Genomic DNA, 109885 nt, shown 5'->3' on the forward strand with positions numbered 1-109885 from the left:
TCTCCAGGGGATCTTTCCAACCCAGGGAGCAAAGGCAGGTCTCCTGCATTGCAGACAGACGCCTTACCATCTGAGCCACCAGGGAAGTCCATGGGACACAGTTAATTCTATGTGTTTACTATACACTGAATCATATATACACTGCTTATTTTACCTTTAAGACTATATGCATGCTAAATCACCTCAATTGTGTCCAACTCTTTGTGACTTTATGGACTGTAGTCTGCCAGGCTTCTCCGTCCATGGGATTTTCTAGGTAAGAATACCAGAGTAGCCGCCATGCCCTCCTCCAGGGGATCTTTCTGACTCAGAGATCAACCCACATCTCCGTTATCTCCTGCACTGGCAGGCAGGTTCTTTACCATTAGCTCCACCCGGTAAGCCCATTTTTAACACTATAAGTATTTTCCTATACTGTTAAATTGGAGAAGGCACTGGCGACCTACTTCAGTACTCTTGCTCGGAGAATTCCATGGCCAAAGGAGCCTGGTAGGCCGCAGTCCATGGGGGTCACTAAGAGTCGGACACGACTGAGCGACTTTACTTTTACTTTTCACTTTCATGCATTGGAGAAGGAAATGGCAACCCACTCCAGTGTTCTTGCCTGGAGAATCCCAGGGACGGGGGAGCCTGGTGGGCTGCCATCTATGGGGTCACACAGAGTCGGACACGACTGAAGTGACTTAGCAGCAGCATATTGTTAAATATTCATTTAAAATTACTTTATTGAATTTAGTAATGCTTCACCATCATCGGTGTTCTGTAATTCACTGTTTGACATGGGAGCTCTAATTTTCACTTATGTAAATAATAGTACAATGAACATCATAAGAATTATTTTTTAAATGGAGAACATGACCAGATTTGAACCTTTGAGGGCTAGACTAAGGGTAAGCATATGCTTTATTCTGTTTGCACATGGAGTGATCCAAAAGACAACAGGAAATTCGAAGAAACAAATTCGAAAAGAGAGAAACATAAGAAGCAGACAAAACAGACTGAAGAGAAGACCAAAATCATAAATTTCAGTTCAGAGTTATACAAGAAAATGTCACTGAAAATGACATTTGGCCAACATCCCAGTAGCAGCCACTCTTTGCTCCCAGAAAACTATTCACTCCTCACAAAAAACAAAGATGTAAAACATAAAATCACTTAAGTAGATAATCAACAGGGACCCTCAAATTACCTTTGAAAATATTCAACAAGACATAAACACATCTAGGAAAAATCACAGAGTTGAGGAATAAACAGATTATTTGGGAAAACACTGATTTTTAGAAAAGGCACAGGTGACCATATCGATTTCAGGTAAAAGAGTGTATAATTCAGTTGACTTGAAATGTCTGTTGGAAAATATAAATTTCCCAAAGTGATACCAGAAGTAGTAGCCTGTAAATAGATTCACAATCAGGTTGATGGAAACAAATAGCCCCAGGTCATTCACCTTAAAACCTAAGTAAAGAAACAAAGTCAGCCAACCAGAGATGTAGAATTGGTATAGAATTTTAAAAGGCTCAAGAGACAGTTTTCTATGACAGTTAACCTGGGGTATCCTCTAATGCACATTAATGAAGTCTCCTTTATGTACAGTTGGGAAAGTCCCCTGGAGGAGGAAATGGCAACCCATTCCAATATTTTTGCCTAGAAAATCCCATGGACAGAGGAGCCTGGCGGGCTACAGTCCACGGGGTCGCAAAAAGTCGGACACGACTGAGCGACTAATAATATATACTATAAATATATAATAATAAAGAGAAGTAAAAAAGCTCCAGAATCAGATGCTCTATCTAATACATACATAAAGGTGCAAATGCACCCAATTCATGTCTTACATAATTCTATAATTTCCTTTTCATTAAAGAAAAACATAATCATAGCACTCCAAAAACAATATTAGAATATTCATATGAAAAAATAAGGTATTTTTTGAATTTGCATATTTTTCCAATGTTTTTATCAACCACCCATAAGTGCCTTGTATTTTAAACTCAGAGTTGGACGATTTTTCAGTTGTGAAAACTTGGGTAAATCACTACATCCTTAGTCCACGGTTTCCTAATTCATACAGTTACTGTCTGAATTTAAATACGATTAAATACGAAAACATTTTGTTAATTTTTTTAGCCCCGCGGGGGTGGGGGTGGAGATGGGGGTGAGGATTGAATCTGGGCCCTCAGCAATTAAAGAGTGAGGTCCTAACCACTAGACTGTTAGGGAATTCCCTAAATGCGTGAACATTTTAAGCAGCAAACACAGTGCCAGTAACATAGAAAGGATCCTTGGGGCGGGCGCGGTGGGGGGGGGGGGGGGGGGTGCGGAGGCGGGTCATCTTACAAACCAGCAAATTAATAATAACACTTACTGAATTTAAGTGACAAGATTTTAGACCTGCAAAATAGGGAAATTAACCTGGGCTGGAGAAACCGGGTGGGGCTTGGAAAGTAACAAAACTGAAAGAGGCAGGCAAAAACGGATGAGAACCCAAGAGGGCTTCAGATTATGAGTAAAGGGACAGTTACGGAGTCACACTGAAGACCTCACTTGGAATGACTGGAGAGGAAGATCTGTGTCCGGGGACGTGGGAAACTGAAGTTGAAAAGGTAGATGGGGCAGGCTACTAAAGGTGCCAATAAACAAGCCAAGGAGTTTAACTTTTATTTATGGGCTAATGGGAGTCCTGAGCATTTCTGAACGGTGTGGCATCCGGGAAATTAACCTAGCCGCAGGGCGTCTAGACTAGTTGGGGGAGGGGGGGGAGAAGGGGTTTTAGGGAGTTGGATCGGTCTGGAAACATGGCACGTGAGGCGGTGTGGGATCCGGCCGCAGGGCCGGGAGCAGAGGACGTGACAAGCGCCAGGGTCCCTGTGCATCTTTGCCAGTCGCTGTGGCGTCGCGTATGGCTCTGCAGTGACTGTGGGTTTCTCCTTTTATGTGGTCCCGGGTGGTTTCTGGTTCAGAAAGGTGAGAGTGCTGAGCACAGCTCCGCGCTCAACTGCTGAGGAATTCTGAGCAATCTGGTTTGGGACACAATTTCACTTCAGAGTACATGGATAAACTCTGTCCTCAAAGGGGAGAACACTGAATTCGCATTCAACCTGAGGCTGTGCGGTTAGACTCACCGGGTTCACGCCAGCTCTGCCACCTGCTGCCTGCAGCCTCGGGCCACTGCCTCGGTGTAGGAGATGAACTCTACGTGTCCCATACCAGCCAAGTGTTCCAAGGAGGCGAGGAGAGACGCTCCTAGTAAGTGCCAGGCGCGTGACACGCTTTAGCTTCTTTCCCTCGCTTTTTTTCCCCCTACTGTTACTTTTAAAATTGAGATCTCCTTTTTTTGTTAATAACCTTGAAACAGACAACCTTTTGGCAAAAACAAAGCTAAGGCTAAACCCGAAGAAAGGAATTAAAACGAAGAAAGTTCTTGTCTTGTCCGCTAGCAAGGTATGACAGCTGAGCCGCGCACGTGAGAAGATGCGCGGGGAAACGCGCGAGGAGATGTGCTTGGGGCGCGGAGCAGTCCGCTCACTACAGAATGGACACGTGCGGGCGCACGTGGGAGAGTCCGCGAGGGGCGGTGCTAAGGACCTGCGCACATGGGGCTGCACGCGTGGTAGCGCACGAGGGAGGTTGCGCGTGGTGCTTTGGATAAGGGCACCTGGGGCTGAACGCGTGGGAGGTGCACGTGGCAGGGTGCGCAGGATAAGCGCACGTGGGGCTGCGCGCGTGAGAGGCGCACGAGCGGCGCCAGGCAGCCTGGGTTTTGTTTCGCGGTCGCCTTGACGACCGGGCAGCCTGCAACGGCGCTGCGGCGAGTCGTTGAGGCTGTGAGCCGAGCCAGGTCTCTTGCGGACCTCCCCTGACTGGGCCGGGCCGGGCCGGCGCCGGAGAGAGTACCAGCCCCATCCGAACGGGGACTATGAGAAAATGGTCGGGCAAACGAGGAATAAGCTCAGAGGTGCGGCTTCAGAGCCGTCGCACTCTCTCCGCTCCACGCAGTCTAGACGGCGGCGCCGGGCCACAGGAACTGGGGAGCGGGAGTTGGAGGAGGAGCCGAAGAAGGAGGTGAAAAGGCCGGAGCTGCCTTTGCGCACACGCAGGAGGAACCTGCCAGGGGGCGCCCGGAATTATTCGCCGCGGAGGATCCGAAACCTGAAAACGCAGAACTGCGTGCCAGTGGAGATGGTCACAAGGCCCGATTTTCTGAACGGCCGCTTTCCGTTTCTCAGCTCTTTGCTGGAGCAGCTCTGGGACAAGGCTCAAGTATTGCAAAGACGTCAGGTCTCGGGCAGGGGGGCCATCGGCATAGGTGAGCGGAACCGACCGAGGAAAGCCCCTTGCTGGAGCCCCGACAGCTCCGAGACCAGCACTCCCGGGAGGCTAGGCTCACAATGGAGAGACCCGTGTACCCTCTTGAGCCTAGGGTTGGACGTGGTTTCCGTGAATCTTGAATATCAGTTTAACAAGCAAGTTTGGCAGCAATAATGGCGAGTTCCAATATCTGGAAAATCGCTGACAAGAATTCCGAGCCCCCTTAGTTCTTATTTTAAAACATTTTCAAACGTTTGCAGGCACAGTGATAACTTCATGTGTCACCAACAAAATGTCATCTTAAGGCAGCCATTTATCCCTAGTGAAAATGGTAGCTTTGGGGGAGGGGGAGGTCAGACTTTATATTTTTCTGCACCTTGAATGAGGCAAAATAATGTGTTTGTTTTAATGAGTTGAGAATCTTTCACAGGGGAAATAGGATCAAATTAGGCAATATATTTCTCCATGTTGGTATCTATTTACTTTCATCGTGCTGAGGAGCTTGATGCCTAAATTGCCTTCTTATTTAAGCCCTTGAAAGATTTTTCTTTATTTGCATTCCTAATTTTTGAACATGTAAATTTTGCTGTTTCATTAAGATCAATTTTGAGCCTAGTCCTTGCTCATACTGGCTGCTGTTGTATATTGAAACACAGATAGATGTCTCCTAATGTAAGCTGTGATTTCTTTTCCATCGTAAGTTGATTGCTGATATTAAAGTAGAATGGATCTCCACATCTGGAGCATGTAGACAATACTTGAGAAATAATAGGGGTTCATATTTAGATTTTGTCAGATGTCTAGTTACGGAAAATGTGGGATTTTAATTGGGACCAAAAAAGGTAATATTTGGATGTATGGAGCAAAGAACAAGTGTTAGAGGCCTATAGAACAGCATAATCAGAGCCATGGAAGTAAGAAAATATGAAATAAAAGTAAGGGTACAAAAAGAGAACATAGAGTGTTCAAAAAATTGGTTGGGACCAGCCGTGGGGAGTCTAATTCAAGTCTACATTTAAGGCATTTGAACTTCATTCAGTAGGATGGCACTGATGGATTCTTTTCTTTAGGAAAATAAATTTTTTTTAATAACGAGGTGAAATGCACATAACATAAAATTAACCATTTTTAAAGTGAACAGTTTTGTGACATTTAGTACATTCTGTTGATGTTGACATTGAATGACTTAAATAGAGTGACATGATCAGAAGTGTGCTTCAGAGATTGATTTGACAGCAGTGTGTAAAATGGACTGGATATGGACTGAGGTAGAAAAAACAGTTGTATGCTAGAATCTAGACGATAGTAGTCTTTTTAATATTTATTATTTTATTTTTTGGTGGTAATAAGTCTTTGTTGCTGCATGTGGACTTTCTCTAGTTGGGGTGCACTGGCTTCTCTTGTTGGGGAGCACAGGCTTTAGGCACCAGGGCTTCGGTAGTTGCTACATGTGGGCTCAGTAGTTGCAGCTTCCAGGCTCTAGAGCACAGGCTCAGTAGTTATGGTGCTCAGGCTTAGTTGCTCTGCAGTGGCATGTGGGATCCTCTGGGGCCAGGGATCAAACCGATGTCCCTGCATTGCAGAGTGGACTCTTAACCACTGGATCAGGGAAGCCCCAGGCAGCAGTGACCTTAATGAGGGCAGTGACAGTAGGAATGGAGAAGAGAAGTCAGAGGTGCATGTTGATGGAAACATGTTGAGAGGAACTGGGTAGGTGATGAGGTAGGAGAGAAAAGGAATGTGATGAGAGGAAGAGAGAACATTTGGTCAGGCGTGAGGAGTGTAGACTTGGGAATTATTCATGTAGAAGTGAGTTGAAACATTAACATTGAATGAGATTTCCAAGATAGAAAAGAGAGCAAAGTAAAGATACTTGGGAAAACCCCTGCATACTTTGTTTTAAGAGAGAAGAGAAAAATAAAAAACAGAAGCATATAAAAACAAAATGGTCAGAAAATGGAAGAATTGGCAGGTTGGTATGATGAGTCTTGATAGAGAAAGAAATCTGAGGATCTGGTGAAATTCTACAGAGAGATTGGAAAGCAGGAAAATTGAAAGAGACTGTTGATGTTGATAAATGAAGGGTCATCGGTCATTTAAAAGAGTTATAGGAACTTTATACAAGTTGGCTGATTATCTTGTCAGGCATGGCAGGGGATGGAGAAGAGAATATTTCGTAGCTGGAAGGTCTACTATATCAAGAGAAGTATTTTAAGGCTTGGGAATATTAAAGGCTGAAGGGGAAGGACTGAGGAGAGAGGGTGAGATTGAGGTTTGAAGAGAGTAAATACTTGATGGTGCAGTCTCGGAATAATTGGGAAGGATGGAGCTAAAGGCATGAATTTGAGAAGCTATCAGTAGAAAAGAGAACAGATACTTCCTCTTCTGAGACGGTAGAGAACAGAGAAGCAAAGATCACTGTATAGAGAAATGTTGAAATGGATATAAGAGATGTTGAGAGTGCTAGCGTCAAATGGTCTTTGGGTCACTTTCAGAGGTGAAATTGACAGAGGCAGGATACAGGAGACAGGCTTTTAATCACAACTTTAGAAGGAGCTGTGATAAGCCCTTCTTTGCATTTACAGTATTAACATCATTATACCTTATAATTTTGTTGGGTAGGGAATGTGGGTTAAGGGGAGGGGGTGAGAGACACTAATATTTTGAAGATTTTGGAAAGCTAGATGGACTTAGTAGGATATTTGATTTTTTTCTTAAGTATTATTTTTAGGAGTAATTGCCTTGAGAATAAGAAAGAGGATACAAATATAGTTGAGCAGGACATTGTCTATCTTAGAGTTAATGAAACCTTATCAGAGTTGAGAGGGAAGGTATAGGTTTAGTTTTAAAGTGGGTGATAGTATTACCATATATTAAATGGAAAGTTAACATGTAGTGAGTATATACTTTTTCTGTAAAGACCCAAGTAAAAAATTTTAAACTTCAGGCCACATACAGTCTTTGTTATTTATTCTTCTTTCCTATTTTTTACAACCCTTAAAAAAATTAACCATTTTAGCTCGCAGACAAAACAGACCAGACAGACCACAGACCATAGTTTGCTGATTGTGACATAAAACTAGACGTCTGAGAAATGGTGAAGAGTGGTAGGACTGAGCTCAGGATGGTGAGAATATGGAAAAAGAGCTGAAGAAGCATGATTGGAAGCTTCCAACATTGCAGTGTTTGTTTTAAAAGTTATTAAATAGTCATTTTAAAGGCATATTATAGTAAAGCAACTTTTAATGACTTTTTCCTTTTTTTCTTTTTCCAGCTGCCTTTGTGGCAATTTTGCACTGGTAAGATTAGTTTCGGTTTGATATATATATAAACATTTGGATTATAAAAATTACCATCACTGTTTGTATATATAAAAAATGAACTGCTTGCTATATATATAGAATGTCTATATGTGTACCAGTTAACATATATGTGTGTGTGTGTATAAAACTTTTTAAAAACCTCATGTGTGAAACATTTGTAAATGAATGCATTATGGGAATAGTAATTTATGAATTAAAATATTTTTGCTTTACCAAAAGGTTCACCACTGTATTTCCTAAATATCTAGCTTTTGTAGTATAGTTTTCATGTTTATTTCATGTAAAAAACTTCCTCGTTTTATAGTAATTGAGAGTTGTTAGTGACATAAGGGAGAAGGAAATGGGAACCCACTCCAGTATTCTTACCTAGAGAATCCCGTGGACAGAGGAGCTTGGTGGGCTGCTGCCCATGGAGTCAAACAGAGTTGGGCACGACTGAAGCGACTTAGCATGTATGCATGCATTGGAGAAGGCAATGGCACCCCATTCCAGTATTCTTGCCTGGAGAATCCCAGGGACAGAGGAGCTTGGTGGGCTGCTGCCCATGGAGTCAAACAGAGTTGGGCACGACTGAAGCGACTTAGCATGTATGCATGCATTGGAGAAGGCAATGGCACCCCATTCCAGTATTCTTGCCTGGAGAATCCCAGGGACAGAGGAGCTTGGTGGGCTGCTGTCTGTGGGGTCGCACAGGGTCGGACACGACTGAAGCGACTTAGCAGCAGCAGCAGCAGCAGCAGTGACATAAACTCAGGGTTTGTGTAAAGTTTTAGTAGCACCTGTCAATTGGAAATCAGGTAGAAATGAAGATAAACACCCTGTAATGGTAATACTGAATTAAATGAGCCTTTCAGTGTGCATACACATACACATTATTTTACATAAACGATATATTTGTAAAAACTATATGTAAAATAATTTTCCTCTGACATATCTTCATTTCTACCTGAGCTCAAGGATTTCTGCTGTTGGGAAGAATGGGATCTGCCCCGCGTCCTGTTGGGACAGTGCTTTTCTAACCATTATTCTGCAGGGAGATTTCGATGTTAATAGAACTAAGACTGTAATGGTAGGAAACATTTCCTACAGCTTGTGATACCCTGGTATATGTCCTAGGTATAAATGAAGGTGAGTGGAAGACAGGGTTGCCATATGGAATTTTGTTTAATTTTCTACTTTATTGGAAAGCATCTACTGTATAATTAAGGATAGTTTAATTGCTGACTACAATTTTACTTGTCACATATGCTCCTATTTCAGTACCTACAGCTGGTTTTTGTTTTTTTTTTTTTTTTCAGTCATACTGATGAAATATCTTTACAGTCCTGTTTTCTTTGGTACTTTATGTAGTGTTCTACTTATTTAAAAACTGATTTAACTTAAAATAATTTTATTTAAAATTATACTCTAAATCTTTTCAACAGTTAGAGACATTCCCCAAACCTGGTACATTAGAAGCACTTGTAAAACATAACAGATAAACAAAAGCACGCCTCAGTTCTGATTTAGACGCCTGGAATGGGAAGAAGGATGGAGAAATCGACAAGAGTTTTAGATCTACAGTCGTTGTTGTTCAGTCTCCCAGTCATGTCCGACTCTTTGAGACCCCATGGACTGCAACTCTCCAGGCCTCCCTGCTCCAGTGGATCATGTGTTGTCAGAACTCTCCACTATGATCCATCCGTCTTGGGTGACCCTACACGGCATGGCTCATAGCTTCATTGAGTTATGCAAGCCCCTGCACCATGACAAGGCAGTGATCCATGAAGGGGAAATATACTATTATCTGTGTTATAGTGCTGGATTATAAATGCCAAAAAAAATATACAAATTGGCAACCTATAAAGTTATCTCAATATTTATTGTAAAAATTTATTCTTTCTTCTATCTTATGGTTTTTATACTTTGGTTATAATAGTTTAGCCCTGCTTTTGAAACATGTTATTTTTCTTCTAGGGTACATTTGGTAAGACTTTTTGAAAATGATCGTCATTTTTCTCACCTCTCAGCCTTAGAACGGGAGATGACTTTTCGCACTGAAATGGTTAGGTTCTTTCTTCTAATGAATTCATTTGTAGTTTAAGAATAGTAACGTGCAAATTTGTTAGGATCTGAAATGAATTTTGGTGAATTGTACTGTTTCTCACAATATTGTAGGTTTATTTTATTTTTGCTGTTTTTAAAAAGAATTTTATTGGGATGTAGTTGATTTACAATGCTGTGTTAGTTTCAGGTGTATAGCAAACCAATTCAGTTATACATATATTCATTCTTTTTCAGGTTCTTTACTTCTGTATAGATTATTATAGAATACTGAATAGAGTTCTCTGTGCTATATAATAGGTCCTTGTTGGTTATCTATTTTACATACAGTAATGTGTGTATGTTAATCCCAAGCTCCTAATTTATCTCTCCCTGTCCTTCACCCACAGTTCCCCTTTGGTAACTATAGGTTTGTTTTTGAAATCTGGCCTATAGGTTTGTTATTTAAATAAAAAGTGTTTTAGTCCTCACTTTGTAAGCAAAAGTACAGTCAAAATGGATTAAAGACCTAAATGTAAGACCTGAAACCGTAAATCTCCCAGAAGAGAACATAGGCAGAACACGGTTTGACGTAAATTGCTGCAGTGTTTATTTTTGGATCTGTCTCCTAAGGCAAAATAAATAAAATCAGAAATAAATAAATAGAGCCTAGTTAAACCTAAAAGCTTTGGGGGAGCTGAAGAAACCATTCTCAAAACTAAAAGACAACCTACTGAATGGGAGAAAATATTTGTAAATGCTGTGACTGATAAGTGGTTAATTTCCAAAATACATAAACAGCTCATACAACTCAATATAAACAGTTTTTGAAATATTGACAGAAGATGTGAATAAACTTTTTCCAAAGAAGACATACAGATGACTAACAGGCACATGAAAAGATGCTCAACATCACAAATTGTTAGGGAAGTACAAGTCAAAACCACAATGATAGATCACCTCACAACAGTCAGAAGGGCTACCATTGCAATGTCTACAAATAACAAATGTAATTTTGAAAAGGAATCTCTCCTACCCTGTTGATGGGAATGTAAATCGGTGCAGCCACTGTGGAAAACAGTGTACAGTTCAGTTCAGTTCAGTTGCTCAGTCATCTCTGACTCTTGGCGACCCCATGAATCGCAGCACGCCAGCCTCCCTGTCCATCACCGATTCCCAGAGTTCACCTAAACTCATGTCCATCAAGTCAGTGATGCCATCCAGCCATCTCATCCTCTGTCGTCTCCTTCTTCTCCTGCCCCCCAATCCCTCCCGGCATCAGAGTCTTTTCCAGTGAGTCATCACTTTGTATGAGGTGCCCAAAGTACTGGAGTTTCAGCTTTAGCATCATTCCTACCAAAGAAATCCCGGGACTGATCTCCTTTAGAATGGACTGGTTGGATCTCCTTGCAGTCCAAGGGACCCTCAAGAGTCTTCTCCAACACCACAGTTCAAAAGCATCAATTCTTCGGTGCTCAGCTTTCTTTACAGTCCAACTCGCACATCCATACATGACCACTGGAAAACCATAGCCTTGACTAGATGGACCTTTGTTGGCAAAGTAATGTCTCTGTTTTTCAATGTGCTATCTAGGTTGGTCATAACTTTCCTTCCAAGGGGTAAGCATCTTTTAATTTCATGGCTTCAGTCTGTGTACAGGCTTCTCAAAAAACTACAAATAGAACTACCATATGATCCAGCAATTCCCTTCTATTTTACCACTTATTTTGATATATGGAATCTAAAAAATAAAATATCTACCACAGAAAAGTGTTTCAGGATTCTTTTGTCACATTCTCTTCCTTTCCTAAAGGCAGACTTCTTTATAAGACAGTAAAGACCAATTAATAGGATATCAAAGCAAAATGATCAGAGAAGGCAATGGCACCCCACTCCAGTACTCTTGCCTGGAAAATCCCATGGACGGAGGAGCCTGGAAGGTGCTAGTCCATGGAGTCGCTGAGGGTCGGACACGACTGAGCAACTTCATTTTCACTTTTCACTTTCATGCATTGGAGAAGGAAATGGCAAGCCACTCCAGGGTTCTTGCCTGGAGAATTCCAGGGACGGGAGAGCCTGGTGGGCTGCCATCTATGAGGTCACACAGAGTCGGACACAACTGAAGTGACTTGACTTAGCAGCAGCAAAGCAAAATGATAGGATACTGAAAGAGGAACTCCCCAGGTCGGTAAGTGCCCAATATGCTACTGGAGATCAGTGGAGAAATAACTCCAGAAAGAATGAAGGGATGGAGCCAAAGAAAAACAATGCCCAGCTGTGGATGTGACTGGTGATAGAGGCAAGGTCCGATGCTGTAAAGAGCAATATTGCATAGGAACCTGGAATGTTAGGTCCATGAATCAAGGCAAATTGGAAGTGTTCAAACAGGAGATGGCAAGAGTGAACATCGACATTCTAGGAATCAGCAAACTAAAATGGACTGGAATGGGTGAATTTAACTCAGATGACCATTGTATCTACTACTGTGGGCAGGAATCCCTTAGAAGAAATGGAGTAGCCATCATGGTCAACAAAAGAGTCCGAAATGCAGTACTTGGATGCAATCTCAAAAACAACAGAATGATCTCTGTTCATTTCCAAGGCAAACCATTCATTATCACAGTAATCCAAGCCTATGCCCCAACCAGTAACGCTGAAGAAGCTGAAGTTGAAAGGTTCTATGAAGACCTACAAGACCTTTTAGAACTAACACCCAAAAAAGATGTCCTTTTCATTATCAAGGACTGAAATGCAAAAGTAGGAAGTCAAGAAATACCTGGGGTAACAGGCAAATTTGGCCTTGGAATACGGAATGAAGCAGGGCAAAGTCTAACAGAGGCTTGCCAAGAGAACACACTGGTCATAGCAAACACCCTTTTCCAACAACACAAGAGAATACTCTACACATGGACATCACCAGATGGTCAACACTGAAATCAGATTGATTATATTCTTTGCAGCCAAAGATGGAGAAGCTCTATACAGTCAGAAAAAAACAAGACTAGGAGCTGACTATGGCTCAGATCATGAACTCCTTATTGCCAAATTCAGACTTAAATTGAAGAAAGTAGGGAAAACCACTAGACCCTTCAGGTATGACCTAGATCAAATCCCTTATGATTATACAGTGGAAGTGAGAAATAGATTTAAGGGACTAGATCTGATACAGTGCCTGATGAACTATGGAATGAGGTTCATGACATTGTACAGGAGACAGGGATCAAGACCATCCCCATGGAAAAGAAATGCAAAAAAGCAAAATGGCTATCTGGGGAGGACTTACAAATAGCTGTGAGAAGAAGAGAAGCCAAAAGCAAAGAAGAAAAGGAAAGATGTAAGCATCTGAATGCAGAGTTCCAAAGAATAGCAAGGAGAGATAAGAAAGCTTTCCTCAGTGAATAATGCAAAGAAATAGAGGAACAAAAGAATGGGGAACACTAGAGATCTCTTCAAGAAAATTAGAGATACCAAGGGAACATTTCATGCAAAGATGGGCTCAATAAAGGACAGAAATGGTCTGGACCTAACAGAAGCAGAAGATATTAAGAAGAGGTGGCAAGACTACACAGAACTGTACAAAAAAGCTCTTCATGATCCAGATAATCACGATGGTGTGATCACTCATCTAGAGCCAGACATCCTGGAATGTGAAGTCAAGTGGGCCTTAGAAAGCATCACTACAAAGCTAGTGGAGGTGATGGAATTCCAGTTGAGCTATTTCAAATTGAAAGATGATGCTGTGAAAGTGCTGCACTCAATATGCCAACAAATTTGGAAAACTCAGCAGTGGCCACAGGACTGGAAAAGGGCAGTTTTCATTCCAATCCCAAAGAAAGGCAATGCCAAAGAATGCTCAAATTACCGCACAGTTGCACTCATCTCACACGCTAGTAAAGTAATGCTCAAAATTCTCCAAGCCAGGCTTTAGCAATACGTGAACCATGAACTCCCTAATGTTCAAGCTGGTTTTAGAAAAGGCAGAGGAACCAGAGATCAAATTGCCAACATCCGCTGGATCATCAAAAAAGCAAGAGAGTTCCAGAAAAACATCTATTTCTGCTTTATTAACTATGCTAAAGCCTTTGACTGTGTGGATCACAGTAAACTGTGGAAAATTCTGAAAGAGATGGGAATACCAGACCACCTGACCTGCCCCTTGAGAAACCTGTATGCAGGTCAGGAAGCAACAGTTAGAACTGGACATGGAACAACAGACTGGTTCCAAATAGGAAAAGGAGTATGTCAAGGCTGTATATTGTCACCCTGCTCATTTAACTTCTATGCAGAGTACATCATGAGAAATGCTGGACTGGAAGAAACACAAGCTGGGATCAAGATTTGCGGGAGAAATATCAATAACCTCAGATATGCAGATGACACCACCCTTATGGCAGAAAGTGAAGAGGAACTAAAAAGCCTCTTGATGAAAGTAAAAGAGGAGAGTGAAAAAGTTGGCTTAAAGCTCAACATTCAGAAAATGAAGATCATGGCATCCGGTCCAATCACTTCATGGGAAATAGATGGGGAAACAGTGGAAACAGTGTCAGACTATTTTTTTGGGGGGGGCTCCAAAATCACTGCAGATGGTGATTGCAGCCAGGAAATTAAAAGACGCTTGCTCCTTGGAAGGAAAGTTATGACCAACCTAGATAGCCTATTACAAAGCAGAGACATTACTTTGCCAACTAAGGTCCGTCTAGTCAAGGCTATGGTTTTTCCAGTGGTCATGTATGGATTGAGAGTTGGACTTTGAAGAAAGCTGAGCGCTGAAGAATTGATGGTTTTGAACTGTGGTGTTGGAGAAGACTCTTGAGGGTCCCTTGGACTGCAAGGAGATCCAACCAGTCCATTCTAAAGGAGACCAGTCCTGGGTGCTCATTCGAAGGACTGATGCTAAAGCTGAAACTCCAATACTTTGGCCACCTCATGTGAAGTGTTGACTCATTGGAAAAGACTCTGATGCTGGGAGGGATTGGGGGCAGGAGGAGAAGGGGGCAAAAGAGGATGAGATGACTGGATGGCATCACTGACTCGATGGACATGAGTTTAGGTGAACTCCGAGAGTCGGTGATGGACAGGGAGGCTGGCGTGCTGTGATTCATGGGGTCGTGAAGAGTCGGAGACGACTGAGAGACTGAACTGAACTGAACTGAAAGATCAATTATAGTAGGTGAGGAAAGGAAAACAAAGTTTAAGAAGTGATAGAGACCTATCAGAATTCTTGGAAATTGCTTTCTCCTGGGGTAGAGTTGGCCAGTTTTAGCTGGCACTTAAAATATTTTTTAAGCTCTCTTGATTTCCAGATAATCTCTTTTAGAGAACTTTTGATATTATTTCTTTAATACTTTTTCTGTTCTTTTGACACGGAATCTGTAAAATGGATAATGTAATCTACTGTATTTTACATAATTGTGGGGGTTAAATGGGATAAAGAAAGCCAGAGATGCAGAATTTACAATTAAGAGAAGCCAGGACTCTCCAGATGAGCTAATCAGGGGCCAAGAGAAGAGCTGAAATTGGCTCTTTTGTTTGCCTTTAATTGTGACTAAATTAAAATTTTTAATTAAAGAATAAAAATTAGCAAAACTTACCATTTCAATTATTTCTAAGTGTATAGTTCTGTGGCATTAAACACACTTACATTGTGCAACCATTAACCCTCATCCATCTCCAGAACTTTATTATCACAGTTAGACTGTACCTGTTAAGCACATAACTCCCCACTCCCACTGCTTTCTCACCTAGCTCCTTGTTGACCTCTATTCTACTCCTGTCTATAAATGGGCCTCATTTAGGTATCTCAGCCATTGCTTTTTAAAATCTCTCACCATATAGCCACTTAAAAGCTTTGAAGAATTGGACATGTTAGCATTTGTATGGCATTTGAATGTTTAATATCTTATAGGTGTTATTTCCAAAGAGGATATAAAATATTATTTAATAAAGAGTTGGTGATGGGCAGGGAGGCCTGGCGCGCCGGAGTTCATGGGGTCGCAAAGAGTCGAACACAACTGAGCAACTGGACTGAAAATGTAGCTGTGTCGGCATCTGGGCTTCTGTGACAGATCACTAGATTCAGATAGCAGTTCTATGCTTTGTTGTATAATGATGAGTAAGTTGTCTGATTCTCAGTCTCATCTGTTAATTAGAAATAATGCCAGCCTTATAGGATTTTATTGAAAATGAAGAAAGAGAAATTGAATGAAGCACATAGCACAGTACCAGACACAAAAATAATAACTTACTAATAAAAATGTGTATGTTTTCTCTTTCTGTTAGTACAGACATGCATATTAGATATCTTTTTGTTGTACTGCCTTGTTTCTCTCATAAGCAAAAAGGAAAGATCCTTATATGAACTTGCTCTATTGATACTAATTAAAAATTATGAAGAAGTGCCCTTTCAGATATTAGTTAAAACAAATCTTTAATTTTAATAGTCGCTCCTGTTGCTTAATCTGTAAAAAAAATAAAGTACCTTATAGTTGTATGAAGCCAGAATGAGTGTAGAGTTGAAGGTTACTTTCAATGATTTTGAGAGGAACATATATTACAAACTATGTGACCCTTTAGTTTTTAGGAAAGAAAGTACAAAACTGATGAGCAAGTAATATGAAGCAGCATACTTTTTTGTTAGTCTTTGAATTTTAAATAGCAATTTTACTAGCTTAATAAAATAATCATTTCACATGCTGTAGTAATGTACTAGAATAACCCCTCTTTCAGGACACAACATTTCTGTCATGAACAGTAGCTCACAGCTTTCACTTTGTGCAGAGCCAGTCAGTGGAACTGGGAAGGAAAAGGAAAGCATGAAGTGCCATCTGATGCTCTTGTGACCATCATTTATTATTTCTAAAGAGTTGGAAAAATATAAGTAATTATGCAAAGTTGTACACATACAGTGACACAAAGTCATACTTATGCCAGAATTATCAGATCTCAGTCTCTAGGTGTCTCACAATATGGGGGAAAAAATCAGGCTTGGTAGAATTAAAATGTATTGCTTACTTATTATAAGGTGAGGTTAGAAAAATTCCTTAAAACATTGAATACATCCCTTTAACTCTTTCAAACCTATGAAAAATATGAAAGAATAGTATAGTGATGACCTGAAAAAGGTATGCTTTTGTTTGCACTCAAGAGTGCAGTAATAAGTAGAAATTAGGAAGTCTTATTATTGATCTTTTTTTTTCCTTTTCAGAATAAATTGTCTAAAAAGAGAAAAATAAGTATTTTAAAATTTTACTTACATTAACAATTTATACTTTTTAAAAGGGACTTTATTATTCCTACTTCAAGACCATTGTTGAAGCACCTTCATTTTTGCAAGGACTATGGATGATTATGAATGACAGGCTCACTGAATATCCCCTTGTAATTAATACAGTGAAACGCTTCCATCTTTATCCAGAGGTAAGCAGTGTTTTGGGGAAAATATTTGTAGAGGGGTTTCTTTTATCAGATGAAAGTTATAAGCACAATGAGGATGTTATAGGAAGGAAGGGATCTATAAAGTTTATTGATTATAGTTGAGCACCACATCAAAAGTTCCTTTCCTAAATCAAAAAATCCCAGAAATTATTCTCACATGAACTTAAAAGAATAGAACCTTAGGGCAGTAATGGCCAGTGTAATAGACAAGCCAGATGGGAAGGAGCCACAGATTCACAGATGGAGATGGTTCATAGGTTATCACATTCGTGGGCATAGGGTTGTTCATTATTCCTTTTGCTGTGGTGGTTTAGTTGCTCAGTCAGGTCCAACTCTTTTGAAACCCCATGGACTATTGCCTGCCAGGATCCTCTGTCCATGAGATTTTCCAGGCCAGAATACCTAAATGGATTGGCATTTCTTTCTCCAGGGGATCTTCCTGACCCAGGGATCAAACCCATGTCTCCTGCATTGGCAGGTGGATTCTTTACCACTGAGCCACCAGGGAAGCCCCATCAATCCTTTACTATCCTTTTAATGTCTATGAGATCTATAAGGATGACCTCTCTTCCATTTCTGATATTAGTAATTTGTGTTCTTTCTCTTTTTTTCTTAGCCTGGCTGGAGGCTTATTGATTTTATTTACGCCCCGTTGTTAGATGCAGGCACATTGAGGATTGGCATGTCTCCTTTTAGAACTGACCCCTCTATCATTATGTGATACCACTTTTTATCCCTGATAACTGTTCATGAAGTTTTGCTCTGTCTGAAATTAGTACAGCTACTCTGATTTTTCTTTTAATTAGTTTTTGTGTAGTATATCTTACTTCATTCATTCGCTCTTTTTAAAACACATTTTATTTTTGGCTGCACTGGATCTTCGTTGCTGTGCAAGGGCTTTCTCCAGTTGGGCAAGTGGGGCTGCTCTTGTTTGTGGTACATAGGCTTCTCCTTGCGGTGGCTTCTCTTGTTGCAGAGGATGGGCTCTAGGGTACATGGGCTTTGGTAGTTGTGGCTCACAGGCCTGGTTGCTCCTTGGCACACGGAATCTTCCCCAACCAGGGATCGAACCCATGTTCCCTGCATTGGCAGGCGGATTCTTAACTACTGGACCACCAGGGAAGTCCTCTTCATTTACTCTTAATCTATATGTGTCTTTATATTTAAAGTTAGTTTAGACAAAGTATGTTTGAGTCTTGATTTTCTGATTTACTCTGATAATCTCTGTCTCTTGATTGGTGCATTTAGATCATTGATGTCCTAAGTAATTATTGACATAGATTGATATCAACTATATTTGTTGCTACAATATTTTATATTTGTTGCCCTTGTTTTTGTTCCTATTTTGACTCCACTCTTCTCATGCCTTTTGTGGTTCTAACTGAGCATTTTATATTATTTCATTTTCTCTTTCTTACCGTATTAGTTATAATTCTTTTTTTTTTTTAACTTTTTTTGGTGGTTGACCTAGAGATTGCAGTATACATTTAAAATGAATCTAAGATCACTTTCAGATAACACTAAACCACTTTCAGGGCTCTGTGTGTGTGTGTGTGTGTGTGTGTGTGAGGACCTTCTAATAACAAAATAATTCTAATTCCTCCCTTCCAACCCTGAATCATTGCTGTCATTTATGTTTGTTACACATAAGTTTAAGTACATGCATCATTTCAGTTCAGTTCAGTGGCTCAGTCGTGTCCGACTCTTTGCGACCCCGTGAATCGCAGCACGCCAGGCCTCTCTGTCCATCACCAACTCCCGAGGTTCACTCAGACTCACGTCCATCGAGTCAGTGATGCCATCCAGCCACCTCATCCTCTGTTGTCCCCTTCTCCTCCTGCCCCCAATCCCTCCCAGCATCAGAGTCTGTTCCAATGAGTTAACTCTTTGCATGAGGTAGCCATAGTACTGGAGTTTCAGCTTTAGCATCATTCCTTCCAAAGAAATCCCAGGGTTGATCTCCTTTAGAATGGACTGTTTGGATCTCCTTGCAGTCCAAGGGACTCTCAAGAGTCTTCTCCAACACCACAGTTCAAAAGCATCAATTCTTTGGCGCTCAGCCTTCTTCACAGTCCAACTCTCAGTCCACACATGACCACTGGAAAAACCATAGCCTTGACTAGATGGACCTTAGTTGGCAAAGTAATGTCTCTGCTTTTGAATATGCTATCTAGGTTGGTCATAACTTTTCTTCCAAGGAGTAAGAGTCTTTTAATTTCCTGGCTGCAATCACCATCTGCAGTGATTTTGGAGCCCTCCCAAAATAAAGTCTGACTGTTTCCACTGTTTCCCCATCTATTTGCCATGAAGTGATGGGACCGGATGCCATGATCTTCATTTTCTGAATGTTGAGCTTTAAGCCAACTTTTTCACTCTCCTCTTTCCCTTTCATCAAGAGGCTTTTTAGTTCCTCTTCACTTTCTGCCATAAGGATGGTGTCATCTGCATATCTGAGGTGATTGATATTTCTCCAGGCAGTCTTGATTCCAGCTTGTGTTTCTTCCAGTCCAGCGTTTCTCATGATGTACTCTGCATAGAAGTTAAAGAAGCAGGGTGACAATATACAGACTTGACGTACTCCTTTTCCTATTTGAAACCAGTCTGTTGTTCCATGTCCAGTTCTAACTGTTGCTTCCTGACCTGCATACAGATTTCTCAAGGGGCAGGTCAGGTGGTCTGGTATTCCCATCTCTTTCAGAATTTCCCACAGTTTATTGTGATCCACACAGTCAATTTTGAACAAAGCTATTATACTTTAGATCAATTAAGAGTAAGAAAAAGAAAAGTTTTTTTTATCTTCACTTATTCTTTCTTTGATGCTCTTTCTGTGGATCCAAGTTTTCTAATCCATGTCTTTCATATCTCTCTAAAAAACATACAAAGTCTTTCAATTTTTGTTTGTTTGAGAAAGTATTTCTCTTTCACTTTTAAAGGATAGTTTCACATGATACAGAATTTTAAGTTGGTTTTTTATCCTCTCAACTCTTTAAATATTTCATTTTCTTCTTAAATTGAATAGTTTCTGAGAAGTCAGAGGTACTTCTTAACCTTTGTTCCTTCTTAAGTAAGGCATGTTTTTCTTCTGACTTCTGTAAGGATTTTTTTATCTTTAATTTTTTTATAGTTTGAATGTTATATGCATATTCAATATGTATGATTTATGAATAGGTATAGTTTTTCTGTGTTCTCTAAGCTTTCTGTACCTGTAGTTTGATGTGAGGAAATTCCCAGTCATTGTTTCTATTCATAATATTTCTTCTGTTTCTTTATCTTTTCTCCTATGGCATTCCCATTACATGTATGGTGTACCTTCTGTGGTTGTCCCACAGTGCTTGGGTATTGTCTTTTACATTTTTGATTTTCAGTTTTGGAGGTTTCTTATTGAAATATACTGAAGCTCAGAGATTCTTTCCTCAAGCCAGGTCCAGCCTACCAATAAGCACATCAAAGGCATTCTTGATTTCTGTTATAGTGTATTCTGTTATAGTGTATAGAGAACTTCTCTGCTAGCATTGCAAATCGGTTCTTGCATGCTCCTTTCTTTATCTGTTAGAGCCTTTAGCACATTAATTATTGCTGTTCTGAATTCCCAGTCTTACAATTTCAACATGCCTGCCATATCTAAGTCTAGTTCTGATGCTTGCTCTGTTTCTTCAAACAATGTTTTGGCTTTTAGTATGCCTTGTGATGCCTTTCTTAATAGCTAGCTTGAGGTACTGGGTACAAAGAGCTGCCATAAATAGGCCTTTAGTAGTGTAAGGGAAGCATTCTGTAATTAGGTCTCAATCTTTTGTGAACATGTACCTCTGGACTGTGAACTTTGTAAGTGCTTCTTGGTTTTTTCTTTCCCATTTAGGTACAGCAGGATGACTAGAGTGGGCTGGAATTGGGTATTTCCCTTCTCTCACATAGAGGGGTGGAGTTGGGTATTACTCTGCCACCCTATAGTTTGCTGCTGCTGCTAAGTCGCATCAGTCGTGTCTGACTCTCTGCGACCCCATAGACAGCAGCCCACCAGGCTCCTCCGTCCATGGGATTTTCCAGGCAAGAGTGCTGGAGTGGGGTGCCATTGCCTTCTCCGACCCTGTAGTTTAGGCTTTGATAAAACCCTAGCCGAAGAATTAATGCTTTTGAACTGTCGTGTTGGAGAAGACTCTTGAGAGTCCCTTGGATTGCAAGGAGATCCAACCAGTCCATTCTAAGGGAGATCAGCCCTGGGATTTCTTTGGAAGGAATGATGCTAAAGCTGAAACTCCAGTATTTTGGCCACCTCATGCAAAGAGTTGACTCACTGGAAAAGACTCTGACGCGGGGAGGGCTTGGGGGCAGGAGGAAACGGGGACGACAGAGGATGAGATGGCTGGATGGCATCACCAACTCGATGGACATGAGTCTGAGTGAACTCTGGGAGTTGGTGATCGACAGGGAGGCCTGGCATGCTGCGATTCATGGGGTCGCAAAAAGTTGGACATGACTGAGTGACTGAACTGAATTGAACTGAACTGAAAACCCTAGCTGGTTAGGCCTACTTGTAGAGTAGTCTCTTTCAAGGGCAGGCCTTGTTAAGAACAGAGTGCTCTGGTGTATTTCAAAATGTTCCTCTTTCCACTTCTCCCTCAGAAACAGATTTTTTTCTGATATCACTGTAAGAAACTAGTGATCTCCTAGAGATAAAATTCATAAATATGTATGCATTATCCCTATTACTGGGTCTCCCTGGAGTTTTTGATTCTTAGAATTGTCTACACTGTGCCTCTAGCAATTCATCAATTATAATTTAGGTTTTCCGTCTCTCCATCTGGTTCCCATGGAGGTTTCTACCCCTGGGTTTTTGCTCCAATAAGTTGTGATTCTCTGTATTTGCCTGTCAACCTTTACAGTCTGGGAGAAGCAGTTTGCCTAGTGACCTCACTTCTCTTTTGGATCTGAGAAGAGTTGACTTTTCAGCTTGTTTAATTTTTTCTTATTAGAATGGAGTGGCAAATTATAAGCTTCTTACATGCTGGACTTGGAAACCTTATACTTAAAAAAAAATTGATTCAATATATTTTATTTCCCTTGAGGTTGCTTACTTGGTCCATGGACTTTTTTTTTAGTGGGTTTAGTGGGTTTCTTTTAGTTTTCAAGTGTTTGAAGATTTATCTTTGTTATTAATTTGTAGCTTAAATTCATTGTGTTTAGAGAATTTAAAAACCTAGATTCAGTTTTTATTTACATACTCCATTTGATCTCTACTGAAGAGAATGGTACTATATATATGTGTATGTGTGCATATATATATATGTGTTGTTTTTTGAGTGTTTGGTTGTTTTTGTTGTCTAAAAGTTATCTATTTCTAGGCTGCCACTGTCCTAGTCCTTTGGCTAGAAAGAGTAGGCCTTTTCTGAATGCCGTGTAAGCCCCCAGTGGTGTTTCTGGTTGCCAGACTCTGACTCCAAATCTGAGAAAGTAAGGCAAAAGGAAAGTCCAGGAAACTTACAACCATGTCATTCCTTGGGTCCTGAGACTCCTGGCTAGTGTGCCGCCTTTTTTCTACCTTTCTTCTTATGATTTATATGATTCGCAGAAGTTCTAGTTGTTCTTGCAGGAATAGAGAAAAGTACATCTACTCCATTTCCCCAAAGTGAACATTTACCTTATTTAAATATTGCCTTTTTTTTCATCTTCAGTTAGTTTAAGTGATTTTCTAATATTCCATGTGGTTTCTTCTTTGATCCATTGGATATTTAAATATTGTGTTATTGAATTTCAAAGAATTTAGGGGTTTCTCAGATTTATTTCTTTATTTGATTTCTATAAGTGCTTTTCAATGTAATTTGTGGTAGTAACAATGGTATAGACCTACATAAGATTTAAGATGAAAGAAGTGGTTTTCTGCAGCAGCTTTCTCCATATCCCATCTTACTTTTCAGAGGCACTTTGACCTTATTTCCTCTAATGATTATCTGGATAATTCTAGTGAAAATAGAAAAATCAAAGAGAAAAAAAAAACTATTTGTTGAATCTTCAACTTTAGTTAATGTTGACTTACTCTATGTAAATAAGATAAGGATTTAGCTTATCGGACTAGGCCAAGTTCTTCCAGTGTTTGATAATTATTATTTTTAGTTTTGAGTTATTTTTATAATTTTATATCATTAAATCTCTGTTTTTTGTGCCACTAATTTCCATCAGTATGGCCTCTAAAACATTAACTAGTTTTTTCATTTTACTTACCAAAAAATTTATTGAATTTGCACAATTTTCAGTTTCTTTGATATTATGAAAAAATAATCATGATAATTAGTTCATTCATTTTTAAAACTTGAAAGGATGTAAATGACAGCCAACAAGGACTTGTCCAGTCTTATTTTCATATTGCATAGATATAATATGGAGAACACTTAAATTTGCTTGCAGCCTTATGTGGTACTTCAGTGTTGAAGTAAATGCCCATACTTTGTGTTCACAAGGAGCTTAATTTCTCATCTTAAAATATGAGTGTGAAACAATGTGTTTTAAAAGGGTAAAGGCATTTAATGCTTACTCTATACCAGCACTTATATATGTGAGCTCTAATCTCCCATCACTCTTGTAAGATGGTCATTAATGTTATTTTAGAGATGAGGTAGCTGAGGTTCAGAGGCTGAAGGATTATTTCACACCATAGAAACTATAACTTGCAGAGTCAGAATATTTTGTTTATTTTGACTTCAAAGTCATGCCTTCTTCCTATACTGAATGATATCTCATAAAGGAGTATAATTCTAGATTTTGCACATTTAATGTGACAAATTTTTGTACATTTGTGAAAAATACACAAGTTATAAATTTGAGCAGAATGTCAGTTTTACAAAATTAAGTGATATAGTAAATCTATATTATACGTGAAAAGTTGTTTATGGTGTTTACTGATGTGTATTACATTAACTACTTGTATAATATTGTGCAATGAATAACTCTGCATGTGTGCATGCTAAGTCGCTTCAGTCATGTCCGACCTTTTGTGACCCTATGGACTGCAGCCTGTCAGGCTTCTCTGTCCATGGGATTCTCCAGGCAAGAATATTGGAGTGGATCTCCCCAACCTGGGGATGGAACCTACATCTCTTACGTCTAACCTCCATTGGCAGGCAGGTTCTTGGTCACTAGTGCCACAAGGGAAGCCCCAGTGACACTAGCTACCTGTCTTTTGTGCCTAGGGAGAAACTGGAAGGATGGTCACCAAAATAGTTTACTTTCCCTTTGAAATCTTTATTTTTTAACTCGCCCCTCCCCCCGCACAGTGATCTGCATTATTTTTCTCAAATCTATAAAATTATTTTTTTAAAGCAATCTCCCAGGAATCAGCACTTTTTTGTAATTTTTTGTTGCTAATTTCCTTTGTCTTTAAAAATTTTAAGGCAGATTTCAGATTGGGAAGGATTGGTTAAGTAAATCTGCTTAATCAAATGTTAATGCTTAATGGGCATAGGAGCTATTATTCCACGTGCAGTTGTTTTATAGACTATGAGTTGGTTTTTAGACTATGAAGATAATAAGTTCAAGGGCCTAAGAGAAATGTTATAAAATACTCCTGTAAAGCTTTGTATGTTTGCTATTAATTTTCTTCATATTTTAATTATATACTTAATGCTTGATTTTACAGCTACTGTTCTGTTTCAGTTGTTTGAAAGAGTATATTACAGAGATGTCAATCACAACATAAATTGTATAGCTGTGCATTACTCAGTAATATACAACTTTATAGTGTATGTGTACATAAAATTATTTAAATGACTGTTTCCCACATGAAATGATTTAAATAAATTCATCAAAGTTTATAATGTTATAAATTCATCACAGCCATCATAAAATGATATTTTGGAAAAATTATAAAGATAATGTATATCTATCATCTTTTTAATTTTATCTCTTTTAGGTGATTTTAGCCTTCTGCTATCGCACACTTGTGGGAATAATGAATTTATTTGGGTTAGAAACTAAGACCTGCTGGAACGTGACCAGAATAGAACCTCTAAATGAAGTTCAAAGCTGTGAAGGCATGTTTCTTCCTAAAATGCTGCTGTATATTGTCATTAATATTTACATAAATATTTTACAATATTATGACTCTCTAAGAATTATTATAAATTACTATGCTTGATTTTTTTCTTTAAAAACATTATAGAACTGATTCACCTAAATATTTACCTTTACCCTTTAAAATAAATTTTTGAGAGGGCAATGTACTTACTAACATAAGTATTATTTTGGAATTTAATTTGAATATTAATATATATCTGTGTAAGGTCATACTGATTATAAGACATTCCTTCATTTCAGAAGGCACAGAAATGGTTTTGAGGTGGCTTGAATATGTAAATATAGGGGATATAGATCAAATAGCCACAGTTCTATCTGTAATCATTGAGAAAGTTAATGTAAACATTTAGCCATGCATAAATATTTAAAAATTAGACATATATAATAATAGATTACTTTAGAAGTTCTACTTTTTTGTGCTCTCACAGTCCATAAGTAGTTCTTCATATACATCTTCCACATTAGTATCTGTCAGAGAACCACTTTTAGAATCATTTAACAGTTTTACCGAATCCGTAATTGTCATTGCTATTTAAGATATTTGGAATTTAGCCCTATTACAATCTAAGTATGATGCTATACCTTGAAACTTTTATTTGCAATCACATGTATCTACTTGCATAACACTTACATAGTTGTTTTTTTCTTTTTCATATTCTCTACAACTTTGTTTTATATATTTTTTTTTCTGTTAACTTGTGTGCAATAACATTCTGTTCTCAGAATATATCCTAAATCTGTATTTTCATGTTTCCCTTACATTTTTACTGATTCCCTCAGATGCTCTTTATAATATCTAAAACAGTGGTGGTAGAGGATATTTGAGGACAGTTAAACTTTTTTGTTCAAAGGAATTGAGAGAATGCCTCATAAATTGAGAGATTCGGCCAGCATGGAAGGTAGAACCTTTTCTGAGGGATGGGAAAAAAATCACCTTATATATGTGTATATGGTATTTATTAAATTGCCACTAAGGGGCTTCCCTGGTGGCTCAGAGGTTAAAGCGTCTGCCTCTAATGTTGGAGACCTGGGTTCGATCCCTGGGTTGGGAAGATCCCCTGGAGAAGGAAATGGCAACCCATTCCAGTATTCTTGCCTGGAGAATCCCATGGACGGAGGAGCCTGGTGGGCTACAGTCCACTGGGTCGCAAAGAGTCAGACACGACTGAGCGACTTAACTTTCACTTTCAAGTGATAGGTTAGTATTGGCACTTGGGATCCTAAGATAAACCTGGTAAACATGGGGCCTTACCAGCATAGATTTTACATGTTAGCAGGTACAACTGTGGTGGATATTACAAACAAGAAAATAAAATTGCTGAGGATAAGAGAGGTGTTTCCAGAACAGGGACCAGCATATTCCAAAGTTCTGAAGCAAGAGAGAATTGAAAGAAAGCTAGACTTCCTTGAGCAGTTAGAGAAGAAAACATGGTGTGAAATGATGTTTGGAATGTAAACAAGGGTCAGATAATGAAGAACCATTTACTGGCTAAGGATATTATATGTATTCATTGAAGAATTTTGACATATTTTTAAAACATGATTTTGGCAATTACATGGAAAAGATAATTAGTAAAGGACAAAAGTGAATTCAGTGAGTCCAGGTAGGAAACTATTTTGCTCTCAGCAAGTGATTAAAGGAAAGATAACTGGAAAATGAATGGATTTGAGAGAGAGTATAAAGCAGAAATGAAAGGATTTGATGATTGATGGGAAAGAGGAAAGAGGCTGGGTTTATGTAATATTGTTGGGTTTCTGGCTTAAGTAATTGAATCCCTCCATTCAAAATGGTAAGAAACATTTAAAAAGTAGCAGGTTTGAATTGGTTCATTAATTTGAAGTATCTGAGAGATTCCAAAGTAGAGATGTCAAGTGGCTACCTATGTACATACATACAGGAATAAGAAAGTTCTCATTTGAATGTAGACTTGGCATCATCTGTATGTAGATGGTAATTGGAACCACAGAAGTCAAAGAATTTCCTTAAGGAGAACATGCAGACTTAGAAAAGAAGAGGGCATATGACAGGTCCTAAAGTAGGCCAGCGTTGAAGGAGGGTGTGTATAGGAAGAGGAATTATTAGGACAGACTGAAAAGGAATGATCAGAGAAGTAGAAGAAATGAGAAAGGCTAGCCCTTAAATCCTGCCTCCACCAGTTACACCTAAATAACTTTTGGCAGGTTAAGTTTTCTGTGTTGTTTTCTCAACCACTGAAAAACTTATTTTCACAGCAGGTAATTTCAAAGATTTGTTCTGAGTATTATGTCAGATAATAGTGAAAAAGCACCTAGTAGATTATGTCTGTGTCAATATATCACATGTACATGGAATTTATACATGGAATGTATTAAATATTATGGTCCTGGCTATACATAGTAATGGACCAGTTTATCTTTTATAGACTAAAGCTGTGCCTTAAGGTCAGGGGCCATATCTGAGTCATCCAGGATAAAATTAATGTAGTGGATTTTGTCTTGTGATTTATCAAGTAACTCTACAAAAAGTTCATAGGAGCATCACCTAAATAAAATGAAGCACCAACTAATCATTACAGTATGATAATACTTCGGTGGAAAAAAATGCAAATGTAACCAATAATACCTCATGTATGGGGAAAGTACTAATGTAACTATTAAACAGAGCAGCAGTCTGAGCCACAAAGCTTTTAGCTAATTCATGAGCTCTTGATTACAAACCACTGAGATAATTATGCTCAATTGCTATATAGTCATTTACTTATTAAATACTTAATAATCTGTGTCTTTTTAAAGGATTGGGAGACCCTGCTTGCTTTTATGTTGGTGTGATTTTTATTTTAAATGGAATAATGATGGGATTGTTCTTCATGTATGGTGCTTACCTGAGGTAAGATTACTGTATTAAAAGACATTTCGGTGGCCTTTCTGACATTTGTTGATTAAATTAAAAGGATAATTAACAAGATTAATTGACTAACAGATGGAAACATTTAGATTTTATTTTTTTCAAAAGCTTAGCCAAATATGCAGCCTCAAACTAGAGCTAGTCACTAAAATAAAATCTTTAAAATATTAAAAGGCCTCCTTTTTATCCTTGTAGGGTAATCCAGACTTATGGATGTGGTATCCAAACTTATGCTCTTAATTTGACAAACTTAATTGTCAAACTTAATTTGACAATTATTATTAGACGCCTACTGTGACTGAGAGCACTATTCTATAGGAGCTAGGAATACAAAAACAAATAATCCCTGTCCTTATGGAATTTATAGTCTAGGAGGTAGACAAAATAAGACCACCCAATTGAAAATTGGAAAAAATATGAAAAGACATCTTCCAGAAGAGTTCCAGATTGCCAACAAATGTATATAAAATTGATCACCATATTAATTATCAGGAAAATACTCATTTTAACCACAGTGAGATACTATCTCACATCTACTAGGTTGACAAAGGGCTTCTCTGCTGGCTCAGATGGTAAAGAATCTGCCTGCAAAGCAGGAGGCCTGGGTTCGATCCCTGGGTTGGGAAAATTGACAACAGGAACTCTTATCCGTGGCTGGTGGACATATAAATTAGTACAACTATTTTGGAAAAACATTGTGCATTATCTAGTAACTTGAAGATATATATACCTTATAATTCAGCAATTCCAGTTTGAAGTAAATATGCCTAAGAAACTCTTCTACATGTACACCAGAAAGTATGTGCAATAACATAACATCTTTGTAGTAACTCCAAACTAGAAACAACTTAAACATCCCTCCACAGAGAAATGTACACTTTTAAGTTTATTATTATAGAGAAATATTATAAACAGTGAGAATAAATGAACTATAGGTACCAGCATCAATGTGGAAAAAATCTTACAAATATAATGTTGAATGAATCAAAGCAGGCACAAAATCTGAAAATACTGCAAAATTATATTTGTATAAAGTTCAAATACAGGTGAAAGTAAATGATAGTATGATGTGTATAGAAGCAGTTTTGTTGATAATTACAAAACTCAGGATAGTTCCTGTCTCAAGGGATGGCATGTGAGGTGTCAGGATGTGATCTGTTTTCTATTTCAGTGACATATGGTGGTCAAAAGAATATTCACTTTATAAGTGTTCTGTAAACTATCGGAAAATCTTAATGCACTTTTCCATATGTATGCTATATAGAAAAATATATAAACTCATCAGTATTTTGAGGGAAAAGAATTGCTTTTAGATTGTGCTAACAGGCTTTAAGATGTTCTATTTTAAACAATAATTTGTATTTATTATGCTTTTTTCAAATATGGAAAATTTTACACTAGACCAAGACATTTTAAAAATTAGTATTTTTCATCAGGAAAGCTACCCATGAGGAAAGCTACAGTCTTCTTTAAATTAGTTACACAGTTCCAGGATATCAATACTTTATTAAGCTCCAGTCTTTAAGAAGAATATGAAGATATAACATATGCTGACTATAAAAGTGTCACCAAAATTGTGAGGAGACTAGAAACTATGGCATATGAGGAACAAAAGAAACAGGGGCTTGGGGAGAAGTTTTCTATTTCTTAACCATGTCTACTCTCCCCTCTGGGCACTAACTTGGGACACAGGTATTCTGTTTCTGTTCTTTTGGTGGCTAAAGATAAAATTTTAACATGCATATTTAACTTGACCAAGTCTAAAATTGATTGATATCTTTCCTCTTCTTTTTGATCAATACAAGGAATTTAGAACAGTGTACTTGAAAACAGTTCCTAGCATCTTATAATTATTCTAACTATAATACTTAGTAGTTTAGTACTTCTAGTACCCCTCCACGGTAGTCACCACTGTTTCTTCTATGTTGCCAAGTCTTCTTTAGATTTATCTACTTGTTCCTAGTTACTGTATGCAGCATTTATTCTTGCTTCTCATGCCTTCTTCCTCTCAATTCCTTCTTCAAAGTGTGCCCTTTGAATTCCCCTTAGTGAAAATATCTTCAAGGTAAATTACTTCCAACTGGCTTTCCTCTGATTGTTTTGTTGAACTCATTCTTCCCTTTTTTCAGTCATTAAACCAGTATTTGTCTTCTGAGTGTGAAGATGTGTGTATAATGATGAACAATACTTTAAAGAAAGGCAACCTTAAGAAACGGTTCTTAATCTTTGATAATTATCAGGCGTCCTTGATCTGAGTTTTATATTCTACAATGTTGTTCGTTGGGACTCAGCAAGAGAATATTTGTAGTAGTTTAGATGGTTCAGTTACTGCTAAATGAAACTGTTAGACTCTTCATCTTTCAGTCACTGATATCCAATTTGATGACAAAAATTTTCCTCCACTCAGAATATTCAAAGAATGGAGTATATATACTCTGAAATGCTGGCCTGTGTTAAAAAATATTTTATGTTCACATCTAATATACTTAGAAAATATTTTAAATACAATAAATTGTAAGATTCAGACTACTTTATATTTATACTTTGGATCCTTATACATTCAAGAGTACAACATCAACTACATGAGTACTTTTGCAATTTTTATTGTTATTTTATATGGTTTAGTATTGTGGCATTTTAAAATCTAAAATAATTTTGTGAAAAAGTCACTATATTTTACATGAAATATATTTTTTTTTTACAGTGGGACTCAACTTGGAGGTATAATTACAGTCGTATGCTACTTTTTCAACCATGGAGAGGTTTGTTTTCTAGACAATAATTTTTAGAAATAAAAGGGGCAGTATATTAAAGCAGTATTTAATTGTATCTTACTTAGGACTTTGCAATATTTTAAAGAACCTTATGTTGTAAGTTGTTTTTTAATCATGTTGATCCACTTTTTTACATAGTCATTAGAATATATGATGTAAAATATCTTGCCTGGTTTTTAGCATGTATATGTGTTATATATATTTTGTAGAAAAAGGAAATATTATACTTGTTGAGTTCAGGCACCTTATATACATTATCTCATATACTTCCATCAGACTCTTTAGAGAAGTGGTTGATATCTTCATAGTGGAAGATATGAAATAGAAATTTGGAGTGGTTAAATTACAAAGTCAAGATTCCTGATTGACTCCATGATGAAGCTGGGTTTCCTCTTATCCTTCTCTCTGGCTCTAAAACCTCACTTCTATTACATCACGATCCTTTTAATAACACAAGCTGAATTCAAAACAGAAATTAACTTGGTAACTCAGTCCACCAAAACAGGATTCACCTAAAAAGAGCTCATTAAAACGTATTTAGAATATGATGGATTCATTCAACAAAACAAGTAAAAAATGTGTGCCAGGTTCTGTGTTAGATGCTGAGGTTTTGGGAGTGAAAAGTGGAAGAATCTTGACTGCTAGTTTTTGAAATCAAAATATGTAATATCTTATGGCAGAGATTATATAGGGTAGAAGTCTCTATTCATTACGTTGGGACAAGTAGATACATGGTTATTTTTTTTATTTTAATTTTTACTTTATTTTACTTTACAATACTGTTTTGGTTTTGCCATACATTGACATGAATCCACCACGGGTGTACATGAGTTCCCAAACATGAGCCCCCCTCCCACCTCCCACCCCATATCATCTCTCTGGATCATCCCTGTGCACCAGCCCCAAGCATCCTGTATCCTGCATTGAACATAGACTGGCGATTCATTTCTTACATGATAGTATACATGTTTCAATGCCATTCTCCCAAATCATCCCACCCTCTCCCTCTCCCTCAGAGTCCAAAAGTCCGCTCTATACATCTGTGTCTCTTTTGCTGTCTCGCATACAGAGTCATCATTACCATATTTCTAAATTCCATATATATGTGTTATGGTTATTTTTAAAAAAATCAATTAGACAAATGTGTGCTAAGTTGCTTCAGTCATGTCCAACTCTGTGTGACCCTATGGACTGTAGTCTGCCAGGCCTCTCTGTCCATGGGATTCTCCAGGCAAGAATACTAGAGTAGGTTGCCGTGCCTTCCTCCAGGGGAACTTCCCGACTCAAGGATCGAACCTGTGTCTCACAGCTCCTGCATTGACAGGCAGGTTGTTTCCTACTAGCGCCACCTGGGAAGGGAATCATAAAATTATACATAAATATCTTAAATATATTAACTTAAATATATTGTCAGTCAACAATGTGTTATACAAAAAGATGTGTCTTTTCTTTATGCAAAGACAAGGCTTTTCTTTTGAGTATGCATTATGTTTTAATCTTCTTCTACATATTGTGTGTAATTCATCTTCCAAGGTTTACAGTTTAGTTTCCTGTAGGAAGAGCAATGAATTTTAAGACTCTTGCAAGGTTATAAGAGTTTAGATTCTTTTCTAGAATTTCAGAATTCTTGATATAAAATTTTGTAATATTCCCATCCATTTATCTGGGTTTACCTGGTGGCTCAGATGGTAATGAATCTGCCTGCTGTGCAGGAGACCCCAGTTCAACCCCTGGGTTAGGAAGATTTTCTGGAGAATAGAATGACTACCCACTCCAGTATTCTTGCCTGCAGAGTTCTATGGACAGAGGAGCCTGACTGGCTATAGTCCATGAGATCATAGTCCCGTTTGTCTTGAAAATAGTTTTAAAGACTATGAAATTTATTGATAATTAATACTTATAAACATCATATCAGTGATTCCCAAATACTCTTTGTTTTTAGAAGTTTGCAGTTAACTCTTCCAAAGGTATATTTCACAAATTCAAGGCAATCTTAATTATTTATAGCATATGTCTGTACTCATTATATTTGTCATGTACAAACTCTTGGTGTTTGTGAATGCCCTAGGTGACATTTGTTTATTTTTTTCTGAGCATGCATAAGTCCCAAAGCCATGGGGTGCCATGGTTATCACTGCAGAGCTAGAGTGTAGATCTGGTTTGTTGTTCCCAGAATCCTCACTGCTCCTAACCCTATCATCTTCTTTGTCCTTTGGGTGTCCTTAGATTTGACCTGACCTATCTTTCACTTGTTTCTGGACTTGGTAGTTAATGGCTCTCTACCTAATGACTATGTCCTATAAGAGTACTCCAAAAACTGAGAAGCCATACAGGTATTCAGAAATAAATAAGCCTAATACAAAAATTGCTAAGACCAGCCAAGGCCAACCAACCCATGATTATTAAGTTAATGATGTTTATTGCAATGGAACATAGAGTAAAGTGAGCATTTTATTGATTTCAGGCTACTCGGGTGATGTGGACACCACCTCTCCGGGAAAGTTTTTCATATCCATTTCTTGTACTTCAGATGTACATCTTAACTGTGATTCTCAGGTAATTTTAATTTGTAAAACAAATCTAGATAAATTATGAGTTTCTCAGAATTACTTCAACCTATTGTTATAGTTACTAAATTTAGGTTCAGTTTTTAAATATTATTCAAAGTTAAATTGTGTCCAGTTTAAAAAAAATCTAAAATCACTATGTAAAAAAATTGCTTTCCACTTAAAATAGTTTAGGCTACAGATTTTAGATAATTACATTATGTTTTAATAAACCAATGTGTTTGTGATCATATATATTTGGTTAAGTTTCAAGTATCACAGTAATCCATTCAGCATCACAGTAATCCGAGTCTACATCCCAAACACTGATGCTGAAGAAGCTGAAGATGACCAGTTCTATGAAGACCTATAAGGCCTTCTAGAACTAACAACATAAAAGATGTCCTTTTCATCATAGGGGATTGGAATGCAAAAGTAAGAAGTCAAGAGATACCTAGGATAACAGGCAAGTTTGGCTTTGCAGCACAAAATGAAGCAGCAGGGCAAAGTCTAATGGAATTCTGCCAAGAGAATGCACTGGTGATAGCAAACACCCTTTTCCAACAACACAAGGGATGACTCTACACATGGACATCACTAAATGGTCAATACCAAAATCAGATTGATTGTATTCTTTGCAGCTGAAGATCGAGAAGTTCTATACAGTCGACAAAAACAAGACCTGGAGCTGACTGTGGCTCAGATCATCAGCTGCTTATAGGAAAATTCAGGCTTTAGCTAAAGAAAGTTGGCAAAACTACTAGGCTATTCAGGTATGACCTAAATCCAATCCCTTATAATTGTACAGTGGAGATGACAAATAGGTTCAAGGGTTTAGATCTACTGAACAGAGTGCCTGAAGGACTATGGACAGAGGTTCATACAGGAGACAGTGACCAAAACCATCCCAAAGAAAAAGAAATGCAAGAAGGCAAAGTGGCAGTCTGAGGAGGCTTTACAAATAGCTGAAGGAAAAAGAGAAGCAGAAAGCAAGGGAGATAGGGAAAGATATACCCAACTGAATGCAGAGTTCCAGAGAATAGCAGGGAGAGATAAAAAGCCTCTTCAATGAACAATGCAAAAAAATAGAAGAAAACAATAGAATGGGAAAGACTGGAGATTTTGTCAAAAAAATTGAAGCTATCAAAGGAACATTTCATCCAAGGATGAGCATGATAAAGGACAGAAATGGTAAAGACCTAACAGAGTCAGAAGAGATTAAGAAGAGGTGGTGGCAAGAACTGTACAAAAAAGGTCTTAATGACCCAGATACCCATGATGCTGTGGTCATTCACCTAGAGCCAGACATCCTGGAATGTGAAGTCAAGTGGGCTTTAGGAAGCATTGCTACCAATAAGGGGCTTCCCTGATAGCTCAGTTGGTAAAGAATCCACCTGCAATGCAGGAGACCCCAGTTCTATTCCTGGGTCAGGAAGATCCCCTGGAGAAGGGAAAGGCTACCCAGTCTAGTATTCTGGCCTAGAGAATTCCATGGGGTCACAAAGAGTTGGGCATGACTGAGTAGTTGGACACTACTCATAAAGCTAGTGGAGGTGATGGAATTCCAGCTGAACTATTTCAAATCCTAAAAGATAAGGCTGTTGAACTACTGCACTCAATATGTCAGCAAATTTGGAAAGCCCAACAGTGGCCACCAGACTAGAAGAGTAAGTCTTCATCCCAATTCCAAAGAAGGTCTGTGCTGAAAAATGTTTGAACTACTGGACAGCTGTGCTCACTTTCCATGATAGTAAGCTTATGCTCAAAATCCTTCAAGGTAGGCTTCATCAGTACATGCATTGAGAACTTCCAGATGTACAAGCTTGGTTTAGAAAAGGCAAAGGAACCAGAGATAGAATTACCAACATTCATTGGATCATGGAGAAAGCAAGGGAATTCCAGAAAACCATGTACTTCTCTTTCATTGACTACACTAAAACTTTTGATTGTGTGGGTCTAAAAAAACTGGAAAATTCTTAAACATATGGGAATACCAGACCATCTTACTTGTCTCTTGAGAAACCTACAACAGTTAGAACCTTACATTAAAAAAAACTGACTGGTTAAAAATTAGTAAAGGAGTATGACAAGTCTGCATATTGTTACCCTGCTTATTTAACTTATGTGCAGAGTACATCATGGAAAATGCTGGGCTGGATGAGTTACAAGCTGGAATCAAGATTGCCGGGAGAAATACAGCCTCATATAAGCAGATGATACCACTCTAATGGCAGAAAGTGAAGACGAACTAAAGAGCCTCTTGATGAGGGTGAAAGAGGAGAGTGAAAAAACTGGCTTAACACTCAGCATTTAAAAAAAACCCCAAGGTCATGGCATCTGGTCCCATCACTTCATGACAAAGAGAAGGGGGAAAAGTGGAAGCAGTGGCAAATTTTCCTCTTCTTGGGCCCTAAAATCACTGCAGATGATGACTGCAGCCTTGAAATTAGAAAAAGCTTGCTTCTTGGAAGGAAAGTTATGACAAATCTAGACAGTGTATGAAAAAGCAAAGATATCACTGTGCTGACAAAGGTCCATATAGTCAAAGCAATGTTCTTTCCAATTGTCATGTGCAGATATGAGAGCTGGACCATAAGGAAGGCAGAGCGCCAAAGATATGATGCTGTTTTTTTTTTTTTCAGTTTTATTCCTAGTTTTTTTTTTAAATTTTTATTTTTTACTTTATTTTTCTTTACAATACTATGCTTTTCAATTCTTTGTGACCCCATGGACTACAGCTCGCCAAGCCTCCCTGTCCATCACCAGCTCCCAGAGCTTACTTAAACTCATGTCCATTGAGTCGGTGATGCCATCCAACCATCTCATCCTCTGTCGGCCCCTTCTCCTCTCACCTTCAATATTTCCCAGAATCAGGGTCTTTTCAAATGAGTGAGCTCTTTGCATCAGGTGGCCAAAGTATTGGAGTTTCAGCTTCAGCATCATTCCTTCTAATGAATATTCAGGACCGATTTCCTTTAGGATGGACTTTAGTCAAAAATAATTTTTATTTTGTAACCATAATTGAGTACTTAATATATTTTATGATATATTACTAAATAGTATGATCATTACAATTTTTACTTTTGAAAATTTATGTACCATATTATAACAGTGTATCACCTTTAGAAAAATAACAGAGTTTTGTACTTTACACAAAGTGTTTGCATTTCCTTTTTTCATATTCTAAAAGATACTAATGTCTTATATGGTAAAAGGTATTGGTTACTGTTATATCTCATAATTGAAAAATGGACAGTTTAAATTTCAATATGCATTAGTTTAACTGTATTCCAGAATCACTCCTTTGAAGTCATCGTTGAAAATGACCTTTAAATTTCTCTCTTAGTCGTTAGCTTATAATTCCACCAGCACTTAACATTTTTCAAAACTTAAAAGTGGTGGTATATGAAAGCTACTGCTGCTCATATAATATAAATATCTCAAGGTATGCAAAGTCAGTTCACATTCTATTTTCTGACCTTCTTGCTAGAGTATTAAATGTCTAATGTCATGCATCGTTAAAGGAAAATAAAGTTTTAGTTGAATATAGTTGTTTTACTGTATTATATTAGTTTTAGGTATACAGAAGTGTGATTCATTATTTTTATGGATTATACTCCATTAAAAGTTAATTAAAAAATGACTATAATTATTGTGTTATATGTTTAAAATACTTACTGATAAACTAGATACAATATCTTATTTAAAGCTCTAATTTTGATTGTTTTATTATAAGCATTTTTATAATTCAAATATTTTGTTCTTTTTAATGTGCTTTTAAAAGTTAACTGTATTTTGTTATCTTACATCAAAGGTAAGGGGATCGTTAGATTTTAACATTTTGCAACCAGTCTTTCAGTTCAATGATAGGCTACTTTTATATATAGTAAAACTTAATGGTGTCAATTCTCTTCATTAAGGACAACGAACAATAGTAGAAGGCACTTTATTGCACTCTGCCTTTCCAATGTTGCTTTTATGCTTCCCTGGCAATTTGCTCAGTTTATACTTTTTACACAGGTAAGATGATTTTAAACTTATTTAAGCTGAATGCAAGATATACTTGGTTGTTTCCATTGAAAAAATTTTTTTTGTTGAAGTATAGTTGATTTACAGTTCTGTGCTAATTTCTGCTATACAGCAGAGTGACTCAGTTATACACATATATGCATTCTTTTTTAAATGTTCTTTATCATTTTGGAGAAATTTTAAATATGATTATATTTGTGTCCTAATAGATTTTCAAAATATTGAATGATTATAAAGTTGACATACATGTTTGATTTTTTTAAAAATTATGTAATCCTACCTTCTGTGAATGTGTTAGTTAGGCAGATATTAAAGGTCCACCTGTAAAACAGGGTTTTTGCTCTTATTTCAATCCATAATTTTTCCTATTGGTATTTGAGGTGATCTCTGTAATTCTACCTGTAGATTCTCCTTTTGCCTGAGTAATCATTTTAGGTGCCAATCTGCATAACATGATAAGGACCACTTAAACTCTTCATGCTAGGAGATTTCTGCTTCTATTCCAGCTAAATGTTGGCTGTTTTGTCTGAAGAGCAGAATCATACTGGACACCATTTCTCAGAGCTTTAATCTTGATATTATGGAGTAAGCTGAGACCATATCCTGTTACCCCAAACAACTAAGTAATTAATGACAAGAAACTGAGCTGGGGAAACAGAAAGTGAAAGTGTTCGTCACTCAGTTCAGTTCAGGTGCTCAGTCATGTCCAACTCTTTGCAACCCCATGAATCGCAGCACTCCAGGCCTCCCTGTCCATCACCAACTCCCGGAGTTTACCCAAACTCATGTCCATTGAGTCAGTGATGCCATCCAACCATCTCATCCTCTGTTGTCCCCTTCTCCTCCTGCCCTCAATCTCCTGCATCAGGGTCTTTTCAAATGAGTTAGCTCTTCGCATCAGGTGGTCAGTTGCCAACTATTTCTGGCCCCATGGACTATAGCCCACCGGGGTCCTCTGTCTATGGAATTTTCCAGCCAAGCATACTGGAGTGGGTTGCTATTTCCTACTCTGGGGTATCTTCCTGACCCAGGGATCAAACCTGGTTCTTCCACACTGTGGTCAGATTCTTTACCATCTGAGCCACCAGGGAAGCAGAGTATAAGATCAATTTTGATGAAATTTCCTACTATGAATTTTTGTTAGAACTCCTTTCCACTTAACTAACAAACACTGGTAATGTGTAATGATATTCTTTATTGGCAGTGAGAAATTCTGCCAAGAATCTTTTGTATGTGGAATTGTCTATAAAAAATGAAGTTATAATCTCAATTTAGTTTATGCCACATGTCTAAAGCATATTTAGAATATTCACTCTGCCTTACTTCCTTATATTTGATCTATAACTATTAATAACATGGAGTTTCTATGGTTTTCATTATTTGCATATGCCAACATAGTAGAATAGATTCTAGTGTACATCATTTCCTTGCAAGCAAATGTATTAATTTAGTGGTGCTGATGAAACTGTTTAGTTCCTTGGGTAATTTTGATATTGCCTTAATGATTTTTTATCCATTCAAAAGATGAACTAGACTTTTATTTTTTTTATTTTTTATTGAGCTATTATTAACATTTTGTAAAGTGTACAGTGTGTTGATTTGATACATTATTGTATTACAATATGATTATCACCTGATTAGTATCATAGTGTTAACACCTCTATCAAATCACATAATTATTATTTCATTTTTGTGGTGAGAACATTTAAAATCTAGTCTCTTAGCAACTGTGACTTATCTAGTATAGTACTGAGTGTAATAACTATGCAGTACATTAAATCTCCAGGACTTATTCATCTTCTCAGTTCAGTCTCGCTCAGTTGTGTCTGACTCCGCGATTCATCTTCTAGTTGCAAATTTATACACTTTGTCCAACATCTCCCTCATTCCCTTCCCCCAAACCCCCAATCAACATTCTACTCTCTATTTTGACAAGTTTGGCTTTTTTAGATTCCATATAAGGTGATATGAAGTGTTGAGTTGGCCAGAAAATTTGTTTGGTTTTTTTCCTGTGAGAAGTTACCAGAAACCAAACAAACTTTTTGGCCAACCTAGTCTTTATCTGAATTCTCTCACTTAGTATAATGCCCTCAAGGTTCATCTGTGTTGTCGCAAACGTCAGGATTTCCTTCTTTCTCATGGTTGAGTATTACTCCATAGTGTGTGTGTATACACTTCTTCTTTATCCATTCATCTATTGATGGACACTTAGGTTGTTTTCATACCTTGGCTATTGTGAATATAGATGTGCAGGGATGTCTTCAATATTCTGTTTTCATTTCCTTTGGAATATGTACCAGAAGTGGGATTGCTGGCTCGTATGGTAGCTGTATTTTAAATTTTTTGAGGAACCTCCATAATGTTTTCCATAGTGGCTCCACCAGTTTACATTTCTACTAACAGAGCATGCAGTACAACCAGTTAATCCTAAAGGAAATCAGTCCTGAATATTCAGTGGAAGGACTGATGCTGAAGCTGAAACTCTGATAGTTTGGCCACCTGATGTGAAGAACCGACTCATTGGAAGAGACCTTGATCCTGGGAAAGATTGAAGACAGGAGAACGGGACAACAGAGGATGAGATGTTTGGATGGCATCACTGACTCAATGGACATGAGTTTGAGTAGGCTCTGGGAGTTGGTAATGGATAGGGAATCCTGGCATGCTGCAGTCCATGGCCTCGCAAACAGTCAGACACGACTGAGTGACTGAACTTCTCAACAGTGCATCACAAGTGTTCCCTTTCCTCCACATCCTCACCAACATTTGTTTTCTTTTGTCTTCTTGATTATAGCCATTCTAATACGTGTGAGCAGATATCTCATAGAGGATTTGATTTCATTTCCTGATACTTAGTGATGTTGAGTGTCTTTTTGTGTACCTGTTGGCCATTTGGATGTCTTCTTTCAAAAAATATTCATTTTTCTGCTACCAATTTTTAATCATTTTTTGTTATTGAGTTGTAGAGTTCTTTATGCATTTGGGATATTAGTCTTTCACCTAATATATGCTCTGCAGATATTTTCTCCCATTGCATAGGTTGCCTTTTCATTTTTTTTGATGTACATGAGGTTTTTTAGTTTGATGTAGTTTCACTTGTTGATTTTTGCTTTTGTTGCTTGTGCTTTTGGTGTTACAATCCAAAAGATCATTGAAACGACCAAGGTCAGGGAGCTTACTCTCCAGGTTTTCTTCTAAAAGTTTTGTGGCATCTGGTTTTATATTTAAGTCTTTAAAATCCATTTTAATTATTTTTTTGTGAATGATGTGGATAAAAGTCCAATTTTATGTGAATATCCAGTTTTCTTGCCACCATTTATTTAAGACACTATCTTTCCCCCTAAGTATTCTTGGTTTCTTTATCAAATATTAGTTGACTGTATATGCATGGGTTTATTTCTGGCCACTCAGTCTGTTCTGCTGGTATGTATATTATTTATTCCTGAACCATACTGTTTTGATTTCTATAGTTGATAGTGTAATGGCAACTTCTTTTTTTCTTTTGCTGCTTTTGGGATTCTCTCTGTCTCTGATTTTTGACAGTTTCATCATGGTGTGCTTTAGGGAAGGTCTTTTTGAGTCATAGTGATGGGGTGATTTATTAGCTTTGTGAACTTGAATGTCCAGATTTCTTTGTAGGTATGGAAGTTCTCAACTGTTATTTCTTTAAATAAACTTTCTACCTCTTCTCTTTCTCTTCTCATAAAACTCCAGTGATTCTGATGTTTGACCATCTGATTTTTTTTCTTTTTTTTTTTAGTTTTTTATTTTTTTTAATTTTAAAATCTTTAATTCTTACATGCATTCCCAAACATGAACCCCCCTCCCACCTCCCTCCCCATAACATCTCTGTGGGTCATCCCCATGCAGCAGCCCCAAGCATGCTGTATCCTGCGTCAGACATAGACTGGCGATTCAATTCTTACATGATAGTATACATGTTAGAATGCCATTCTCCCAAATCATCCCACCCTCTCCCTCTCCCTCTGAGTCCAAAAGTCCGTTATACACATCTGTGTCTTTTTTCCTGTCTTGTATACAGGGTCGTCATTGCCATCTTTCTATATTCCATATATATGTGTTAGTATACTGTATTGGTGTTTTTCTTTCTGGCTTACTTCACTCTGTATAATCGGCTCCAGTTTCATCCATCTCATCAGAACTGATTCAATGATGTTTTCATATAGATCACATAGGCTTTCTTCACTGTTTTTTCATTGCTTTTTCCTTTGCTCTCCCCTGATAGAGTATTTCAGGAGTTCCTGTCTAACTCGCTGTTTTGTCTGCTGTTTGGTCTCTTCTGATGTTGATACTCTGTTGCATTTTTCATTTCATTGATTGGATTCTTCAGTTCCAGAATTTGTTTGGTTCTTTTTAAAATAATTTTTATCTCTTTGTTAATCGTCTCATGTTGTTCACATACTGTTTTCCTAATTTCATTGAATTGTGTTTCTGTGTTTTCTTGTAGCTCATTGAGTTTCCACAAAAATAATTTTGAATTCTTGATAAGTTAAATCATAGAGTTCTGGGTAGTTGATCAGTAGAATAAACCTGTAACAATTTATGCATTCTGTGACTCTGAGGTTCTATGGCCTTGCTTGAGCTTGCTCCATGAGGCACTTGCTAATGTGTTGAAAAGAGGTTTGCTGAGACATTTGTGTCCTTGCCTTTTTTCCCACACCACCAGCAAGTACGTTTCTTTGGGGTGAAGATAGCATTGGCCCTCTGGTATCCACTGAATAGATTTGAATTTATAGCCTCATTTCCAGAAAACTGTACTTTAAGCTCCAAGCAATTAAGTTATAAGCAAAATTCAGGGAAACTATATTCAGGTAAATTGGTTGTTACTTGGAAGTCATCAACCATCTCCAACTGGTGCTTCTTGAAATAAAAATCTCTTTGGAATTCTTAAATGAATTATCCATCATTGTTCTACTTCTACAACAAATCCATAATCTGATCACTGCTGAATGTTAAGTTGCATGGGACTTTTCAAAGGCCCAAACAAAAGAATTCCTGGGTCCAGTCTTAATTGTTATTGTGAATGCAGTCATCTAAAATACAAGAAATGTTAATACTGTAATTCACAGTTGAGCTCTGCAATTTTTAATGAAATAAAATACAGCCAGAATAAAATGTCATATAGTTAGAATCATATGTCACTTTTTAATTTTTATTTATTTATTTTTTAAATTTTATTTTATTTTATTTTATTATTTTTTGCTTTACAGTACTGTATTGGTTTTGCCATACATTGACATGAATCCGCCATGGGTGTACATGAGTTCCCAATCCTGAACCCCCTTCCCACCAGCCTCCCCATATCATCTCTCTGGGTCATCCCAGTGCACCAGCCCCAAGCATCCTGTTCATGCATCCAACCTGGACTGGCAATTTGTTTCATATATCATATTATTATACATGTTTCAATGCCTTCTCCCAAATCATCCCACCCTCTCCTTCTCCCACAGAATCCAAAAGTCTGTTCTATATATCTGTGTCTCTTTTGCTGTCTTGCATACATGGTTATCATTACCATCTTTCTAAATTCCATAATATGTGTTAGTATACTGTATTAGTGTTCTTCTTTCTGGCTTACTTCACTCTATATAATAGGCTCCAGTTTCATCCACCTCATTAGAACTGATTCAAATGTATTCTTTTTAATGGCTGAGTAATACTCCATTGTGTATATGCACCACAGCTTTCTTATCCATTCGTCTGCTGATGGACATCTAGGTTGCTTCATATCCTGGCTATTATAAACAGTGCTGTGATGAACATTGGGGTACATGTGTCTCTTTCAATTCTGGTTTCCTCTGTGTGTATGCCCAGCAGTGGGATTGCTGGGTCATAAGGCAGTTCTATTTCCAGTTTTTTAAGGAATCTTTACACTGTTCTCCATAGTGGCTGTACTAGTTTGCATTCCCACCAACAGTGCAAGAGGGTTCCCTTTTCTCCATACCCTCTCCAGCATTTATTGCTTGTAGACTTTTGGATCGCAGCCATTCTGACTGGTGTGAAATGGTACATCATTGTGGTCTTGATTTGCATTTCTCTGATAATGAGTGATGTTGAGCATCTTCTCATGTGTTTGTTAGCCATCCGTATGTCTTCTTTGGAGAAATGTCTGTTTAGTTCTTTGGCCCATTTTTTGATTGGGTCATTTATTTTTCTGGAATTGAGCTGCATAAGTTGCTTGTATATTTTTGAGATTAGTTGTTTGTCAGTTGCTTCATTTGCTATTATTTTCTCCCATTCTGAAGGCTGTCTTTTCACCTTGCTTATAGTTTCCTTTGTTGTACAGAAGCTTTTAATTTTAATTAGGTCCCATTTGTTTATTTTTGCTTTTATTTCCAATATTCTGGGAGGTGGATCATAGAGGATCCTGCTGTGATTTATGTCAGAGTGTTTTGCCTATGTTCTCCTCTAGGAGTTTTATAGTTTCTGGTCTTACATTTAAATCTTAATCCATTTTGAGTTTATTTTTGTGTATGGTGTTAGAAAGTGTTCTAGTTTCATTCTTTTACAAGTGATTGACCAGTTTTCCCAGCACCACTTGTTAAAAGAGATTGTCTTTAATCCATTATATATTCTTGCCTCCTTTATTGAAGATAAGGTGTCCATAGGTGTGTGGATTTATCTCTGGGCTTTCTATTTTGTTCCATTGATCTATATTTCTGTCTTTGTGCCAGTACCATACTGTCTTGATGACTGTGGCTTTGTAGTAGAGCCTGAAGTCAGGCAGGTTGATTCCTCCAATTCCATTCTTATTTCTCAAGATTGCTTTGGCTATTCGAGGTATTTTGTATTTCCATACAAATTGTGAAATTATTTGTTCTAGCTCAGTGAAAAATACTGCTGGTAGTTTGATAGGGATTGCATTGAATCTATAGATTGCTTTGGGTAGTATACTCATTTTCACTATATTGATTTGTCTGATCCATGAACATGGTATATTTCTCCATCTATTAGTGTCCTCTTTGATTTCCTTCACCAGTGTTTTATAGTTTTCTCTATATAGGTCTTTGGTTTCATTAGGTAGATATATTCCTAAGTATTTTATTCTTTTCGTTGCAATGGTGAATGGAATTGTTTCCTTAATTTTTCTACTTTCTCGATTATTAGTGTATAGGAATGCAAGGGATTTCTGTGTGTTGATTTTATATCCTGCAACTTTACTATATTCATTGATGAGCTCTAGTAATTTTCTGGTGGAGTCTTTAGGGTTTTCTATGTAGAGGATCATGTCATCTGCAAACAGTGAGAGTTTTACTTCTTTTCCAATTTGGAATCCTTTTATTTCTTTTTCTGCTCTGATTGCTGTGGCCAAAACTTCCAAACTATGTTGAATAGTAGTGGTGAAAGTGGACACCCTTGTCTTGTTCCTGACTTTAGGGGAAATGCTTTCAATTTTTCACCATTGCGGATAATGTTTGCTGTGGGTTTGTCATAGATAGCTTTTATTATGTTGAGGTATGTTCCTTCTATTCCTGCTTTCTGGAGAGGTTTTATCATAAATGGATGTTGAATTTTGTCAAAGGCTTTCTCTGCATCTATTGAGATAATCATATGGCTTTTATTTCTCAATTTGTTAATGTGGTGAATTACATTGATTGATTTGCAGATATTGAAGAATCCTTGCATCCCTGGGATAAAGCCCACTTGGTCATGGTGTATGATCTTTTTATTGTGTTGTTGGATTCTGATTGCTAGAATTTTGTTGAGGATTTTTGCATCTATGTTCATCAGTGATATTGGCCTGTAGTGTTCTTTTTTTGTGGCATCTTTGTCAGGTTTTGGTATTAGGGTGTTGGTGGCCTCATGGAATGAATTTAGAAGTTTACCTTCCTCTGCAATTTTCTGGAAGAGTTTGAGTAGGATAGGTGTTAGCTCTTCTCGAAATTTTTGGTAGAATTCAGCTGTGAAGCCGTCTGGACCTGGGCTTTTGTTTGCTGGAAGATTTCTGATTGCAGTTTCAATTTCCGTGCTTGTGATAGGTCTGTTAAGATTTTCTATTTCTTCCTGGTTCAGTTTTGGAAAGTTGTACTTTTCTAAGAATTTGTCCATTTCTTCCAAGTTGTCCATTTTATTGGCATATAATTGCTGATAGTAGTCTCTTATGATCCTTTGTATTTCTGTGTTGTCTGTTGTGATCTCTCCATTTTCATTTCTAATTAATTTGATTTTTTTCTCCCTTTGTTTCTTGATGATTCTGGCTAATGGTTTGTCAATTTTATTTATCCTTTCAAAGAACCAGCTTTTGGCTTTGTTGATTTTTGCTATGGTCTCTTTTGTTTCTTTTGCATTTATTTCTGCCCTAATTTTTAAGATTTCTTTCCTTCTACTAACCCTGGGGTTCTCCATTTCTTCCTTTTCTAGTTGCTTTAGGTGTAGAGTTAGGTTATTTATTTGACTTTTTTCTTGTTTCTTGAGGTATGCCTGTGTTGCTATGAACTTTCCTCTTAGCACTGCTTTTATAGTGTCCCACAGGTTTTGGGTTGTTGTGTTTTCATTTTCATTCATGTCTATGCATATTTTGATTTCTTTTTTGATTTCTTCTGTGATTTGTTGGTTATTCAGCAGCGTACTGTTCAGCCTTCATATGTTGGAATTTTTAATAGTTTTTCTCCTGTAATTGAGATCTAATCTTAATGCATTATGGTCAGAAAAGATGCTCAGAATGATTTCAATTTTTTTGAATTTAATAAGGCTAGATTTATGGACCAGGATGTGATCTATCCTGGAGAAGGTTTCATCAGCACTTGAGAAAAAGGTGAAATTCATTGTTTTGGGGTGAAATGTCCTATAGATATCAATTAGGTCTAACTGGTCTATTGTATCATTTAAAGTTTGCATTTCTTTGTTAATTTTCTGTTTAGTTGATCTGTCCATAGGTGTGAGTGGGGTATTAAAGTCTCCCACTATTATTGTGTTATTGTTAATTTCCCTTTCATACTTGTTAGCATTTGTCTTACATATTGTGGTGCTCCTATGTTGAGTGCATATATATTTATAATTGTTATATCTTCTTTTTAGATTGATCCTTTGATCATTATGTAGTGGCCTTCTTTGTCTCTTTTCACAGCCTTTGTTTTAAGGTCTATTTTATTGGATATGAGTAGTGCTACTCCTGCTTTCTTTTGGTCTCTATTTGCATGGAATATCTTTTTCCAGCCCTTCACTTTCAGTCTGTATGTGTCCCTTGTTTTGAGGTGGGTCTCTTGTAGGCAGCATATATAGGGGTCTTGTTTTTGTATCCATTCAGCCAGTCTTTGCCTTTTGGTTGGGGCATTCAACCCATTTACATTTAAGGTAGTTATTGATAAGTATGATCCCGTTGCCATTTACTTTGTTTTGGGTTCAGGTTTATACACCCTTTTTGTGTTTCCTGTCTAGAGAATATCCTTTAACATTTGTTGGAGAGCTGGTTTGGTGGTGCTGAATTCTCTCAGCTTTTGTTTGTCTGTAAAGCTTTTGATTTCTCCTTCATATTTGAATGAGATCCTTGCTGGGTACAGTAATCTGGGCTGTAGGTGATTTTCTTTCATCACTTTAAGTATGTCTTGCCATTCCCTCCTGGCTTAAAGAGTGTCTATTGAAAGATCAGCTGTTATCGTTATGGGAATCCCCTTTTGTGTTATTTGTTGTTTTTCCCTTGCTGCCTTTAATATTTTTTCTTTGTGTTTGATCTTTGTTAATTTGATTAATATGTGTCTTGGGGTGTTTCACCTTGGGTTGATCCTATTTGGGACTCTCTGGGTTTCTTGGACTTGGGTGATTATTTCCTTCCCCATTTTAGGGAAGTTTTCAACTATTATCTCCTCAAGGATTTTCTCATGGTCTTTCTTTTTATCTTCTTCTTCTGAGACTCCTATGATTCGAATGTTGGAGCTTTTCATATTGTCCTGGAGGTCTCTGAGATTGTCCTCATTTCTTTTAATTCGTTTTTCTTTTTTCCTCTCTGATTCATTTATTTCTACCATTCTGTCTTCTATTTCACTAATCCTATCTTCTGCCTGCGTTATTCTACTATTTGTTGCCTCCAGAGTGTTTCTGATCTCATTTATTGCATTATTCATTATATATTGACTCTTTTTTTAATTTCTTCTAGGTCCTTGTTAAACCTTTCTTGCATCTTCTTAATCCTTGTCTCCAGGCTATTTATCTGTGATTCCATTTTGATTTCAAGATTTTGGATCATTTTCACAATCATTAATCGGAATCCTCTATCAGGTAGATTCCCTAGCTCTTCCTCTTTTGTTTGGTTTGGTGGGCATTTGTCCTGTTCCTTTACCTGCTGGGTATTCCTCTGTCTTTTCATCTTGGTTATATTGCTGCATTTGGGGTGGCCTTTCTGTATTCTGGGAATTTGTGGAGTTCTCTTTATTATGGAGTTTCCTCGCTGTGGGTGGGGTTGTATCAGTGGCTTGTCAAGGTTTCCTGGTTAGGGAAGCTTGTGTTGGAGTTCTGGTGGGTGGAGCTGGATTTCTTCTCTCTGGAGTGCAATGAAGTGTCCAGTAATGAGTTATGAGATGTCAATGGTTTTGGAGTAACTTTAAGCTGAAGCTCAGGGTGTGTTCCTGTGTTGCTGGAGAATTTGCGTGGTATGTCTTGCTCTGGAACTTGTTGGCCCTTGGGTGGTGCTTGGTTTCAGTGTAGGTATGGAGGCGTTTGATGAGCTCCTATTGATTAATGTTCCCTGGATTCAAGAGTTCTCTTATGTTCTCAGGCTTTGGACTTAAGCCTCCTGCTTCTGGTTTTCAGTTTTATTTTACAGTAGCCTCAAGACTTCTCCATCTATACAGCACCAATGATAAAACATCTAGGTTAAAGATGAAAAGTTTCTCCACATTGAGGGACACCCAGAGAGGTTCACTGTTTTTGAAGACAATGATCTGCTTTTCTGGGTGCCTGATGTCTTCTGCCAGCATTCAGTTGTTTTGTGGAATTTACTCAGCGTTGAAATGTTCTTTTGATGAATTTGTGAGGGAGAAAGTGGTCTCCCTGTCCTATCCGCAGCCATCTTAGGACCGCATCTCATGTCACTTTTTTAGACTGTCTTCTTTCACTTAGCCATATGTATTTTAGGTTCCTTCATGTTTTTTCATGAAATGATAGCTTGTTTCTTTTCACTGATGAATAATATTCCATTGTCTGAATGTACCACAGTTTGTTTATCCTTTCACCTCTTGAAAAGATCATGACTAGTCACCAAATAACATGATTTGGGATTCTATAAAAAAAATCATGTGAAGCTTTTGAGTGGGCAAAAGATTTCAGCTCAGTTGGGTAAGTGCCCAGGATTGTGATTGATGGACTGTATGGTAAGATTGATTTTGTAAGAAATTGCCAGTTGTGTCAAGTTTTTGAATTTCAGCCACTCTAATAGGTGTGTAGCAGTATCTTGTTCTTCTGAATCACCGTTCCCTAATGTAGTATTGTCTTTCTCCTCTTTATATGTGCTTATTTGCCCTCTGCATATCTTCTTTGATTAGGTATTTGTTCTGATATTTTGCCCATTTTTAAATTGGGTTATTTGTTTTCTTATTTCTGAGTTTTGAGAGTTCTTAGTATTTATATGCTAGACCTTTATTAGATATGAGTTATGTAATGATTTTCTCAAAACACCTGGCTTGTCTTTTAGTTTTTTTATAGTGTCTTTTGTGGAGCTGGAATTTTTAATTTTAAGGAAGTTCAGTTTATCAGTTTTTTCCCATGAATCATGCTTGTGCTTGTCTATCTAAAAACTCATCCTTAAACAAGATCACCTTGACTTTCTCCTATATTATCTTTTAGAAGTTTTTTAGTCTGTGTTCTACATTTAAATCTAAGATAAATTTATGTCAGGTTTTGAAAGACGTAATGTATAGAGCTAGATTCTTTTTTTAATACATGCATGTCCAAGTCTTCCAGCATATTTTACTGAAAAGACTGTCATTTCTCCATTGAATTACCTTTGCTCTGTTGTCAAAGCTCAGTTGCCTGTGATTGCGTGGATCTGTTTTGGAACCCTCTATTTTATTCCTTTGGTCAGTTTGTTTATTTTTTCTCCAGTACCATGATGTCTTGATTACAGAAACTTTATAGTAAGTCTTAAAGTCAGTTTCATACTCTATTTAAGTGTTTACTCTTTGCCTTTGGTTATAAGCAGTTTTTACTATGACATGTCTAAGTGTGGTTAGGTTTTATTTGTTATAATTTAGCCTTTGCTGTGGGTTAGTTATGAATCAGGGCTTGATTTTTCTTTTTCTGTAGATTTTGGGAACTTCTCAGGTATAATGTCTTTTAAGTATAAATCCCTCAACTCTTTCTGAGATGTAAATTATGATCTTTACACTGTATGTTTTACATCTCTTATGTTCTTTCATATGTTGTTCATTCATCCTTTTGTCACTTAATGCTTTCTTCTGATGTATCTTCCAGTTTAATCACTTGTTTGTTTGCTTGTGTTTCACCTGCTTTTAAACCCATCTTTGACTTCTTATTATTGATTATTGTAATACTAGTTGTATATTTTTATTTTATTTTTTATGGCTTTCAGTACCCTCCTGGAATTTTCAATCTTCTGTATTATTTGTGTGCATATGTGAAACATAAAGTCTATGTCTGATGATACCAGACATGTTTTTGAATGATTTGTGAGCTAAGAGTAGTTTTTACATTTTTATAATGTTGTTTAAAAAGCATAGAAGAATATAGAGTTGAGTCTGCATGTGGCCTATAAATCATAATACATTTACTATCTGGCTTTTTCCATAAACAGTTTGCTGACCCCTGAACTAGATTTGGATTCTTCTTAGATCTGTTTCTGTTGTCTTAGTGATAATGTCATATCTCCTCCTACATCTGATTAGTTTTGATATGGTATTGGACATTGTACATGAACAATTTGAGTTCCATAGAGTTATTTTGAGACTAAGATGATATTCACTTCTTTCAGAGAAAAGTAAATTTTCTTCCAGCAGGCAAATACAGGGACTAACACTCTTTAATCATACTCCTGCAATCAGAGAATGAGATAATTCAAAGATGGGATTCAGTATTTAGGAGGGATGCTTTGATTTCTGGTTGCCTGTCATCTAGGGGCTTCCCAGGTAGCTTAGTGGTAAAGAATCCACCTGCCAATGCAGAGACACAGGAGACATGAGTTCAATCCCTTTGTCAGGAAGATCCCCTGGAGGAGGAAATGGTAACCCACTCCAGTATCCTTGTCTGGAGAATATCAGGTCAGAGGAACACTGGGGGCTGCAGGCCATGGAGTTGCAAAGAGTCAGACATGACTGAGTGGCTGAGCACTCACGCTTGCAGTAAAACTCTTCGAAGTCCCAAACCAAATCTTAAGGACTTAGCAGGGATCTCACTTTTGAGATTATCTGACTGCTGAGTATTAGAAACCTCTCAACTGCCTCTCAGCTGGCAGGCATCTGCTACTGATGGAGTTGACAGATGCCTCTGGAAGAAAAGTGACCCAAAATGTCATGCTCATCTGTGTAGATGTCTATCTTTTCTCTGCTCTTAGCTTCCTAATTCTTTTATGCCTTATTAGTAGTCTGTGGCTTTCATACAGGTTGTTGTTGTTTAGTTGCCAAGTCGTGTCTGACTCTTTTGCAACCCAGTGGGCTATAGCCTGCCAGGCTCCTCTGTCCATGTGATTTCCCAGGCAAGAATGCTGAAGTGGGTTTCCATTTTCTTCTCCAGGGTATCTTCCCAAGCCAGGAATTGAACCCATATCTCCTGCTTGGCAAGCAGATTCTTTATCACTAAGTCACTGGGAAGCCTTTCATACAGGTAGTTTTAGTATTTTTTTGAGCTGTTCCAGTCATTAGTGAGGAGGTTGGTTCACATTATTCTGACTTTAATTATTAGAAATATGACTGTCCTCATACAATTACTTTGCTAATGAATAGGGAAATGCTTTTCTACATTTTTTCACTTCTGCTTTTTTATGTTTTTATTTCAGATAGCCTCATTATTTCCTATGTATATTGTGGGGTACATTGAGCCAAACAAGTTTCAAAAGATAATTCATGCGAACATGGTAAAGTTTTAAATACTTATAAGTCATATATTGAAATAAGATTTCAGAGTTTATAAAATAACTGACTGTTTTATTTACCTCCTCTCAGGTAGTGTTTAATACATATGATGCTGATAATATTAGAAGGAGAACTGAATGACATATTAGAGTAACTCTGGTTTCAACTAGACTGCAGATGTTTTATACTCAATGAAACTTTAAAATTTTTTGTTTTATTATTATTGTTGCTACTTTTGAAACTGCCTTTTCTCTCTGAGACCTGAGATTTTTTAATACTTTGCATGACTGTAAATGTTTTTCCATTAATGTTTTTATTAGTTTCCAAACACATCTCCTTTAAGAAAATAAAAAATGAAAATCTTTACTAAGAATGTAAAATAAAACTTCCTTACTGAGAGAAGTCCTTAAGTAGTTTAACAAAACTCAGATTAGAAAACTAATACTTATAACTGTCTTTCTTTTTATATCATTCCATTATTAAATCAGTAGAAATCATTGTTTTTCCTTTGTGCCAGGTTGCAAATGAGAAAAAAATTAAATTCTGTTATAATAGTATTTATGGTGTTGAAGGTACTTAGAGCCTGTCAGTGTGTTGAAATTGTTATCACTTGGTCAAGATATATGTATTAATATTCTATGCAAATAAAGTTTATATTAGAAATGACTGTATCCTTGTAGACAAAGTATGCATTATGATATTTATCTAATAACTATAAAATGTATTTATTCAATTTTCAGATTTCAGTTTTCCTTTGTTTTGTATTCATGTTTGGAAATCCAATGTATTTATCTTCTTACTATTCTTCATCTCTGGTAATAACGTTGGTGAGTGTTTGTTAAACTCATAAAGATTTTTCTTTACCTTCAAATAGCAATTTTAACCATTTAATGTAGGTTAGAAAGAATAAATGGGTTTCCCAAGTGGCACTAGTGATAAAGAATCTGCCTGCCGATGCAGGAGATGCAAAAGATGTGGGTTCAATCCCTGGGTTGGGAAGATCCCCTGGAGTAGGAAATGGCAACCTGCTCCAGGATTCTTGCCTGAAAAATTCCATGGAAAGAGGAGCCTAATGGGTTATAGTCTATGAAGTCACCAAGAGTCGGACAAGACTGAGCACAACAACAATTAACAAGAACAAATAGGGCCCTTTCTGGATTGTTACTCACAAGAAAAGTTTTTCCAAGATAATACTTTTCTTTATCTCATCCTTAAAAAATAATATAAGGAAGGTTTACCTTTTTAAGCCAATACCCCAGTAACTATTTTTTAAATAATAAAGTAATGACTTACTTTTTAAAATATGCCATAATTTATGATAAAATTATTTATTTCCTTCTAAGTCACTTCAGTAGGCTAAATACTTATTGCAGTGGCACTGCCATTGCCCAAAGCATTTTTGGAATTCCTCTGAATTGCCTTCACAGACTGTGGCACATTCTTTTGAATATCCTCAATGGTGGCAAATCTTCGTCTTTCAAGGGTGGATTTGATTTTTGGAAACGACCAAAGTCTTGTGACTAAGGTGGGTGATTGGACTGGATAATACAGATCTTGATAAAAATATGGTGTGACAATAGTGATAAGACCGATTTTCTTGCACCCATAAGGAAATAAACTCTGAATTATAAAGTTTATAAAGAGGAGTTCCAAACTGTTTTGAGCAATGGCAACATAAATTAGAATAAGTGTATAGTCTCCTCATGTAACTTACTTTCATGGAATAACTCTCATTTGAAGTTGTATTTGGAATGGCAGTTCAGTAAATCAGTTTTATTACCTTATAGTCACACTTTTGATGTTCATATGCCAGTACCTGGAATGTTCTCCTTCACTGGAATGTTCCTGGGATATTCCCTTTCCACAATGATCAGAAAATGATAATACAGAAATACCAAAATACAGCACTTTTCCATATATGGTGCATTGATTGAATCTTTCGAGATTTAAGGTTTTTTCCCCCACTTTTCAAAGTTGAAGTATAGTTGTTTTACAATGTTGCGTCAATTTCTGCTGTAGAGCAAAGTGACACAGTTACACACACACACACACACACACACACACATACATTCTTGAAATTTAGGTTTTTAACATTTTTATCTCCCCATACTTTTTTTTTTTAACCTCACAGTGAGTAAGCTCTCCTCTTTCTATCTCCAAAAAACACAGGCTCTTTTCAGCATTTTGCCAAACATTTTCAGCATTACAGAGTAGAGAACTTGTTATATTCTGCTCATCCACCTCTTTTTATGAAAACCTTTTTTATTTTAAAATATAGCAGATGTAGAAAACTTTATAAAACCAATATTTCATATACTGACTAATACTGATAAGTATTAATAATACTGTTTTTAAGGACTGTTATACATCCTTAAAATACCATCACATCAAAGCCAGAACTTTTTCAACCATTCGAGAAGCCCTCCACGTGACCTAGAGGGGCTCAAAAACAGTAGCATCTATCTTGGCTATGGTCAAGATCACTTGATCACTCCAAGCTTTTCCTTATAATTTTATCAAGCTTCTGTTTTTAATCTACAGGCTTCTAATATGTCTCCATGTTTTCTTCCTGGAATATTTATTTGTTGAAAAACCTGGGCCATTGAACATGTGAAGTGTTCTATGATCTAGATTTAACTCTCTGAGTCATTATGAGGCAGCTTTACATCTTCTTTGTCTTCTGTATTAATACTTTAAAGCTTAGACATGTTCAAGTTTAATACCTTTGGCAAGTCTATAGTATTGTTCTTTAAGCAGAAAGCACTTATTATCTGGTACCTCTCTTCTTATGATCACAGCCTGCAGTGCTTAGTACCAGATTCATTAATTCAATAAGGATTGCAAAATTCCGATCTTCTAATCCCCCAGTTACAGTTTATATATGAAAAGTACATGTCTAAATCAGTGGAGTTGGGAGGAGGTAGAAAAATATTTGAAGAAATCATGACCAAAAATTTTCCAAATTTGATGAAAATTACGATCTTCTGGATGAAGGATTTCAATGAATCTCAAGTACAAGAAACACAAAGCTATATAGTAAGGCATATTATCAGTTTGTTCAAGGTCAGTGATAAAATCTTAAGAGCAGAAAGAGAAGTAAGACATAATAAATATAGAAGAACAGAGTAAGGATGTCAGATTTTTCATAAGAAAAAAATACAAGCAATAAAACAGTCAAGGAACATCTTTAAAATACTTAAAAATGCTATCTACAATTCTATATTCAGCAAACATGTCTTTCAAGAATGAAGGCAAAATAGTTTATGACCAGCAGTTTTACACTAAAAGAAATATTAAAGAAGGTCCTTCATATGAAAGGAATATATTATAATATTAGATATCAGTCTGGCTCTATGAAAGGCGTTGGAAATAGTAGCTAAAGATTTTCCTACCATTTGTGACAACATGGGTAGACCTTGACATAATACTATGTGAAATAAGTCAGACAGAGAAAGACAGCTACAGTCTTTCCATTTGTGTCTTCTTTAATTTCTTTCAACAGTGTTTTCAGTGTATAAAGCTTTCACCTCTTTGGTTATGTTTATCCTTACTATTTTATAATTTTTAGGCTATTGTGAATAGCATTATTTTCTTAATTTTTTAGGTAGTTCATTGTTAATGTCTAGAAATACAACTTAGTTTCTTTATTGAGTTTGTACCCTGCTACTTTGCAGAACTTATTAGTTCTAACACTGTGTGTGTGTATAGAATCTTTAGTGTCTTATACATTTAAAATGATGCCATCTGTGAACAGAGATAATATTACATTTTCCTTGTTCCTGATCTTAGAGGAAAGCTTTTAGTTTTTCACTACTGAGTATGATGTTAGCAATGGGATTTTCAAATATAATCTTAATTATGTTGAGATAATTTCCCTTTAGTTTGTTGAGAGTTTTTATCATGAAAGGGTGTCAGATTTTATCAAATGTTTTTCTGCATTGATTGAAATGATTATGTGATTTTTATCCCTTGTTATGTTGAACCATCCTAGCATTGCAAAGATAATTATCACTTGACCTTGATCCTTTGATGTGATGTTAAATTTGGTTTGATAATATTTTGATAAGAACTTTTGCATCTGTGTTCATCTGGGATGTTGGTCTATAGTTTCATTTTCTTATAGTGGCCTTGTCTAACTTTGGTATCAGAAACACGCTGACTTTATGCAATATGTTTGGAATTATTCCTTTCTCTTCAATTTTTTGGAAGAGTTTGAGAAGGATTGACATTAGTTCTTCTTAAAATATTTGGCAGAATTCACCAGTAAAGCCAGCTGGTCCTGCTTTTGTTTTTTGAGAGATTTTTGAATATGATTCAATATCCTTACTAGTTATAGGTGTGATCAGAGTTTTTCTTCCTTCATGATTCTGTCTTGGTAGATCATATGCTTCTAGAAATGGATCCATTTTTTAAAATAATATAATTAAAAAATATAATACACTGACATTTAATTGTTCATAGTAGTCTCTTACCTATTTTGCTTGTGTTTAGTTGTTAAAGATGGGGAAGTAAATTTCTTTCCTGTTGTACCAACTTTGACCACAAGCAAAAGTTCCCTCTTGATTGATTTTAATTATTTTTGTGGTGAAAAGTACCATGTTTCTAGGAATAAGAAATATACATCTTATACTCAGAAAAATACCACTTTCTCTCCTCTCTTCCACCTCATTCTCTCCACTTTTCTTTTTACCTTGGTCCTGCCTATTTCTTTTAAAAAACGTATTTATTTATTTGGCTGTGTTGGGTCCTAGGATCTTCATTGCATCATGTGGGATCTTTCATTGTGGCACGCGGACTCTCCATTTGTGGCAAGGGGGCCCAATTGCTTTGAGGCACATGTGATCTTAGTTCCCCAACCAGGGATTGAACCTGCGTCCCCTGCATCGCAGTGTAGATTCTTAACCACAGGGACTTCACCAGGGATGTCCCCTCCCTATTTCTTATAAGTGAGATAGCTCATTGGTTTTCTAGTTTACCCATTTACTTTTTTCTTTTTTGCGCTAATAAATATTACATATATATTTAATCATAACCCCTTTTAATTACATGAAAGGTAGCATACTATAGTCTTTTGTGTTTTTGATTTATCAACCTATCCTGGGTATCACTTAGTAACCTTTCCTGGATAGAGATCTTCAACCTTCCTTATAATTTCATAGTAAGTATTCCCTTCTGCATATTCTATAGATAATTTAACCACTGTCCTATGTCTGGGCACTTGATTTATTTCTTGTATTTTGCATTTACAAGCAATTTTGCATTGTATAATATGGTACATTTATATTTTTCTGTTGTTGGAAGTTCAGGAAATCTGGTTCATCTTGGGCCAAATAGATGATAGAAAATGCTCCTCCAGATCTAAACAATACACAGGCCTAAGATTTGTTTCTCATTGGAGCTTTTGTTTTTCAATACCAACTTGAGAATAAACAAATACCTTACCAACTTGCAGAGACAGTAGTAGAAGTATTCCTAGTCCCTGTACATCTTTGTCAGCTTAGACTACTATAATAAAAATACCAGACTGGGTAGCTTTTGTAGAAATCTATTTCTTACAATTCTAAATGCTGGAATGTGCAAGATCAAGATTTCACCTGATGTAGTTCATGGTAAGAGCTTTCTTTTTGATTTATAGACAGATATCTGCTTTGTCCTCCCATGATGGATAAAGGGATTTTCTTTATGTCCTTTCTTAGAAAGGCATTAAGCCCATCTATGAAGTTCCCACTTTCATAATGTTATATAATTACCTCACAAAGTTTCCACATCTAAATATGTTGCATTTGAGATTATCATTTCAGCATATGGATTTGTACAGGGATATAAATATTTAGTTGATAGCATCAAGGATCCCAGGGATTTTGAGGATCCCAGCTGTCTGCATGAGTCTTAATTAACCTTACATTGCTTCAAGTCACTTCTGCTGCCCTCCCTCTTAATATAAGCTCACATTTGTAACCCTGTAACTCTGGTCTACAGACCTCCTTAAAAACTGTCATAGGTTCTCTCCTAATTAATGGTTTAGTTTTTTAAAATCACCTCCTTTCCTTGGCACCTGATAAGTGCCTTTTCTTTATTATAAATTCAGTTAGACGTATTTTTTAACATTTTAAAATATGTGGGAGTTTGGAGAGGAAGAATTCTCCTTTTGCTGGGTAACTTATGTGTACACTTGCATGGAATGTACCTTTCCTACACCATCTGCCTCCTCAGAGGAGTTTTCATACATAAAACATCCCAAGTAACTTAGTGAGGAATTAACTTGATTCTAGAGTCAACTTTTTGGCAGAGAAAGCATTTGGCTCTCATACCCCCCAAAATTTTCCATGTCCAAATTCAGAAAAATCAACAATGAAGGAAAATGTCTGGTGATAACCAAGGTAGAAGGGGTTGTCTACATGATTTTTGAAATGTATCATTCATATAAAGTATAAATGTTAATTTTATTTAATTATTTTATTTTATATCATATGAATTTTAGGTGATAATTCTAAAGAGAAATAAAATTCAAAGATTTGGAGTATCTGAACTCCACTTTTGGGTAAGGTTTAACATTTTTACCACAATTTCTTCAAATCCTTATTTATTTCTATAAACTGAATACAAATAATGTACTTTAAGAATTGAATGATTTATAGTTAATAAATATTAAAGCTACTTTCACAAGGTGGGAAATAGTCCTTAGCAACACCTACAAGTCCTTTTCAAGAAGTTAGTTCATTTATTTCAGCACTACTTTCAGGCCGTTGTTCTTTACTTTTCATTCTGCTATAACCCTACTACCTGGCTTTTAATTTTTTTTTCTATTTGCTTTGAGGTTTTTTTTTTCTTTAGACTTAGTAACCTTCTCTTCAACATAACTCAATCTGTAGTTCTGTCCCTGCTGTCCCTGTTTGTTTTTTCTGCATTTATTCATCATCAATCTTTCCTTCATTTTCCATCTTTAGATTCTTATTATCTTTGTCTTTTTAACATTTTCCTTGCAATCTCACAGTCCCTTTTTAATTTCAACTCACCCACTACCTGATCTTTGTTTCACTTGTCCCCAAATGTACACATGAGTGGCCCCGGTCACCTTTATACTTGTGGGTTATGTTGCAAAGTAAAGTAAGTATTTTATTAGGTAGGTGTTGCAATGACTTACCTCTTATAATATCAGGCAGATAACATTCTTTTTCTCTGGGTCTTTAATGTACTCTTTCTAAAAAATAAAATCTGCCATACAGAAGAACTGTGTGATTACATATTATATATTGTTATGGTAAAACTGGAAAATATAAGGTAAATATCTACTCAGAATGCAAATGAACAAAATGGGATGAGTTGCCAGTTTCTCATTACTGGAAGCATTCTCCCATAACCATGATGAAAATACACTTAAGTTTTTGAATCACATTACCTTTCTAATGTATGATGTATGAGTTTATTTTATTTTAGAAAAATTGTCAATGCCTGTTTTTTAAAAGATTAAACCAAGAAATCAGAAAGAAAATTTTAAGATTTTTATATAATAATTGAACTCAAAAGAAAAGCAAAGTTTTAATTACAAATCATTGTAAAATGACAGCAAATCAGCAGTGCCTGTGGATATTTAGGGGATTCTGCCAACATTGTGCTCAGAGGAAAGTTTATTGTCTTGTATATTTTCAGTTTTAGATCAGAAAGAATAAAAAGCTTTCAACTCAAGAATTTCAAAGAAACAAAAATCTGAATCAGAGAAAAGATATTATGAATATTCAGCTTATATGTATGTTTTTAAACTGATGTAATTAATACCACCAGTCTCTTGCAAAAGGGAGAAATGAACCATCATAGTCATCTAAACAGCATAAAAGATATGCTCGCTTTATATGGCTAATTTTTTTTGAAAAGAGTAAAAGAAAAGGCAAAACTGTTTTGAACTGACACTTTTTTTTTTAATGAAAACATCTATTTTATTACCCAAGTAATTCTTACATGCCTATGGAATAAAGATTATGTTGCATATCTTATTCTGTCATAATTGGGAAATTTTAAAACAAGGAAATCCTTATGTTTTTGAATTGAATGATAGTAAAACAATGTATAGGAAAATTGTCACTTATGAGTGATCAAATCCTAATTTTAATATTCTTTACCATCATGTGGTTAGTTGGAAGAAAGACTCTTTTTCCCCTTGCTAGGTACTAGGTATTCTCTATTTTTAGCTTCTTTGTATCTTTTGAAAGATAAATATTTATGACATAAAGCCTAAACAAGTACTTTTAGGCCTAAGTGATTCACTTACAGTTTTCCTCAATAGGAGCAAACTCAGTGCTTAATGGGAGACCTCAGTGTTTAGTTGCAAGGTAAATATTGAACTGAGCTTATGCTGAAATTTACTCAAAACCCAAGGGGAACTCTTTGTGTATCATAAAGAATGTAAATACTTACAAAAAGGAAAACAAAATCTTACTGTAATCTTAAGCTCAGCATTCAGAAAACTAAGATCATGGCATCTGGTTTGTGGAAGAAACACAAGCTGGAATCAAGATTGCCGGGAAAAATATCAATAACCTCAGATATGCAGATGACACCACCCTTATGGCAGAAAGTGAAGAGGAACTAAAAAGCCTCTTGATGAAAGTGAAAGAGGAGAGTGAAAAAGTTGGCTTAAAGCTCAACATTCAGAAAACGAAGATCATGGCATCCAGTCCCATCTCTCCATGGGAAATAGATGGGGAAACAGTGGAAACAGTGACAGACTTTATTTTTTTGGGCTCCAAAATCACTGCAGATGGTGACTGCAGCCATGAAATTAAAAGACGCTTACTCCTTGGAAGGAGTTATGACCAACCTAGATAGCCTATTACAAAGCAGAGACATTACTTTGCCGAGTAAGGTCCATCTAGTCAAGGCTGTGGTTTTTCCAGTAGTCATGTATGGATGTGAGAGTTGGACTGTGAAGAAGGCTGATCGCCAAAGAATTGATGCTTTTGAACTGTGGTGTTGGAGAAGACTCTTCAGAGTCCCTTGGACTGCAAGGAGATCCAACCAGTCCATTCTGAAGGAGATCAACCCTGGGATTTTTTTGGAAGGAATGATGCTAAAGCTGAAACTCCAGTACTTTGGCCACCTCATGCGAAGAGTTGACTCATTGGAGAAGACTTTGATGCTGGGAGGGATTGGGGGCAGGAGGAGAAGGGGCTGACAGAGGATGAGATGGCTGAATGGCATCATTGACTCGATGGACGCAACTCTGAGTGAACTCCGGGAGATGGTGATGGACAGGGAGGCCTGGCGTGCTGCGATTCATGGGGTTGCAAAGAGTCGGACACGACTGAGCGACTGAACTGAACTGAAGGTCAGGCATGAACAGTATGGTTAAGCCTAGGTTTACTCATCAACATTCAGGGAGACCTGGGTTCAATCCCTGGGTTGGCAAGATCTCCTGGAGAAGGAAATGGCAACCCACTCCAGTGTTCTTGCCTGGAAAATCCCATGGACAGAGGAACCTGGTAGGCTATAGTCCATGGGGTCGCAAAGAGTCAGACATGACTGAGCAACTTCACTTTCAACTTCACTTTACTCATGAACACAGATTTTTAAATTCCATCTATACTAAAAATTACTCCATGGATCTAAAATACAAAAGAGAAGATTAGCAACTCAAAAGTAGCCATATGCATGTGTATGTGTATGTATGTATGTGTGTATATATATATATATATATATATATATATATATATATATAAACTGAATCCAAAGTAGGATAAAGCTAACAAAATCCATGTCAAGGCACAATCATAAACTGCTACAAACTAAAGGCAAAGAAAATGTTTTGAAAACATATAGGGAGAAATGGGACATTACCTTTAGGCCCAAACAGATTTCAAACATACCAGACTTCTTTTCTATAACTATGGGAGCCAGAAGGATGGGGCACAGCATTTGAAAAATGCTGCAAAGAATTGTGAATGATAATTTATATATACAGTGAAAGTGTCTTTTTGGAATGAAGAGGAAAGTAAAACATATTCTCAGATGAAGGAAAACTAAGAATTTGTTTTTAGTAGAGCAACCCTTAAATGGAAGTCCTTGAAGCAGGAAGTAAATGATGAAAGAATCTTAGAACACTCAGAAGAAATAAAGGACAACAAAATGGATACACATAGGTGTAAATATAATTGACTTTTTCTCTTGAGTGTTTCCTTTCATGTGTTTTTATTTTGTTGTTTTTTTGTCTAGATGTTTGAGTCAGGCTTTTCATTTATTTTTACTCTAATTTTTACAAACTTTTTATTTTGCATTGGGATATAGCTGATTAGCAATGTTGTGATCGTTTCAGTGGACCAGCAAATACATACACATGTATCCATTCTCCCCCATATTTTTATTGTTAGAAGTTTTTGAGGCCATGCATTTTCTTCTGATCACTGTTTACATACATTCCTTAGTTTCTAGTATGTAGTTTTCATTACCTTATTTTAAAAAAAAATTCTTCAAGTTTGTGTTTCCCTTTCACTTAGGACTTGTTATTAGAATGTTTGTTATTAATAATTTCCAAGAGAAAGGGCTTTTTAGTCGTCTGACTTCTATCTATTTTGTTTATTTTCTAGGTAATTCAAGGTAGTGCTTGGTTTTTTGGAACAATCACTTTGAAATTTCTGACGTCTAAAATTTTAGGTGTTTCAGACCATGTAAGTACTTTCTAGTTAGAACATTAAAAGTTCTGTAAATGTATAGTTGGAGAAGACTTTGAAACCATCTCTTTTAAAATGAAACCTCTATATTTTATGGAGGCTGAGTACCTTCTTCAAAGTCCCCAGCTAGTTATTGGCAGAGTCAGTACTAAAATCCTGTAGATTTTTTTCAGCCCACTAAGAAAAAAGTAGATTAATGAATGGTGACTAAACCTTCTTGGAAAAAATTATGTTAAATAGTTGTTTATGTTTTGGTTAAAATACAAATAATCCGTTTGGCAAGTTATTGATTCATTATAAATGTAAATATGAACAGTCTGTCCTCAACTTTGAAGTATAGAAATCAAAGTTTTATTTATAATTAGACACTAAAATTAAGGTGTGATTTGATATCTTTATAGTTTTTCTTATATAAAGAATATGATAAAAATTCTCTATCTTTTCATCTTCTAGAACATATATGGACCACATCCCTAATGTACAGTGTTTCTGTCTATTTTAAGGCTAATGCCTCAAATGATGGCTCTTTTCAAAGATAAATTCCTATCAGCTAATTTGTTTAGGGAATAGAAAGCAGTACATGAATTTAACTTTTGATTTTTAGCACTTTCTGTTTGGATAGAAGATAGATGAGTGTATCATGCAATAATCTCCCCTGAAATTTACCATATCTAGTACTCTCCAGTTAGAACCCTGTCTGCTGATGAAGTTGCTTCAAACTTAACAAGGGATTATTGTAGTTAACTCTCTTAAAATGACAAGCGCTATCACTATCCAGTACAATTGACCCTATATGCATTTTAATGGTAAATGAAATTTCAAAATATAAGGATTTGTCATTTACTGTTACCTCTGCATTGTGGTTTATTAGGTTTATTTGTCATTCTTAAATTTTTATTCTTTAGGGGATATATATTTTATGGTAAACTTTATTTAGGCATCTGAAGTTATTATTAAGTTAATCTGTGATTTACTTGCCTTACATTTTCACCCAACTCTACAAATCCTAAAACACACACACACGCATACACCCTTGGTATTCTTAAGTGACTTCTATGTGACAACTGTGAGAAAGACTTGAAACTAAAGTGGCTTGGTTAAATTATCATTAGTCACCAGCCCTACTCTAAATTAGAAAAATAAAGTTAACTGTAAATTATGCTTGGTCCTGCTAGATAATGCAATGATGAGTAATTGAAAACCATAATCATCAAAGTTGATATAAAATAATTTATGTTCTTGTAAAGTAATTTGAATTACTGCTTTGCATACCAGATATTTTTCTTACCTTCTAAGGATGCAGTGTAAAAATAATTGTCTCACCAAAGTAAATGATAAGTGATCAGTAGAAAATAGTTCTACATTGGATTTAGTTGATGGTATTTATTTTAAAGGCCTTCCCAGACCAAGTAACTAAATCAGAGTTGTATGTATAGTTGTAATTCTCTTGAAGAATAGCTTCATTGTTAATGGCTTCAACGTATGTCTGAAAAATTCAAGAAGCACTAAAAAACTGTGCTTAATGTATGAGGTTTTGTGAAAATGACAACACACGGAAAATTTGTTAATGATTTACAATATGTGATAAAAGGGGTTAACATGAAATGTTTTGTTCTTGATAAATGATCCGATCACGAAATTTCTTGGTCAACTGCATGGTGGTTTGTGCCCAGTAAATGTTGATTTTAGCTCATTCTTTGTATTATCGTCTTATCTACTTCTTTTTCCTGACTTCTTTTTCCTTTTCATTTCTCTTGATATTTCTGTTTGTTTTCAGTTTTGTTCATTACTCAGCACATAATGGGGTTCACTGTATTTTTTGTTTTCTTGAAGAGGCGTCCTTGTACCATGGATATATCTTCTCTGTAGACATTATTACTGCTGCAGCAAACCAATTATTATTAACTATAATTATTTTTGTGATTTTAATTTTTCTTCCAGATTCGCCTGAGTGACCTTATTGCTGCCAGAATCTTAAGATATACAGATTTTGATACCTTAATTTACACCTGTGCTCCTGAATTTGACTTCATGGAAAAAGCGGTATGAGTGATTCTTTTATTTTTTTCCTCTACAGGTATGATGAGTTCTTGCCCTTAAGTTTCTCCTTAATCTGAAATTCAAAAATTTTATTTAGAAACACCCAATTTATTTATTCTTATCATTTTTTATGATAACTTTTGCTAATAATATGGCCATTCTCATCTAGTTTCTTACCTGTAAAATCAGTGAACAATGGCCCCTACCAGGCCAAGTGCACAGGATGTGACCTATGGTCAATTACTATTATTGCAGTTCAGTTACTTTTAATAATCTAGGTCAGATGGTGGTATGAGAGTATTCAGGAAAAATAAACCCAAATTATTGTTTTGTTTTTTAAAAATTCAGTTTTCTTTCACTTAATATCTCAAATATTACAAAATTTTATAATAAAACATTGCCAAGTAAATATGCTAGTAATAATATATGATTATCTCTTATCTGTCAAATCAGTCATACATTCATTCAAAAACAATTATTGACCATTAATTATCTATGAGGCAGTTTGTAATAGGACTACAAAGAGTTAAATAACTTGGTTCCTGCATTTAAGAAATATATAATTTAGTTAAGTGGTAAATCACTCCCTATCACAACTCATGAGAATTATTTAGCTGCTGTTTTTGTTTCAGTATTTATTTATACTTATAGTAATTACTTAGTCTTTCTCCCTTGTTAGTCCTATAGTTTCACAAATGAAAATAATAGAAACTGAAAGCCCAGGAGATGATAATCTAGGGCCCATGGATCAATAAACACACATTTTAAAACTTACTATTGTATAAATAAAGGGAAGATAAAACTCAAGAAAGGAAAAAATAATATCCATAGCTAATTTTGCTTTAATAGTTTTCATCATTATAATTTTTGATATATTTGTGTAACTCATTATAATTTTGATTCTTATGTTAGAATATGAAACTTGATAATATATATTCTGTTAATGACAAAGATATCTTTTACCTTTAAGAAATCTCATTGTGACAATTTGAAATAGACTTTTATAGTATAAAATTTAATAAAAAAATACTTTGAATAATTTGCTATATTTCAGACGCCAGTGCGATACTTAAAGACATTGTTGCTTCCAACTATTGTGGTGATTACTTATTTTATCTTTAAAAAGGTATTTAAAAATTTTTTTTACTTGCTTTTGGGTTTAAGACAAGGACTTAGATTAGTGCTAATAGCTCAGAATTCTGTCTTACTTTTAGGATGACTCTACCCCTCCCTAAAACCTTTTTTTATTCAGATTTTTCTTTATCTCACTTTATATGGAGTTTTTAATCTGCTACATTAGAAAAGATATTTTTATTTATTCTTTCAAAAGAAATGTGTCAGTTACCCACTATATGGTAAGAACTATACACACTATAGGTACACTGGGATAAATAAGACAAGTCCACCCTATCTTGCAACTCACAATCTGATCCAGTGGGAACAATGAACAAGTAATTTCCCAAATGATTAAATAATTGCAATTGTTATTGGTACTAAAAAAAGTAGAATGACCATTTCAGTATCTTTCAAAATAAGACACATTCAAAGAAGTCTTGATCCATTTTGAAACATGAATAGAAATCTGTATAGCCATTAAAATATCATTCTCTTCTGTTCACTGTTTTCACACACAAAAAGAAAGTATTATCACCATAGAAGAACTAATGTTTAAAATACTACTGGAAGATTTTCTTGGTCTGGGAGTAGTTTGTCTGAAAGCCTGGTTAAAGACAGTGGGTCCTCAGTTTTTAGCAATTTTGAACCATCTTTATTTATATTATTGAAAAATTGCCCTGCCTTTAGTCAGTAGGTGTTTTATGCTTTTAAGCAGATAGCAGTAACATTATTTCTCTACTGCCAGAGCAAGTTGTCTCTACTTCAGCTGGTTCTGTTGAAGTCAGTATTCTATATTTAAAGTCAAATTGCCTGTCTTTCTATGTAGTTTCAATTCCCACATTTCTTATTATTTTGTTTTCATATCGAAGATGACTAATTTATGAGTGAGAAAGGCATTCCCTCTACATCTGTGCTTCTTCACCCTTGGTCTAGTTCCCTAGGCACCACTTGGAAAGAGTCAGGATAGACAGAGGTGATGAGAGGGAGTGAGTAAACCACACACAAGTTTGCTGCTCTCCCTTGCTTTGACCCTGCCCAGCTCGAGCTGCAGGTTTTCTCTGTTAGCCAGTTTGTCTGTTCCATCGTGTCAGCTTGTGTTCCTCTTATGAGGTCCCACTTGTAAGTACTAATGCAAGAATTAACTATCCAGCACAGGAGAAAATGACAGCTAGATCTACTATTAACTAATTTAAAAATAAAGATATACAGCCTCATAAATACTAGCTCCCAAACATACCGCAGCTCAAACCATGTTTGTGCAGTAGCCGGCGTGCACACACACATATCCCCAGACGTGTACACAGACATAACCATCCCCGCACGTATACACATACACAGACATAACATACAGTATACACAGACATAACATGCCCGCATGTATACGCAGACATAACCATCCCTGCAGCCATTAAAGCTTAACTCCACTTTTGCATCCACATAAATGCCTCAGTTGTTCTTTGTCCTGTTATGGCTTATTTTTCACGTCAGGGATACTTCTGATGTTCATTTAACTTTCCACCTGTGTGAAATCACTTCTGGGAAGGAAAGGAGCAAGACGTGTGTAGTGTCATTTTACCATGACACTGCTGAATCTTAGACTCCTATAAGTGTGTGCGTTCTGTTGTCCGTACCTTTGAATAGGCTTTTGCTTGTCACAAGGAGTGTAATCTCGTTTTTGTTATTTGAAACATTCTTCCATGCAGGATGCTCTTGGATCAATGAGAGAAGTTAAAAATTCTAAACTTAGATATAACATCTGAGTCCAAATTTTATTATGTATTTTTTTCAATGTTTATCTGTGAGTTATAAGCCACATACCATGCAGAGTACAAAATTTTAAGTTCTTGTAAATTTCTTGTCTATAAATGCTGCTGAAACCTTTTTGGCCAACATAGCTTCATACTCATCTTTAATCCTCCCCCTCTCCCTCTCTCATCATTAGCTGATACATCCTGATAAGTGCTCTTAAGCCTTCTGTAGCAGTCACTTTAGGCTGAGGTAGACTAGGGAGGCAGGTATGCCACAGCTAATTTATAATAATCAGGAGTTTGAGTAGGAATATCGTCTTTGTAGACAGAGAGAGAGAGAGAGAGAGAGAGAGAGAGAGAGAGAGAGAGAGTCCTAATTTCTTAGAAGTTCGACATAAAATAGCCTCTGAAATTTTGGAGAAACCTGCCTCCTTTGTGGAAACCACTCCCCCAACTACAGCTCATTTGCATCTGGTAAAATATAAACTTAAACTCCAGTCAGAAGTTACCCATATATAAACCTTAGAATTTTAGACCCAAAGATTTACTCTAGTACCTTTCATTTTCATAGAGAAGGAGGTTACAACTTCCTGCTTTCCTAAGGCAGAGCTGGAACTAAATTGTTTCCAAGGACTTGTTTAACAATAAAAATACTTCTTTCTAGTAGGGATGTCTTTGTTAATGAATCATGGCATTTAAAATATCACTTAATTCCTTAGACGTTTCATCAATTTGATTCTGTTCACAGGCTATTCGTGATATTCAGTGTGTCTTATGTGCAAACACTTATCTAAGGTAATTATATCATAGTTGTTTTTAATATTTGGTTATTAAATAACTTGCTATAATATCAGTTTTCCAAATGAATGTACATTAAACGTCACCATCATGATTACAAAAGGAAACATGAACCAAACTTAGATTTCTTCTTCTTGGAAAGAAAAAAAAAGACTATATGATGGCTGTGTCTTTTTTATGCATTTGGACTTGTTTTAAAGGATTTATATTTGTGAATTACCTCAAAGTAATTCAATTTAAAGTCAGTACAATTTAAAGTCAGTAAATTTAAAGTCACTACAATTTAAAGTCAGTAAATAAGCAAGCTGAAGTGTTTTTTTGGTGATTTTTTTTAACTTTCAGAGAAAGCAACTTGCTTTTCTGAGTATTCATGGAATAGTTTTTCCTACATTTATTGTTAAAACTGTTTATTACATTTATTTGTGGTTTTAGTAGTCACTAAAATTATAGTATAAACAAATACAAGCAAAATATAACTAAAGCACACACTGTTATAGGACATGAGAAATAAATTGTGAGGAAAACTTCCTCTGAGAAAAAATTTTAACTCAAATTGCATTATATTTGTACATATAGCCATTACATTTATTGTTTTTTTAAAAAGTTTATTTTTTAGGACCATTTAGATTTACAGAAATATTATAAAATTAGTGCACAGGGCTTCCATGAACCATAGCCCTCTGCTTATATTTTCAGTAAACAACTTTGTATGGTAGCCAGAAGAGCTAATTAGAATCTTACAGTTGAAATGGTTAAACCTTATTTGTTGAAACTGTTTCCGATTCAAGAGAGTTAATAGATCCACTCTACCTTGTTCTGGTCAGATGGAGCCCTGAGAATGTGTCTTGACATTCTAAAAACAATGTTTTTAGAGCTCTGAAAACTATTCACATAAGGAGTGCATTAAGAGACTTGAGATATTTAATTGAATAATAGAAGATGAAGGGGTGCATGGCAAGTGTGCTAAGCTACTTCAGTCTTGAATGACTCTTTGCGACCCTGTGGACTGTAGCCCTCCAGGCTCTTCTGTCCATGGGATTCTCCAGACAAGAATATTGGAGTGGGTTTCCACGCCCTCCTCCAGGGTATCTTCCTCACTCCGGGGTCAAAACCGTGTCTCTTATGTCTCCTGCATTGGCTGGTGAGTTCTTTACCACTAGTGCCACCGGGGAAGCCCATGATACATGGCTGCTGTCTCAAAAAATTGAGAGGGTATGGTGGCTCAGTCAGTGGTACAGAAACCACCTGTCAATGCAGGATATGCGGGTTCCATCCCTGGGTCAGGAAGAACCCCTGGAGAAGGGAATGTCTCTTACCTGGAAGTCCCATGAACAGAGAAAGAGGAGCCTGGCGGACTATAGTCCTTGGGGTTACCAAAGAGCTGGACATGATTGGTGACTGAACAACAATGTAGAGGACAGACTTGAGTGGCGAGTTGGTGGAAATGAGGTCTTTCTTGGTGATTACATTCCTGAAAGTTCTGGCTCTCCATGGGTATTTGGGCAGAAGGGTCCTTTAAACCACGAAAATAATACAGTTGACTGTTGAACCAACATGGATTTGAACTGCATGGTTCCACTTATTTGCAGACTTTTTACAGTAATAAACACTGCACTATTACTAGATCTGTGGTTGATTGAATTTCAGTATTCACCAAGTAAATGGAGAGCTGACTGTAATTTATACTCAGCCTTTCAACTGCACCCCACACTGTTGTGTCGTTCAAGGGCCAACTATATGCTTATGGTGATACAATCAGAAAAAATAGTATATCAAGAAAAGAAGAAATATTCCACTCTCTTAGATGTATTCCTCAATTAGTGCTGTTTATAAATGGCTTAGTATGTATCATTTCAGAAAATACTTCTGAAAGCACAATGTATGTTTTTTTTACTGGTATTATTCTGTAACTTTACTTTTTTTAACAGCTTCTCTTGAGCATCTTGCTCATACTTTATAGTAGTCCCCATGTTTTATTTATTCATTATCACGAGTGACTATCATGTACTTAGCCATTCTCACATTACTGGAGGTTTAAATTATATTTCTCTTTTTGTCGTAGCAACCAATGCTATGAGTAATTATCAACTTTATACACATTCATTTGAACACTTATTTCAGTATTTAGCATATTTAACATATTTGAAATGGGACTGCTGGATCATAGGCTATGAATATTTTACAATTTGATGGATACTGAGAGGATAATGGTGAGAGTGTCCATTTCTCTGCATGTCTATGAACACCAATGTTATTAAGTTTTCTTAACCGCATTTTCTTACTGGTAGTTTTTTAAGAAGTAACTCATTTTACAAAGTGAAGTGAAGTTTTACATATTTACCAGTGAAGTACATCTTCCCATATGTCTGTTGACTATTGGTATTTCTTTCTTGTCCATTTGAAAATTTATTTATGGTGTCTTTTTATAGTGTAGACAGTAATCTTTTGTCTGTTATGTGTATAACAGGCTTTATTTTAGAATGTCAGCTTATAACTTATTAATGGTCATTGCTCTATAGAAGGTTAAAATTTCTATACAATCATAACTGTACTCTCTGTTTTCTGTTAATTTCTGTGCTTAGATATACTTCCCCACATCAATATCATAAAAATAGTTCCTCATATTCTCTTTCATAGATTTTTGCAAAATAAATATGTGTAAAGTAGATAATGCAATGATTTGATATTCGTAAATGTTGTGATCACCACAACAAAGTTAATTAACACATTCAACACATCTATCAACTCACAGAGTTACTGTGAGTATTTGTATGTGTGTAGATACTTAAGGCCTACCTTCTTAGCAAATGTCAAGTATACAGTGCAGTATTATCAGCTATAGCCACTATGCTGAAGCCACATTGCTTCCTCAGAATTTCTTCATCTTATAGCTAAATGTTTGTACCCTTTAAGGAACATCACGTCATTATGCCCAGTCCCCAGACCCTGGCAACTACCATTCTGCTCTTTCTTTTATGTTTTTGGGGGTCACTTTTAGATTCCACATATGAGTGATACCATAAAATATTTGTCTTTCCCTATCTGCCCTATTTCACATACCAAAATGCCTTCCAGGTTTATCCATGTAGTTGCGAATGACAGGATTTCCTTGTTTTTCTTTTTTTTTTTTTAATGGTGGAATAATACTCTATTGTATTAGAGTATACACACATGCCACATTTCCTTTATTCACTGTTGACCTAACAAAACAACTGGACTGCCAGATGATTTCTTCAGCAAAATTGGGTTTACTGGGGTTCAGCAGAGGATTGCACTTTGAGGTTTACCACTATGGTGAGCCACATGCAAGTCGCTGCATAGCAAGGAGAAGAGAACACTTTTATGGAAGGGAAAACAAAGTCGTGAGATCTATAGTAAACAAAAAATTCATGGCTTTTAGTTGGCTGAATACTTGCCAGGAAAGAAGAAGAATCCTTATTCTTCTTGTTGGACTCTTCTATAATTTCAGGGCATGAAAGTTTCCCCTTCTTGTCTCCCAACTCCTATTGAGATTTCCATTTTTTTTTTCTTTCTCCCTTTTGATCAAGACCTTTCTCTGAAAGCAGCATTGGTCGAGAGTCAGGTTTTCCAGTTTCAGTAGCTTTCTGTCCCTTAATGCCAGGAAGGACTTTTTCTGGGTGTAGTGTCTACAGAGGAAACATATACTGATTAGAAACCTCTTAAAGACACATGCAAATAACAAAGAGAGATGGGAAGGAGACCCTCAGGGACTTTTCATCTAGATCCTAGATGTTATCAAGATCCTAGATCTTTGTGATCATCTAAAGTGCTATGTCATCCTCAAAGGTTTGATGATAAACTTCCAAACTTCTCTTGTTACATTTTTCAGCTTAGGTTGTTTCTCCTGATTTTATACACACACACACACACACACACATACACACCCGTGCTTTCTTTTCATTTCCATTTTAGTGGAATGTTTTTTTGCCATCCATTCACTTAAAAGTGTGTATCCTTCATGTGTATCCTTAAAACTAAAATGAGACTCTCATAGGCGGCATGATTGGGTCTTGTTTTTTATCCGTTTAGCCACTCTCTGTCTTTAGAGAATTTAATCAATTTATGCTTAAAGTAATTATTGATAGATAGGGATGGCTTATTTTTGCCATCTTGTTTTCTTTCTGTTTTGTAGTGTCTGTCTTCCTTTCATGCTATCTTTCTTCATCATGTGATGATTTTCATAGTAGTATACTTTGATTCCTTTTTCTTTTGTATATCTGTTGCACATTTTTGCTGTGTGGTTATCATAATACATCTTATAGTTATGAGTCTATTTTAAGCTGATAACAGCTCAACTTCATCTACATATAAAAATTCTGCTTTTTTACTTCCCTCGTCCCCATTTTGCTTTTGATGTCACAATCTGTATCTTCTTATATTGTGTATCAGTTAGCAAATTATTGTAGCTACATTTATTTTTTAATGCTTCAGGCTTTTTATACTAGAGTTAAGTGATTTATATACCACTATTATAGTATTACAGTATTCTGAGATTGACTATATAGTTACTTTTACTAGCAAATTTTATACTTTCATGTATGTTTATATTACTAATTAGCATTCTTTTATTTCAGCTTGAAGGACTCTCTTTAGCATTTCTTATAAGGCAGGTCTAGTGATGATGACTCCCTCAACTTTGTTTTTCTGGCAAAGTCTTTCTCACCTTCATCTGAAAGACAGCTTTGCTAGGTAAATATTCTTAGATGGCAGATTTTTTTATTTGAGCACTTTTTAAGTATCCCAGTCTCTCCTGGCTTACAAGGGTTTCTGTTGAGAAATCTGCTGATAGCCTTACAGGAGTTCCCTTATATAAGCTGATTTTCTGTTTTTGAAGTTCATTTTTTGCTTTTGACAGTTTTATTATATCTAGTGAATTTGCAGTGTGTGGAGGGAGTTACCTATGAGCTTCATGTACTTGAATGTCCATATCTCTCTCCAGAGTTTGCAGGTTTTCAGCTGTTATTCTTTAAATAAAGTTTCTGCCCTATTTATATAATTATTCATGGAAATTTTAATCTGAACACTCAAATTTTTCTTTAGCTCAAGGGATATTCTCTCGCCCTCTCTCTTTTGCTTTAGCCTCTCTTTTTTGAACATCTATTATTACATTTATCACATTTTTAATTTCTTTTTTTCTCTTCTCAGAATTTCATGAATGCATCTTCAACACAACTTTCAGTTGTATACACTGCTAGTTGACCTTCTTTTGAGGTTTTAAATTTGGCAAATTAGTTTTTTTCATTATCTCTGAAAGCTCTTTTTTAGTACAGCTTGTTTTATTTATATGAATGCAGTGTTTTCTTATGGAGAAGGCGATGGCACCCCACTCCAGTACTCTTGCCCAGAAAATCCCATGGACGGAAGAGCCTGGTAGGTGGCAGTCCATGGGGTCGCGAACAGTCGGACACAACTGAGCAACTTCACTTTCACTTTTCACTTTCATGCATTGGAGAAGGAAATGGCAACCCACTCCAGTGTTCTTGCCTGGAGAATCCCAGGGATGGGGGAGCCTGATGGGCTTCTGTCTATGGGGTCTCACAGAGTCAGACACGACTGAAGCGGCTTAGCAGCAGCAGTGTTCTCTTAAGCATCTGTGAAGATAATAATTGGAACTCTCATTTAATACTCTTATTACTTATATTAACACTTTCTTGAGAGTTCATTTGCTCATTTATCTTGGTGTTTTTCTTTTATCCTACTTGTTTCTCATGATTTGATTGTATACTGATATTCTAAATTAGTTACTAGATTTATTTGTATCCATAGTTATTGTTGGGGTCTTTGGTGATTATCATACTTACCTACCAGGCCTCTCCCTTACATGCAGTCACTCACTACAGGATTCTGTTGTGACTGACAGGTTTCTGGACATGTGGGAACCTATCCATCCACCCCCACTTCCACTCTTGACTGCAGAAGTCAGGAAGGAGCTGCAGCGGTGGCAAAGTAATTTAGTGATTTCAGTACTCTTCTAAGAGGCCTTCCCTCCTACTCTTCTTTTTTTTAAAATCTCTGGATCCGTGTGTGCCCCTGAACTCCGTTGTACTTCATACTTTCATATTTATACTGTCTTACTTCTCTTGCCAAACCCAAAATCCATATGACAAGGCCTTTTATACTGCAAAGCTTTGTTATAAAAGTGAAATATTGTCTTTACAATGGGCAATAAAATAAGCAGTCTTGTACCTCTTGCCAATCTAACATAAACTGTGGAGAATAAGAACAGGATCTGTTCTCTTCACACTGTGTTCACTGCACAGTGTCTGGAACACATTAGGTATGCCATAAAGTTTTAGTAAATTTTTAGACATAAATATTTAGGAAATTTGTAAAACAACTTTTGTGGAACTAAAAATATTTATATGCTTTACCCAAAAAATTTATTCTAGAAATTTATCCTAAGGAAATACTCAGAGATGCTTACAGAGTTTTAAGTACAAGGATGTTCATATCTATAATTGTGAAAAATAAAAATAACTCAAAAGTCACAGCAGTGCTTATCTAAAGCATAATATATGTATGTGATTGAATATTTCATAAATATTCTTTTTATTATTTATTTCTCCAGAGGTAGTATTTACCAATCAGTAAGACCCACTTTATCTTAACCAAAGAAGAGCATTTTGATACACTTTAAATAGAATGACTATAAATCATGCCTTTTAAATTTCCACTATATTTAGTAATTTTTATCTAATTTAGTAATTTTTTGGTAGAACTTAGTAATTTTTATCCAACAGCTTTATTTATATATTAATTTATTTAAAATATAAGAACAAATAAGTAGAGGTTCATTCTGATATAATCATAGTATAATGAACAGTCAGTTAACAGAGAATATTTTTCTTTTATTCCAGAAAACAGCTCCTTGAACATGGTGAGGTAAAGCTTTCATTTTAATCTCTGCTAGATTTGTCTATTATATTTAAGTTCTAGGATATTCACAAAGGTATAACCTTGCTGCAGGTACACCATCAGCAGTGCTAAAGTGATTCAATACTGGTAGTAGATTTCTGCTGATTCTTCCCGCTTTTTAAGCTGCTCTCAATTTTGAAGAGTGATAAGGACTTGACAACCAGAAAGCTGATTTATGACCACTGAGTATAATTAAATTAAATTACCTTCATTCATTCATTCAACAATAATAAACATTAATTTCTAGCCTGCTAAGCCAATCAGCTATGGGCCATCAGCAGGGTAGGTACTGTGACTGGTGACTTTGCCACACACAGACTTGATGGTCAATCAGTTATAATCTTAGCAGTGTTATAGGATACAACAGATGGTATAGCAGTGTTCCTGCTCTCAGATACATCTAATATTCCAGTGGAGAACAAAACAGGATAGTCTTTTCTTATGGTGCTAAATTGTTTTGCAATAAGAGATAAAATAGCATGGGCTAGAAATATAATTTCCTAAGTAATAGAACTTTGAGTCTTAAGGGACAGGTCAAATTTACATGAAAGGACAACTGATTGTGAACTTAATAGAAATAGCTTATGATGATAAACAATATGTTTTGAATAGTTACTGTGTGCCATGTACTGTGCTGTTTGAGTCTCGTATTATTATTCCCACTTTGCAAATAAGAAAATCATGTTAATTAAATGATATTAGCTGTTAAAGATAAATTATAACATCAAAATTACTCAACTCAGTGGAGGTTTAATTCTTTGCTCATATAAAGTTAAAACCAGAGTTTCGGATTAGCAGGTGGTTCTCCAACAAGCAGTGTTTCAGGGACCCAGATTTCTTCCACCTATGGTTCTGCCATCTTTAACTTGTGGTTTTCAGGCTTGATTTGTACAAGCCAGCAAAGAAAAAAGAACACTGCACACTGGAGGCTTTGTAAAAGCTATCCCTGGAAAATAGACAAATATTGCTTCCTGCTCACAGCCAGAACTCAGACATAGGGCCACACCTGACTGCCAGTGAAGCTGGGAAGTGGAATCTTGCTGTTTCTAGGAATAAGAGCGAAGAGTCTCTGCCGAGAACTAGAGACCTGGAGAAATGAAATAGTCCACCTAAGGTCTCACAGCAAATTTGCAGTAAATCTTGAGTTTATCCACTACCAATCCATTTCCAGTGCTCTCAGAGGAGTAGTCAGCACTTTACTGCTTCCTATGTGCCAGGTATTTTGGTTGGGGAAGGGGTAGTTATTTACATACTTTAATACTTTCATTCTCACAACAACCCACTGATGTAAATACTACTTTTTATTTCACATATTAAAAAAAAATGTGGCAAAGAGATGGTCAGTAATTTGCCTAAAGTCAGAAAGCTAGAGTGACCTGAGCTTTGTAGAGCCAAGTACTATGAATCCAGGCAGTATAGCAACAAAATCTATCTGTTTGTCACTCACTCTGCAACCACCTAATTCCATAAGTATTCTTTAAGTTTCTGCCTCCCCTTTTCACATTAGTTTGCTACCTTCTCATTGTCATTCATTTCTCCATTTATTCTTATTTTGCCCACTTTTATCTTTTGTGTTAATTCTGTATATTTATCCATTTAATCTTTTTTATGTGCCTACTATACACCAAGTTTTTACTTCTATGGAAATGAAGGTGTATAGTGGAAGGAAAAAATGAGAACATGTAAGTATATGTGCAGTGACAAAGGGAGATATAAAAGTAGTACAGAAGAAGTGATTAAATCTGTGTGGAGGGGATGTGGTAGTTGGAGAAAGGTCTTTAAAATGTATAGAGAAGAATAGCTAGCTAAAGACAAAGGATGCACGCGTGCAAGGAAGACAGAAAGTGAAAGAAAGTGAAAGTGAAGTCGCTCAGTCGTGTCCGACTCTTTGCGACCCCATGGACTGTAGCCTACCATGCTTCGCCGTCATGGGATTCTCCAGGCAAGAGTACTGGAGTGGGGTGCCACTGCCTTCTCCAAGGGAATCTTCCTGACCCAGGGGTCAAACCCAGGTCTCCCGCATTGGAGGCAGATGCTTTAACCTCTGAGCCACCAGGGAAGATCTAGGAAGACAGAAGGTAATGAATTTATCTGGTTTAGCTCAGTTCAGTCACTCCGTTGTGTCCAACTCTTTGTGACTCCATGGACTGCAGCAGGCCAGCCTTCCCTGTCCATCACCAACTCCCAGAGCTTGCTCAAACTCATGTCCATTGAGTCAGCGATGTCATGCAACCATCCCATCATCTGTTGTTCCCTTCTCCTGCCTTCAATCTTTCCCAGGGCCTTTTCCAATGAGTTGGTTCTTCACATCAGGTGGCAAAAGTATTGAAGCTTCAGTTTCAGCATCAGTCCTTCCAATGAATATTCAGGACTGATTTCCTTTAGGATTGACTGGTTTGACCTCCTGGATGACTCTCAAGAGTCTTCTCCAACATCACAGTTCAAAAGTATCAGTTCTTTGGCACTCCGCTTTCTGTATGGTCCAGCTCTCACATCCATACATAACTACTGGAAAAACCATAGCTTTGACTAGACAGACCTTTGTTGGCAAAGTAATGTCTCTGCTTTTTAATATGCTGTCTATGTTTGTCATAGCTTTTCTTCCAAGGAGCAAATGTCCTTTAATTTCATGGCTGCAGTCACCATCTGCAGTGATTTTAGAGCCCAAGAAAATAAAGTCTCTCTTTGTTTTCATTTTTTTCCCCATCTAGTTGCCATGAAGTAATGGGACCGGATGCCATGATCTTAGTTTTCTGAATGTCGAGTTTTAAACCAACTTTTTCACTCTCCTCTTTCACTTTCATCAAGAAGCTCTTTAGTTCTCTTTGCTTTCTGCCATAAGGGTAGTGTCATCTGCATATCTGTGGTTATTGATATTTCTCCCTGCAGTCTTGATTCCAGCTTGTGCTTCCTCCAGTGTGGCATTTTGCATGATGTACTCTGCATATAAGTTAAATAAGTAGGATGACAATATACAACCTCAATGTACTTCTTTCCCAATTTGGAACCAGTCTGTTGTTCCATGTCCTGTTCTAACTGTTGCTTCTTGACTTGCATGCAGGTTTCTCAGGAGGCAGGTTAGGTGGTCTGGTATTGCCATCTCTTTCAGAATTTTCCAGTTTATTGTGATCCACGCAGTCAAAGGCTTTGGCATAGTCAATAAAGCCGAAATAGATGTTTTTCTGGACTTCTGCTTTTTCAGTGATCCAGCAGATATTGGCAGTTTGATCTCTTGTTCCTCTGCCTTTTGTAAATCCAGCTTGAACATCTGAAAGTTCTTATTCACATACTGTTAAGTCCTACCTTGGAGAATTTTGAGTATTACTTTGCTAGTGTGTGAGATGAATGCAATTGTGCGGTAGTTTGAACATTCGTTGGCATTGCCTTTCTGTGGCTACTGCTGAGTTTTCCAAATTTATCCATAGATATAAGGCAAATCAGTGTTGTTGATGGATAAAAAAGACAAGGAGGTGGGAAAAGTAAGCATCTTTAGACTGTGGGAACTTTGTATGTAAAGAAGCTGGACGTTTTTAGGACCTTGCTGTAAAGTTGGAGATGGTATGGTCAGATCTGAGTTTTAAATATTTTAGTCTATTGGCACTAAAGATTATATATATATTTTTGAAAGGGAATTAGAAATCAAGCTGACCAAAAAGAGGACAGTGATAGAAAATCTCTAATTTTTTTAAACTAAAGTGGATATTTTAAACTCCTAATACATAAACAGATTAGAGATTTAAATTTCTAAAAACAGTAGATCTTACAGAAGGAGATGATAGCTTTCCGGGCAGTACCCAATGTGAAGTCTTGTGTCTTCTTGGCACCTAATCCTACTCCCGCTTGTGACTCACACTTGATAAATCTCTTTGGTTTGGGATGGAACTGTTTTCACCTTGACTTCCCTTGTGGCTCAAACGGTAAAGCGTCTGCCTACAATGTGGGAGACCCGGGTTCTATTCCTGGGTGGGGAAGATCCCCTGGAGAAGGAAATGGCAACCCACTCCAGTATTCTTGCCTGGAAAATCCAATGGATGGAAGAGCCTGGTTGGCTACTGTCCATGGGGTCACAAAGAGTTGGACACGACTGAGCGACTGCACTTCACCTTAGGAATGACAGGGTGTGAGAGGCAGAAACGTTGAGAAACTCTGAATGTGATATAACAAAAGGTTGTACATTCCAGCTTGTTTCAAAATTAGGTGAAAATTCCTTAGGATAATTTTTTCACCAGGAGTAAGTTCCAAGTTCCTTGCTTTGTGCCAACCCTCTGAATCAGGGACAGTCTGCAAATCTCAGCTCACTAAATGAACCCCTGGGTTACCTCCTTACTGTCGTGATATTACTAAAGCTTGTTAGATCAGTGGAGTCTATTGTGATTTTTTACTCATAATTTAATGCACTTGTGTTTTATTTATTGCATCATATTAGTTACTTTTAGCCAACTGTTCTATGTTACAAGCTTAGAAATTAGTGAAGGAATACTAATTCACAGGAAAGAAATAGTAATTCACAGGAAAGAAAAAGAAAGAGATTTAGAAACAATGTTTAGTTCCAGAATATCATAATACTGTGAAGAACTTGTGAAAAGATAGGCTAGGGAGAGATAACATTTAGAAGAATTAACTCCTGAGTATTCTTTTGACCTACTCATACCTCATTTTGAGCATGACAGTCAGTATTGCATCAGCCTTCATTTTTGTCTAGTCCCTAGTTTATTATATTATGTGATTACTTTATATTATATCCTTTATATTTAAGTCCATTTTATTTTGTGTTTTATATTATAAACAAAGTTTTTCTGTTATTGCCAAAGGGCTTTATATGACATACAGCTGAAGGCATATGTCATAACATACAACTTATTTGGAGCTATTCCGTTGAAAAAGTGAAGTGATACAGAATTTGGGGGAGGAATTACATCTTTTGAGAAACTGGTATTGAGTAATATATTTTGGGAATCCGTACACTTCTGTATTCACAGATTAATAGAACTAGTAGGCTCCAGTCCATGGGGTCACTAAGTTGGGCACGACTGAGTGACTTCACTTTCACTTTTCACTTTCCTGCATTGGAGAAGGAAATGGCAACCCACTCCAGTGTTCTTGCCTGGAGAATCCCAGGAACGGGGGAGCCTGGTGGGCTGCCATCTCTGGGGTTGCGCAGTCAGACATGACTGAAGCAACTTAGCAGCAGCAGCAGCATTGTTGAATAGTTTGTTGTTTGGATAGAAAGCATAAGTTAATAGTGCAAAATTATTATTACAGTTTTTAGATAATTGAGAACTGAGATGCACGAATAGGTGTGGAAGTTACAGGAAAACAGTAGTTCAGTTTTAGAAAAGATTTTCTCACATATATACAGCATCTATCTTTGTAACAGGTGTATTCCTATTCTGGAAATGGTGAATATTCTGTTCATAGATTTATAGAAGTGATCCCTGTTTTGGGTAGTTGATTAAAGTAGATGGCTCACATAATCTACCAATCTGTGATTTAGTGGCCCTCCAAAAAGGACCTATTTGGGTGTGAAATGTGTAGGTTTCTTTTCTTTCTCCAAAGCATGATTCAGATTTTGTCCAAGGGTGAGTCTGACTAAAGGAAAATGAAGGGTTGATTTTGAAATACATTTTCCACATTCCAAACTTGGGTTCAAGAATTATTTTTAAAAATTAAAGATGGCAGGTTTTAAACATCATTTAAAAAAAAAAAGCTTTAGGTACAATTTTTGCCATTCTGTTTTGTTTTTATTTTATTTTTAATTGGAGGCTAATTACAATATCGTGGTGCTTTTTGCCATACATTCACATGAATCAGCCATGGGTGTACATGTGTTCCCCATCCAGACCCTCCCTCCCACCTCCCTCCCTGTCCCATCCCTCAGGGTCATCCCAGAGCACCAGCCCTGAGCACCCTGCCTCATGCATCAAACCTGGACTGGCGATCTGTTTCACATATGACATGTTTCAGTGCTATTATCTCAAATCATCCCACTCTTGCCTTTTCCCACAGAGTCCAACAATCTGTTCTTTATACCTGTGTCTCTTTTGCTGTCTCACATATAGGGTTATAGTTACCATCTTTCTAAAATTCCATATATATGCATTAATGTACTACATTGGTGTTTTTCTTTCTGCCTTACTTCGCTCTCTATAATAGGCTCCAGTTTCATCCACCTCATTAGAACTGATTCAAATGCTGAATAATATTTTATTATTATTAATGATATTAATGTTTAATCATTAATATTAAATATTGTTATGTAAATGATATTTTTAATAGCTGAGTAATATTCAATTGTGTATATGTACCACAGCTTTATTATCCATTCATCTGCCGATGGACATCTCAGTTCAGTTCAGTTGCTCAGTTGTGTCCAACTCTGTTATTCCATGAACAACAGCACGCCAGGCCTCCCTGTCTATCACCAACTGCCGGAGTTCACCCAAACCTATGTCCATTGAGTTAGTAATGCCATACAACCATCTCATCCTCTGTCGTCCCCTTCTCCTCCTGCCCTCAATCTTTCCCAGCATCAGGGACTTTTCAGATGAGTCAGCTCTTCGTATCAGGTGGCCAAAGTATTAGAGTTTCAGCATCAACATCAGTCCTTCCAATGATCACCCAGGACTGATCTCCTTTAGGATGGACTGGTTGGATCTCCTTGCAGTCTAAGGGACTCTCAAGAGTCTTCTGCAACACCACAGTTCAAAACCATCAATTCTTCAGCACTCAGCTTCCTTTATAGTCCAAATCTCACATCCATGCATGACTACTGGAAAAACCATAGCCTTGACTAGACAGACCTTTGTTGACAAAGTAATGTCTCTGCTTTTAATATGCTTCTAGGTTGGTCATAACTTTCCTTCCAAGGAGTAAGCGTCTTTTAATTTCATGGCTGCAATCACCATCTGCAGTGATTTTAGAGCACAGAAAAATAAAGTCTGACACTGTTTCCACTGTTTCCCCATCTATTTGCCATGAAGTGATGGGACCAGATGCCATGATCTTCGTTTTCTGAATGTTGAGCTTTAAGCCAACTTTTTCACCTCCTCTTTCACTTTCATCATGAGGCCCTTTTGTTCTTCTTCACTTTCTGCCATAAAGGTGGTGTCATCTACATGTCTGAAGTTATTAACATTTCTCCCAGCAATCTTGATTCCAGCTTGTGTTTCTTCCAGTCCAGCATTTCTCATGATGTACTCTGCATAGAAGTTAAATAAGCAGGGTGACAATATACAGCCTTGACGTACTCCTTTTCCTATTTGGAATCAGTCTGTTGTTCCATGTCCAGTTCTAACTGTTGCTTCCTGACCTGCACACAGATTTCTCAAGAGGCAGGTCAGGTGGTCTGGTATTCCCATCTCCTTCAGGATTTTCCACAGTTTATTGTGATCCACACAGTCAAAGGTTTTGGCATAGTCAATAAAGCAGAAATAGATGTTTTCCTGAAACTCTCTTGCTTTTTCGAAGGTCCAGAGGATGTTGGCAATTTGATCTCTGGTTCCTCTACCTTTTCTAAAACGAGCTCGAACATCTGGAATTTCACAGTTCACATATTGCCGAAGCCTGGCTTGGAGAATTTTGAACATTACCTTACTAGCATGTGAGATGAGTGCAATTGTGCAGTAGTTTGAGCATTCTTTGGCATTGCCTTTCTTTGGGATTGGAATGAAAACTGACCTTTCCATTCCTGTGGCCACTGCTGAGTTTTCCAAATTTGCTGACATATTGAGTGCAGCACTTTTACAACATCATCTTTTAGGATTTCAAATAGCTCAACTGGAATTCCACCACCTCCACTAGCTTTGTTTGTAGTGATGCTTCCTAAGGCCCACTTGACTTCACATTCCAGGATGTCTGGCTCTGAGTGAGTGTGAGTGATCACACCATTGTGATAATCTGGGTCGTGAAGATCTTTTTTGTACAGTTCTTCTGTGTATTCTTGCCACTTCTTCTTAATATCTTCTGTTTCTGTTAGGTCCATACCATTTCTGTCCTTTATTGAGCCCATCTTTGCATGAAATGTTCCCTTGGTATCTCTAATTTTCTTGAAGAGATCCCCAGTCTTTCCCATTCTATTGTTTTCCTCTATTTCTTTGCCTTGATCACTGAGGAAGGCTTTCTCATCTCTCCTTGCTATTCTTTGGAACTCTGCATTCAAATGGGTATATCTTTCCTTTTCTCCTTTGCTTTTCACTTCTCTTCTTTTCACAGCTGTTTGTAAGGCCTCCTCAGACAGCCGTTTTGCTTTTTTGCGTTTCTTTTTCTTAGAGATGGTCTTGATTCCTATTTCCTGTACAATGTCACAAACCTCCATCCATGGACATCTAGCTTGCTTCCATGTCCTGACTATTGTAAGCAGTTCTACGATGAACATTGGGACATTGGGGTACACGTATCTCTTTCAATTCTGGTTTCCTCAGTGTGTATGCCCAGCAGTGGGATTGCTGGGTCATATGCCATTCCATTTTAAATATCAATTACATGTTTATGATTGTAAGAATAGCACTTGTTTTTAAAATTTGAAAAACCAGAAAAATTACCAATCAGGAATAATCTCTGTAGACTTTTTAGGTATACTCTCTTATAGTCTTTCCCCCTGTGCATATATATTATATACACACATAAATGGTTTTCATAGAATTAATATTATTTTGTAAATGTAGAATTTTATATTCTGAAAACTTTGGTTCAGTTGCTAAGTCGTGTCAGACTCTGCAACCCCGTGGACTGCAGTACGCCCGACTTCCTTATCCTTCACCATCTCCCAGAGCTTGCTCAAACTCATGTCCATCGAGTTGGTGATGCCATCCAACCATCTCATCCTCTGTCATCCTCTTGTCCTCCTGCCTTCAGTCTTTCCTAGTATCTGGGTCTTTTCCAGTGAGTCAGTTCTTCGCGCCAGGTGGCCAAAGTTATTGAAGCTTCAGTATCAGTCCTTCCAAAGAATATTCAGGATTGATTTCCTTTAGGATTGACTGGTTTGATCGCCTTCCTGTCCAAGGGACTCTCAAGCATCTTTTTCAGCACCACAGTTGAAAAGCATCAATTCTTCAGCATTCGGCCTTCGTGATGGTCCAACTGTCATTCTGTACACAATTACTGGAAAACCCGTAGCTTTGACTATATAGACCTTTGCTGGCAAAGTGATGGAGATGCTTTTTAATATGCTGTCTAGGTTTGCCATGGCTTTTTTTGCAAGGAGCAAGCGTCTTTTAATTTCATGGCTGCAGTCACCATCTGCAGTGATTTTGGAGCCCCCCCAAAATAAAGTCTGTCGCTGTTTCCATTTTTTCCCCATATATTTGCTATGAAGTGATGAGACCAGATGTCATGATCTTTGTTTTTGAAAACTGTTCCACACCATTAAATAGTCTTCCAATATATTAATGTCTATATAACATGTGATAATGGAGCTTCTCTGGTAGCTCAGATGGTAAAGAATCCGCCTAAAATGCAGGAAATGCAGGAGACCTGGGTTTGATTACTGCATTGGGAAGATACCCTGGAGAAGGGGATGGAAACCCACTCCAGTATTCTTGCCTGGAGAATCCCATGGACAGAGGAGCCTGGGGGGCTACAGTACATGGGGTTGTAAAGAATTAGACACAGCTGAGGAACTAACACTTTACTTTTCACATGTGAAAATGCAGTAATTTACTTAGTCTTCTATATTGTTCATTTAGTTTGTTTCTATTTCTGGTGTGAAAAACTCACTTAAGTTACCATCTTTGTAGAAGTATTTTTATGTTTTGATTATTCCCTTTAATACCTAGATTCAAAATTTAGGTTGGTTTGGTTCTAGGGTCTTGGTTAGACCCTAGCCAAGGTTGGCTCTTTTCTAGGATCTTGATAAATATTGCTAAATTACAAAAATATACCAGTTATTACAGTGTGTGGTTTCATGGCATCCTCTCTAATACTCAATATTAATTTAATATTTGTCAGTTTTATAGATGAAAATATTATTTTTACTATTTACCTTGTTTTAATACTAGTAGTTTAGAACATGATTTTTAGTTACTTTTACTCATATTAATTCTTTGTCCATTTATGTACTGAGAAGTTTGTTGATATTTTATGAATATGTCTGTTAGAAAAGTTTTGTTTGAAAACTTAGTGCAACTCCATCTTAATCAAAATGGGGTGTCCTACTGATTAGTACAAATATTTATACAATCCCACTACTTCTAAAATAATCTAGATTGTGTTATGATTTTTGTTGCTGACTGAATATCACAAATTTTTGAAGCATCCCATATTTTTAAGTCTCTGTGACTCCCTTTTTCACCTGGTGTAGGTCCTTGCTCAAATACCACCTTTTTGAGGAGTTCCACTCTGATGATCCTAAGTACACTTGCACCTTATGCTTGTGACCTCACACCACAGCCTGCATTTCAGTCTCCTTTTCAGCTCTCCTTCCTTTTCCATCATACTTACCACTTTCTCAAAGACTGTTTAATAGGCTTTGTTATTTGATATGTCCATTTATTTTCTGTCTCTCCTTACTAAATGTACTAAAATGTGAGTCTCATGAGGACAGGAATTGCTCAGTGTCGTTTTAGCACCCGACTATATCCAAAGCACTCAGAACAGTACCTGGCATATAGCAGGCATTTGATAAATCTTTGTTGAATAAATGAATGAATATTAATAGTTGCATTACTGAGTTAAAAGATCCTTGTCCTAGTGAATAACAATAGTTTTAATATACTTTATTGTACATATACTAATTTTAAAATATGAAGTGAATATTAATTTTGTTTTGTGTTTTTATAGATAATTTTTCACACATTGCAGTTGTTTGCATTTACTCCCCTTGCCATTTTAATTATGAGGCTGAAGCTCTTTTTGACACCTCACATGTGTGTTATGGCTTCCCTGATATGTTCTCGGCGGGTAAGGTATTCATTCTTTCATAACTGCTCTGTAACACTATAGCAACTGTAATGTAGTTATTCATGGTTTTGCTCACTAATCTAAAACATAAAGGCACTTGGTGTTTGTTTAGCTTAAGTGATTTAAAGTACTAGTTTGTGATTCATTATAGCATAAGAAAAGCAAATTCAAGTAGCCTTGAAATTTATTCCTAGACTTTAGCTGATAATTCTGTGACTTTCCCCTCTATTAGTATTCTCACTAATATAATTTCTGAAATTTAGGTCAGTGTAATAGCTTCATGGCCCACCAAAACTATCCTCGAGCACTCTTGTAATACTAGAGAAGATGCAGTGCAATTGCTCTAGTATTGTCTGTTGGGCTTGGATAATCGGTGGAAAAGTTGTCAGTTTCTAGGGTTCTGTTACTGTAGTTCATATGCAAGATAGCTAGATAAAGTAGCTAGAATTTTGGGACCAAGTTACTTCTAGAGACCCCTTACTTGGTTTTGATTATAAATGTTTTGCCTTAGAATATCATAATATTTAAATTCCTGAGAGGATAAAAATTTTCAGTACTAATGATGTTTTCCTAGATATTCAAGATGTCCATAAAAGACATCCAGATATTACAGGATTTAGTTTGAGGATATGTCAGAATTATGATTTGTTAACCTTAACTCCTGGTTGTAAATCTGTACTGGAAGGATCAGGTATTTCTTCTTTAATTTTTTCAAGAGAACAGTAAGCTCCATTTTTAACTGGATCATATAATTCTAAAATATTTGCTGGTTTTAAACAATAGATAATTATTATATTTTGTATATTATTAGTATCAAATGGTAATCCATCTTGGTTTAGGTAGAAAGGTGAGAATATATTATTGACCCAATAGCACTGTTCATATAAGAATTATAAATAAATGGTTTCTTTCATTTCAGCTCTTTGGCTGGCTTTTTTTCAGAGTTCGTTTTATGCCTCTTATCCTCAGTCTTGTATCAATAATGTCAATACAAGGTTATGCAAACCTCCATAATCAATGGAGCATAATAGGAGAATTTAATAATTTGCCCCAGGAAGAACTGATACAGTGGATCAAATACAATACCAGGCCAGGTATGTAGCTGTTTTGATTATATGTATAGCTAGCACACACACATACACTTATACACGTTATAGGTTGTTATACATTTGTATATATTGTATAGTTGTCATTTCGTATATATATGTGGGTATATATACAATTAAAAAAAACACATGCATTCATACCTTCACACATTTTCAGTGTGTCAATTGCAGTGTTCACCAAATCAAATTTCCAAAAGGAAATTTTGTGTCCTTTTTAAACCCCTCCTGGATATCTGTCAAAAAGAATTTTAATTGATATCTAGAGTTAATAATTGTTCACAAGTTATATGCTATAACTCTGAGATTATTATTGTATTTTAATCATAGCAGTGACACGTCAAAGTAAAAAACCTTTAGTGACAAACTTTTGCACTGTGTGACAGGCCACTGGAGAAACCAGTTTTGACTGTGGGGAGGTTAGCAATACCCTTCCCATGACTTCCACCAGTGCATACCCTCTGCTTCATGTCTATAAAACCAATCTCATATAGAAGGGTTAAAATCTTGGATGTTCGGGTTTTTTCACTAACTCATCTCAAAAAGATGATTATACATGCTACTTTAAAATAGTTTAAAATATTCTTCTAGTTTTTCTTCTCTTACAGTCTTTATCTAAGACTGCCTCAAGCAGATTGATATTTACTTCATTTTTAAATACCTTTCCAGAGAATGAATATATTCTGTGCTATTTTCTGCAACTACTCTATAGTCCTGTCTGAGACAGTTTTTTTCAGGCTTAATTTCTTCCCTATGATTTAAGTTTATCCTGTGACTCTTTGAGCCACTTTTCTCCTATCTCTTATTTGGTAGTCACCATTTTACTAATTAGCTATCATTAAGGTAAACTTCTTTGAGAAACCTATATGCAGGTCAGGAAGCAACAGTTAGAACTGAACATGGAACAACAGACTGGTTCCAAACAGGAAAAGGAGTACATCAAGGCTGTATATTGTCACCCTGCTTATTTAAGTTATATGCAGAGTACATCATGAGAAACACTAGGCTGGAAGAAGCACAAGCTGGAATCAAGATTGCCAGGAAAAATATCAATAACCTCAGATATGCAGATGATACCACCCTTATGGCAGAAAGTGAAGAGGAACTAAAAAGCCTCTTGATGAAAGTGAAAGAGGAGAGTGAAAAAGTTGGCTTAAAGCTCAACATTCAGAAAACAAAGATTATGGCATCTGGTCCCATCACTATATGGGAAACAGATGGGGAAACAGTGGAAACTTTATTTGGGGAGCTTCAAAATCACTGCAGATGGTGATTGCAGCCATGAAATTAAAAGACGCTTACTCCTTGGAAGAAAAGTTATGACCGACCTAGATAGTATATTCAAATCAGAGACATTAGTTTGCCAACAAAGGTCTGTCTAGTCAAGGCTATGGTTTTTCCAGTGGTCATGTATGGATGTGAGAGCTGGACTGTGAATAAAGCTGATCGCCGAAGAATTGATGCTTTTGAACTGTGGTGTTGGAGAAGACTCTTGAGAGTCCCTTGGACTGCAAGGAGGTCCAACCAGTCCATTCTGAAGGAGATCAGCCCTGGGTGTTCTAGGATGCTAAAGCTGAAACTCCAGTACTTTGGCCACCTCGTGCAAAGAGTTGACTCATTGGAAAAGACTTTGATGCTGGGAGGGATTGGGGGCAGGAGGAAAAGGGGACAACAGAGGATGAGATGGCTGGAATACATCACCGACTTGATGGACATGAGTTTGAGTGAACTCCGGGAGATGGTGATGGACAGGGAGGCCTGGCGTGCTGCGATTCATGGGGTCACAAAGAGTCGGACATGACTGAGCCACTGAACTGAACTGAACTGAACTGAAGGTAAACTTATAAACTTCAACTCAAATATTTGGTCTGTGGCTTTCAAAGGATGACAATGACAATGCCTCATCACTTAGACTCTAGGTCTTAGAGCTTCCAGGCTAGTTTAATCAGAATTTTTAAATTAATACTTTATTTTTTCCCTATAAGGTACAAGGTAGTTACTGCCTTTACTCTCTCTCACCCCTCACCACTTACACCTGTTTTTCCAAAGCTTTAAAAGGTATCTGTTCTTTTCATGTTTGCTTGCGTCTTTGTTCCAGTGTTTGTCTTGGGTTCTTGGCAAAGAAAGCCTATGTTTAGCAACTTAACCTTCTAAGAGATTTCCCACAAACTCTTACCTCATTTTTGCCTCTTCTTTGATCCTACCAATTTTTCTCATCTCTGTATTATGAGTTCTCTCATGGTTACTACATGTTTTATTAAAAGAAGCTTGAGATTCTGTAATTAAGGTGAGACTAGAGCTTACATTCAGGTCCACCATGTAGCTTTGCATAGTTTGTACACAGCACAAAGGTGCTCAGTTGAGAGGACAAGTGGGAACTCTAATCCAGCCTGTGGTCCACTCACAAGTCATATGTTAGTGAGGTTCTGTCAGATCTGAAGGGATCTTTTTTCTAATACATGCAGTAGGCTAATTGGAGATTTAAATATATTATAGAAAAGATCCTGTGGTTTCCCTGTCATGCTCATATTTGATGCTGTACTCCCAAGAGGAAAGAAGCAGCTAAGGAGTATTTCTCCCTCTCCTTCTGTTTCATAGACAGTTTCTTCTCCATGGTTTCAGTTTTTTCTGGACAGGCTTCCCTAGTTTCTTCTGGATGACCCTGGTCCTGAGCTTGGGTCCCTCTAGCCAAGAGTTTCTCAACATGTGTTGGCAAAGTAATGTCTCTGCTTTTCAATATGCTATCTAGGTTGGTCATAACTTTTCTTCCAAGGAGTAAGCGTCTTTTAATTTCATGGCTGCAGTCACCATCTGCAGTGATTTTGGAGCCCCCCAAAATAAAGTCTGACACTGTTTCCACTGTTTCCCCATCTATTTCCCATGGAGAGATGGGACTGGATGCCATGATCTTCGTTTTCTGAATGTTGAGCTTTAAGCCAACTTTTTCACTCTCCTCTTTTACTTTCATCAAGAGGCTTTTTAGTTCCTCTTCACTTTCTGCCATAAGGGTGGTGTCATCTGCATATCTGAGGTTATTGATATTTCTCCCGGCAATCTTGATTCCAGCTTGTGCTTCTTCTAGCCCAGCGTTTCTCATGATGTACTCTGCATATAAGTTAAATAAGCAGGGTGACAATATACAGCCTTGATGTACTCCTTTTCCTATTTGGAACCAGTCTGTTGTTCTATGTCCAGTTCTAACTGTTGCTTCCTGACCTGCATATAGGTTTCTCAAGAGGCAGGTCAGGTGGTCTGGTATCCCATCTCTTTCAGAATTTTCCACAGTTGATTGTGATCCACACAGTCAGAGGCTTTGGCATAGTCAATAAAGTCCACAGTATGAAAACGCCATTCAGATATGACCTAAATCAAATCCCTACAATTATACAGTGGATGTGAGAAATGGATTCAAGGGATTAGTTCTGATAGAGTGCCTGAAGCACTGTGGACAGAGTTTCATAACATTGTGCAGGAGGTGGTGATGAAAACCATGTCCAAGAAAAAGAAATTCAAAAAAACAAAATGGTTGTCTGAGGAGGCCTTACAAATAGCTGAGAAAAAAAGAGAAGTGAAAGGCAAAGGAAAAAAGGAAAGATACACTCATCTGAATGCAGAGTTCCAAAGAATAGCAAAGAGATAAGAAAGCCTTCCTAAGTCAACAAAGCAAAGAAACAAAGGAAAACAATAGAATGGGAAAGACTAGAGATCTCTTCAAGAAAATTAGATATACCAAGGGAACGTTTCATACAAAGATGGGCTCAATAAAGGACAGAAATGGTATGTACCTAACAGAAGCAGAAGATATTGAGAGGAGGTGGCAAGAATACACAGAACTGTACAAAAAGATCTTAATGACCCAGATAATCACGATGGTATGATCACTTGCCTAGAGCCAGACATCCTGGAATGCAAAGTCAAGTAGGTCTTAGGAAGCATGACTATAAACAAAGCTACTGGAGGTGACGGAGTTCCAGCTGAGCCATTTCAAATCCTAAAAGATGATGCTGTGAAAGTACCGCACTCAATATTCCAGCAAATTTGGAAAACTCAGCAGTGGCCACAGGGCTGGAAAAGGTCAGTTTTCATTCCAGTCCCAAAGAGGCACTGCCAAAAATGCTCAAAGTACTCCACAATTGCACTCATCTCACCTGCTAGCAAAGTAATGCCTAAAATTCTCCAGACGAGGCTTCACTAACTGAGAACTTCCAGATGTTCAAGCTGGATTTAGAAAAGACAGAGGAACCAGAAGTGCAAGCTGGAATCAAGATTGCTGGAAGAAATATCAATAACCTCAGATATCCAGATGACACCACCTTTGTGGCAGAAAGCAAAGAGGAACTAACAAGCCTCTTGATGAAGGTGATAGAGGAGAGTGAAAACTTTGGCTTAAAACTCAGTGTTGAAAAAATGAAGATCATGGTATCCAATCATGGCAAATAGATGGGAAACAATGGAAACAGTGACAGACTTTATTTTCTTGGGCTCCAAAATCACTGCAGATGGTGACTGCAGCCATGAAATTAAAAGAAGCTTTCTCCTTGGAAGAAAAGCTATGACAGACCTAGACAACATATTAAAAAGCAGAGACATTACTTTGCAGACAAAGGTCTATCTAGTCAAAGCTATGGTTTTTCCAGTAGTCATGTATGGATGTGAGAGCTGGACCATAAAGAAAGTTGAGTGCCGAAGAACTGATACTTTTGAACTGTAATGTTGGAGAAGACTCTTGAGAGTTGGCCAGGACATCAAACCAGTCAGTCCTAAAGGAAATCGATCCTGAATATTCATTGGAAGGACTGATGCTGAAGCTGAAGCTTCAATACTTTGGCCACCTGATGTGAAGAACTGACATTGGAAAAGACCCTGATGCTGGCAAAGATTGAGGCAGGAGGAGAAGGGGAGGACAGAGGATGAGATGGTTGGATGGCATCACCGACTCAATGGACCTGAGTTTGAGCTAGCTCTGGGAGCTGGTGAAGGACAGGGAAGCTGGTGTGCTGCAGTCTGTGGGTTTGCAAAGATTTGGACATGACTGAGTGATTGAAGAGCAACAACAAATTCATTCAAAGTTACATTTAGAAAGGTTAATTATATTTGAAAATAAATATTCAATTGTTTCCAGTAGATCTGAGTAATATGCCTAGTTCTTATTGGTGGTTTTACTTTGCTGATTAAAAGTGATAATGATCCTCATAATTATATAATCATTTATTATATGATTATAATAAGTCATATTTATTTCTTTCCATTTGGTCTTTTTGTCTCTCAAGAAATACGACTAAAACTGAAGCCACACAGTAGATTTTGGTGTATCACTAGTTATAACCAAAAAGCAATGAATTTATACATGTTATTACTCCAGAAAGTACTATTAACACGTAATGAAATAGTTTGATGAAATGTATATATTTATAAATTCAAGGCTTAGTTATGAATATTTAAAAGTGATCTAAGGGAAGAAAACAATGCCTTCATCTGGCAGGTTCTCAGGATTACAGTTCACAACCCACGAAACTCACTTTAAAACATGTACCATGAGACTTGCCCTTTATAAGTCTTTTAGTTCCTAGAACTTTAGACTATTGGAACAAGATATGAAATTTTACAATTTTTTCCAGTCCTGTCTTTGTAGTGCTATCTGTTAGTATAGCATTTGAACAGAACAGTGTGCTCTAGTGAAATGGCTAAGAGGGTGGGCCCTGATAGTTCCGCGCTATGCTGTCTTGGGCCAATTGCTTTGCTGTCTCTTAGCTTCCTAACCTACAAAACAGGTATAACATAGAACCCACCCCCAAAGCTGTGCAAGTTAAATTGTATAATCACCAAGTGTATGCCACCAAGATAACATTTAACAAAAGTTGGCTATTATTGTGTAGAATATCAGTAAATATTAAGTGAAAAAAAAAAAGAATGCTGTCAATGATTATTATTTTAACTGTACTTCATCTTTGGAGAAGGCAATGGCACCCCGCTCCAGTACTCTTGCCTGGACAATCCCCTGGATGGAGGAGCCTCGTGGGCTGCAGTCTGTGGGGTCACGAAGAGTCGGACACAACTGAGCAATTTCCCTTTCACTTTTCACTTTCATGTATTGGAGAAGGAAATGGCAACCCACTCCAGTGTTCTTGCCTGGAGAATCCCAGGGACAGGGGAGGCTGGTGGGCTGCCATCTGTGGGGTCACACAGAGTTGGACACGACTGAAGTGACTTAGCAGTAGCAGTACTTCATCTTTCGTGGGCTTCCTTGGTAGCTCTTCTGGTAAAGGATCCGCCTGCAATGCAGGAGAGCCTGGTTTGATTCCTGGGTTGGGAAGATCCTCTGGAGAAGGGGCAGGCTACCCATTCCAGTATTCCTGAGCTCCCCTGGTGGCTCAGCTGGTGAAGAATCTGCCTGTGATATAGGAGACCTGAGTTCAATTCCTGGGTTGGGAAGATCCCCTGGAGGAGGAAATAACAACCTACTCTGGTATTCTTAAAAATCCCATGGACAGAGGAGCCTGGTAGGCCACAGTCCATGGGGTCAGAAAGAGTTGGACATGACTGAGCAACTAAGCGCAGCACATCTTTCTTAACTGGGTTCAAATATTATAGATGAGTAACTTTTGGTTTTCTTTAAAACATGTTGTTAAGAAATATAATCTTGTTTTCCAGATGCTGTTTTTGCTGGTGCCATGCCTACGATGGCAAGTGTCAAGCTTTCCACTCTTCACCCCATTGTGAATCACCCACATTATGAGGATGCTGACTTGAGGTGGGCAACTGATAGAATACTACAACCAGACACACCAATGACTTCTACTGACTTATAGGAATAGGGAAAATTTTTATATACACACATACACATTCTTTCATTCTCATGTTCATTCTAGAAGTTAAAAAGTAGTAACAATTCAGAAATTACAACATGTACCTGTTAAAGCAACCTTAATAAATTGCTGAAAACTGAAAAAAGCAAAACTGAATTTTGCTCAAAGTAAAATAATAGATCACATTTATGACTAGCCTCTGTGTGTTTCTATGGGTGTGTGTATTCCAGTGACACTCCTAAGTAGTAGTAACAAGAAGGGAATACAATTGGCTCATGGCCATCATTTACCAACCCCTGTTCTAGATTCCACAGCCCCTCCGCCTGATTTAAGAAACCACTCTTGATCTTACTGGTGGCCAATGATTAGCCTTTTCTTCACAGGTAAAAACAGTTTATGAAGTCCACTATGTTAAATGCTTTTACGAAAATTTGGGTTGCTCTTTTATTAGTTGATTATGGGAACCCTAGTTTCCACTGAAATCTGAAAGTTTTGTTTTCCTTAAGTGACTTTTAAAAATCATTTTAATCACCCAATAATTGGATAATCTTTTCCTTTTAATGTGACTTTGGTTTATTGTTCAAGGTAATATTTTAAATTAAACTTCTATGTTTGGCTTTGAAGATTGGGCATTCTGTATGCTTGAACTCTTAAGAAAAGTCTAATGTATAATTGATCATTTACTTAGGATTTTATAAAAACTCCCATTTAGAACTAAATCATCTGTCTACCATATTTTAGTAAGCATTCCTGTTTCTCAAGCTTCTGTTAGGGTACTTTCTCTACCTGACTACTACTGTAGATGCTCACTGTCTAATTATTCTATTTACTACATTCAGCTTCAACTCATATGTCTTTCAAACCTTCTCTAAATGAAATTATCTACTGAAATCTGTATTTTCACTATATTTAGCCTCTATCTGAGTTTCTTCCAGATTAGTTGATTTCTTAAATTATGCAAAGATACTTTTATATTCTGAACTATTATACTGCTACCTATCTCTAGACTCTAAACTGGCTTATACACTGATAAACAGCACCTGCAAAATTCAAATTTCTGTAAGTTTTAGAACATTTAAAATGTAAGTAAAATGTGGAAATTTCTATCCCCAAATAATTCATGCTGTTTGGGGTCATGTATAATCAGGGCTCCATCCAGTAAGCATTGGGGTTTTAATTTGGTAACAAAATTTCTTTAGTCAACTCTATTATCACTTATTTAGAAACTTTTTTTTAACTTGTTTGAATTTAAAGAGCTCGGACAAAAATAGTTTACTCCGCATATAGTCGAAAATCTGCAAAAGAAGTGAGAGATAAGTTGGTGGAGTTACATGTAAATTACTACATTTTAGAAGAGGCATGGTGTGTTGTGAGAACTAAGTGAGTATGAGCCCTATGCTCTATGATATATGGTATATATTAAAGCAGTGAATGTTTTACTTCATTACAGCAGTCCTGATTCTCTAAAAATTTTTATTTTAAATTAATTCCATTAAGTTGTTATCTTGGTATTTTATTTAAAATTCTTGCATGGAATTATACTATCTAAGCATAATGTAATTTCAGAAATGATAGTGTATTTTGCTATCCTAATTCTTTCATTTTAACATCTGAATGTAGCTTTTTTCCATAATTTTCACATTTTTAAAATTTTATTAGATATCTAAAATAGATTTGAATTTATAGCAAAGTGAGATACTAGCATTCTGCTACTATTACATTTGCTTTATAAGACATATAAGAAAAGTGTCACATAACTCAGAAGGACATAAGAAAATGTTTCTAATTAACAGTTTTAAATTTCTAAATTTTGAATACCTAAAAATACATCAAATTCTGAGATGTGTAATGAATATCTTCAGGCCTTTGTTTAGTCTCCTTGATTTAAAAAATCCTTAGTTGTATTAATCTTAACATTAAGAATTTTCATTTCTCCCATGAATAATTAGGAATTGGCTATATGAGACTTTTGAAGAGCTAATTTTTGAGATTTTAGTAGCTAATCTTTGTATCTAATTTTAAAATTGAATAAATGATGTATAGGAAGAAGTGTATCAGTACTTGCAAATGTGCGTGGGGTCTAAACACTCCAATCAAATGTCAGAGGTTGAGACTGAATACAAAAGCAAAACCCATCTATGTCCTTCCTTACAGGAAGATGCATTTTAAGTACAAATACATGAAAGAAAGGTTGAAGTAGAAAGGATAGAAATGTTACCACTTGAGTAACCAACCGTGTGTGTAGCATATGCTAAATATGTATTTTCTAGCATATTCTAAAAAGGCAACACTATGGTGTGGAAGGAAGATCAGTACTTACCTAGACTGATGTTTCAGGGAGAGGATTGACTATGAAAGGGTACAAGGGGACTCGTTGAGGTGATGGAAATTTTCCATGTTATGATTATGATGATGCTCACACACTTATATACATTTACCCATGCTTATGAAAATTTACACATAAACTGGGTGAATTTTATTGTACGTAAATTATACCTCAATGTAGACTGATTTTGTCTGACTTCTTCCCTGTAATGATTCCCGTGCAGGGTTATTCTCTAGTGGGAAATATCTCATTCAGTCCACTCAGAAAGGGAAGAGTTGAGGGGAGTAACAGTGGCGCAAGAGCTTATCTTTCCTGCTTTGGACTTGATATGTTATCATGCTAATTTAATTCAAAATTTAAGTTCAAGAATATGAAGTAGGTAATTCATCAGGAATTAGATTAACTATTAACTTTGCTTTAATTTGTCTCATTTTACTGTAAACGGGTATTATACTTGGATAGCAGTACCGTTTAGAACATATATTCATTTATATTTCACTTTGAAGGTGGATTTTTAAATATATGTTTCTGAATTACATTGAGCTCTTATTATTTTATTCAATAATATATTGGTTATTTGGTTAACTAGAATATAAGAATATAGCATAATTTCATTTTATTAATATCTCTAAATTTTAAACATGTTTTTTGAAATGTACTAAGATCTTTAATTTATTAAATGTCTCTAAAAATCTGAGATATTTTATAATTATAGTTCTTCTAGATATGAATGCATTTTTAATATATATATGTGTGCTTATTTTTTCAGGCCCGGTTGCAGTATGCTTGAAATTTGGGATGTGGAAGACCCTTCTAACTCAGCTAACCCTCCCTTATGTAGCATCTTGCTAAAGGATGCGAGGCCATACTTCACCACAGTGTTTCAGAATAGTATGTACAGAGTGTTAAAAGTTAATTGAGAAAAGACTGCCCTTTACACTATGGTGCAAAGAGGTGCACAAAAACAATCACTTTAGTTTATTTACATTAATAAAAATCACAAGCTTTAATAAGGACCCTTAAAAACAAGATAACAAAAATGATTTAAACTTTTTCTAATTTCTAAAAGGTAAATTATTTCATTGTTTTCCATTGAATGTCAGCCTTATTAAACTTGTCATATAAATGAGTAAATCATTTCGTATTCCGTAAATAAATGTTCATCTTAAAGTTTTAAAGAAGAAAAATATATGTAAGAGAACAATGAAATTGAATAAATCAAGACTATATAAGTCCTTTTGTATCCAACTAGGCAAATTGCTTCTAATTTCCTCTAGTATTCTAGGATGTACCAACTCAAACTCTTTAAAACACTTAGAAGAGACTAATGCAGTCTCTGAAATGACACTTCCCTAAGATCCTGGTACTGATCACAACCTCTGTCTTTGTGAGGAAATTTGTTTGTAACCATGTGTCTATTAAGGTTGTTTTTGCTTTTAGTAGCCCTCGGGAAAGATCTTTAATAGCTTTTAACAACTTTTTTAAAAAATCATTTTTAAGTTAAGTATTTTTCAAAACAGCTTATTTTGCAATGTTTTCAATCTTTTTAAATTTATTTATCCAGCCAGATATTTTCCATTGATCAGTTCTCAATTTAACTTCAGCAGATTATTAATCTGTCTTTTAGAATACAGTGGGGTTTTTTTTTCTTTTACTATCCAAGTAAAATTGTTATAGTACACAGCCAAATTTAGGTCATAAGCATAATCAGAAAAGAAAACCCAGTTTTATCAAATAAAATTGAAAAAGCAAAGGCATTTTCATCTTGAAGTCCTGTAGCTCATTGGTCATAGTCATTTTTACCCCAGTCACCATCTTTTTTAATAATATGTTTTAAGTCCTTATTTAGCTTTGGTTTTGGATGAGGACAGTAATGTTTTATAGATGCTCTCTTCCAGTATAAAACTTATCCAACAGTAATGCTTTGAAAAGTGTTAGTTATCTGGAAAATATGGTTGCCAAGTGGAAAGGTACACACTCTCTCTGACTGATAGATGTTGAATATGCCAGATCTGTAGTATTTTAATGTGCATCTGCTTTAATAATCTTGGAATGTTTGTAATTCCCTTGTTTTTGGCCTTCTCTGTGTTTGAGATAGCAAAATGACTTAATTCCATAGATTAGTTCATATTTTATAGTAGGTAGAAAATTACATATACAGGAAAACCAATAAATTATTTTTCAACTTTTATTATAATTGTAAAATATTTTAATACAAGATACAGGACAGCTAAGAGTACAAAATTGTATTTATATTCACATTTCAGATACTTTGTTTTGATCTAAGTATGGGGCAAAGAAGTAAAGGAGATAGAACACCTAACACAAAAATTCAAATATATTTTGGATGATGCTTTCATAGGAACTATTCTAAAGAAGTTGGTAGAATTTTTAAAGAACTTTATCAGTTAATAAAATATGCAGTACAGGTATATTTACATGGGTTTATATATAGGGAATCAAAATTATTTTCAACTTTTATAGTTGTAAAATATTTTAATACAAGAGGCAAAGCCACTAAGAAAGCATTATTTTAGCATTTTCAAATATTTCATTTGGTGTAAATGTGAGATAAAGAAAAGAGCTACAACACCTAAGATTAATGAAATTAAAGTGGCACATTTTGGATAATATTTTCATAAGCAACATTTAAAAGAAATTGCTAGAATGTAGCAACAAAAATGGATGAGTTGGATTAACTAAAACATATTTCATATAAATATAATGTATTAATATGAATTTATGTTATTTTCACATGCTATATATGTTTTAAATTAAAAAAGTCCTTGAAGATCCTGGCATGTGTTTTCTGTCTTTCTTCATTCTTTACTAAAACACATTTGGAAATTGAAATCTCTCTGATATGAAAGTAGAAATCATGGTTTCCCGACCATGTTTACATTGATAGTGTTTTTTTAACCATTTTAAAACAATTCTGTGTAGTCTCACACAAAAGGCAATGTACTATGGAGGAAATAGTGTGGCTTTGTAACCAGGTGGATCTCAGTGTGAATCCTGATAACTTTCATTTACTAGATATATTACCTACCATCCATCGAAAAGATATTTCTTGAACACTTACTGAATGTCAGGCACTATTCGTAGCTATGTGGCTTGACTCTGAAAACTTCAGTTTCTTAACACAAAAAGGAGACTCATATTACCTACTTGGCAAAGTCATTTTGAGGATTAGTGAGATGATGTGTTACAGCACATATAGGCCCTCGACAATTGTTAGCCCATTTACTCTTTCTCCCTTACCCACCAATAACCAGTTCTATAATACCGTGTTACCTGGTGTGTTGTCTCATTTCAGATTCCAAATAGTCCTACTTAAAAAAAAAAATTTTATTCTTTAGTTGGAGGGAAATTGCTTTACAGTATTATGATTGTTTCTGCCATAAGTTCAGTTCAGTGGCTCAGTCGTGTCCGACTCTTTGCAACCCCATGAATCGCAGCATGCCAGGCCTCCCTGTCCATCACCATCTCCCAGAGTTCACTCAGAGTTGCGTCCATCGAGTCAATGATGCCATCCAGCCATCTCATCCTCTGTCATCCCCTTCTCCTCCTGCCCCTAATCCCTCCCAGCATCAAAGTCTTCTCCAATGAGTCAACTCTTCACATGAGGTGGCCAAAGTACTGGAGTTTCAGCTTTAGCATCATTCCTTCCAAAAAAATCCCAGGGTTGATCTTCAGAATGGACTGGTTGGATCTCCTTGCAGTCCAAGGGACTCTCAAGAGTCTTCTCCAACACCACACTTCAAAAGCATCAATTCTTCGGCGATCAGCCTTCTTCACAGTCCAACTCTCACATCCATACATGACTACTGGAAAAACCATAGCCTTGACTAGATAGACCTTAGTCAGCAAAGTAATGTTTCTGCTTTTGAATATGCTATCTAGGTTGGTCATAACTTTCCTTCCAAGGAGTAAGCGTCTTTTAATTTCATGGCTGCAATCACCATCTGCAGTGATTTTGGAGCCCCCAAAAATAAAGTCTGACACTGTTTCCACTGTTTCCCCGTCTATTTCCCATGGAGTGACGGGACCGGATGCCATGATCTTCATTTTCTGAATGTTGAGCTTTAAGCCAACTTTTTCACTCTCCTCTTTCACTTTCATCAAGAGGCTTTTTAGTTCCTCTTCCCTTTCTGCCATAAGGGTGGTGTCATCTGCATATCTGAGGTTATTGATATTTCTCCCGGCAATCTTGATTCCAGCTTGTGTTTCTTCCAGTCCAGCGTTTCTCATGATGTACTCTGCATAGAAGTTAAATAAGCAGGGTGACAATATACAGCCTTGACGTACTCCTTTTCCTATTTGGAACCAGTCTGTTGTTCCATGTCCAGTTCTAACTGTTGCTTCCTGACCTGCATATAGATTTCTCAAGAGGCAGGTTAGGTGGTCTGGTATTCCCATCTCTTTCAGAATTTTCCACAGCTTAATGTGCCATACAACAATGCAAATCGGCCATAATTAAACATATATCACCTCCCTCTTGAGCCTCCTTCCCGAGCCTTCCTCCCATCCCCAACTCCCACCCCTCTAGGTCATTACAGAGTGCCTGGCTGGGCTTCCTGTATTATACAGGAACTTAGTACCAGCTATCTATGTTACGCGTGGCAGTGTATATATGTCGATGCTACTTTCTCCATTCATCCCACTCTCTCCTCCCCGCACTGTGACCACAAGTCTGTTCTTTACATCTGTGTCTCCATTCCTTCCCAGCAAATAGGTTCATATACTAATGCAAATAGTCCCACTTTTCTTTAGTGTCTATAATAAGAATACTGGACCACTGCTTACTTTGTTAATATTAATTAGGTTATTAGATTCTTGTCTGTGAACATTTTATTATTTATTCTTTGGAAATCTGAAAAAAATGTGCATGAATGCTATTCGTTGAGTAATGGGTAGATTTTTCCTCAGTGCAAGGAAGCATTTTCCTTAGTTTCCTATGGTTATATTTTTGCACACTTACTTGAAACCATGATAAAAGTGGGTTGTGCCCAAGCTCAGCAATTCCCTCCACCATCAAGTTGTCAGAAGCTGATATACAGCTTCAGTGAATAATACGTGTGTTATATGCTAGTATTTTGCTGCTAAGACCACTACATAAAAATCATTGAATATTTTTCATGGAGGATTCCCTGGTAGCTCAGCTGGTAAAGAATCCTCCTGCGATGCAGGAAACCTGGGTTCAATCCCTGGGTTGGGAAGATCTCCTGGAGAAGGGAATGTCTACCCACTCCAGTATTCTGGCCTGGGAAATTCCATGGACTATATATCAAAAAGAGTTGGACATGACTGAGTGACTTTCACTTCACTTTTCATGTTAATTTTAATAAAACTATGCTTATATTTTATATGTTTTTATTATATAAGCCATACAAACTCATTATGGAAAATTAATTTTGAAAAAAACAAAATTTAAAAGGGGAAATGTTCACCAAGACATTATTAATATCTCATTGTTTTCTTCCAGCCTTTAGGCATAAGTCTTTGTTGTTTTAATGTAAACAGTTTTATCTTTTGTTCTTCATGTAATAAATATGGAAGTGTTACATACAAACTATTTTTAATGGCTCCATAATGCCCTATTTTGTATATAAATATATGCACAGATATTTGTATCTTAACCATTATTTAGCTGTTTCCACTTTTGCGACTATGTGGATATCATAGTACAATATATAAGATATGTATAGAACTCTGCCATGAATTCTTTTTTAATTTTCAAATTATTTCTTTAGGGTACATTCCCATAAATTTCTTTCAATAAAACACTATGTATACTGTCAATGCAGTTTGCCTCAAATTACCTCTGCAAAAGTATTATATGCATCACCAAAAATCAGTGTGTGATAATGCTCATCTCACAACACTCATTAGCATTGGGTTTTCAATTAATAATTTTTTGCTAATTTGTGACACCCAAAATGGTATTCATTATCATTTTAATTTGCATTTATCCCATAGTTTGTCGATGGCACCCCACTCCAGTACTCTTGCCTGGAAAATCCCATGGACGGAGGCGCCTGGTGGGCTGCAGTTCATGGGGTCGCGAAGAGTCGGACACGACTGAGCGACTTCCCTTTCACTTTTCACTTTCATGCATTGGAGAAGGAAATGGCAACCCACTCCAGTATTCTTGCCTGGAGAACTCCAGGGACGGCGGAGCCTGTTGGGCTGCCGTCTGTGGGGTCGCAGAGTCGGATACGAGTGAAGCGACTTAGCAGCAGCAGCATGGTTTGTGTGATTGGACCACCTGTTCTTGTTTGTAAATGGTTACATTTCCTCTTATACATTGTCTGTTTACATTTGTCTGCATATATTTTATGAAAGCCCAGCCTGGCACTGAGACCAGCTGTGTTACAGATCCTCACTGTTGCTGATTCTGTCTTGTCATTAAGCATTCCATAAAGTTGATAAAAATGCCATATTAGTTTACCTACTCCTCAATAAGCTGGGCATGATGCTTCAGCCTGTCTAAAATAGTTTATAATTTATACTATATACTTTATAGTATACTTTATAGTGTATCCAGGATGTCATATTTAATATTAAATGCCACGTTTAAAAATCTCAGTGCTTCCACTGCTTTTAAATAAGGATTCAATGATCATAATTTCATGCTTGGACACCATTGACTTTGTAAATTGTGTTTTATGTATGAAATTTCTTAAACCATTATTATTGATCTCATCTGAGCTGCTTTTTATAGGTTATAGAAGGCAGAATTATTAAAATTTCAAACCCAAGAATGCTCATGGAAGCATTATTTGTACCTGGTGGAGGGAGCTGGAAGCAACCTAAAGGCACCAATAGAGAGAGTGAGTAAAACAAAACAGTTCCATATAATGGAATATTACAGGGGTAAATCATCTATTCACATGTCAATAGGAATGAATCTCAAATATAAGGTTAAGAATAAAAAGCTTGGAGTGTTTCTGGTGGCCCAGTGATTAGGAATCTGCCTGCCAATTCAGGGAACATAGGTTCAACCCCTGGTCTGGAAAGATCCCACGTGCCACAGCTACTGAGACCTGCCTAGAGCCTGTGCTCTGCAGCTAGAGAAGCCCCCACGGTAAGAAGCCCGCTCCGCACACAGAGCAGCCCCTGCTCACAGCAAACTAGAGAAAGCCCATGCTGCAGTGCAGACCCACAGCAGCCAAAAACAGATACGTAAATTCTTGAAAAGAAGAATTAAAAAGTTGTTTAATAGTTAAATGCAAATTTGTTTTTATTTTTTCAAAGGTCAAGGTTTTTATTACTCAGCAGTACCTTGTTTAGAACTTCAAATTGGCCTCCCTGTTTCTCTTGTATCATGCTCAATTACCTTCTTTTCTCCCCCTGTTGTTAACTACAAAGATTTTCAAAAGCAAAATTTCTAGCATGTTTCACTAATATTATTAGGGTACACTGCTTTTCTTTGAAATAAGATCTAATCAAGTATGTGGTGTTGGAGAAGACTCTTGAGAGTCCCTTGGACTGCAAGGAGATCCAACCAGTACATTCTGAAGGAGATCAGCCCTGGGATTTCTTTGGAAGGAATGATGCTAAAGCTGAAACTCCAGTACTTTGGCCACCTCATGCGAAGAGTTGACTCATTGGAAAAGACTCTGATGCTGAGAGGGATTGGGGGCAGGAGGAGAAGGGGATGACCGAGGATGAGATGGCTGGATGGCATGACTGACTTGATGGACGTGAGTCTGAGTGAACTCCAGGATATGGTGATGGACAGGGAGGCCTGGCGTGCTGCGATTCATGGGGTCGCAAAGAGTCAGACATGACTGAGCGACTGAGCTGAACGGAATTGAACTTAGAGGAGCCTTTGCAAATATTGACTTCCTTATTATGCTTGCCTGATACTAAAATTCATCTGTAACTTTTTAAACACAAACAGCAGTCTTTATTTTTTTTTTAATTCCATAAAAGAGGTATGTATGATTCACATATAGACATTGAGATTTTTCAAATGAAGCTGAAGGGCCCTTCATGGAATATTCTGGATTGAATCATAACCCAAAAATATAGGAGTTAACATCTGTATAGAAATAGCACCTCAACTACTGGAAAAGAAACAGCCTGTTCACACACCTTCATCTGAGAGAGACCTAAAGAATACAAAGGGAATCTTAACATGAATGGAGTTTGTTTTAACTAGGTTAGTGTGGCAGCCACAAAGGTACACCAGCCCTCAGACCTTCTTCGGGGAAAAAACTAACTGTCCACCTACAGTTTACTGACGGCTTCTTCCTGCAGCCCCTTCTGTATCTGCCACTAGTGTTCAAGCCAAGGTCACACTCTTCCGAGAAGTCTCCAGCCAGTGACAAGGCATAGCAGGCTACCAGGGCCTGGCCGTTTCTGCCCAGGGCTGGACTTTGGAACTCCCTACTGAGTAAATCAAGACCTGGTTGGATCCCCCTGGCTCTCCTTTCTTGCTCCTTCTGTTGTAGGTATCAGATCCACCTCATTCCTAAAATCTTCCCTAACCAATCCAGCTCCCTCCTCTAACAGCTGATCCCCCTTCCAATAAGCCTCTTGTCCTCTCTCAGTGTCTGTTTCCTGAAGAATCTGAGCTGACCTAGGTGGATGCCAGCCTGAATCCCAAGCAGAGCAAGTTCAGGGTTTTGTCTCAGTCTGCCTGGAGAATCCCACGGACGGAGGAGCCTGGTAGGCTGTGGTCCATGGGGTCGCTAAAAGTCAGACACTGAGCAACTTCACTTTCACTTTTCACTTTCATGCATTGGAGAAGGAAATGGCAACCCACTCCAGTATTCTTGCCTGGAGAATCCCAGGGACAGAGGAGCCTGTTGGGCTGCCGTCTGTGGGGTCGCACAGAGTCGGACATGACTGACGCAACTTAGCAGCAGCAGCTAGGGATTCTGGAGAGTTGTGCTGTTCTGTGTGTGTGCAGGGCTTATAAATACAAAACAAAACAACTCTGACTGTAGGAAAATCTAGTTTTCCATGAATTTTCCTGACAACTCAGAGATGGTGCCACCAATGAAACTTCTTTTTAGAAGTTCACTGAGGCCCTGAAGGTAATCCCTTTTGGGGCTATATTGTGGTAGCTGTTGTCAGGAGAGGGGAACTGCGTGACTGTGAGATACCCATGCTTCTCACACCCTGGACCTTAGTCAAACCTCAGAGTTCCCAGAACAAAGTGCTATGTGAACCATAGAAGCCAGGCATTCAAACCATCAAAGCTTAGTAAATACATATGCACGCTTCTTTGAGGATTTAGACACTGAAATTTGATCACAAATTTCTCTAGCCAAGTCCAGTTATCTTAAATGTAACAGCTGGGCTTTATTAGACACTCTCTAGTATACTGGAAAGCAAAGCTATCATAATCTGAAACATAGTTCATGTTTATTCCCCATACTTACCAAAATGATTTGCTGTATTATAAAAGCCATTTCTTTTTGTAATAACTAGGAAGGAATGTCCACTAAAAAGTTACAGTGCACAAAATGTTTATTTTATGCAGGCCTAGTGCCATCTGCTGGCTATGACGTCTTATAACATTTGTCATGAAATAGTGTCCTCCTCTGTGACTCCAAGGGCTGTGTTCCCCAGGCTCCTCTGTCCATGGAATTATCCAGTCAGGAATACTGGAGTGGGTTGCCATGCAAACTGGTTCCTTAACACTTTCTATAGGTATGTTATTTCAGCAAACTGATTCCTGAACACTCTTTGTAGGTCATGTTATTTCGTGAATGAAATGTGTTTCACGTTTGCATGTGTTTTAATAGAAAATAGGGGGTGTCCCTGGTAACGAGTAAGAGCCTGCCTGCAATGCAGGAGACCTGGGTTTGATCCCTGGGTTGAGAAGATTCCCTGGCGAAGAGAATGGCAACCCACTCCAGTATTCTTGCCTGGAAAATTCCATGGAGGAGCCTGGCAGGCTACAGTCCATGGGGTCTCAAAGAGTCCAACATGATTGGGTGACTAACACTTTCACTTTCACTTTAATAGAAAATAGGAAAAATCCAAAGGAGAAATGAAGAGAACTCAAGGGCATGAACTGCACTTTTTTGTTTTTGTTTTTGTTTTTTTTTTACATTGTGATTTACTCACAGTGATAGAAGCATAATTTCTGCTTCTCTCCCTTGCCCCCACACCTCTGCTATTTAATTCATCCAACTCCCACCTCCCATGTCTTAGAAGGTTCTGTTTGATTTCATCCCTCCCTCTCTGTCCAGGACCCTGGATACACTGATACTCCCAACACAGCACTTTCACTGCAGCAACAATGAACAGCTTGAAATCGCCATGTCCCTTTCTCTTGCCTGTGCTCACACTCTCCCCTCAGTCTATCAAGGCCTTAACTGTTGTTCTCCTCTTGCTCATCTTTCACGCCTCTGCTCAGAAGGCCCCTGCTCCTGGAAGCTGGGGTCCTGCCAGCTCCTCCATAGTCTGCTAATGTCACTTCTCTTTCCTATGTTGTTTGACCATTTAAGTTGTCTGATTATCCTTGGGAGTCTTTAATTGAGCTGTGAGCTACTAAAATACAAGATTCTTATTTATTTCTGTTTTCCACCCACCACAGTACCTGGCATTGTACTAGGTACACTAGTGCACTAGGTAGGTACACTGTGCTAGATACACTAGGCACTCCCTAGTAAAATTTCAGTAAATACCGTGTGAAGGAATAATGTGGAAAATAACTAGAAAAACTGAGTGGTGAGTGATCCCTTTAGGTCTCTCTTCCTGTTTGCTGCGGCTGCTGCTGCTGCCAAGTCACTTCAGTCATGTCCGACTCTGTGCGACCCCATAGACGGCAGCTCACGAGGCTCCCCCGTCCCTGGGATTCTCCAGGCAAGAACACTGGAGTGGGTTGCCATTTCCTTCTCCAATGCATGAAAGTGAAAAGTGGAAGTGAAGTCGCTCAGTCGTGTCTGACTCTTCGCGACCCCATGGACTGCAGCCCACCAGGCTCCCCATTGCCTTCTCCACTTTTCCTGTTTACTGTCCCTCTTATACAGTTATTACTAGTTTGCTTGTGTGCCCAATCATTTCCAACTCTTTGCAACCCCATGGACTGCAGCCCACCAGACTCCTCTGTCCATGGGATTCTCCAGGCAAGAATATTGGGGTGGGTTGCCATTTCCTTCTCCAGGGGATCTTCCCAATCTGGGGATCGAACCTGCGTCTCCTGCATTGCAGGCAGATTCTTCACCAGCTGAGTCGATTATCCCACAGATGGATCAACATGGTCTTAATTATTTTCAAGTATCCAAGACTGTATTAGGTGCTCTGAGGATCAGGTTCAAAATATCAGTATCTAAATTAAGACTGAGTTTGGATCCCTGCTCTGTCACTCACTAGCTGGGCACTTCATTTAACATTTAAAAATTTTACCATCTACAAAATGGAGATAATAAAGGTATATCCCTCTAAATGGCCTTTTGAAGAAAAAAAAAATGAGGTAACACATGTAAAGAGTATAAAACAGAGTTCAGTGTACAGTTAAGCTGCTTGTTGTTCTTTTTGTTGTTGTTCTTATGAAACTCCAGGAACCGACTGAAGATCAGCACAGAGAACTGCTGCCTAGATTGGGGTTCTTTATTCCTTAGCGAGTCTCTGCCTCTTCTAGAGTCCATTGTCAGCATTTTGCTATGTCAGTTTGCAGAAGTTTTACTACTGTGTTGTTTCTCTGATCAGGGCTAATTTCATATCTTTAAAAAAGCCATTCTGCTAAAAACAGAAATGTGCACAGCCTAAATATGTGACTGTATTGGGCTTCCCTTGTGGCTCAGCTGGTAAAGAATCTGCCTGCAATGCAGGAGACCTGGGTTCAATCCCTGGGTTGGGAAGATCCCCTGGAGAAGGGAAAGGCTACCCACTCCACTATTCTGGCCTGGAGAATTCCATGGACTGTATAGTCCATGGGGTTGCAAAAAGTCAGACACAACTGAGCAACTGTCACTTATGACTTATTCTACAAAAGCTGGTAACTATAGTGTAGCCAGATCATGTTGCCTTGAAAATAACTTAGAATTTACTCAGTTGGCTTTGCCTTTAGGTATAAAATAAGAAACCCAACCATCTCAGGTCTCCAACGTTTAGCTTCTGATTTAACTTACTAGTAAAGGCAAGGCAAATTAAAACAGAAAAATAACTGCTTTTAAAAAGGACACGAATACCATCAAGGGAGTTGATGTCCTGTGTACAAATTTTACCTAATGTCACAGGCTCGTTGGGTAGAGGTTGGTGAAACTGGCTGTCTCAGTTTACTTCTAGATGGAGTTTGCAAATATTTTTCTAAATTCCTGTTCTTACAGATGGCTTAACCTTAAGAGAGTCAAATAGGAGAAAGAGTAAACAGAGGCACGGGTTTGTGGCTTGGTTCTTTAACAAGTCATTCTCTCTCTCTTCTCTACCTCTCACTCCTGCTACTGGAATCAAGGTTCGGAGAAAGGAAGGGATGGTGGAAGAGGGGAAGATGTGGAGGGAAAGGAAAGAGGTGGCTGGTGGTTGAGATAGATGATAGTAGCTATCTGGTTTGCCTAGAGCAGCTTCCCAGAAGCTTTTTCATGTAATTAGATAAAGCCATGATGGTGGACAGTCATAGTATAAAACTTGTCTTGTATGACCAATGTCTCAGGTTATCTACTTAGGCTGGGGACTCAATCTCAACCGAGCCGACTTTTCCACACTCTGCTCCCCTCAACAGGTGATTTATTTTTTTTCCCTAGGCACTATTTTCCTACTATTAGTAGCATCCAAGAGAAAATAAACTTTGATTTTACAGTGTTTTAGCTGATGCCACTTTCTCAGCTTAGGTGGTTTTAAATTATGGATTCATACACACATATGAAATTACTTTCATACTTAGAAATCTGACATACACACAAAACCATCCTCATATTGGGTGTATCCACAGCCCTCCTGAGTCAGAAGCAAGGTCATAGAAAAGTAGAACGAGATCCTCGATGAAGAAACATTGCTTTCTCTAGAAGCACCCTCTCCTGCAGGAAAATGAATGTAGTCATTATTAAGGCAAAAAATCTTTGGCATTATAACAGTTTTCTTAACTGAGTCTATTTCAGAAGATAAATATGAGAGTTCGTTAAAAGTATACAAAGACTTTTCACTAGGTCACCTATTCTGTTCTCCAGACCAGAAAAATAGGAATGAAATTTCTGCTTCCTCCTTTATGCCTTCACCATAGGATAAAGACTTCCATTGCGGGATCAACATTTCAGTGGCTTTCACTCTATTAACCTTCATTTGGTTTCCAACCCTTTTGAGCTGGGGCCCATCAACGATTCTCCTGCTTGGTGTTGCTTGCACCAAGGGAATAAAACCAAGTTTGGTGCAGAAGCAAAGGAAAGCTTCATTCTTTGATCAGACAATGGAGAGGTATGAGCTTGTGCTCTAGACACATGCTTTCCCCAAAGGGCTGCTTTATAGAATTGGAGGTGAAGAGTAAGGAGCTCTCCAGGGGCAGGCACAGTCATGTTGCTCAGGCCTCCAGCTTGCAGTGTCGGGTGCAATGTCTCTGCAGGTGGCCCACCAAGGTGAGGTGTCAGTGCAGTGGCTCACACTGGGAACTCTAATCTGATGTGTTAGGTACCAGGCCTCTGCACACAGCCACCTATAGGTGAGTGGAACTAAGCACAAAAGAGATTAGGCCTTATCACCCAGATTACATCTTACTAATATTTTTCCTGGGTATCCAGTGGGCTTTGCTGGTGACAATTTTCCCTAGGAGTACAAATCAGGCCTTGATAGAAAAGCCTTCCTTTGCATGCCCAAGACCTAACTCAATGCCTGATTTTCATAAGTGCTTAGATGAATTTATATATACAAACAGATTCTATGTACATGGTTTGCATGGAGAATCAGACTAGGCAAATAAGGGAAATCAGTGGGTCTTGAAGTTTAAAAAAAATGACCAAGCATATTATAATACTGCTTAAATGAATTCTGCTCTTTTGTGATGGGTATCTGTCTTTCTGTTTGCAGCTACTCCTCACTCACCTGACCAGCAGGAGTCTCTCTTGCAGGCAACTTGCTC

The 109885-nt window shown here is 37.1% G+C and overlaps 1 protein-coding gene across 1 annotated transcript; it reads left to right on the forward strand.

Annotated features, from left to right (window-relative positions):
• Nucleotides 1-3836: 3836 nt before the first annotated feature.
• DPY19L2 (dpy-19 like 2) lies at nt 3837-96831 on the forward strand. Its single transcript, XM_069588809.1, has 22 exons — nt 3837-4306; nt 7583-7607; nt 9588-9675; nt 16932-17069; nt 24988-25108; nt 27924-28017; nt 30740-30797; nt 33274-33365; nt 37276-37375; nt 51348-51425; nt 52164-52250; nt 57905-57964; nt 62001-62081; nt 64026-64127; nt 65179-65250; nt 67737-67783; nt 74665-74689; nt 85499-85618; nt 86538-86712; nt 93373-93472; nt 94782-94907; nt 96623-96831. The coding sequence occupies exons 1-22, from the start codon at nt 3925-3927 to the stop codon at nt 96771-96773; spliced, it is 2322 nt and encodes a 773-aa protein (XP_069444910.1). The 5' UTR covers nt 3837-3924; the 3' UTR covers nt 96774-96831.
• The last annotated feature ends 13054 nt before the right edge of the window (nt 96832-109885 follow it).

The sequence above is a fragment of the Ovis canadensis genome, chromosome 4, assembly GCF_042477335.2.
Source record: "Ovis canadensis isolate MfBH-ARS-UI-01 breed Bighorn chromosome 4, ARS-UI_OviCan_v2, whole genome shotgun sequence".
Lineage (NCBI taxonomy): Eukaryota > Metazoa > Chordata > Mammalia > Artiodactyla > Bovidae > Ovis > Ovis canadensis.

Excerpts from the sequence above, each read along its gene's own strand:
- DPY19L2 (XM_069588809.1), top strand. The coding sequence starts at position 3,925 with ATGGTCGGGCAAACGAGGAATAAGCTCAGAGGTGCGGCTTCAGAGCCG. Across the intron at positions 37,376-51,347 it reads AGTTTATACTTTTTACACAG|ATAGCCTCATTATTTCCTAT; the intron begins GTAAGATGATTT and ends TTTTTATTTCAG. Across the intron at positions 65,251-67,736 it reads CTTATTTTATCTTTAAAAAG|GCTATTCGTGATATTCAGTG; the intron begins GTATTTAAAAAT and ends TTCTGTTCACAG.